At 36.5% G+C, this 113,493-nt stretch overlaps 10 protein-coding genes and 1 long non-coding RNA gene across 15 annotated transcripts; 7 read left to right on the top strand and 4 right to left on the bottom strand.

The window, feature by feature from the left end:
- Window positions 1-12,579: 12,579 nt before the first annotated feature.
- Window positions 12,580-16,813, top strand: LOC110794208 (GATA transcription factor 25). Of its 2 annotated transcripts, none has more exons than XM_021999185.2 (7): window positions 12,580-13,135; window positions 14,548-14,652; window positions 14,765-14,898; window positions 15,377-15,481; window positions 15,638-15,743; window positions 15,925-15,981; window positions 16,324-16,813. In XM_021999185.2, the coding sequence occupies exons 1-7, from the start codon at window positions 12,830-12,832 to the stop codon at window positions 16,420-16,422; spliced, it is 912 nt and encodes a 303-aa protein (XP_021854877.1). In that variant the 5' UTR covers window positions 12,580-12,829; the 3' UTR covers window positions 16,423-16,813. The 2 variants fall into 2 exon arrangements, with proteins under 2 accessions (XP_021854877.1, XP_056693889.1); XM_056837911.1 differs by lacking the exon at window positions 16,324-16,813 and adding an exon at window positions 16,041-16,286 and having other exon boundaries at window positions 12,594-13,135.
- A 1,635-nt stretch (window positions 16,814-18,448) lies between these two features.
- Window positions 18,449-22,988, top strand: LOC110783313 (protein DYAD-like). Of its 2 annotated transcripts, XM_056835624.1 has the most exons (7): window positions 18,449-18,978; window positions 19,078-19,174; window positions 19,274-19,872; window positions 20,018-20,401; window positions 20,657-20,750; window positions 21,237-21,320; window positions 21,681-22,988. In XM_056835624.1, the coding sequence occupies exons 2-7, from the start codon at window positions 19,085-19,087 to the stop codon at window positions 22,293-22,295; spliced, it is 1,866 nt and encodes a 621-aa protein (XP_056691602.1). In that variant the 5' UTR covers window positions 18,449-18,978; window positions 19,078-19,084; the 3' UTR covers window positions 22,296-22,988. The 2 variants fall into 2 exon arrangements, with proteins under 2 accessions (XP_056691602.1, XP_021843368.2); XM_021987676.2 differs by having other exon boundaries at window positions 18,449-19,174.
- Window positions 22,989-24,031: 1,043 nt separating this feature from the next.
- On the top strand, window positions 24,032-25,750 carry LOC110783409 (putative pentatricopeptide repeat-containing protein At3g16710, mitochondrial). The gene has a single exon (XM_021987777.2). It carries the CDS (start codon window positions 24,032-24,034, stop codon window positions 25,748-25,750), a length of 1,719 nt encoding a protein of 572 aa, XP_021843469.2.
- A 2,563-nt stretch (window positions 25,751-28,313) lies between these two features.
- On the bottom strand, window positions 28,314-31,527 carry LOC130467192 (uncharacterized). The gene is made up of 3 exons (XR_008927340.1): window positions 31,412-31,527; window positions 30,539-30,664; window positions 28,314-30,056 (listed from the first exon to the last, which is right to left on the bottom strand). It is a non-coding gene; the product is annotated as an uncharacterized lncRNA (long non-coding RNA).
- Window positions 31,528-33,907: 2,380 nt separating this feature from the next.
- On the bottom strand, window positions 33,908-61,167 carry LOC110794292 (BEACH domain-containing protein B). The gene is made up of 41 exons (XM_021999277.2): window positions 60,995-61,167; window positions 60,507-60,742; window positions 59,028-59,091; window positions 57,896-58,130; window positions 56,985-57,161; window positions 55,341-55,661; window positions 53,835-54,042; window positions 52,910-52,978; window positions 52,152-52,589; window positions 51,729-52,023; window positions 50,488-50,946; window positions 50,230-50,388; window positions 49,873-50,022; window positions 49,235-49,390; window positions 48,960-49,001; window positions 48,370-48,714; window positions 47,815-47,988; window positions 47,537-47,697; window positions 47,085-47,400; window positions 46,567-46,999; window positions 46,146-46,482; window positions 45,646-45,834; window positions 45,300-45,561; window positions 45,024-45,215; window positions 44,725-44,943; window positions 43,480-43,656; window positions 42,852-42,967; window positions 41,480-41,944; window positions 41,184-41,397; window positions 39,557-39,778; window positions 38,982-39,440; window positions 38,587-38,904; window positions 38,049-38,501; window positions 37,916-37,962; window positions 37,689-37,782; window positions 37,337-37,543; window positions 37,126-37,251; window positions 36,617-36,988; window positions 36,298-36,529; window positions 34,908-35,655; window positions 33,908-34,365 (listed from the first exon to the last, which is right to left on the bottom strand). The coding sequence occupies exons 2-40, from the start codon at window positions 60,626-60,628 to the stop codon at window positions 34,955-34,957; spliced, it is 9,726 nt and encodes a 3,241-aa protein (XP_021854969.1). The 5' UTR covers window positions 60,629-60,742; window positions 60,995-61,167; the 3' UTR covers window positions 33,908-34,365; window positions 34,908-34,954.
- Window positions 61,168-65,915: 4,748 nt separating this feature from the next.
- Window positions 65,916-77,400, top strand: LOC110794372 (serine/threonine-protein kinase CTR1). Of its 2 annotated transcripts, XM_021999379.2 has the most exons (16): window positions 65,920-66,537; window positions 67,066-68,102; window positions 69,224-69,522; window positions 69,971-70,115; window positions 70,621-70,736; window positions 70,945-71,150; window positions 71,580-72,029; window positions 72,933-72,973; window positions 73,637-73,705; window positions 73,957-74,057; window positions 74,149-74,233; window positions 74,685-74,783; window positions 74,879-74,947; window positions 75,636-75,767; window positions 76,688-76,782; window positions 76,912-77,400. In XM_021999379.2, exons 2-16 carry the CDS (start codon window positions 67,170-67,172, stop codon window positions 77,006-77,008), a joined length of 2,937 nt encoding a protein of 978 aa, XP_021855071.2. In that variant the 5' UTR covers window positions 65,920-66,537; window positions 67,066-67,169; the 3' UTR covers window positions 77,009-77,400. The 2 variants fall into 2 exon arrangements, with proteins under 2 accessions (XP_056693888.1, XP_021855071.2); XM_056837910.1 differs by lacking the exons at window positions 76,688-76,782; window positions 76,912-77,400 and having other exon boundaries at window positions 65,916-66,537; window positions 74,879-74,984; window positions 75,636-75,769.
- A 1,672-nt stretch (window positions 77,401-79,072) lies between these two features.
- On the bottom strand, window positions 79,073-79,723 carry LOC110783479 (uncharacterized). Its single transcript, XM_021987852.1, has one exon. The coding sequence runs from the start codon at window positions 79,721-79,723 to the stop codon at window positions 79,073-79,075; it is 651 nt and encodes a 216-aa protein (XP_021843544.1).
- A 338-nt stretch (window positions 79,724-80,061) lies between these two features.
- LOC110794462 (protein SICKLE) lies at window positions 80,062-84,380 on the top strand. Its single transcript, XM_021999475.2, has 4 exons — window positions 80,062-81,496; window positions 82,963-83,178; window positions 83,299-83,409; window positions 83,771-84,380. Exons 1-4 carry the CDS (start codon window positions 81,226-81,228, stop codon window positions 84,262-84,264), a joined length of 1,092 nt encoding a protein of 363 aa, XP_021855167.1. The 5' UTR covers window positions 80,062-81,225; the 3' UTR covers window positions 84,265-84,380.
- A 1,100-nt stretch (window positions 84,381-85,480) lies between these two features.
- On the bottom strand, window positions 85,481-92,073 carry LOC110794557 (VIN3-like protein 2). The gene is made up of 4 exons (XM_021999567.2): window positions 91,877-92,073; window positions 89,079-89,736; window positions 87,756-88,075; window positions 85,481-86,785 (listed from the first exon to the last, which is right to left on the bottom strand). Exons 1-4 carry the CDS (start codon window positions 91,893-91,895, stop codon window positions 86,013-86,015), a joined length of 1,770 nt encoding a protein of 589 aa, XP_021855259.1. The 5' UTR covers window positions 91,896-92,073; the 3' UTR covers window positions 85,481-86,012.
- Window positions 92,074-94,110: 2,037 nt separating this feature from the next.
- Window positions 94,111-102,850, top strand: LOC110783565 (glutamate receptor 2.7). Of its 2 annotated transcripts, XM_056837909.1 has the most exons (6): window positions 94,111-94,269; window positions 97,136-97,372; window positions 97,896-99,166; window positions 99,366-99,681; window positions 100,400-100,797; window positions 101,759-102,850. In XM_056837909.1, exons 2-6 carry the CDS (start codon window positions 97,147-97,149, stop codon window positions 102,092-102,094), a joined length of 2,547 nt encoding a protein of 848 aa, XP_056693887.1. In that variant the 5' UTR covers window positions 94,111-94,269; window positions 97,136-97,146; the 3' UTR covers window positions 102,095-102,850. The 2 variants fall into 2 exon arrangements, with proteins under 2 accessions (XP_056693887.1, XP_056693886.1); XM_056837908.1 differs by lacking the exon at window positions 94,111-94,269 and having other exon boundaries at window positions 97,093-97,372.
- Window positions 102,851-105,292: 2,442 nt separating this feature from the next.
- LOC110783652 (protein ECERIFERUM 2) lies at window positions 105,293-109,795 on the top strand. The gene is made up of 2 exons (XM_021988023.2): window positions 105,293-105,804; window positions 108,765-109,795. The coding sequence occupies exons 1-2, from the start codon at window positions 105,337-105,339 to the stop codon at window positions 109,674-109,676; spliced, it is 1,380 nt and encodes a 459-aa protein (XP_021843715.1). The 5' UTR covers window positions 105,293-105,336; the 3' UTR covers window positions 109,677-109,795.
- The last annotated feature ends 3,698 nt before the right edge of the window (window positions 109,796-113,493 follow it).

Below are 113,493 nucleotides of genomic sequence, written 5' to 3'. Positions count from 1 at the left end.
GTGTTTTTGGTTGCAATTATATTGTTGCGTGAGTTATTGTTGAGGAGTTGCGTTGGACTATTGGAGTTTATTATGAGTGTGGTATTGCAGGAATTAGTAGGTGTTGATGGTGGGCGAATTGTTGTCAAATGCAAGAGGGATGAGAGGGAGGAAGGATGAATGAAGGGAAAAAAAGAAAAAAAAAGTTTTTTTTATATAACGAATGGTTACATGACACGTGTATTAGTTACCTGCTGTATCAGGTTGGTGACCGGTTGGGTGCAATAAAAGTTAACGGGGTACAAAGGTTGGATTATTAGATAATAATCGAAAGGTTGGATTATTAATGGAAAATCGTCGAAAGGTTGGATTATTTAAAGTAATTTTTCCTTTATTTTTTTATTAAAGAAGCCGCCATAACGAGCATTTGGATCAGATTGGTCCAAATTTCCGCGCAGGTGGGTCCCACTTAGATCCTGTTCGGCAAAATTAACGGTAACGGTTAGCGGTCGAGTAGCGGATAGCGGTAAATATAGTTGGGGCCGGGTCGGCCCAGTCTCGAAAAAAGCCCGACACAGCACGAGCACGGAAAAATCACGGCCCGACGCAAGCACGAAGTCGTGGGTCGGGGCTAGGCCTATTTTTTTAGGAAAAAGCACGACAAGGCACGACACGACTCGACCCGGTACGACAAAGCACGCTAGATTGAGTAAAATTAGGCTTAGGCACGACGGCCCGACCTGGCCAGACACGAAGTCGAGTGGGCCTGGTTCGGGCCCGACCCGTATAGGCCCACAATCTATGGCCTCGGCCCGAAGCCCGACCCGCCCCACGTCCATCTTTAGAGAAAAGTAGCGGTAACGGTTATCTTCAAGGTAGCGAGTAACTAATATGAGTGATTAGTAAAATAAATAAAAGCTAGAATATTGTTTAAAACTTTATTAAAAATTTGTACTAAATTAATGATCAAACGTCATCCATCCATGTAGGATTCTGCATCATCAGGCACGCCATTAAGATGAGGAAGAGGGATGCTAATCAAGTTTATGGAAGAAGATGATAATAAATTTGCAGGATTAATTTTGGGAAGTCTTGCTATGTTTTTAGGAGTTGTTATGTAAAAGACAGTAATACCCTTCTTGGCTAAGCATTTTGAGAGTTCTAAGGGTATTAAGTGTCCCATGGCTAGCCATGGAATCATGGCTACTTTTAGGGAAGAAGAAGATGAAGAATATTTCTCCATGGACATGGAATTATTAATTGAGATTGTGAAGACTGGAGAGGAAGAAGATATATATAATCAAATCATGGATTTATAATACACATATAAACAAAAAATACTCCACCATTTTATTTTTGTAAAGAAGCCACCATAACGAGCATTAGGATCAGATTGGTCCAAAATTTTGTCAAGGTGGGTCCTACTTACGCTCTGTTCTGTTCGATTTGTTTAGACAAAATAAATCCAGATAATACTCCGTACTTCGTATAAGTTTGGAAAAAATAAATGTTTTCAGACATTTTTACACAAAAATAAGTTTACTTCAGATAAAATAAGTCTAGATAAGTTCAATTAAATTTAGATAATATGAGTCCAGTTAAAATAAGTCAAATAGAACGTAATAAAAGAGGAGGGATATTAAAGTGAGCCCCACTTGAACGAAAAAAGGCGGATTTTGTTAAGAAGTGTTGTAAATGTGTTGTAATTAGATATGTCAAAATAAATCCGACCCGAAATGCGACTCGAATACAAACCCTTTTTTCTGGGGTTTGAGCACGATTTTTCAACTCGAACCCGTACAACGTGTAGGTCGGGTTGGTGCATTTGACCCGTTATTTGACAGGTTTAGTTGTACTCCGTAATAGTTGTTTTAGTGACCCATATTAGATCTAGTGGAGACCAAAATACAAAACTATGTACGTAGTACTCGTATATATAGTCGTATATACTGATCCTATTGCTCGTTATGGCATGGGTGCTAAGCCTCCATGCCCGCTATAACACGAGTAACACGACTACGACATACGCTTGGCGTATGCCTCGGGTCCTTCAATAACACTCCTGGGCTAACCAAAAAAATTTAAATATCCGATATTTCATCAGGTATATTTCGTAAATGAATTTTCAAAAACTTGCGATTTAAACAGAAATCATAAAATTAAATTAAGCTCGTGTCTTTTATTAAAGGAAAAAACCAGGCTACATTCTCGAAAAGGACCAACCTAACTCATTCTCGCGGTTGAAGAGAGAAAGGTTAGGCTCACACTAGCTACTTTGAATTATTGAAGTACCCAATTACAATCATATCACTCAATGATAAGATTAACAATTAATTAGTGGTATAATTAATGGTCTAGAAGCTGTCTATGCAATGTGGCTCTAATATAATGTAGTGTGGTTGAACCAATTGCTTGTTGGTTCAGTGGTGATTGGGGCTGAACTTGGTAGGGAGAACCCGTGTTCGATCCCCCGCAACAACAATTGGTATGGGACTGGAACCTAACCACCCAGAACTCGCCCCGAATCCGGATTAACCCTAAGGGTGAACCGGGTGCTAACACCAAAAAAAAAAAAAAAAAAAAAAAAAAAAGAAAGAAAAAACAATTATTGAAGCTAATGATAAAGGAAAATTTTGGACCTAACTTGTCAATAATAATAGATCTTGTGTACGTATATATAACGGTTGTATTATTTTATACAACATGCTTAGTTATTATTTATTAATCGTAATTTCCAAAAAACCAGGCATCCCTAACTAAGATTGTTGCGTCGTATAGGATTGACTTGGTTAGCAAATACCGATCAAAACCAAAAGCATGTCAAAAGTTATACTTCGTATGTAGTACTACGTATATAGTAAGACCACTCTCATTAATGGGGAAAAAAAAATCTCACCACTATCTCTCTACCATTTTCTTACTCCTCCACATCACTTTCCTCACAAACAAATTTTTCTAAAACAAATTCATCCCACCAATGAACTAAAAAAAACTCCTCACCACTTTTATTTTTACTTTTACTATTCACTAAACTCCACCCCACTTTCTATCTCCCACATACTCCATCCATTTTGTATTTATTCAATTATATTAATAAATGAATTGTAACAATTAATAAGATAAATAATTTAATTTACGTTAATTTTTTTAAACGTTATTTTTATATATATTTCGATATTTATATAGTTTTAATATTATAAATTTAAATAAAATTTATAAACAAAAATCTAAAATAAGAATTTTGAAAATATATGTTACTGAAAATATTTAGTAATTTTTCGAATATCTCACAAATTACAGTAATACTTAGTGTGAAAAATGATTTTGATTGTCTTAGAGAGATAAAAATGAATTTTTAAAGTGTGTCAAAATATAGAAAATTTGGTCTCTATTTATAGATCTTAAAATTTCATGACCGTTGGTATAATTTTTTTATTTTTTTATTACTAAAATAACCGTTTACTGAAATAGCCGTTACAATTTACTTGAATTTAATGATTGGTTGATAACATAACACGTGGCATACGGATATTGGCCAAAGGCTGCCACTTGTCAATGTATTGTATGTTTGCTCTTTTTCATTTGGAATTTAGCGCAAAATGTTCAGTGTTGTGCTGGATTTTCCTCACTTTCCAACTGACATAATCAGTTGTGCGCCCCCCTTATTTTCGGCGAGCAAAGTTACTGTTTTGAACGCCGCGCGAGGATTGTTGCTTTTGCTCGTGAGCAATTTTTCATCTATCCATGGTGGGTGTATGTTGAGAAAGTCCAGAGAGAGAAAGTCCAGAGAGAGAAAGTCCAGAGAGAGTTCCAGTTTGAATTGGTCTTCCCCACCGTTTCCTCCATGGAGATTCAGTCTCCAACGGAACCGCCCGATAAGATGATGGCTGATGTCCCACCCGTTGGAATTTCACCAGAGTTGCCTAGGGAGATGCCTTCCTTCAGGGAGGTGGTTGCTTCGTCGACGCAGTGGTTTACGGAGGCGAGGAAAATTGTAACGGCATCGAAGGAATGGGAGGATTGTGAGGAACTTCCACCAGATAGCAACTTGTCAGTGCAATTCAGTAAACTTACTTTGGATCGGTTACGAAGCCCATGGAGACTTACTCTCATGGGAAAGTGCTTGGGAATCCAAGTACGATCGAGTATTATGGAGGATAGAGTTCGTGCTATGTGGAGAATTAAAGGTTTAGTGGAGGTGATTGATGTTGGTAGTGGAGTTTTTTTGTTTAAATTTACTCAAGGGGATGATTATGAACGCGCTCTGTTTGGAGGTCCTTGGTTTGTGATGGAGCATTATCTCATGTTATCACCGTGGAAGCCAAATTTTCGGCCGTCAAGGGACGGATTTGATCAAATGTCTGTGTGGATTAGGATTGAGGAGTTACCAATTGAGTATTATGATAAGGAGGCTCTGTTTGCCATTGCCTTGGTGATTGGTAAACCAATTCGTGTTGATTATTCAACGGATAAGATTACTCGGGGTCGTTATGCTAGGGTTTGTGTGGAGATTGATCTCACTAAGCCTTTAATCTCTAAGGTTTGGGTTGGGGGATCATGGCAAGCAATTCAATACGAAAATATTTCTTCTCTGTGTTTTGCGTGTGGAAGGATAGGACATCTGCAGACGGAGTGTTCCGTGGAAAAGTTGGTTTCCTCTTCTGTTAAGGGGAAGGAGAAAATGAGTCAGGACGGCGCGTGTGGGGGACAAGAGGCGGTGGTTATCCGAAACGTTGATGCAAACGGTGATCCCTATGCCACTGGAATGGAAGGTTCTGGGACTAAGGTTGACTTTACAAGTCATGATTATGGGCCATGGACTTTGGTGAGTCGTAAGCCCAAGCCACGTGGTCGATTTGGTAATAAAATCACCCCACATTCGAAGATCAATGAGTACAGAAGAGGAATAGGGTCCACAGTAGCTAATGGGCCGCGTTTGGGGGTGGCCCAATCAGGTGAGGGCCCTAAGTTGTCCAAATCCAAGTCTGGTGTTGATTCATCGTTGAATCTAGTTTTGGAAACAGATCAGTTAATTTCTTCAGTTGGAAAAAAAGGGGAGGGAAGATCAGAAGTCGCCATACACGTGGTTCCATCAATAAACCACTTGGCGGAGTCCCAAGATCCCCCCACTCCTCCGTTACTCATCAATATGAATTTAAACCCCACGGTTAACCAAGTTAACACTTCTCCTTCTCTCTCTCATACCCCTTCAGCTTCTTCCCATTCTTCTCAACTTCTTCCTCAAGCTTCTCTGAATAGTTTTCCTAGTAATGGCGGGCAATCAAACTCCGAAATCATCATGCATGCAAGTGAATTCCAGTCCGAGGGGTGCATCCCGGCGGGGGAGGCAAACTTGGGTGGCCAGGGGGCCACGGTTCTTTCAGAGCAGGGGGGTTCCGACGGATGTAATAGAAGTTCCACGGGTGTCGGGGTCGATCTTTCAACCGGAGTTACTTCAACTATTTCCGACTCAGGCGGAGATGAGTCCATGTGTGACGGAGAGAGACACGGGTCGGTCATTCGAGAATCCGGCGGAGGAGGCGCGACGGTTGTTGGCGAATTTACAGAAGCAGGAGCAATTGTACACGGGTCCAATTTCTCGACCTCGTCTGGAATTACCCCGGAATTTCAGCAAGCTTCCTTTGCCAGGAACGGCGCCGGATTTCAATCCCATCACCATTCAATCCCCGTTAACTCGGGGATTACCAAAAGAGGTTCCCATAATTCCTTTACAATTCGAAACACAAGGGCAAGAAATGGGTCTGTCGGGTCGCCATACAGCACTTTACGAAACGCAACAAGAAGTCGTCGGAGTGCAGATTCAGGGTCGGTACTATCGTCAACTATTGGAGCCGTTGAAGATATTCACGTATGTGACGCCAATTCGGTTGGAGGATCTGGGAATGATGGGGTTGTCTCACCATTGGAGGGATTGGGCGGAGTTCTTTCTCCCCCTGAATGCGGGTCCAAATGATGAGCCTAGTGTGGTGTTACAACGTCCTCTTCCCAATTTGCATATGAAGATCTGCGTTTGGAACGTACGGGGTGCGTCTAGGGATGAGTTTCTTCCCACTGCATGGAATATCATTGAGGCTCAACATCCGTCGATTTTTATTCTGCTGGAAACCAAGGCTGATGATTATCGTGCAAAGGAAGTTAAATTGCAGCTAGGATTTCATGACTTCAGGGTGATTTCTCCGACAGATAAACGGGGTGGTATTTGGTTGTTCTGGAGGCGCTCGATTGAATTGGTTCTGTTCTCGGAGGATGTCAATCAGTTTCATGTGCTTTTTCATTTTGAGAACGTTAAACCGGAGGTGTTAGTCACAGGTATGCATGCTCCCAGCGTTCCGGGTCCGCGGCACGCCTTTTGGAGAAGTATGGCGGGTAATCTGCCTCCGCCGGAGACGCCGTGGTTGGTGGTGGGTGATATGAATGAAGTGACGTCCCAGTCGGAAAAGTTGGGTGGGCGTCCGTTTCGGAGTGGTCAATGTGCGGATCTTCGCACCTTTATTGATGCTGCTGGTTTGATGGATTTGGGTTATCATGGGTGTCCATATACTTGGACTAATGCGCGTGATGGTGCAGCTTTGATCAAGGAGCGTTTGGATAGGGCCCTCGCCAATTCGCCATGGATTGATTTGTTTCCTCATACTCAGGTACATCACCTCCCTCGCACCCATTCTGATCACTGCCCCCTTATTGTTTCGCTTAATAATGATGTTGTTGAGGGCCCTTTTCCCTTTCGTTGTAAGGAGGTTTGGATTGAGCATCTGAATTTTAGGGAGTTTTTTGTTAATAATTGGTCTCAATGTGATTTTGATTTTTCTCGTGGTAGGGAGTTGTTTTTATCTAATATTAAACATTGGAATAGTAATGTGTTTGGTAATCTTAGGTTACATAAAAAACGTCTTTTGTCTAGAATTAATGGTATTCAAATCGCTTTGTCTAAATTTCATAGTCGTTTTTTGGTAAATCTAGAAAAAGAGCTTCTTGTAAGGCTTAATGATATTTTTAAAAAAGAACGGTTAATTTGGGCTCAGAAGGCGGGTATTAACTGGCGAAAATATGCGGACTTTAACACCAAGTATTTTCATATTCTAGCTAAAATTCGTAAGAGTCGGGGGAAAATTCTTACCTTAAAAAATGACGAGGGAGCATGGGTTACTGATAGGGGGGTTCTTAAGGATTTGGCCGTTTCTTATTTTGATTCTATCTTTACAACCACGTTGAGGGCTAGCCCGTTGGGTGTTATTTATCCTACCCTGAGTACCGTTTCCCCTGAGGAAAGCCTGGTTTTGCTTGGTCCAATTACTAAGGAAGAGGTTTGGGCTAATTTAAAGATGATGGATCCTATCAAGTGTCCGGGCTCAGATGGTATTCAGCCTGTTTTTTATCAGAAATTCTGGGCAGAGTTAGGTGATAGTATTACTGCGTTTTGCTCGAACTGTTTGGAGACGGCCACTATACCTCCAGACATTAATCGTTCTTATATCACCTTAATTCCAAAGTCTGACTCGCCTGAATCCATGAGGGATTTTAGGCCCATAGGGTTGTGTAATACAATTTACAAACTTATCACGAAGATCATCACGAGTAGGTTGAGGACTATTTTGGGTAGGTTAATAAGTCCGTTTCAATCTAGTTTCATTCCGGGTAGGGGTATAGAGGATAATGTTATTCTTATTAAAGAGATGGCCCATGTGTTCCACAAGTGTCGGAAAGGAAAATGTATAATGGCCTTAAAACTTGATATTACTAAAGCGTATGATAGTTTGGAGTGGAGTTTTATCCGTGACACTTTTGTTAGCTTTCAGTTTCCTGGTCATCTTATTAAATTGATTATGGCTTGTATCACCACCCCCCGTATTAATGTCCTTTGGAATGGTTCAATCACTAGGGAGTTTTGTCCCACCCGTGGTATTCGTCAGGGGGACCCTTTATCGTCGTATATTTTTGTGTTGTGTCTGGATAGATTGTCTATGCTCATTGAGAATGAGGTCAAGTTGGGGCATTGGAAACCCATTAGTTTGTCTCGGACGGTCCATATTTCGCATGTTTTTTATGCTGATGACGTGTTCCTATTTGGTCATGCTTCGCAGTCTAATTTGGATAGTATGCTGAGTACCCTTCGGTATTTTGGAGATATATCTGGTCTTAGACTTAATTTGCAAAAGTCTAGCTTAATTTTTCCCACTCATATGAGTCATGTTATTAGGTCAAGCCTAGCTACGCCTCATGGTCTTCGGGTTACTACGTCTTTTGGGAAGTATTTGGGAGTTGACATTAGGCCTAATAAGCTCAAAATTTCTAACTTCATGAGTCTGCTTGATAAAACTATGGATAGGATAAAGGGGTGGCAGGCTAAGCTTTTAAATATGGCTGGGCGGTGTACTCTTATTAAGTCGATTCTGAATTCTTATCCGTTGTATAATATGCAAACCGCTTTACTACCTACTAGGGTTCTTGCAACTTTGGAAAAGTCGAGTAGAAAATTCCTGTGGAATAAAGTGGATAGGTCTCGGTATATGGTCAGAACCAGTTGGTTTAATGTTACTAGACCGCTTAATCTTGGGGGTTTAGGAATTAAGAGTTTGAAGGAGTGGAATCTAGCCTTTATGGCTAAACTAGGTTGGAAGATGCTCACGTGTCCTCAAAACCTTTGGGTTAGACTTTTTACTGAAAAATACATTAAACGTTCCAATTTCTTGGATTGCATTCCAAACTCTTCTCAATCCCCAATGTGGCGTGACATTCTTAAAGGTCGGTCTCTACTTAGAAGTGGGTTAGTCATGGGAATAGGTAATGGTCGTCTTACCTCCTTATGGTATCATCATTGGGTAGGTTCCGCTCCCCTCTATAAGCTAATGGATAAAGACGTTCCGGACCGGTTGGCCCACCTTTATGTTAGTGATATCATTCGGAATAATCAGTGGGATTTGACTAGAATAGAGCATCTTTTGTCTCCGGATCTTTGTTCTCTTATTCGGGTCGTTCCTCTTCCTCGGATTGTTCCAATGGATGATTATGTGAGATGGTTTCCTAGTAAGAATGGTGAGTTTTCAGTTAAGTCGGCTTACTTTCATCTTCTTCGTTCTGTTTCACCCTCAATCCCTGATTCCTCTTTGTTTAATTGGAAATATATCTGGAAAATTAGAATTCCTTTTAAGTACAAGATGCTCCTTTGGAATGCCTGTCATGAAATTTTACCAGTGGCTGAGGTTTTGAACACTAGGATTGATTGCATTTCTCCCCTCTGTTCTCGATGTACTGTAATGGCTGAAAGTCATATCCATCTTTTTAGGGACTGCTCGGATTCCTGTGTTTTATGGAATTATATTTTCACTAGATTAGCCTCTTATCATAAGATCAGTTTCCAACAATTCTTTGCTCTTAACTGGAAAGATTGGGTGAATTTCAACTTGAGACAAGGTCAGACTTGGAGTGTTATCTTTTGCGTTGCTATCTGGCATATTTGGAAAGCTCGAAATAGAGCGGTGTTTGATCATAAAATGTTGAAAGCGTTCTCAATTTATAATGCGTTCTTTGTGGATTTGGTCTCTACTAACAAAATTTTGCAGGGCAAAGGAAAGGAACAGGTTCGATCAATGAATTTGATTTGGACTCCTCCAGCGTATGAGTTTCTCAAATTAAATACTGATGGAAGTTGGAGAGCACAGAATGATGCAGGGGGTGGTGGAGTCTTCCGCGGTGCCACAGGGAAGTGGTATATGGGCTACTCCAGCAAATTCAATGCCATTACTCCGTTGGCTGCGGAGCTTTATGCAATTCGGGAAGGCTTAATTATGGCTGCGGATTATGGTATTTTGAATTTGGAAGTCGAGACGGATGCACAGGCTTTGCTGAACTTGCTCAAATCGGTGGATGGGTCATACCATGAGGAGTTAAAGCCAGTGTTGGGTGATGTTTCAGCTCTTATGGCAAGTTTCAAGTCCATTGTGGTTAAGCACATTCCACGCGCACAGAATAAGGTTGCTCATAGTTTGGCTCAGTATGCTATTGAAATGGCAGTTGGGCATAAGTTTTACTTGAATCCACCTCCTTTCGCGGCCATTGCGTATCAGGGTGATTTGCAGAAACTGGAGGATGCAGAGAAGCGGAAAGTGTTGGCGGCGGCGGGATGTAGCAGGATCATTGATTTGGAAGCTCCACCAACGGAAGATGGGGATTGCGAAGTTGTCACTTCTCAGATTCTGTTTGGTACTATTCCGGCCACAGTGGTGTCCACTGTTCCAGTTCGTGGGTCAGAGGAGGTGGTGAGTTCAATTGACAAGGTGGTGAAGGATGGAGGCGTGGGGCCTGCGTAGGATGGTCTTTGGTGTTGGTTCCCTCAGGCTTGGATGCTTGTTAATGAGTCCTTGGTCAGCCAAGTTTCTGAGTATTTTGGTAGGGTTTTGGTGTATAGTTTGTTGTTAATGTTGGTAGACTTGGGTTTTATGGGTGTATTCTGGGCAGCAAGTTTTTTGGGTTGGCCCAATGATTTTTTGTTGTATAGCATTTGTAGGGGTTGGGTTGGTTCGGTTTGGGCTTTCGTGTTTGTTGGGTCGCAAGTTTTTGAGTTATCCCGACATTCTTGTAGAACTAATCTTTTAATCTAATTCTCCTTTGTTTGCGTTAAATTTTTTTTTTCATCTCTCCATTGGTGTAGGCCGTGATCTTTTTTTTCCTCACGTTTTTTTACTCGTGAGCTAATTTTTTCCCCACTGCTGGGAGTGCTCTAATAGGCTAAGTGTCTTCAGGGGGAATAAAATCAAGTGATAATTGCAACTACGTCAACATTTACAAATTCTTATAAAAGACTGTCTGACAAGTTTATTACTACAAGTCTGATCGACACATTTATAACTATCGAAACACATACTACCTCCGTTTCTAAAAGTTCTTTACGCTTTGAAATATGTGTTCAAAGTATGAAAATTTTGACCATAAATTCTCACCATTATATACATCAAAACGTTACATGTAAGATCTTGTTATATTGGTATCGGTATGTATTTTCAGAATATCAATTTTTTATAATTTTTTCACATACGAAATTGGATATATTAGTAGTTAAATATTGCATTGGAGTCCGTGCAAATAGTAAATGTAAAGAACTTTCTGAAACAGAGGTAGTAACACGTTATGTTACTGATCTTCTACCCAACTAGCCTAGCTACTAATCCAAATTTTAGGGTCGAATTTAGACATGTTATGGAAAACTAAAGTAAAAATTACCCATAGAACATGCATTACTTTGATTTATGCAATCCAAATTCGAAGTGAATAGATTAAAAAATTAATGGTATTGAACTCCGCTTAATTTCTCTTTAAACAAGGAATTGAGAACGTAAACTTGAGTCTTTTGATGATAAAAAAAGCTCACTCGTGACGTGGATGTCCTTTTTACATCCGAAATAAAAACAAAAAACTAAAGAAATTATATGGTGTTTATAATAAAAATAATAATTAAATATTTACAAATTCTTATTTACAATGGGTGTACAATAAATATTGTACACTAGAGTAAAAGTTAACTCAAAATGCTTAAAAGTTAAGCATATGCATGTAAAAGTTATCTATTTTTAAGTGATAAATTTTTTCATTTTAGTAAAACTTATTTCTTCAAAATCACTAATAATGTATAAAATTAATAATTTAACCCTTTAAAATATTTATCTATCAATTTTTTGTTACTAATATAAAAGTTAATCAAAACTAAGTTAAAGTTACAAAAAATATGGTTAAAGTTATCTTGGTGTACAATAAATTTATTGTACACCTTGTGCGCGCAAGACCTTTTGTTAAATATTCTATTCAAATATTCATTTTTTTTTTCCGAATGAGGTACAAGACTACAACTCTACAAGGTAGAGGTGATCAAGATTTGGATCGGGTCAGACTTTAACACAAAAGTTTATGTCCTAGCCCATAATTTGGTGCGGGCTTTATGGGAACTTTTTCGGGCCGGGCTCGGACTTTGTTCTAAAATTGTGTATTTGAGACTGGTCAACCCCGCATTTTTTCCGGATAGGATCCGGCTATTGTTGATCAGGTCTACTACAAGGACAATAAGTAACAAAATAGGGGCAGAGGGATTCGAAACCTATTATTAAAGCCACTTACCAGTACAAAGTAAATTTTTAATTGCACCTGAGCCCTATGGGGTACATCATGTCGGGGTATGGTGCATTAAATAATTATACTTGAGAGATACAAGTAAATAACCTGTGACTTTTCAAAACATAAAGTACACTGTATAAATATACAACTTAAAACACTCAATAACACATGACATATCGACTGGGGCTCTTTTTTCATAGGTGAGAATTTCCTTTATAATTATCTCACTTCCAATGAGTTACGAATTTGCAAAGCTAATTTAAAAAATACGGTGCGACATACCAGTTCAGTAAATTCGTTCATCTTACCTTCTAAAAAAACAAAACTCCAATAAAATATTTTATGTAAAAAACGTTTGAGTATATTTTTGTATTTTCCCTCAAATTTATTTATTAATTTTATTATTAAAATAATATCACCCGCCTTTTTCTTTAATTATTAATTTATGAAGTATTATAATTACAGTACTTATAAAGCTAATAAGTTCCCTGTCCATGTCCACTGTTTTCTCTCTCCTCAAAAAGAATCACAAATTCCCACTCCTCACTTCAAACATCCCACTTTAATCAAATCTCCCCCAATTTCTCCCCCCTTTTCAACATTAGGGTTAGGGTTACTACCTAATCGAGCTCCAATTCCATAGTTAGGGACCTCCCTTTCTCCAATTTCATCGATTTATTCAAAAACAAAAACCCTAAAAAAATTCAATTCGGAAATTTCCCCCAAAATGTATCCCCATGAGCAGCATTTGAGCGTGTCTCCATCTTCCCCGAGTCAGCTGCAGGAATCCCAAGCTTTGATCGAGCAAAACGACATCGTTCAAAGGGTGGGTGATTCAGTCGATGACCACTACCAACACAACCACCACCACCACCACCATGGTCAGCACCGATGTTCCGACGATGGGCCTGTTGCTTTCGAGGGAGATTCAATCTATGCTGTCGATAATTATGGGAGAGTTGAAGGCTCTGATCAGCTTACGCTTTCGTTTCGTGGTCAGGTTTATGTCTTTGATTCTGTCACTCCTGATAAGGTATACTATAACTATGTTTGTTTTTCAATTTAATGTGAATTTCTTGGTGTTTAATTTTAAGTGGATTTTGAATTGGAAAGTGTTTGTGGTAAATTTGATCATATTGCCGATATTTTTTGCTTGGAAGTTGGAAATAGATTTCAGCTAATTACCTGATTTTGTTTCATGCTTGGAAGTAATTGTGAGACCATAGTTATTTTTTCCTGGGTTGTTTTGTTGTATTTTTTATGATCACGATCTCAGTTTCTTACCAAATTGGTTGTGAATTATAAGGTTGTGATGTTGGGTTATTGACATTCAATTTTCAGTGAACGGGAAAGAAATTGGGCGAAATTAGCAAATTTGCAAGTTTTGATTTGGGAAGTTGAATATCTGTTTGTTTTTTTTGGAGTTTAGGGTAATTCATTCCAAGTCTACCAACTGTTTGATTGACTCTTTGAGATCTTTTATAAACTTCTTCTTGGAATTTGGTTAATATGTGCGTGACACTGAATTTAGGGAGTGTTAATAGGGGTAGATGGTTCTTGAGAGAAAGCAATAAAATAAGGGGGAAAGAAGGAAAAAGGGCGGTGTTTTGCTATCTTTTTGGCTTTCTGTGTAAGCAACTTGGCTGCTTAGATCTAAACAATACTATTATTAGTTTTTAGGTCTTCAATAGATGAGGTGTTCAGTATGAGAGGTTGTGTGGAAAGCTGATTATTTTAACTGCTGTTTTTGCAAGAACACTCCGTTAACTATATAGCTCAACTAAGCCTACTTTCTTTGAGAAAGATGAATCGGATAGTAAGCTTGATTACTTTATTCATCCATTGGGTGAGATAGACTGATTCATTTTGCTCGATATATCATCCTCCGCTGTTGTTTGGTGTGAAGTTCTACGTTGTGAAGACATTAGGATAGTGGTGTGGTGCTGTTAGGCTTGATCAGTTGATTACCTATGTGATTTTGTTAGAATATTTGTGATGAGTTTTGAACCTGTTTGGACATATTGTACAAATCAGAAAGTTTATTTTTGTTGCTTTGGAATGGGAGTAGATCTATACAAGTCTAAGTAGGTCTTCTTATTAGTACCTGTTGGCTGTTATAGATCAATGCTCATGTGTTGGTTTTTTCTCAATAAATGGTATTGTTGACCTAGGACAGTGGGTTTGGAAAAACATTTGTGTCTTCATGTTTTGAAAATTCCGCTTGATATAACCTATAAGTTATGTTCCATATTCCCATCCAACTGATAAGGATCTTTGGTTATCTTAGTAAATTGACTATAATGATTTGGTTGTGCATATGCTGGTGACAATTATGCCTTTTGAGTCAAAGTATACTTGCATTTTGTAGGATCCCATCCCTTTTGGTCTTCAACCTTGAAAGACTTTGTCTATTTTGTATAGCATTGAATTATTTGGTTGTCGCAGGTTGAAGCAGTTTTATTGGTTCTAGGAGGGAATGTGGGAGGGAGTGCACCAACTCCAGCTTCACAAGGTGCAGAAGCATCACATGTAGCACATATGAGCCAGCAGGTATTCATTTATATTGTTTTTTCGATGTATCATATCTTGATAGATTATCATGCGCTACACATCTACAGATTTTTTATATTTCTTGGATGTTTATTATTATCCACTGTTGCAGGATATGATGGTATATCCAGGACGCAGTAGTCTACCACAGCGAGAGGCATCTTTAAATAGATATCGGCGAAAGAGGAACGAACGCACTTTTGATAAGTTAATTAGGTATAACGTTCGGCAAGAAGTGGCACAGAGGTATGGTGAGAATATTACTGGATTTCTGTTCTTTTTAGTTTACAGTAAGGTGTTTACATCATAAACTTACCAAAATAAGAACTGTGTCACAAAGAACTTTCCGTAAAGGAAAGTGTGTCAACTAAAAAAGAACGGATGTAGTATACGCTAAGGCCTTAAGATGAATGTATGTTATGGTCCCTTTGGATTTAAGTATTTTTTTCTCAAGATTGGAGATGTATGCGAGCAAGACCTTACTGATACAAGAAGATTATACCAATTTGCCTGATGAAAATAAAGCAATGCTTGATTTGGAAGGGGGGTGATGTTATGTATGATCTCGCACTTAAAAAGATGGAGAAAAAGTTGGCCTAACATGCTGTGATAGACCTAGTCTGTTCACTTATTTTCTGTATATTTTTATAACCTCGTAAGCTGCTAAGAGTCTTGATATACTAATTTTCACTTATGGTATCTAATTTATGGTTTTTCTTAACAGGCAGCCCCGTAGCAAGGGACAATTTACATCTTCAAAGAAGGGGGGTGAATCTTCTGGATGCAACGCTCAAGATTCAGGTCCTGATGAGACGCAGTTAGAAACGTCGTAAGTTCCCTCCCCATTTCCTTACTTTTCATATAACCACTAGCTTACTAGCCTCTCCAGATTACGACATTGTCTCTTTTAAACTGTTGTATGGGCTTCATGTCCAGTTGTAATGTATACCTCTTTGTTTGCTGCTTATGTATTTATTTGTTGTAGATGTACTCACTGTGGAATCAGTTCACTGTCAACTCCAATGATGCGGCGTGGGCCAAATGGACCTAGGACTCTTTGTAATGCATGCGGGCTTGTGTGGGGAAACAAGGTTAATATGTCTTTTACGGTTTTACCCTAATGTGTGAATTCCGTTGCCATTGATTTAATTGATTGTTTTTGTTTCCTCTTTGTGGTAATGCCTTGTATCTTTACATACTTCAGATTTGCTGCATGATGAATTAACTGGTAGTATTTTGTGTTGTTTGACTAAAATTTGAAAATTTATGCAGCGTACTTTGAGGGATCTTTCAAAGAAGCAAGATCCATATGTTATGCCAAACGAACTGGTATATTTTCTCACTTTACCATACCGAAACACCATAACATTTTTTTTTTCATTGCTCAGACTGGTGCATCCACGTTTTATTTTGAAACTAAAATTAATTCATTAGTCATACGACATCTACAAAAGAGATATGAATCTATCAAATACAAAACAAACCGAATCAAATAAAATTCCTTTTTAGCAAAACTACGATCATTTGCACGTCAAACATCTTGTATACCCTCTTACACATAGCTGTTTGATACAGTCTTCAACGATGGGGTCTTTTGATCCATCTATTGTAGTTTTGAAATTGAATTAAATCAGATACACCATAACGTTTTTTGTTTTTTTCATTGCTCAGACTGGTGCATCCCCGTTTAGAGCAACTGATATACTCGGAGAAGCCAAATATGTAAATTTCGGAGAAAATGACAGTCCTGCATTAATCGCACAACACTGATTCTGTCAATTGTGCTGCTGTTTTAGCTAGACTGCTACTACTACTACTACTACTACTACTACTACTGGTGATACAATCACAGGAATTATTACTGTATTTGATGACATTAAACAGAGATTTGAAACAGCTGTGCAGTAAAAAGGTAAAAGAGAGAGATTAGCATTTGGTGAAATTGAGGCACTTGAGCTAGCAAGGGAGTGTGTACTACTATTCTTCCAATGATTTAGCTAGCCGTTGGAAAAAGGCGCTGTCGTAGGAATCTTCTAGAATAAAACCATCTGTTACTAATTTTATTTCCTAGACAGTGTAAGGGTTGAGCTATATAAGGCTAACTTTGTTTGTAATGAATATACTTTTCATATATGAAATCAAAAGGTCTTGTGCGCACAAAGTGTACAATAAATTTATTGTACACCAAGATAACTTTAACTTTTTTTTATAACTTTAACCTAGTTTTGGTTAACTTTTATATTAGTAAAAAAAAATTGATAGATAAATATTTTAAAGGGTTAAATGATTAATTTTATATATTATAAGTTATGCTAAAATGAAAAAATTTATCACTTAAAAATAGATAACTTTTACATATATAAGCTTAACTTTTAAGCATTATGGCTTAATTTTTAAGCATTATGACTTAACTTTTATTCCGGTGTACAATATTTATTGTACACCCATTGTAAATAAGAATTTGTGATATGAAACTCTCTCTTTTTTTCTATCCCTAATCTCCAAACCCTTGCTGAATTATTACTTTATTAGCAGTAATCAGTTATTTCAGTTAAGAAATTGATAGAAGGCTCTCAGTGTGCACAAATGGCAGTACAAGTTTGTTTGGAATGTTGTTGGGGAAGGAAATAAAGCTGAGAGGAGCAACAAGGAAGAGGCTCAAGGATATTCAGCTGATGCCACATTTTTTTGGAAAAAGCACAAAGAATAACGGGACAACACGGCACAATAAAGCACACCAAATTTAGTAAATTTAGACTTAGGCCCGACCCAACCCGGCACGAGGGCACATGGGTCTCCATTGTGGAAATTTTTAATCTGACGTGACCCTTTACTAGCGAGCTTGGCATGGGTCGGGTCCGCTTATGCTCACGGCTTGTGGGCTTGGTCTGAAGCCCTTCTGACCCACGACCATATTTACCTCCAACTCTAGTTATCACCAGATCAAAGACATCCCTCAAATGTAAAGATGGATGTGGGCCAGACTGGCCCGAAAGAAGCTTGGCCCAGCACGGGCATGAAAAAAGCACTACAAAAGCCTAGCCTAGTACGAGCATGAAGTCGTGGGCTGAGTCGCGTTTTTTAGAAAAACACACGACAAGATATTACACGACTCGACCCGACACTACAAAGCACACTAAATTCAGTAAAATTAGGCTTAGACACGACGACCCTACTCGGTCCAACACGATGGCATGTGGGTTTGGGCCCTATCTTAAAATTTCTGGCTCGGCATGCAAAGTTGGTTTGCATGGACAGAGCCCGTTCAGGCCATGACCCATGGGCCTGGCGTGAAGCCTCCCGACATACAACCATCTTTACTTGGATGTACACAAAATAACCTTGATGTAATAATTCGGGGCATCGCCCGACCCGAAAAACTAGTTCTCATATCTACTCTCATATAATCCCACCACGAACTAGTGTCATATATTTTTTTTAATGCACGAATTTTCTAACTCTTTATTTGAAATATATTGTTCAGTTTACGTGTTATCATTTTTTATAATTCAAACCCACTTATAATTAGGGGTGGCAATTCGAGGAAATGAGTCTGGTTCGGGCTTGGTTACAGGTCCATTTCTAATTGTGTCCATAAATAATAGAAATAATGTAAAAATTGATGTCAATACATAATGTGGTAAATGAGTCAAATTCGGGGCGCATTCAGGTTACTCGGGTTCGTTCATTTCAAATCAGTTTTCGATTTCTCTCAGTAACTACAGGTCAAGTTCGAGTCAGTCTACCAAATTGGATAATATATTGCTAGCTCTACTTATAATAATAAGCCAAAACATCAAACCATTTTACTAACCCTAACAAGATTAATTCACTAGAAATCATTTCTTAGAGGCCAAATAAAATAAAATCGTCATCATTATTTTTCATCATCATTATTTTTTTCACCCATGTAAACACACACAAACACATACACGCACAAACACACCAACAAAATCTGATTTTTTTTTTTTAATTTTTTTAAATTTTTTTGCACCAATCCCAATGCACCAACATTCTGTTATGTCCCCTCCTTGATTCTGTTAAAAAACCCTCACGCGCATTTGTTCAACCGCTTTTAGTTACACGCGCCTCACTCAAACATAAACCCTCCTTAAACCCCTTTGCGCGTGTAACAAACTCGCAGTTTCAACCTTTCTCAAACACTTTCTCTCTCCATTTTTCTTTCATGTCCAAAAACCTCCCCCCACAAAACGAACTTTGATTCCTTTTCAGCATAAAATCATAAATCCTCGTTTTTGGCCCAGAATTGTATTAATCTTTGATTTTCTTTTATACATTTTTTTTGGTTTTACTCTGTTTTTTCTGGTAATTTCTACTCTATTTTCGTTAATTTCACCATTTTCCCCCTTGTTTTTGAGCTTCGTTTTCAGAATTTGAGTTTGAATTTATGAATGTGATTTCCAGTTTTAAGATGGAGATTGAAATGGGATCTATTTTCAAGCTTGATCGTCACTCTAACGCTAAACTTCCAGCTGCATTGAGCTCAATCAAAGCTGTTTTCGTAAGTTTTTTTGCTCAAATTTCGTGATATTATTGAACTGGGATTTTCTACTTCATCGATTACTTATCTGGGTTTTTTTTGTATTATTTTGGTTTTCAGGTGAATCATAAGAGTGATGTTGATGTAACAGTAGTATTTCCGAGTATTCAATCTATTGAAAGTTTCTTCAAAAATCTGGGAAAAAACGGGTTAATGCAGCCAAATTTGGATGAACATTGTGTAATGGGTTTGAATTTGGCTAAGAAATTACTCACCCAGAATATTCCATTTGCTGAATTTGTTGCTCAAAGAGGAAATCGAAGTTTCTGGGTTCATGACGTTCATGATGATGATGATGATGACGATGATGGCCATCACCAAGCGTCGAATGGTGGGTTGGAAATCAAATGGGAAAAGCGTCGTAGAACTACAACTTACGGAAGAGCAGAGCGTCAAAAATCGATGTCGACCGTACTGCCATGTGAGCTCAAAGGAAAAGCTCCAATGGCGGATGAGGAAGAAGAAGAAAAAGAAGACGATGAAGATCAAGGCGATGAAAATGAAGATGAGAAGGTTCCAGAAAAATCAAGAGCTCTTCGAAAGCGAAAATGTCGATTTAAACGGGTGGGATATAGCGAGAAGAAGAAGAAGATGCAGATTAAGACAGTTCCTGAAAAAAAGAAGTTCAAAGATTCCCAGCATAGATGGACTGTTGAAAGGTACAATTAATCAAAAACTTTGTGTTTTGTTTGATTATATTAATCTTTTTCTGTACTTTCTGGAATTTATTTTGTTGTACTTGAATATTCATACTCAATCTGGTTTTTGTCAATGTACTTGATTTTTTGTTTGTTTTCAATGAAGGTACAAGTTAGCAGAAAAGAACATGTTAAAGATCTTGAAGGAACAAGGGTCAGGACCCGGGAACCCGATTTTACGGCCCGACTTGAGGTCCGAGGCCCGGAAACTGATAGGCGATACCGGGTTATTGGATCATCTGCTTAAGCATATGGCAGGGAAGTTGGCTCCTGGTGGGAAGGAAAGGTTCAGACGCCGGCATAACCCGGAAGGTGCAATGGAGTATTGGCTTGAGAGTGCTGATTTGATCGAGGCCCGGAAACAAGCCGGTGTTGTTGACCCGTATTGGGTTCCGCCTCCGGGCTGGAAACCCGGGGATTGCCCGAACCAAGACCCGGTCTGTGCAATACAGCTAAAGGAACTTAAGGATGAAATTGCTGACATGAAGAGGTATAAAAATGAATTGATTAGCTATGTTACCCGGGCTCGGATACCATATCGGACATGGGTACGGGTCGTACCAAAATGAAATGTCGAAGTGTCCATACCCATGTCCGGGTGTCGAAGATCCGACACGGGTATTTGAGGTAAAATGAAGAGTTTGGGTAACATAATTGATTAGTGATGAAAGTTGTACTAAATGTTTTGTTTTGATGCAATTTTCATGTGAATTTGTATCTGAATTCTGATTTTGTAAATGAGCAGAGAGATGCAAAAGCTGGGATGCAAGGGAAAAGTAACAAATCAGGCATTAATTGATGATCCAATAAGTTTGGATGAATCAATAAAGTCACTAAAGGTATATTATGATCAATCAGTTAATTAAACTTGATTAATTAAGATTCATGTGTTTTGTGTAGAAGAATAATATAGTAAGATATTATTGTAATTGATCTGGAGATAATACCAAGGTTTTATCTTGATTTGATCTCCAGTTTCTTTGTATCCTAGGAATGTATAATCTTTGTACTCTTGTATAGGAGTATTATCTTGGTATGATCTTATTCTCCTTACCTAGGATAGTTTATTACATACATAATTAGTCTTAGCACTTGTACTATATATATACTCTAGTATTCCTAAGAACCGTGTACCTTTCCTTATTCCAAAAAAAAAAAAAAAAATGAATAAAGTAATTCTTCCAACATTTCATTTTGATTCTTTTAATTTCTTTGTATGGCTTGTATCTAATTAGTTCTTAATCATGCACTATAAACAAATTGCTGAAATTAGTGCTTAAAAATCAGGTATTAACAGAAGTTTAATACTTTAATGTTCATAGCAGGCATCACAGGCTGAGCTAATGAAGAGGAAAGACCTTATTGAGAAATTTTTGTTGGAAATCTCCGACACCTTTTCTGGAATGGAGGTACTAATTAAACTACCATTCCTAATTACTTTATTGTTTCATTAATGAAATACTAGTAATCATCTGATTAAGAAGTTCAGAATGTGCATTTCATCCTATGTTACCCGAATTCGGATACCAATATCACACACGGGTACGTTTCCAAGTGTCCGACACAACTATGTTGTGCAAAAATTGCATAATTTTAGTCCAAAATGAAGTGTTCATACCTATGTCCGAGTGTCGATGACCTGACATAGGTATTTGATGTAAAATGAAGAGTCCGACCGGCTAACAGAGATTTCATCAATTGGTGTTGTACAGAAGATGTTATCTTAATGTGGGATTTCAGAAGTTAAATGTTCAAAATTTATGTTGCAGGAAGATATAGGGATGCTACAGGAAACAATAGCAGAAGAAAAGGAGGGTGAACATCAGCTCTTTGAAGAAGAAGCAAACAAGGGTAAAACAAATGATGCAGTAAACAAAGATGAAATCTTGGAGGACAAACAGGAACAAGAAATGATCACACAGTCCCAGAAATTAAGGGCACTATCCCTTAAAACATCATCAGAAACTACAGAAAACAAGGAAAACAGGAAACAAACTCTCAAAAGTAGTAGTTTCAGAATCTGTAAACCTCAGGGAACATTTCTTTGGCCTTCTCAAATGGTGTCTTCTTCTTCTTCTGCATCTTCCTCACAAGTTTTGGTTCACCTTGAAGATCTTTTAGGGTACCCTACACCACCATCTGTTTCTTCTTCATCCTCTTGTAGGTCACCTAGGGTACCCTACAAGCCACTATCACCGGTTCAAGTGAAAAGGCCAATCGCGTCAAGGGCTGCTCTGACTCTGAACTTCTCTGTTGCTAACATCAGAGGTTCTGCTACAATTGACAGCATTTGTAGTCCTACTGCTACTACTGTTACTGGGTGTAGTAGTGTTCATTCTTTTGTTCCTGATCTCAATGAAATCCCACACTCTTCCTACACTTGATTATGGGTAATCCTTATTATCCTGGTTAGTTCATTACCACACTCTTCCTAGACTTGATTAAGGGTAATCCTTTTCCGGGTTAGTTCATTACAAGTTTACCACACTCTTCCTAGACTTGATTAAGGGTAATCCTTTTCCGGGTTAGTTTCATTACCACACTCTTACTACACTTGATTTAGGGTAATTCTTATTATCCTGGTTAGTTCATTACCATGTTGGTTGTCATGTTGGTAAAGAAAAAAAAGGTCCTAACTTTAGGTTAAAAAGTCATTAATTCACTAATAATGTCTTAGACAATTGGTTAAGATTTGATTTTTGGAAAGAAAGATGGTTTTATACACCTATTATATGATTGTAGTTACATACATTTTTGGGGCTTGGATTTGAACAATCTGGGAAATGTGGCTAGCTGGAAGTTGGCTGCTGGTGGAGCTGGTTGTTGTTCCTCCCGGTCGCGGTGGTTGGGGTGTCGTGGCGAGGCGGCTGGTGATTCGGGGTTTGACCAAGAGGCCATAGGCAGTTGAAGAGTTTTATGTTGATTTCAAGTTGTTATAGTATGAGAAACCTCATTGTATGATCAACTCACTTGAATGAAACTATAGAAATTGAAATGAAATATATACTTATACTCCTTTGTGATTATGTTTAATTTGATCACATTCTTCTTTCATAATCTAAATCTATTCTTAACAATCTTATCCCTAATTGTTGCTTTAAAAAATTATATAGCATATTATTAATTATTGTAACATGGAGAAGTGCTATGTTAGGCTAATTAGCATTTTAATTGATTCTCAATCTTTTTTCTTGATCAATTTTACCACAATTTATCTATATGTTCAACTCCACAATGAATCCTCTAGAGTAGAGCTTACATTTGTTCATTTATGATTTTTTCGAGTTGAACCGGACTCGCTCTCTACTATTCATCTTTAGGTATGAAGATTTAAAATGCTAAACATCTAATTAATAACATAAAACGTACACAACCACGACTTTTCCCACAAAAGTTATTCCCTACGTATACTATAGTATGAGAAATCTCGTTTTATGGTTCACTTGAATGAAAGCACAGAAATTCAATTTTATGGTTCGCTTTTGTATTTCCCTTGTAATTATGTTTTATTTGATCATAGGAGTACGTGCTATTATTTGATCTTAATATTTTATTATCGTAGCCGTCTGCTACCCCTATAATCCTACTAAATGACTAATCACTCCACCTAGTTCGGTTAATGATGATCAACTCTAATAATTCTCATCCTATTAAGTGTACGCTTGACAAAATAAGTTCACCTAATCGTCAGTCAATGGTTTCTAAACGTCAAGTGACTTGTACGTGACCAAATTGAACAAGTCATCCAATACAATCTCTATCAAGCACCAACAACACAAGTGAGTCTTATTGGTACTAATTTATTACTAGTACGGAGTATCAAATTGATCAATACAAATACACTAATTTAGTACTCCGTACTAGTATCAAATTGATCAATACCAATACGAGTCATTTTCGTCCTTTTAAATACAAATCAATTTTAACCTATACTGTTCATTTTAAATATAAGCTACTTTTGACATAAATTTTATCGGGTGACCCTGAATTATTAGAAGTCTTTGTTTAAAAAATCTTCTATGATTATGATCAACCGTTCTAGTAGGAAAAAACGGTTACTAACTATGGTAGTGGTAATGGTATACTTGAACCACCGTGACTGAAACTTCTAGTACCATACATGAAATTACGCGCCTCCATTTTCTCTCTCCTCCTCCTCCCCCATCACCACCGCATCCACCACCGCCGACAAATCCCACAACTCTCTTTCCCTCTCTTCTTTTCATCAACCGCTGAGCTCAAACCAAACCACCCAACTCCCCATAAAATCTCCCTATCATACCCAAATGAATTCATCCCTCAATTTTTTTCCCTCGCAAAAACCCTATTTCAAAACCCTAGAAACTTCAAAGCCCTATCCCAATTGGATTCTCTTCTATCCCATTCCCAATCCTTCGATTCTGTTACTTCAGTTGCCATTATTGAGGGTCTCTGCCAATTGAAGAAGCTCAATCGAGCAAAAAACTTGTTCTTGCATTTGAAGGACAATTTGAAGGTGAACCCTTATTTCGCATTTAGTTTAGTGTTTGATTGTTTGGTTAAAGATGGGAAATTAGACGATGTTGAGGTTCAATGGGGTGAAATTAGCAATGGGTATGGAATTAATTTATCTGATTATGTGATTTATGTATCTAAATGTGGCGATTTGGATGAAATTAAGAAGGTTTGTGACAGAGTTTTGATGGGTAGTAGGGTTTTAGAGAGACAAAGTTATGTGGCTTTAATTGGGGTTTTGTGTAGGTATAATGAAGGATCAATGGCGAAATTGTTGCTTCATGAAATGTACTGTAGGGGTTTTAACATTGATGATGTTACCTACATTGTGATATTTCAATGTTTATGTAGAAATGGGGATTTAAATGCAGCTGATTGGGAACTTAGGAAAATGATTACAGCAGGTTTTGATGTTGATATGTGTATATATGAAAGCTTCATGCATGGATTATGTAAAAATGGGAAGTTCAAGGAGGCAAAGAAGTTGTTTGACAAGTTGATGAAGAGAGATTGCTTCACTGGTTCTTCTAAACCCGAGTTCTTGAAAAAAGGGAGAAGGGTGGTTTTTCAGCTGAATTATAACGGCGAATTTCCTGAAATAATGGTATATGAGATGTATATTCGATCTTTATGTGTTGTAGGAAAGCTTGATGATGCAGAAGTGTTGTTGAAGAAGATGATGAAAAAAAGTTCCATGGCACAGGTTTGTGTATACGGATCTTTCATCAACGCGCTGTTTAGGAATGGTAGGGAAGAAGATGCACTAAAGTTCTTCCATGTTGAGTGCAAGAAAGGGCTTGTTTGCTCTAATCAGCTTGCTAGATACATGTTTTTCCAGTATTGTGAGAAGGATAGAGTTGATGATGCTACGAAGTTTTTCAATATAAGAACAGTCTCATCATGTAAAGATGGTTGTGGGCCTGGTCGGGTTGGGTCGGGCCAAAACAGGGCCCGTATCAACCCTGTTGCTGATTGTAATTGTTTGTTGGGTAGTCTATGGAGTGTTGGGAGGATATTGGAAGCAGAGAAGTATTTTGAGTTGATGAAGAATGGGGAATTGGCACCTCCAAATTTAGCAACATACAGAGTTATGGTTTGCGGATTCTGCAACAATGGTGATATAAGAAAAGCACTTGATATATTTGAAGAAATGTTGATAAATAATATCACTATAGATAGGTTCATATGTGAAGCTGTTCTTACTTCACTCTGCAAACAAGGGTGGTTTGTAGAAGCATATAAATACCTTGATACCATGTCCAGAAATGGGTCTGCGGTTTCTTATACAGTGTGGAAAAGGGTGTTTTACTCGTTGATTGACGATAGAGATCGGCTCTTTCATTAGAGTTAGGTAAGGAATGACAAAATGGTAAGGTTTAGATCTTAACTCTGGTGCGTATTATTCTTGGCTTGAGGTATATAACTGTATATATGACCATAGTCAATTGTCATTGTCATTTAGATCATGGTTACTATCCAATATAACAGTCTTATGTCTGTTGCCAATTTGTGATAACTGAGTTTTAACTATTTTTATTTACAGGAAAATCAAATTGGGTGGTTGATTGTCTAGCATGTATTCTTTGTAAAACTGTATGATAGTTTCTACACTCAGAATCACACTTCATGAAGTAATCTGTTTGTTATATACTACATTTGGTTGTTTGTTGCTCTTGAGTTTAATTATATTTTATCATGGACAGAGAATTTTACTTGAAAAAATGAATGCTTTCTTTGCTTTTGTAATACGAACATGTTTTAGTGAATAACTTGCTGAATTATTAGCATGGATTGGTTGATTGGTTTGTAATTATCACAAAAGAGGGTTGTGACTATCATACAGCAAGTCCATTCCTACTCCTAAATGCAGTTTATACCTTGGTAACTTTGGTATGTGTATTGATAATTTGATGTATGGTAAACTTCGGCTTATGACATGTAAAGATGGATGCCTGGCCCGAGACCTGATCCGATAAGCCCGGCCCAATAGGGACACAAAGTCATGGGACGGGCTTGGGCTGCTTGTTTGGAAAAGCAAGACAAGGCCCAAAAAACATGCTGGACCGGCGGCACGAGGCCCCATGGACATGGGCTCCACTTTTGAAACTTCCGGCTCGGCCGACGGGGAAAGGCCCGACCGACCCGAAACCCGTCCGGCCTACAGCGATCTTTAGACATACTCCATCATTGTGTTATTTGTCCCTTGTGTTGTGTGTTTAATCATAGATGCACTAAAGTTATCTTTGCTCAAAAGGTGTACATGGTTGAGAAACTTGGTGATCTAGTTGGTTAGTTCAAACTCTTAATCTAAAGGGGGAAAGGATAAACAGGGAAACTATTTTACCTGCTTTTTTCCAAATTCTTTTGATATTTTTGTGAAAATGATTGGAAATTCGTTATATATGACCATTGTCATTCAAACAGTTATCATCTTTGCTATCCAAGATTTAGTTTCATGCAGGTAAGTGTTAAGATCTTCTGTTATTCTGCTGACCAGCCAAACATTCAGTTCATCAAATGGTGCAGCCATGCAGGTAACCCTCGACAAATTCATACCATTTCCATTGCGCAATTTAGAAGGTGGACCGTGGTGCACACAGAACATGGTGCACCTTAAGAACACTAGTATATAATTAAAAGAACATCTGGTTGCTCTATTCCTGAGAGAAAATGCAGTTAGTTGTTCTAGAACTGCAAATTGTATCACGTGTATGATGTATGTATGTCGTTTCTATTCGAATAAGCTTATTAAAGCTTTGTTCTCTTCACCTCATCTGGTCTAATTTTTCTAGTTTCTGATCTGGTATGATATGAATGTTTTCTGATGTAAGTGTTAGATTCTTGTGCTTCGTGTTACTCTGGTATAAAGATTGCTATGGGCCGGGCCTGAATTAAGTAAAATTAGGCTTACAAAAAATGGCCTTACCCGACCCAACATGACAGCATGTGGGCCTGAGCCCTATTTTGAAAATTTCAATCTTTACTCTGGTACTACGGTATTACTCGAGTTATAGGTTGTACCGTCTTTCATCAATCGCTAACTGCTATACCCAGGTACAGCCAGCTCTGGCTGTACCCCCAAAAATGACGCGCTCATATTGGAATTGTTTGTTCATTCTTGTCGACTGTTTGTTCTTTTTTATTGTACTGTTTGTTCATTCTTATTGTACTGTTTGTTCTTTCTTGTTGTACTGTTTGTTCTTTCATGTTGTTTTTTAAATTTATCATCAAATTTTCATAATTGTTGTATTTTTTGTTCTTTCTTCTGGAATTTTATGTTCTTTTTTATATTGTTTGTTCTTTCTTGTTTATTTGTTTGTTTATAATAATCATATGGTTAATGTTCATAATTAAACTCTTCATTAATCTTTTATTCTTTCTTTTTGTATTGTTTGTTCTTTCTTGTTGTACTGTTTGTTCTTTCTTGTTGTTTTTTAAATTCATTCATCAAACTTATTGTTGTATCGTTTGTTCTTTCATGTTGGCTTTAAAATTCATCATAAAATTGTTCATAATTGTTGTACTGTTTGTTCTTTTTTCTGGAATTTTATATTCTTTTTTATACTGTTTGTTCTTTTTTGTTGAATTATTTGTTCTTTCTTGTTTATTTGTTTGTTCACAATAAATATATGGTTAATGATCATAATGAAATTGTTCACTTCATTGGTCTTTTATGTTTTTACAAGCGCCTATATTGTTTATTTCCAAATAAATAAATAAATGTTCATTTCCAAAATAGTAAATGTTCATTCCAAATAAATAAATAAATGTTCATTTCCGAAATAGTAAATGTTCATTTCCGAAATAGTAAATGTTCATTTTTGTAGTTTATTTCCAAATAAATAATTAAATAAATGTTCATTTCCAAAATAGTAAATGTTCATTCCAAATAAATAAATAAATGTTCATTTCCAAAATAGTAAATGTTCATTCCAAATAAATAAATAATTGTTCATTTCCGAAATAGTAAATGTTCATTTTTGTACCAATATATTAATGTTCATTTTAAACAACATAAAACGACATCGTTTTGGATGGGGGTACAGCCAGCTTTGACTGTACCCGGGTATAGCCAAAAATTTGCGGTCTTTCATGACCTCCATTGATAAGATGGGCTTTGAGATTGAGTCTAAGCCCTAACTGAGAGAGATCAACTCAAGAAGTAACCCCCTTGGATCTCCCAAAAAGAAAAAATACAAAGGTATGGAATATATCCAACAATTTTGACAAAAAGTATTTTCATGAACCAAATTATATCGGGAAAAATAGATTAATTCAATTAAATATTTTTGACAAGTTTGGAGAATCATGACTAGCTTCATGTAGCTAGACCAAACCATAAAAATAAAAAATAAAAAAACAACACATCAATGTAAAAACACTCAAGAAAATAAAACCAAACAAAGGCATGGCATAGTGAGTAGCAGTCAACCAACACACTGCCCCAAACTTCAAATCATAATACAAATAACATTTTTTTTTTAATCACTTAAAAATAAGCTCTACTGAACTAAAACATATCACAGGTTAACCAGCATAACAACGTAGGTTTTCGATCGAGCTACTTCCAATCATTTCGCAGGTGAGTTATCCACCAACTTAAAAATAGAAGGAAATTCATCTTGATATGATGTAGACCTGGTTATTGGACAGGGTAGTCCAATGGATATAGGGTTAGGGTCAAGTTAATAGGGCTTTTATTGGGCAGGGCTCTTATTAGACAGGGCCTCTATTGGACAGGGTCATTATAGGGTCAAACTTATACTACAATTATTTTGAAAATTAAAATAGTAATGATACAAAAAATTACGTGTATAGCTTCGTATTTACTTGTACTTGCACATGGCTCTTTTGTTTTTCATTTTTCATTACTCGTTTATTGACCCGCCCACTAATGACCCGCTATTGACCAGCGACCCGCTTTTGACCCGCCCATTATCGTCCCGCTAAAAATGACACTTTTAATACCCGATCCTCTTTTGACCTGCACCAACCCTGACCCGCCCCGCCCGATAACCAGGTCTAATATGATGTCGTAGAGCTGAACTTTAGACAATTATTATTTTTTACAAACGCCTCCTGTTAAAGAGTTTGAACACTTTAATTTGTTACAACATTTCCCGTCCGTAATTCCACACTTTTCGCCTTCCCACCTGCAGGTTTGTGTAAAGTCTGCAATATTTGTTTCAAAATATGAACAACATTAGATCATCTCCATGTTTTATTTTTATTTTTTATTTATAACACCTTTTAAGTGTATGTATTTTCAAACTTTTATATAAGGCGGTCTTACACAAAAGACCGTCTTGGTGCAATATAAGTTAAGTAATGTAATCAATTAGTTAAGCACTGGAACTAATTAGTTAAGCAATGAAACTAATTAGTTAAGCAATGAAACCAATTAGTTAAGCAATGAAAGTGGTCTTTCCGGTAAGACGGTCTTACACAAAAATTGCCGGTATTTATTTACCACCTTATAAAAAATAGTTTCATTTCCTTCAAAAAAATAAAATAAAATTATAGTTTCATATTCAATGCTTTAATTTTATGAAACGTTTTGCATTCAAAACTTTTTAACGGATTACATCCAATTTTCCGTCCACGTAGACCTCATTGGTGAAATATACTCCGTAAATACAAAAACCTGAAACCTGTAAGGTGGTAAATAAATAAATAAATCTGAAAATTACAAAGTGGTAGATAAATACTCCGTAGTACATATCAAAAGTATAATAGTTACTTCGTACTCCCTCCGTCCCGGAATACTCGACCCGGTTTGACCGGCACAGAGTTTAAGGGACTTGAATTGACTTATTTAATTTAATAGGTAGTAGTTGATATTGGGGTATTATTATAATGTGGTTAGTGGGAAATGTGTAAAGGGGTGGGGTTGGGGGAGAGTAGGGGTTGAATTTTTAATTATTTTTTATATGGAGTAGGGGGTAGGTGGGTTAATAGGGGCGGAGTGAGAAATAATATAATATTGTTAGAATATTTCCATTTTTAGAAACATGTCAAGTATTAAGGGACGGCCCAATAAGAAAAACAGGTCAAGTATTCCGGGACGGAGGGAGTATATTTCATAGGGAGACATTGAAAAGTCAAAAAAATCCTTATTAAAATGATAAATTACCTCGGTCACATTTCTTATCCTTTATTCGATGGATTCCGCATCTAGAACCTGAGCAACAATACCTACCTATTCCACAACTTTCACCCCAAGCTGTGCATCCTAAGGCATTTCCAGCAAATATTTGCACTACAAAAGACATGATAATAAGTAAATAACAAATCATATACTTCATCCGTTTTACAAATATCACACCGTGTTGACTTTTACACTATTTATGTTGTGCCTTTGACCATCTTTTGTAAAATATACGTTAAAATGTAATCATGTAGGATCTTATTAGATTCGTATCGATATATTCTTTCTAAATATTAACTTTTTTATAATTTTTGCTTATATATAATTCGAGAAATAACAAGTCAAAGTCATGTATTGAGAAGCGTGAAGTCAACGTGGTGAAATATTTCCGGAACGGAGGAAGTATACTGAATTTAAGCATTATATTGACAAACCTGAACTAAATGCCACACCACAAAGACACAAAGTACTACTTCCTAGCTCTGTTCCATAACGATGTTTTAGTTTCTGTTTTTTCACGTTTGTCAATGTGCATTTTATATCATTTTTATTTCTAATTACACAAATATTAAAAATTATAACTTTGAAATTCTTAAAATATTCACTGAGACGAATTAGATAAAACACCACATGGATATGATTTTTCTTATACATTGAAAGTATTTAGAAGATTCTACTTAATTGTTAATAATGTCAAAATTATAAATTGGACATCATTATGGAACAAAGGGAGTATTTGCACTAACATACTAAAATAATACTTCGTATAATACAAAATGTATGTTAATGTAGAAATGTTAATGCTTTTACTTGATGCTTATCAAAACCCAAAAAGAAAAAAGTATGGAAAATAGTTACCAATTGCAAGAATAAGGAGGATTGCCAACAAATTCTTCTTGCCATTCATTTTGGAAGATAAAAAAAATATCTAGTAATATTAACAATAATAATGTTTTTGATAATGTTTTTGATAATGTTTGTTGATATGTTCTTTGTTATGATTTCCAAACCTATTTATAGAGTTTTCCTTTTGATTCCTTTCAACTTTAGTCGAACACTAAATTAGCTGGCTTTCAGCAATTTTTTTTTTACTAAGCATTCCTAATTACTAATTAGTTTCGTTGATTCAATTCGCTGTCCAATTGCCTAGATTTTTTTTTTGGTAGGTAAGAAGGCAACTGACACGAGTCTCTTCACCATTCAGTTGTACGTACACCTGGTTATTGGACAAAGTAGTCCAATCAGTATAGGGTTAATGCCAGGTTAATAAGACTCCATCGTATTGAACATGTTTTATATTGGACAAGATTTTTATTAGACATGGTTAATATAGGTTTAAACTTCATTTTAAAAATTAAAATATTTATTATGATATAAAAATTACAAACTTTTCTATAAGGCGGTCTTACACAAAAGACCACCTTGGTATCATATAAGTTAAGCAATGGAACCAATTAGTTAAACATTTGGACTAATTAGTTAAGCACTGAAACCAATTAGTTAAGCAAAGAAATTAATCAGTTAAGCAATTGAATTAATTAATTAAGTAATGTAACCAATTAGTTAAGAAATTGAACCAATTAGTTAAGCTACAAAAGTGGTCTTTCCGGTAAGGCGGTCTTACACAAAAGTTGCCGTATAAAAATTACGTGTGTAGCTTCGTGGTCATTGGTCTATGAATTCGGCTGTCTCTTTTTTATGCAAATGCAAGTATTTATGCAAGTATTTGTGCACGCGATGTGTGCATGACATTTTATATACATATTGTAGTTTTAAACTATTACGTATGAGAATGTTAAATATTCGTTAAAATAATATTTATAAATATTATTAACATTAACAGGGATATTTCACAGTGCGGACACAAAAAAGTCAACCTCGATCATGTACGTGTTGGCTTATAGTAGAATGAATAGAGATTAATCAATCTTAATAAATAAAAAATAAAAGGGTATTATTGTTTTACAAAATGTGAAGAGTCTTTTATTATTTGTAAACCACGTTAGTATATATTTCAATATTATATATACTTCATTTTATTCCATAACAAATTAATTATCAATCATTAGCCAGATTTGACGGGATTGCCATGAATGAATCATGTTTGAGACTATGTATCCATTAATTGTCAACAAACAACAATTTGGAATTTTTTTGTTTTTGTTGTTGGTGTTAGCACCCGGTTCACCTTTAGGGTTAATCTGGATCCGGGGCGAGTTTTTGGTGGATAGGTTCCAGTCCTCTCTCAATTATTGTTGCGGAGGATGAACACGAGTCCTCCTTACCAAGTTCAACCCTAATCCCCAGTTCACCACTGAACCAACAGACAATTATTTGGATGACTACACAAGAACATCCTTCCATTATGCGATTGCGAATCATTTGGTTTGTTTCAAAGTTTGGGCCATTGTTAAGAATATAATCCACATATTCGTGTTGGACTAATTAGGAAGTAGAGGAAATTTGACTTACATACAGAGTATAAGATTGATGGATTACTCCATCTATCACTAATTGGTTTCAGAATGGAACCTTATTACTTATTAGACTTATATCGATGAGTTTATCACTGGCATTGTTGCGAGAAATCGCTCACTTAAAGGGTAGGGTTTTAGGGTTCATGATATGATGTTATTGTTACATACGTTGTGAGTTCAACAAATTGATAAAGAGAGATTGCTGGTGGAGGCTGTGCATATTATTCACGATATATGTACTCTAGGTTTACACAGGTTACAAACCTAATTAAGGATACGTACTATGTTAAATATATTAACAGAATATTTATATTATTATATCTACCACACCCCTCAGTTAGAGCGGGAGGAGGAAAAATGCTCAAACTGAAACGAAAATCCATAAACACAAAGGTTGTGGAAGACCCTTTGTGAAAATATAGTATATTGAAACAAAGAAGGCACATGGAGAACATGAATATGACCTCGAGCTGGAGGATGCTGGATGGCGATGACATCATGTTTGCGATCCACTAAAGTGACGGTAAAGATGGTTGTGGGGCGGGGCGAGTACGAAAAAGGTCGGCCCGTCACAAGCACGAAAGCGTGGGCAAGCCGGGCCGGGATTGCATTTTTTGGAAAAAAACACGACACCTAAAACACACTAAATTTAGCGAAATTAGATTTAGGCACGATAGCCAGGCCCGACGCGACGGCCCATGGGCCCTATTTTAAATTCTGCGACCCAACCCAACCCAACCCAGCCCAATACAGAGTGGGTAGACATGGCCGGGACCATTCCGGCCCACATCCCGTGGACTCAACCCGATGCCCGTCATGACCCGCAACCATCTTTACTTGACCGCTCTCAACAAACAACAATTTGGAAGAGAAAAAATGACAAACACAAAACGACCTTCTATTAGAGAGACTAAATCATTTCGTCTGTACAAAAGTTTGGGGTTAGCACTTAGCACTACTCTTATGAAAAGGGGATTAGTATTTAGTAATCCCTAATACTATATTAAACTCTATCGATAATTTCCCTCATTTTGCTGACTAAATGTGATACATTTTTGTTTCTTTTTCTATATAGCAAATATGTTAATATACAGTGTGTCATCTAATTGATTTTCTGCTATATCAAGACTTTGAAGCTTGTAGTTTCCTGTTTACAAAACAATGCAATGCACGAACCTGGCGTCGCTGCCTTGCGTCTCTTTATCCGGTGCCTGACATGAAAGAACAATGGTCAAATTTGAGATAGTTGGTTTCCAGTTCTAGAGTTGATCTCATTGCATTTGTCCCTTTGCATTATGCCAAAGGAAGGGCACCTCCAAATACTCCATCATAATCCTGTAAAAAGTATGCATGAATTCTTGTCATTGCATTATTAATGCGGTTTAACGCCACATAATCCAAAAAATAATTCTTCTATGAACAACAAAATCTTTTACTCCCTTCGTAGGAGTCACATGTTGACCGGCACAAATATTAAGGAAACATAGTTGAATTTGATATAATAATGATGCAAGTGGGGTAATTGACAATAAAGAAATTTCAAACGAACAAATGGGGTGTAAAAGTTACCAAAAATGGATTATTTATGATTTAAGTGGGCTAACAATGGGGGAGTTGGGGTAAAAGTTACCAAATGAAATTGTGACTCCTAAAAAATACGACAAGAAGTATTAATTGTGACTCCTAAAAAAATACGGAGGGAGTACAAGACACAAACTATGCTGATTGTTGAAAACACCGGAAGATCCAATAACAATGCAATGCTGCGAAATGCGTGAAATGAAGTAGTAAAGCAGTTTAGAACGAAAGATTGTAACAAAAATAGAAGCCAGAGAAGCTATATATAGTATTTCTATTCTCTAGCAAGACGAGCATACCTTAAATTAGCAACGAGCAGAAGAATGCTTCTAGAACAGTGAGTCTTCTATCCATAAACTGAAGATTTTGATTTTATATTCCGCGGCAAGCTAGCCCTTCTAAGTTGAGGATTTTCTATAGAATACACAAGAAGGCTTCCTTCTTTTGTGCCAGCCAGAAAACATTCTTCGGGAGTAACTGTGAGCGAAGTTATAACCTTGCCTATTCCGGCGTACTTTTTCACAACTTCCAAGGAGTTCATAGACCGTAAAACTATTTGTCCTTGATCACCCGCGCAAACCAAGAAATCACCACAACCGCTGAGTTTTATACAACTGAGACGCCCATAAGACTCCGAACTTGCGATGTATTTCCCATTAATTGAGTAAAGACGGAGGCTTAGATCATCATCAGAATATAGTACAATCCGTCCATGTTGTGATACAACAAGCTTTGTCAATGCACAGTTAGAAGGGTGGCAAAGGGACCTTACGTATCGGCCCTCTCGTAAGGTATGGAAAACACAAGTTCCGTCTTTTGACCCGCTGATAACTATGTCAAGATCCATGCTAACATATAAGCATGTAATTATATCATCATGTCCACATAGAATATGAAAGGGGGTCTCGGAAATGATGTAATCTTTACGGACGATTTCACTTTGACTGGTTCGGACTCTCTTTTCTGATGTTTTAGAACGAATGACCTCCCATACCATTACTGTGGTGTCGTAGCTCCCAGTAGCAAGTATACTTCCTTCAGAAGACACTGCATCAAGAAGAGGGAAGATTTAGATCTAGAGTACACTCAACTGCCTCTTTTCCAATGTACTTATAAAGAAATAAAAAGAAAAAAAGAAAAAAGGAGATTTGGATCTCCAACAACAGTGAAGTGTCTGAGAAGTGTAGCGACTCGCAAGTATTGCCTTTTCTAGTTGTGGTATACGAAAGAAAGAAAAGGGCTTGAAAATAACTTATCTTCCAACAAACAGTATCCTTTTTTCAGTTTGAGGTGACAATATCATTGATTGTGTCGTTCTCTTTCATAACTCATTTCCCTCTATTATGGGGGGAGAAGTAAATTGACTTAACTATTAACAAATTAAGCTTACTTGCATATGTGTAGAATAGGAAGGTCAACAAGAATAATAACCGTTTGTTGTGCCTTCAGAACATATCCCAACAAGGAAAACATTAATAAAAGAGCAAATGTTTGAGATGCTGCCACAATGGTATCTCTAAAATTGCCATAAGAAAATCCTTCTTTTTTACAGAATCTCCTCTCTATTTTCACTTCCTCCCAATATTTCTACGGAGGTTTCCTCCCCCAACCACCCAACACATACGCACAAACACACACAAAACAAAAAGAAGTTACAAAGTCTAGAAACAAAATGAGCATGATAAATACCTGCAACGCTGCTAACCACATCTTTATGACGTCTAATGCTCTGAACAACTTTTCCATCAGATAGGGACACAACCTGAAAACTATTGTCCCAGTTGCCACAGGATATCAAAAAATTCTCTGAAGGTGTTTGCAAAGTAGCAAAGCACTGTGATCCAAGTTCAACAGTTTCAGCCAAAGAACTTCCAATATTACGAGTAGGGAGGACGTCAGAACCAATCTCAAAGAATGGATCCTACATAAGGTTGATAACATTGTCAAGTTAGCGAAAAGTAACTAAAAGAATACTTGCAAAAACATGTCAATAATCAAATCATCAAACCTGTGAACTAGAAAATGTAAAATTGCCACCAGATTGCAGTTGGGTTGTTAACCACGTCTTAATTGACATCGTGAGGCCTTGATTAACTAGGATGACATTTGAGTCGAATACATTGACGTACAGAAGAGGTGATGGAGAATGACTGAAGCTAGAGACAATTGCTGTCAAATTAATAGAACCAGGAGCGTAACGTAAAGGTTGAGCAATTGGAATCGGTGGTCCTCTTCTTGGGTGCTTCTTACGAAAAATCTGGATAGGAGTTTGGCCAAAATTAGCAATTTGATCTTCAATAGCTGATCTTTGCAATTCATCTTCCATGCTTTCGAGATCAACAGCACCTTCATACGTCAAATAGTAAAAGATATTTCCCGCCTGCAACATCCAAGTGATAAGTTTTAACTGGGAACGGCCAGAAATTTATGAATGTCGATCAATTCAATGGAACCTTAACTCTTTCCACAGAAGGAGGGTCCGGCATGGAGGAGTAAATATCTAAAAAATGATTATACCTCAACTGCTGGCTTTCCTCTCTGTTTGTAGCCAAAAACTAGGTCAATCCACAAATGTAAATTTGAGCTAACAAATTCACTTTCTAAAGCCTCTCGATTTCTGTAGATAAATTCTTCTGGCGATCCCTGAAAGAACACAGAATATAATTCTTTTTAGATACTAGAATAGAATCAAGCTTATTGGCACCATACAAGTTTTAAGAAGTAAAACCTTGGCCCATGGGGGAAGGCAAACATCACCAATGGGTTCACCATCCTGTTTAACGCCAAGATGGTAGGAATTCGAATTACTAAGAAACTCGGGCATGTAAAAGAATTCAGGGATTAGTTCTTTGACATCACTCGTATTAGACAGGCAGTTGCGGAATGTTCCTTCGATACTCTGGAATAGACGATCTGCATGGTCAAATTTACCTCCCTGGCCAAAAACATATGTAAGCATGAATTTGAATGTCATAGAAGGGAAAAGAAGAAGTTATGGATGGACCCAAAAATCTAGATGAGCTAGTTTGGACCAGAAGTGACACAAGTAACCAGAAATCCTTTCTCCAAAATTCACGTACCTGTAGATTCCGATGCAAGGCAGTGAATGGCTCAAGCCTAATGAGGTAATAGAGCACAATCCCCATGCTGGAATAATGAGAACCGTAATAGAAACTGCAACGAAAGAATATTTCCTATTACATCTTAGCTATTGATACTAATCCATATTGCTACATAAGGAGTATATTATTGTCCTTGGGTGAGCAATATCATAAAAAATAACTGTTGAATCAACTGCAGATGTTACCTGGGAATGTCAGGATCAGAGAAACTTTGGTATCTATCCTCAAAAACCTGCAAAGAGATTGGTTGGAAATTTAGGGATCCAAAACTACAAGTTCATATTATTTTTCATCTAAATAGACATGAGATCAACAGACCTCGAATCTCTTGGGATCCAAAGCTCCCACGGGTTTTGAAAGATCCCTAAAGGTTGAGGATTTGTTGTAGTCAAGTGTCTCTGATGTATAATCAGCCAATACCCAAGGAAAGACAGGATATTGCGTCAAGTCATTATAAGACCTTCCAGCAAGTGTGTTAAGAATCATAAGGTACTCGAAGTTGGTGATTTCCCTCCTCCTCCATCTCTCCCTAGCAGTTTCAGCCATCTCTTGAGCCAAACGTCTATCAACAAAGTAGATAACCCCAGTCCTGTCTTTAGCACTTCCCCTTGGGAACAGTAACTCATTTCTGGTGGTAACAATAAGGCTTCCAACATCTTTCGCCATCTTTTGTGAAGAAAAATTGAAGAAAACTGGAGTAACAGAATTGCTGAAGAAAATCTCAATGGCGGTGTATTGAAGCATATAACGAGTCCAGTGCACTGCTTTAATCTACAACCAGAAGAAAAACGACTGTGAAAACAACACAGTAGTACACACAAACAAAATTCAAAGGCAATGATGAAAGTTATTTTACCTTGGAAACTTCCCACCTCCAATGCCGTTTGATACCTTTCATATGCCTCTCCAAAGTACCAATAGCTTTATGCTTCTCAGAAAACACACTAGTATCTGCCGTAAGTTTCAGAAATTTCAGCTTCTCAACTTCATTTGGTTGATCAGTCATCTCCAGTTCAGAATTCTTTAAAGAATCAAAAGTTCTAAAAACTGTGGACCCTGCAGTGCCTTCCACCAGAAATTCACCAAAGAAATGTAAGACATTTTTTAAGACCTTCAAATGTCCAGCTAATTTTCTTTTTGGAGTAACCATAATGCAGGCTACAGTAGTAAGAACCTGCAAAGAAAAACATGAAACAAATGAGAAAAAAGCATATGATTTTAAAATATCAGAAATTTTCTGTTCACAATTACCTGCCCACTATCTGTCTCAAAGCCTGGTGAAGAAGAGTCTTTTCTTTCCTGAACTGCATCCTTCTGGTCAGCATCCTTCAACAGCTCTGGAACCTCCTCAGAACTCATCCCCTGGGAGCTATTTGACTCATTATCACTTTCACTGGCTTCAGGGTTCACCTCTTCCGTGATTCTGCGAATTCCTTTCAGCAAGAAGCGCTTCATTTGCTCTGGAATAGGCACGCCAACACCAGAATTATCTTCACAAGGTACAACTGCAGCTTCATTATCTGAAGCACTGCATGGAGGGTGACACAATTTCTCATCAAAATGATAATTTTGTCTTAACTTCAGTCTACGGCGCCATGTATCTTCTGTCTTATCAAGTTTCCAATGTCTTGCAGCACAGTTTGGAAAAGGATTGGCTGACCAAGGCCCTCGTTCATCAATCAAATATCGGAAGACATGCATCCATTTATCCTGATCAAATTAGAGTTGTTGTAAAACTAACAGAATGGCAATGCATCTAACTTATTATATTAGCAACAGAAAATGCATCAAAAATAATCAAACAAGAAGAAGAGAAGTGTGCATACAGCAACTACTTGTTGCTCCTCATCACAAGCAAGTTGGAATGCAGCTCTCCTACTATCATCAGAAGCAAGTATTCCTCTTAAGTTGCGTTGCAACTCACTTTCAAATGCCTTTTTCTGGCCAGAGTCTGTCAGTATGATCTCATCTATCCTAGTCCGTAAGTCAACCAGCTGCCTCATGCGATCTGTCTCTAAATCTTTTATGAATTTTGCCTCATCAGAAGCCTGGGAAATAAACACACATTACACAACCGCAAATCACAAGTGGATAACAAAATTAAAACAGCTTCTACACAAATAAAAATCTCCTAATTACTGTTTGCCCTATCGAATTCTACTGAAACAGTTATGAAAGTTTTTTATTAAGAAAAAGAGAGAAGTACAGCATGAGGAGTTGAGGACAAGGTGTCCTCATAAGGAAACATAAGAAACTAGTTACAAATAAACCCAGTTCATTGTAACTCCCCAGTTGAGTAAGTTTTAATATCCCAGCTGCCTCTTAGTCCACAAGGATGCCAACAAAGTTACTTTATCACATAGTAAATCATGTGAAACAGATGCTGCTTTAAAAATACGAGCATTTCGCTCCAACCAAAGTGTCCAAAAGATTGCCAAAACAACATTTCGCCATAGTTCCTTTTTCTCCTTCGCCATTCTGAAACTCATAAATCGAGTTTGCAACCAGCCAACTATATTCAAAGGACACACCAAAGTGTCCTCCATGGATAAAAAGCCAAATCACAATGAAGGATGTGAAGTAGACTCACTATAGCTTGACAGTGCAAACAAATATCAGGTGGGAATGCTACTCCCAGCCTCCGCTTCAGGAGCATATCATTCGAGTTAATTCTTCCCAAAGCTAACGTCCAGACGATAGGAGATTTGTCTTCCAGATTAAATTTGCAATCGGGAAGGTTAGATATTTAGGGGATTTAATCTAATGTTGAAGAAACGAACAATTATGGAAGTTCTCCTTTAGGATTCACATTAGCATGCCTTTGCTTTTGAGAGAAAAAAATAAAGATCGTTTAAGTATTGGCAACTATGTTGCTCAGACTCCTATTGGGGTGTCGTGTCCGAAAAAGGATCGGAGATCTGACACTCTAGATGTAATAACTTTCATACAAGGCCACTATATATTTGGGTATCATGTTGTGCCAAAGTGTCGGAGGATCCAACACCGACACCCTCTATCAACCAAACTGTCGAAGTAACATAGATTGGCAAGGTAAATATTTAGTTATTTACAAGGGGAAAGGCATATCCATACACCCAGTTCACAGAAACAAGTAGCGAACTGAAACCTCTTTACTTGCCTATCCTTCTGTTTTGTACAAGACACCTCAACAAGAAATCACTAGTAACTCTAAAATGCAGCATTTAGTGTCTGATTCCCCCTCTAAACGAATATTTAACCTTTCGATGCCAAATGTAACAGATACAAACATGCAGCAGCTGTTTTAACTTAAAGATCTCGCCCAGCTAAAATTAAGCAGCTCCCTAGTTGTTTGATGTTTCCAATAGCCTTTTGTCTAAATTTAAACATCGCAATACGATCCAAGCCATTTATGGGACACATACTAGCAGTGTTAAGAAAATGTTATAAAAGGCACAGTAAATATGAACTCACCGCAATGAGTACTCTGTCTTTCTGAATCAAATTGTGCACAGCACCCATTTCTGCTGCTGCACTGCCAGGATCTGATGAATCGTTACTACCAATTATGCTAGTAGCAAGCAACGATTTTCCACCATTGACAGTTTCTCTGATCAAGTGAGATATAACGTGAAAACGAGTGCCATCATCAAGCATCCCATATTGATACCTAACAGCCAGCATAGACCTGCTCAAATAAAGGCAAATCGTCAAGAAGTCCACAATGCTAACATGCAGGATAAAAGATTGACGTGGAAACATAAATATACCAAATGAAAAGCTGTAACCGGTTTCTGCTTTGTTCATCATCAGACAGAAAAAGAGACGGCAAAAGTGGAATCACTTGCTGGACACCTCGAGATGCTCTCTGTAATGATGCTCTGCAAAGATACAAGACAACCAAGCGGAAAACTACCCTTGGACATTTTTCCGCTCTTAGTAACATAGCTTTGTCAACATTTCTACTTGATTTTCCTCCAAGCGCATTCCCAAGTCCTCCAGACACAACAACTGCAGCCATTTCAGCTGCAGGAATATTCAATGATTCAACCAAGACACGTGCTCTTTGCCCAAGGGATGGTCCAGAAAAAGAAGTTGATTTATGCATAGTCTTACTAGGGCCTTTTCCACTCATCTCACAAATAACAACCAAAAGACAGTCATACAAGTTCCACCAGTTGTCATCAGCTATCACATCTTCGTTGGTTGTAGGTTTCTTGCTTGCTGGTGAATTTCTAAGAAAGAAATCAAGCATACATTGTCAGTGCTGAAGAAATAAGAGGACTTAATTCTTAGATGAGAATGTGTAATATTCATAAATAGGTGTCCGTTTATATCTTCCTCATTCACAGTCACAACCAGTCTTATGGTTGAAGCAGATGAAACTGGAACACTAGAGTCTACGTAGAAGATGGAAACAACTAGTCTTACTCTAGAAACTAAAAACACATTATGCTGGGTGAAACATTAATCAATTTATACACTTTCCTCTGACAACGTATGAAGCAAACTAATTCTACAGTGCAGCCACTTTGAGACAAGTATATCTCTCCCAGAATTACAACACAAGAATAAGCCCAACTTGCATAAATCGAAATAAATATGACATGCAAGTGCCTTCTTGAGCATGAAGCACCACAAAAGACGAGTATTGTTTGCTAATTTTCATCAGTCTGACAGGCTGTATAATCCTAAAGGAGTGAGGAAAGACCTTGACAAAGTAAATGAAATACTACTTAAGTACCAAAAAGAAGAAGAGATCCATGAAATAACTAAATACAAGTGAAAGTGCAAAGTTGCATGCAATCTTTGGTTACACTTAACACCTCTCATAATAAAAGAGAGAACAGATAGCTAACAGAATAAAGAATATGATTTAGCCAAAGCAACAAGTCAATATCTTTATACTTTGAAAACGAAAGATATGGGTAAGGAACTCAATTTTTAAAATTTAAAAATGAACATTGAAAAAAAAAATTAACCCAGATAGACAGAGAGCTGGAGTGCAAGACCACAACAAACAGCAAGTAAAAATTTTACATGACTTCAGAAGGTTTAACATAGAACCAGCCTCTGTATCACTCAATAAAGAGTCAACTGCCATTCACTTAAAATAAATAAGCAGACACCAATTGAAATTACCTAGACATTCTTTCAACGGGTTCTCCTTGCAGTGCATCGCGTAGAGCGGCACCCAGATCTGTGAAACCCTCTACTTCAAGTTGATCTGGAGAAAACTCTGAGCTTGTTGCCGGAAACTGTGCAAAACAATTCATAAATCACTAGAAAAATTGAATTTCCACATGGTATCATGCTAACCAGCAAAGAGCTCACATATCATAATAGAAAAAAGTCAGTTACTAAGTGGCTAATTGCCAAGTAACAGGAATTCACTTGGCGAGCCTTTAAAATAGTAGTGCCCAACTTTCATGTATCATATTTAATTTAAGAGTGATAAAAGGTCGGTATAGAGCGAACGAGTTACACATATCAGCAGTAAAATCAAGAAGACAGATAAGATATCTCACACCATTCAGTTGTAGAACAGAAACAAGTCAAACAACTCTCTGTGGTTAAACATATTTGTTGACTAAAAGTTCCAGATGCACAAGTCTCGGCAGAGTTCATATAATCTACATTCAATTTTTTAAAATAGTTCATGTTTACGACCTTGCTAACCAAAAGCTTTCAACTCAGGATGGTACATCATATGGTTGGAGGCAGATATAATTAATTATGTTAAAATGCTTGCTTTAGAAAGATCGCATACCGGAAGTTTATGATCAATCTCAGATAGAAGCAACTCATCAATCAATCTCATGAAATACAAGGCATTATCCCGACAAGGCTGAGATGCCAAAAGATTTTCCTCGTGAGAGAATTCTATGAGCTTCTGTAATAAATCCTCATATATATCCCGAAGCAAGTAGTGGTATGAGACGCCAGCCTGCAAGATATTGAGCTTATCAAGCTAATTAATGACAGCTTATATCAACCCGGTTGACCAGACTGGTATTTTAAAACTGATCCCATTGCTAAATTAGAATTCTAGAATTTGTTAAACTTCCAATTCTCGATAGATGCATCATTTTGAATGGACACACTGCTCAAATTTAACCATTCATATCTAAGATATAAGAAAAAATAATTATTTTTGCATACACATCATAATGCAATGCCAAAAACACAAGTGAAGAAACAAAAAAGTATTAAAAAGTTGGAGGATTAATCTAATTCATAAACTTTGACACATAATACATTTCTGATCCAAACAAGAATATCATTGAAAAGCAAAAAAGACACTGAAAAAAGACAAAAAACAAGAGTTAGTGTTTGTGTCCGAAGGGGAGGGGAAGGTCCGAAGGGGCCAGCAAAACATAAAATAAACCCAACATAGGTTTCGCCCAAGAAGGAGCCTGGAGATTCTTAATCTATCCAAATGTTAGCGTTTGTCTTCTATAAAAGTAAACACTGACTGAACTGATACCAAATTATGTGATGTTACTATATGTACCCCTCTAGTCTAGAACTTTTCCACAATGGCTCTAAGAAGATATTTTCTTATTTTAGGGAAGGCTCTAAGAAAGACATCAATAGTAGGTGGGGGAATCCGCAATGTCCGTAAACAATCCTTCTGTAAACATGATGTTAGTACAATTTTTTTTTGTGCATTTTGGATGGAATCATTAGAAGCTAAGACGCTGTTCACAACCTAAAAAGAAGATGTTGAACCCTGTACAGAGTCTTTTCTTCAGGGCCTCCCCTTCAAATTCAAGAGTTAAGAAAGGAACGTAGTCTCTTAAACAATTAAATCACTATGGTATATATTAGTAATTACACATTTTACGACTGGTACCTGAATTTTATTTTACGCAGTTGCTGCATTTGTTTAACCGTAGAAAATTTGCAATGGGGTTAGATACCAATCTGGCCGTTTACCAACTTATATATTTAAAAGTGAGGAAGTAAATATCAACATTGGAATGCTCAAAAAGTACAAAGAGTTCAGAACCACCTTTTCAAAATGCATGAGTATGAAATTCACTGTCTCCTCCAAGTGTTGCCAGCCACCTTTCACAGAAATCAAATAATAGCAAAGAACAACACAGAACAACGTTCTCACAGAATTTTGTTCAATTATCTCACTTTCACTTTGACCAACTGATTCCAGTTTGTAACGCTTCACAACATCAAGGTCCATTGCAGCTGTCAACCATGCAGTCCATCCATACTCCTTCACAGGCAAGACACAATATTAGATGATATCAGATATCTGGGCCAAAATGGATATAATAAAATCACATGAATAAGTACCATTAATGCCTCTATGTTCGACGGACTTGAATCAAGGAGATCAAGAAGATCTGCAATTATTTTAACTCTGGCCGATACATCTTTGCACTCAGAAAGAAATTTGAAAATGAGAACCAGAATCTGAGGAACAAAGAATTGAGAACCACTGCCCTTGCTTTTTTGACGTTCAGGTTGGGTTTGCTTCTGTAACACCTATAAATCCATTCCGCAAATAACAGTCAACATGAAGCAAGAAATCAATCACATGAAACCAGAAAAGTAACAGCAAATATTAACCTGCTTCGGGCTGGCACCACCAAGGAGGACATCAAATAAAGTGGCACATAAATGTTCTGTTAAAGGAAAGCTGAACAGTCTATCAGAAATGGCCAAAATAATTGGCTGTATTCTTGAATTGGTTTTCCTATTGATTTCTGAGAGAGATTTAGATCTTCCAACCGCAATGCTGAAAATTTTTAGTCCTTTTTTTTCAGATGGAATGCCAACTAAAAGCCTGCCTATGAATTGCAAGCTAAGCAATCTGATTGGTTCATGTCCTCTGATGGAAGGGAAAAAACATTCATCAAACAAAATATTCTTACCTAACAACAAATGACATCACGAATATCTGAATTAATCGTACCTCTGCAGAAGGTTTATGAATACATGACATCCACCAATGGAGTAGACCTGTTCAACAAATGGTGCCAAAAGAGATTTCTGAGAGATAGCCCGTATAACCATGTGGAGAACATCTTCGATACATGCCATGTCCTGACTTGTCTCAAAGAAGGCAATAAGTGCTTTAATATCTGATTCATCGATATTTTGCCTGCAAAGAATAGTTAAAATGAAACAACAAACTTAGCCACTTCTAAAGTCTAGACAATCGATAAATTATTGAAAAAAACAATAGGAATGGAAGAGGCATCAATTACACAAATCGGTGCAAAAAAAAGAAACCCCTTACCCTACACCCAAGCCCACCCCAACAAAATACTTTGCACGGAGTAATATTTTTAAAACAAGCATAAAAATAATTCAATAATACAAGCATGAAGCACATGTCACGCAAAGAGAATTCTCCAGTTAATAAAATAGCTTAACATAACTAGCCAATAGGTACATCAAAGATTCTCCTACCTAAGACTCATCTCACCCAGACTGAGCAAAAGAAGACGAATTTTCTGTATTTCTTCTTTACTAGGTCGCTCTCCGGAAGCTTTCTTTGTTAGAGGGCGCAAGAGAGGTCTCCATCCACCAGGAGATCGGCATTTAGCATTATCCCAATAGAACTGGCGTATTATATCCAGGACACGAGGTAGCCTGCACAGACTCTTTAGCAGTCTTGGATCATTATCAAACTGCTGGATCAAAAACATATATAGTTCGCGCTGAACTTTGTAAACGGTATGCACCCACACAAGAGGGTTAAGAAATATCGCAGAAATAGCATCTTTTATGAGAAGCTCCGACATGCCTGGATAAAAAACAAAATAACATCAACTTGTTTGAGTAATAGTTAGTAATAACTAAAGGGGGGAAAAGGGATAGGTGTACATACCACAGTTCACAATCACGTTGAACAGATGTTTCAAAGCTGAAAGAGTTTCCAAATTAAGTTGCTCGGGTGGAACTGACTGCAACAGAAAACCCAGAATTGAAAATCCAGAAACAAGATGCATCTGTTGTTGATTTGCTACATTTTCATCTAGGACAGAAGCTATAAGCTCAATAACTTCTGCTGTAAGACGCTCTTTCGTGATAGGTATAAGCAATGGATTTCTGTTGTCAGTTTGCTCTTCATTCTCATACCAGTGAGATTGAGTAAAAAGAGGAAAGAACACAGATATGCCTCCAACACAGTAAATAATTTCTTGAAGCAAACGCCTCGAACATAGCTGTGTCCCTTCAAGCACAGTAGCTTCAAATGGATTCTTCACGACTGCATTCTCCATGAGAGGTGCAACATTGTACAACGCTCTCTTGTTACTCGCCTGTCATATTCGATCTAGCTTGAGTTAGAATTGGGTTTATCAGGTTCTGGCAGCTTTTGGGACAAAACAAAATTTAAAAGAGAACCTGTGCATTAAGTCCAAAAATTATTTTGGGAGCAAGGCCATCTTTTGTGTCAAAGATCCCACCAGGCAAGGGATTATCAGATGACAGGGAAAATTGATTATCAAGAAATGAGTACATGTAGCTTGGACCCAAGGAATAGATACCCATAACTTGCTCCGGAGTGATGGCATCATTAAACAAATATACTGGGCCTATCTGACCTAGAAATGGTGAAATATCTTTTATGGAGTAAGAAGTATTTTCTTCTTCGCTGAAAGGAAGAAGTATCTTGGTGCCAATAGCACATTTTGTCAAGGGATCATTAACTTTTGGATATCTGGAGAGTAAAAACAAGAAAACACAACAGAGAGAGAGAAAGAGAACATGTTAATTATTTTACAGAATACCACCTCTTTGGTAAACGCCCTCATCGCTAAAATCCACGTGAATAAGAAATAAAGATGAAAGCACACCTGCATTTTTCAGACGATACAATATTGCCATCCAGATAACACTTTAAAAGGCTACCCCCAGAGAAAGCTCTACCAATGCTATGGGTTATGCAAAGATAATGCCATTTCTTCTTAACAAGATTGACATGAAGCGAAGCGGCATGTCTCTTATGGTTAACACACTGCAGTTGACCAGGGAAAAGGAAACAATTACATGTCAGTCTATTGATATGCAGTGGAAGAAGTTTCATGAAATATGCATGGAGAATACATATACCACAAATTAATCTGCAAATTACCTCATATATTAGCTTGTCCCTGGAAATTAGAGAAAAACATCCTCTCCCATTTTCGGTAAGGAAAGAAAAGAGTCCCATTGTTCCAGATCTTGGAAAATTTTCTACCCTGAGCCAACAAGAGAAAGTAAAACCCCTGTTATGAGGCCACTGCAGAGGCGTTCTGAGTAGGATTCCCTGCCCAATAATAAACTCTAAAAGCGTCAGGTTTCAACTAAAGGGAAGCATTCACGCTTTAGAAAAAATAGTAAGTTCCTAACAATCACCAAGATAATGGTTAGGAATTACGATATAAGCAAGTAATTTTCTTCTTTTGTAGATGTAGCAAAAAGAATGTGGTGTATTACTATTAGAATGAGGGGAATAACTAGCAGTTATCATGCCATCCAAGAAATTTCAGCAATCATCATTTATAGAAAAATAGAATGCAAGATATCAGCTCTTACAGCTTCTCTATTCAATTTTCCTCTTTAAGGACTAGAATGCAGGAGATCAGCATGTAATAATACCTATAATCCAACAGAAACCGACAAACCGATGAGATTATTGCAAACTTACCGAGTCATTCCCGATAAGGTCGAAAAAGGCAGTCGGTCCTTTCTCATTCAGCATTGCCAAAATGCAATTCATAAGCAATGAACAATACTGTTGCCGTTTCCCAACTTTTTCACTTCGTAGAAGCATAAAAATTTTCCGAATATCCCTTCCTGATATGCTATGGCCACCAATTACTTGAATTAGCTGGGCAATTCTCAAGGTGACATTATCGTTGCCTTCTTCTGAGAACCAATCAAGAAGAAAGTTGAGCATCCCTGCACCCACGCAGGAAGCTCGATTGGATATAGAATCCCTCAGTAGCTGAAGAAAGGTATTCAGCCCCTCTTGCTGCACGGAATCACTGCTCTGCCAGTGATTAGCAAATAGTCAGAAAAATAGTTACTAAAATAAGAAGCATAGGTCAGGGAAAACTGAGACGGAGATTGGTGGAACCAAAACCAATCAGTTCATAGGGAAGAACATTTTGCAATTTCAAGTTCAAGATTTTTTTTTTTTAAAATCTACTCTTAAATAACAAAAACAAATATTTTAATAGGGAACTCCAAAATCATAAAGTTGTTTCAGTTGCAGGTAGAATACTGAATACCAACCTTTTGCAAGAGACTTAGATAGAGAAGAATTGCATCTTCATTCTGCATAATTGCGAGAAAATGAATTAGAAAAGAATGATGCAAAAAATTTCATAGTATCACAAATAGAATAAAAAGTTTTGGCCAAGTTAAGACAGTTAAATATCAAAAATCAATTCTTCAGTACTTCCCTGTGCATCCCTGTACATAAGAGAAAATCATACAGAGTAATACAAATTTTCTTCAAATAAATGCACCATACACCAACAGAAAAGTAAAAGGATTAGGATGGGTACTTTTATCGAAGGACTCCCTTTAATATCAAACTTGCCATCCACAAGCATGTCAAGCAGTGAATTTAAAAGGCACTCACTAGCCTGGCTGTGGCAATACTCTAGCAACAAGCTTTGCAAAGTCTGATAGCCCTTCCCCACAAGATCTCTGAATGAGGCCTGAAAGACACAAATTATATAAAGGAAATTAAGTAACATAGACAAGAACACCACGACCTTAGGTCAGTAGCTTTAGTCAGAAAAATGAAGGCAGTAAGTCCTCCATATATTAACTAATAGGCCTAACTCTGCTGAAATCAAGGGATTAAAATATCAGAACTACCACGAGAAGACAGATGTCTCTTAGCAAAGGAATCTAATGAAATGATGGAGTAGATCCCTCTAAGGACCGGAAACCTGTAAAGTCATGAACTCATAGGAGGAATAGTTTGGTTATTAATATAAACTCCAACCAGAAAGTCATGAACTCCATGCAAATTTATTTGGGAATAACTAGAAGAATTTCTTGACTAAATTTGGTTATTAACATAAACTCCAACCAGAAAGTAATACTTTTAGAGCATAGGAAAGAAAAAATAAAGCCATGCATTTTATTTTCTATGACCAACTTGAACTCTGAACAAGCTGGAAGAGGTTCTTACCTTTGATCTGTCGTTATGGGAAAGAAGACTTGTCAGTGTTTGGAGGACATCGAGGACCAATTTCTCCCCATTCATGATATCAACTACTCCATTGAGTAAAGAGACAACATGGATAAAACATTCCCCATCCCGAAACAACTCCTGATAATACTGAAAGCACACATTTTGGCAAGATATGAGACATCAAACCAAACATGAAATTAAGGGTTATAAAAACAGGTGACGGCTAAGGTAGAACAAAAGAAACTGGCATTAATAGTGACAGAACATGGTGAAAAGAAGAAGGCAGCAGGGCATGCTACAGGAAGTGGATATGAAAGGAGACAACAAAAGGAAACAAGAACTACAGAAGAATACCGTTTGATCCATCTGCAACATCTCTCTCATGCCAGCCAAAAGCTCAATTGACACTTCAGCAAAATCTTTTTCCTTTTCTTTTACCTGAGTGAAAGTTTCCAGGTACCTAGAACACAGCTGCAACTTTGCTGATTGGTCATCCTTGGAAGTAGGAGCAGCCTGCTCATATGAAACCAAACCACAACACACACAAATAAACTATCACGAAACTATTGCCTCAAAGCAAAACTTAGAAAAGAAACAAAGTCAAAAAATCACCTTCATCAGGTCAAGGATGTAACCAAGCATGAGACTTCTTAAATCTTTAACCCAGAACAAATCAAACAAACAATTGATGCACTCTACATCGTGTAGCACCAAACCTTTCGCATCATCTGCAACAAAAAAGTATACCTTGAAGAGCTCTATAGCTGCCCCCATGCTCCTATTCAAATTATGCAATGCTGCAGACATATCTGATCTGTGACAACCCTCAAGAGGAATGTCCTCAACATTGGTCACTTTTTCACTAGGGGTTGCATCATTAGACCTAAGTTTTAGAGCTTGAATGCAGGCAACCCTAAGCACTCGGGACATCGCCTTAAGCTCCTTGAAAGAAGAAAGAGTTTTTTCCGGTGCATGTTGCAATATTTGAAACAGACTTTTACAAAGCAACGTGGCAATCTCTGGATTGCAAGCAGAACGCTCAAGCGCATCTAACAAAGCTGAGCATTCTGGCTGCCATACAAGTGAAAATGAAAGTTAGCATGCTATGGAAGACAGAACTTTAATATGAACAACTTTTTGTAAAGTCTCCAGAATCCAACTTCAACAAGAAATTTAAACTGGATCAAAAGAGGAGAAACTACCAAAAGTGCAGTAGGGAACTAGGGATGCATGCTAACAAAACATTATCATGTGGAAATATAATGGAGTATGGCAGAAAGTAATGAATGAACTGAATTTTCTGTATCTCCTTTGAGACATGGGTGACACTCCCTTGGTATCTTTCTAATACAATACGGAGTACTACTTTGTTACTACTCAAAAATAAAATTTAAGCATGCTCTTTCCCCTCATTTTCCTTCTTTGCTTGGACTAGGGATAACCATTTAACTAAAGAAAAGGATATAAAGTCATCTTATGGGCTGGGATCAACTGATCAAGTAATTAATGAAAAATCAATAACAAAGCACAGTCAAATGCTATCGAACTTAACACGTACACATATAACAGACTCATCTCACACACACCATTGCTAAATACAAAGCATCTAAAGCAATGAAACCAGGATCCTTCAAACTTTTCAGACCAAAATCCTTGTTGAAAATCGGCAGAAAACATATACAAAGTAAATACATTCAATTCAACAAGTTTGACATAAGTCTATCTGCTTTTAGACATACGATTTAAACAACAATAATGGATGTGTAGCCAAATCAATCCAATTATTGTTAATACAGGCCAAGGTAAAGTGGTTGGTACTCAAATAAGTACAAACAGGCAAAGATCTAACTCACCAAGTTATGTGTAGTCTCATTAAGAGATGCAGCTAACTCGGCAAATGAGATAACTTCTATTTGGAGAACCTGCACTTCACTATCATTGCCCCTACATGTAGAAGATAAGCAGGAACGCTTGGTCACTGGGGAATTAACTTCAATATCTTCCAAAGCCGATCCAAAAAAGAAGTCGTCTGAGAAGATAAGTTCCCATATTCGTTCCGCTCGAAACACTTCAAGTAATGTTGGTAAGGAACTCAAAACCTGCCTTAACGCATACAGAACTTGATGCTGTAAGATACACACAAACATTCTGCAGAAAGCAGCAAAAGATAAAATCAATGAGTTATGATCTTCTGATAACAGTCATTGTCCATTCCAGGAAACAAAAAAGAGAGGCATAATTGATCCTGAATTCTGCAAGAAAGATTTAATAATAACCTTAAGAAAGTAGGCAGTTCATCTTGATTTGAGAAAGCCTTGATGCAAGGAAAGACAACCAGAAGAACCCTCAATATCCATCGTACTGAAAGTTCAGAAAATAATGAAGAAACTGGCACGTAATTACTTTCAGACTTAGTATCTTCTAAAGCAAGAACAAAAGAGCAGAAACTTTGGCTCAACGTAAAAACATAATGTTGCCAAAATTTCATGAATTCCCCAGCAGGTGGTACTGTTGAGGACTCTTTTTTCCACACTTTCTCTTCACTGCCATGCTTTGAAGTTGTGGCCAAATTTTCCAAATTATCTTCCACAAAAAGTTTCTCCCTCCGTTGTTCAAAATCTTGAAGTGCAAAGGCAGGAGTGCAGAAGCTGTTTGCAAATTTATGCACTCTTCCATTCTCACACAAGAATTGCAAATTATTCAAGTTTCCATATCTAGGCCTCTGTTAAGGAAACAACTAAGTACTGAAACATGATAGATAACTGGAGTAATGATAGATAACTGGAGTAACTAAAATTAAAATAAGTATACAGCCCAAGACAACAATAAACAAACCTCTTACAGTTAATATCATAAAGCCACACATCTTCCTTCAAGAATAACTCGATAACTAATATCAATGGATATCGCCATTTTAATGCGAAAAGAATAATTGTAGCTCACTAGTTTAACCTATTCAAAATATACTAGTTAGTAGTTACATTAACCTATTGCCTTGAATGTAGGAAATGGGAACAGTTGATATGAAGGATACACTGCTTCTCTAAGAACCTCCAAAGAAAGAACATGAAGTTGAAATAAGGCGAGCAGGACACTTTCATAACTGCAAAACAATTCACAGTAAATTAGAAGCTGCTTAAAAGCTGTTAATAGAAGTGAGTCGTCACAGAACCACTTAAATTGCAATAAAACACAACATCTGGTACAAATAACTATATCATGGCCCATGTTGAGGTAGGCCCGTCAATCAAAAAGCTTATTAATATGGGTCCACTCCAGCTAAGATACAGACCTTTTTGGGTGCGGAAAAGACTAGTAGAAGTGTTTAATATTCATATTCAAGATATCATGGTATGGTATGCAACTGATCTAAAGTATCTACCCCTCTCTGATACTTGGACAGAACAGGGTTTCCTCACATCATTGTTTTTAAAAACTTCAATGCAATAATCACTTCAATTTATGCTTGTTCACAGTAAACATAAAATTGATTCCTTGCAATTTCCTTCAAAGACTTTATCTAGATATCTTTGACTTCAAACATGAGTACATAAAATAGAGCACAAACCAAAGGAAAAGATTTATTGACTCCTACAATAAGCTGCTAAGAATGAATAACCAAAGGCACAAGTTGTATCTGCTGTTCTTTGTTGAAAGTAATTATCACATCTATATTTGGAGAAATAAGAAGAATTTTCATAATTCAAGCTAGTCCTGATGTAATTTTTAAGGAATGTTTAAGGTCTCTTGTAAAGCTTCTGATGTTCAGAATGCTATGATTTGGGCAAGGCTTTTGCCTTTGGTTTAGGGGCATTGTTGCACTGTTGATTTAGGCTGCTGCCTCTCAGCTTTTGCTGATTGTTGTATAATTCTCTTATTTTTTGTTATAATAAAAGATTTAAATCTTTATTTGCCAAAAAAAAAAAAAAACAATGAGAGAGAAAACTATTTATTAATACCTATTTGTTATTTGTGATGTCAATACATTGTTTGATGGAAGTCCGAGCCCATCCAGTAAAACTTCAAGCCCTCCAATGCTTCTAAAATGATTTTGAGCACGGGAATTTTCAGATAAGGCCGAATGTAGAGCCCTCAAAGTCAAATATTGAAGTGACAGATTCGTCCACTGTTCTTTTATGCTCAACCTTCTCAAGACACGAAGCAATTCTGAAACAAGTCTGCATGTTATACAATGAACTTGAATGCAAGAGGCAAATGCACTTTTTTTTGTTCTATAAAAATAAAAATAGATTTTGTATTAACAGCTAAAAAAAATTACAAACAATGAGGACAAGCTGTCCTCACTCCTCAGAACATGAAAACAAAGATTACAGATTAACCCAATTCCTATGAACCTCCCCAACCGAATAAACTTATGAAACCCCAACCACCTTAGCCCATAACAACACTAAATAATTGACCTTATACTAAAATAAATCAGAAGAAAAGATACTCGGAAGAAGACCAATGAGTTTCTCTCTAACCACACACATCACTGTGTCACATATTTGCCATGAAAGAATTGCATCATAACAACTTCTTCTCTTACCCTTACCAAAGCACCTAAAAAGTACACTTATAACACCAACATTAACACAAAAAAGAAGCAAACGACAAGATAATAAAATCAACAAACCACTACAAAAAATCCTAAAGCTCGACGAACAATCACCAAAAAGGTGAAAGGAACGTGAAGAAGATTGATCCTGGGTAGACATAAAAACATATAAAATAGGAGGTGAGTGAGGTTTAAGTCTTGGGTCGATGCATGCCCAACAAGCATAATACGGGACGTTGATCGGGATCCAATAGTTTCCTTTCCTATGTAGAATGGGAAATTCACAAACATATTATGGACAAAACTGAGCTAATACCCTCCGCAGCCAGAAGATGAAACAGGCCATGCCATAAGATATCAAGCTTTTATGCAGTGATTAGGGGTTTCATTGACTGAACAAGAATGAGGTAGGTCGCCCCAAAATGGAGAGAGGGGATCGGTTTTCTTTTATCCATTTTTTGGTTGGACAAAAATGATATAATCTACTTGAAGTCAGATTTCTTTGTTGGAGAAACTAGAAATTGGTTTCTTGTAACTAAACTTTGGATATAGTTATCAGAAACTCAAAGGTAACTCCCTTTTGGCATGTCCTTATCATATCTAATTATGTGACTCGTGATTGGTGTTATTTTCTTTGTTTCCTTCATTTTGGAGGACTTCTGAAAAAAAAGGTCAATATATCATGTACTAGAATAGACACCATCTGTAAGTGACTCATCCCTTATTTCTTGTACATATACCTATCGTCCATCTTCTCTGCACATATAGCAAAGCCCTTACCATATGAGAGCCACCATGGTCTAGTTCACTACTCTTTATGATATGTTAAATAACGAGAACAATGCATGGTGTATGCTCAAATTTTAATGAATTTGAAAAAAATAAAGGAAAAATATGCCTACCTTACCTACTAGCCAATTTAGACCACCAGCTTCCATCACTGACACAATAGCTGTCTGCTTCCACGGGTGCATCTTTCCACGGTGAACTTTGAACGTATTGGATGGGTCTATCAGAGATGCACCACCACTTGGTAATGACAGTTTAACACTGCTATACATATTAGCCATCTCATAAGCATCTGAATTCAAGTCAATGAAGCTGCAAAGGACTGACACCACATGTACGAGTAACTTTTGCAACAGCTCAAATGTATTCAGAACAAGAACAGACAAGGCTTCATCCCCAGCAAGAGCTCCAGAGATCGCCTTTAGTTGGACAACAGACGCTGAAAGAGTTCAATGACTAAATATGTCAGCGTAGAAAATATGCAACCAAAAAAAATTGTTCCCATTTAAAGATAAGATACAACAGAAAAAAGATTGAAAATAAAAGAACAAGCAATAACACTTTCACAAAATCTAGAGAGAAATAAAAGTATCTTCCAAATAGAAGGGAAATTGCAGGTATATGCTTAAACAAGATGCAATTGAATTAATCTTTTCTACAGTTGATCTCTAAAATTAAGTTGAGGAGTTCTCTCGCAATTCAAAGGCGGGATAAGAACTTAGACTTCCAACTTTAAAACAGGATAAGTCAAAAATTTAATCACAACTGTTGGTTCCACTGTTACCCGATTCGCCAGTATGAGACTGGTTACGAGTAAGCAATTCGCTACCTAATTTGCTAAATTACACCAAAATTGTACCAGCTTTGAGAAATTTTACGACATTAATTCCTAACATACCACTTCATCCAATTTCTGATTCCAAACCCGTGCTGGATACTAGACCAGATACTGCATTGTAAAATAAATTATTGTTCTTATTCCCCCTTTCCCAAAAATGTTCTCTTGTGGACCTTCCCATACCATACAATCAATAACATTAGCCCTTATTAGTTGAGATACTAGTTTATCTTTCTGAATGACGAGTAGCGAATGACATTTGTTAAGGCAAGTAGTGGAAAAGGAGTATTGAAACTAATAAATCTTTTGTAGAATAAAAAAAAGAACAATATTGAATGATAATAAAAAAAAGTAATAAGTAATATACTCCACAGTGGATACAATTTAGGCTTTGTTTGGTTCAATACTTTTTTTTTGAGGGATGATTCAATATATTTTGTCTTAAATTATTTTATCTCTGAAATTTATTTTATCTGAACTTATTTTTGTCTAAAATTATTTGTCTGAAAGAGAACTTATTTTGTCTGAAAAGAACTTACTTTTTCTGAACTTTTTTGTCTAAATTTATCTTGAATTATCTTAGCTAATTTAATCTGAAATAAGTAAATAAGTTGAAACAATCAGAGCCATAGTGCAACAAAAGCATGATCTAATTGGATGTTTGGATTTAATGGGAACACACCATTTACTACGTATGAGCTCATCCGTAAACCCAAATTTACGGAATAGTTAAGGTCACATTTTTTTGGCAATTAAAACTTAAGGTTACACTTCAAGACGCTCAATTGGATTCCATTTCATTTATGAGAATTTAAAGCATAACTCATACTACATTAAAAGTACTGTTGAAACAAGAGCATTACCACAATAATAAGATGTGAGAAGCACACAGGCATAAAAACCTCCTGCTAAAATTTCCAGTACCTTTGATTAATGCAACAAGTTTCTGTATTCCACCATAGTAGCCTAAAATTCTGCAGTTATGAACTGAACGAACTACAATCATCAATGCTTCTAGGGCAGGTATCCCTTCTGAAGAAATCTTCGAGCTTGTGGAAACAGTTAGTGGATCAGATGTAGACTCCAAATTTCCGGTGTCCACTGCATTCATACACAGAAGGCGACAATGATTCAATTAAGAGAACATGTTGACCAAGATGTCAAATAACTTTTTCCGTGCAGAGAGAGGAAAAGGTAGAGACAATAAAGAACAACACCAACAACCCAATATAAATTTCACCAATGGCAAGGTCTTGGTAGGTCCGATGAGTCAGCTTCGCCCCCAAGCTGTATACTGTAATGTATGTTTACCTTCAAGGAAATCTCTATCTTATTTATCAAAAAAGAAGAAAAGGGGGAACCTAGACAATGGATTATAATAGTCCCAAAAAGTTATCCTCTTGTGTAATGATGGATAAAATTATCAATATATGGCATTACGACTTTCCCTCAAAAAAAACATGGGCTATCAGACTAAAGTTTGAGAAGTAAGAACTATTATTGGTGAACAAGGAAAAGGAAGCTCTTAAGATTCGGAAAAGTGTGTATAAGTCTATCTTCCCTCTTTATTGCCAAAAAAAGATACATGACTACGCCAATCAATCAACAAGTAAAAATTGCATCAATTTTATTCCCAATGGGGCACAGGTTATCAGCTCAAAGTTTCATAAACATTTGACTACTTGCACCATCTAACTTTGCAACTACCTGTGTATGAAGTTAAACTACAACTATAATTATTCAGGTTTTAGCAAGTAAGTTAATGATTACACCAAAAGCACCAACCTTTTTCAAAAAAAATGAGAAAGATGAATAACAAAAGATCATCAACTTACACTTGGTGACAATAGAAGTCATTTGTGTTATTTCATCAATTAGGGTTATTATAAATTCAGTTGGATGTCCAGAAAAGCAGCCAACAGAGGAGTCACCAGACAGAAGGGAATTCTCCACATCTGAGACATTAGGCGATGTTCTATCTGTTAATTCTCCAGTGATTATAGGCTCCCACTTGTTGTGCACGTCTACAAACTGCTTAAGAAAAACATGAAACAGCTTTCTCTTTTCCACCTAGTTTGAGAGAAAACAATAATAATCAGCAATCAGGAGAAAAAAAAAATATTTCAAAAGAGAATCAATGCCTTACAAATTAAACAAGGAACAAGATTGGATTTTGTCAGATAATTTTTCAAAAATCAATTCCAGATAAAAAAAATTTAGTCTAATACTTCAGAATTGAGCATGTGAGACCAAATCAGCATATGATGGCACATGAATGCAACAGGATTAGTCAGAATCAACCCCACCCCCCCCCCCCACCCACCCTCAAAAGAAAACGGAATTGTATATCCATTTATGAATATATAATGCAATAAGAATGCTAAAGAAAAGAATACTATATTATTTCAATTGGTAACCGTGTGTGGTGACAAGTGCATTATGGATCAAGCAACGTGGTTTCAAACTTTTCATGGTGTACTTTTCCTTCTAAATCGATAAAATTTCTCCTAAATTCAACCTTACTTGAATTGAATATTAAAATATTTTTTCTCTTTCTTTGAAAAGAAAAAGAATACTATCAACCACGGACTACTTTTAAAACTTTAATAGGCTCAAAGTTCTTACATACATAACAAGATTTTATCCACATGCCCGCATTAGCTATAAGTCAAACTATGGCAAGACTTTGTTGTTGGAAAATGAACATTTGTGAAAGGCATCAATGAACACAACAGAAATCTTGAGAACCACAACCAACGTGTACTTCATCAAGTCAACGCACGCAAACTTTCCGCTAACACTAGATGGAAATGTGGGGATGATCCAAATGCATCAATTAAGCTTGAATAATCAATAAAGCAACACATCAGCTCAGCAAAGATATGATAAGAGTAGCAAACTAGCAACCCTAGAAGTTGCTGCCAATAATAGGAGTAAAGAGCTATTTAAAGCTATAAGGAAACCTACCTTATCAGCAGCCTTTTCGTGTTTCTCCCATAGACCTTTTAGTATCGACTCATTGCCAACCTCACTAAAATAGGAAACAGCAAGAGAAGTAAGATAAATATATTTTGTCTGTTAACTCTGTCACACTTCAACAAAACATAAAAGGTCACACTTTTAGGATCATTTTTAAATAGTTCTCCTTGGTGAGAATCCTAACATTTCAAGTAACAGAACATCAGCATCAGACTGATAAATCAAACAAAGACATGAGAAAGCTCACAGCTGCAGATTCCTACGATATCAAAACCAAGCACAAAGGTTGGAGGGAAAAAGAACACAAGTCACAAGCATAGAACTCCAAAATAGAGTGACAAAAGACTCTCCTTAGGAGCTTAGATGCAATGTGCAGATGGTGATTGCCTCTAAGGATCCTGGAATAATGTTGCTGATCCATGCCCTAAGGCATAGGAGACATGCTTCTAAGCTCAAGTTTAAACTGCTAATTTTAAAAACCTACTATTCTTTTTCATTATATGAGATACAGAGTAGTATTACAATTCAATTTGTGCACTTTAATATAGTTAAACAAGTCTCTGATATGTATTTTTCGCCTTTGGATTACAATAGACTAAACCAGATATCCAGCGCACTTCTCTTTAAATGGTTACTTGGCTCGATTCAATATTTATCACATGGACCTATAGATTTACTAAAGACCCACACCTCGTCAAATGAGGGTTACTTGGCTCAATTCAATATTCATGGATCTAAGATTCCTTCGTATCCAATTGATTAAGCTATTTTTTTCCTTTAAGTATACAAATGATTAAACTACTGCACCTACAATCCCAGTGCTATATCATAATATCTCTTTGCTATTATTCTTAAAGTGCCACTCCATGTATTAGTTACATTAGTTAAAAGGGCACCACCATGCATTAGTTAAACAGCGATATCGAGAAAGTAACAATGACAAATCCTAAAGTCATTATAAGAGCCAGGATAGTAACGAAAGATACGAAACCTTGATCTTCGGATGCTAAGCGAAGTTATCTAAATAGGATTCACTAAAGAGAACATCAAAGGTAACATCACTGGTAACAATTTGAACGATTCATAACTTGATATTACCTCTCCATACATATTTCATAAGTACACAATCACTGCCCAAAGGTTCTTATTCATTTCTCTCTTTTGCTAATGAAAACCTCCTTCCTCCCATGCCAATGTTCGAAATCAGAAAAAATGGAAAACAAAAATGGAAGTAATCCATAATACAATACCCATTGAACCATTATAATCCTAGTTAAAATAATAAAGAAATTCACATCAATGTAAATTACGTCTCGGGCTCTAGTATAGAAGTGGAACACATTACTCAATTCTCAATCATTCACTTCATCAATCACATACTAACCTCTAGTTTGGCACCATCCAAAACAAACAAAACATCAACTAAAGAGTAAAGACACAGCTAAAATGGAGAACAAAGTAAAGTACCTGAAGCAAACATTCTGAACAGGTAGAGTAAAACGCTCAGCTTGCAAACCCGAGACAGACTCCGCGCTGTTACCACCTGACGAACCCCGAATGAGGTTCGCCACACCCTTCACAATGTGCATCCTTTCCTCCCAAAAAAATGATCACTCTTTTCACCTCTACAACTTGCAAAACCAAATACACCTACACAACTGATCACTATACCGCATTGTCTTTCCACTGAGTTCAATTTCCAGCTACATTCAGCAAAAAAAAAATCCAATTACAACAACAAACTATGCTCAACAATTTTGCAATTAGTATAAATATTGATCACAAAAAATTCTAGACTGGCACTGATAAAACTAATCGAAATTAGAGACAATACAACAATTACAGCAAAATTATCATAAGATCATACACGATAAATCGAATTGCCAGCATTAGCGATTATTGAGTAAAAATATGAAAGTAAGAATTGAATTAAATGTAGGGACTAAGATTCAAACCTGGAAATTGATGAAGAAATTGGATGATCTAAGCAAGATCGGAAGTAATTAGGATGTTAATTTGCTTCTTTGGAGCTGCAATGGCGACAGTGAAGAATCGAGGAGAGAGAAAATGGAAGATGATGAACAGAAAATGGGTAAATTTTTATTTATTTTTTGACAAACGAAAGGGGAAAGCTGTGAATTGTGATCTGGGTTTTGTTTTTGGGTTGGATCGTGTTTGGGGTTGATAAAGTCGGTAGCCCAAGTTATACGTAAGTTGACTTATCATAGCCCAAACTAGCCCCAATTGTCTTCAATAAGGGCTATCAAAAAGTCAAAAATTAAGGTGACTCGGAAAAAAAATCTCGCATTTGCATCCCGCAGAAAACATTAACGTGATTATATTTGAACTGATTATACTCGATCTGTAACCGACCGATTACCCGATTTGATAACCCTACACTCGACTCTGGAGATGCCAAAACAAATTGGGTTGTGAATGAACAACATGGGCAATATAACTGGAAAATTTTATGTCATGCTCTTTTAAAAGGAACAACGGGTTAGTTTTGAGTAAAACGGTTGTAACTTATCATTTTATTAGGTGAGATAAGAGCAGGTAAAATTTGACACGCACTATAGCACGACACGTAGTGGATACTGGAAAGTAGGATTAGTGTCAAGGAAGTTCTATGTCATGTTCTTTTAAAAGGAAAAATGAGTTATTCTCGTGTAAAACGTCATAACTTCTCACTTTAACATGTATTCTCACTTTAACGGGTAAGATTAGAGCTCGTAAAATCTGACATGACGCTATAGTACGGCACAAGCTGGATACGAAAAAAGGCAGGTAATGTTGAGGTTCTTAACACGAAATTGGCACGAATTAACCCGTCTAAGAAAAAAAATAGTAAATAATGTACTTGGTGATATATCTTTATAATATAGGCAACTTTATTGAACAAATACGACACGGATCGGACACGAAAATTAAAATGGGTTAATGTCAAGGGTTTCTTACATGATTAACTAGAGGGGTCAACACCACACAACACGTTTATTAAACGAGACGGGTTAGTGTTGAGGTTTTCCAGCCCGTTTATATTCGACACAAACACAACTACATGTCATGTTTGTCAACTCTAGGTAAGATACTCTATACTCCTATAGGGGTGTTTGGCCAAGTTTTTAGTGTTGTCGCTTTAAGAAAGAAACTGAAGATAGGTAGAACGAGGGTAAAATGAGAAGTCAAGGGGTGTTTGGTTATGAAATGTTTGGTAAGAAAATAGTACGTTATTTGAGGTGAATTAGAGGTTGTATAGCGTTTTGAGTGCATAGACAACTTATGATTTCTCCTAAACGTCGATACTATGAGTGGTAAGTAAAATCTCACTTTCATGTCATTCTCTCTGATACATTTTCCCATAAATGTAGTTTGTTATTCCATACATCATCAAATACAAGAAAAACTTCTTCCCCTTTTAACTCTTCCTAAACTTTGTTTATGAATAGACTAGTCACATTAGCCAAATACTTTGTATAACTGATTCAACAATTGTTGCTGGAATAGAGACATACAGACTAATTATATTTTTTTTTAGAATAATACTTCATATATACACTATAAAAAAAAATCCACTACAATGTAGTACGTCCACCGTTCCATATAATGAAAATCCATTTCTTTTTCACGTTTGCTAAGGTACATTTTATATCATTCATTTTATCTCTGATTACATAATACTAAAATTATAAAGTTTTGATTTTCTTAAATCAAGATCCGACCTGCATAATTTTTTTTTTTTACATTTTATATCATTCATTTTATCTCTGATTACATAATACTAAAATTATAAAGTTTTGATTTTCTTAAATCAAGACCCGACCTGCATATTTTTTTTTTTTCTTATATTAGAAATAATTTAAAAGATTACACTCCAACCGTAAATAACGTTAAAAACTTAAACTGAAACATTATTATAAAACGGACTTAGGAATTGAAGTATCAAATACAATCAAAGATAAGTATCAGGATCAGAACATATATAAATTATTTTTCATATAATAACAATGCACAATGACTCATATTCTAAAATATACTATGAACTAAAAAACAAATTAAGCTAACATGGAGTATTTAACATTGTTGTTAAACTATTAGTAAAACGTGTCGACTTACAATTCGTGGATGCTTCTGGATTTGATGAGGTTAATAATTCCTAGATTATGGCGATTTAGTACTAATAATTTAAACAAATGAGGTAACACAAACCACTTTAGGAATGATTAGGACCACAATGTACTCATCGCATGCTATAATAATATTTTAATAATTTATTTAATAATTGTACTTCTTAGTTGCTTAAATTGAGACAACATAACATAATCAATATTTTATGAATGTATTCTCTTAATCACCCCCACAATCTAACAGTTTAATAACAATATCTAATAGTTTAACACAAATTCTTATTTACAATGGGTGTACAATAAATATTGTATACCGGAGTAAAAGTTAACTCAAAATGCTTAAAAGTTAAGCTTATATATGTAAAAGTTATGTATTTTTTAGTGATAATTTTTTTAATTTTAGTAAAACTTATTTCTTTAAAATGACAAATAATGTATAAAATTAATCATTTAACCTTTTAAAAAGTTTATCTGTCAACTTTATTATTATTAATATAAAAGTTAATCAAAACTAGGTTAAAGTTACAAAAAATTGGGTAAAAGTTATCTTGGTATACAATAAATTTATTGTACACCTAGTGCGCGCAAGACCTTTTGTAGTTTAATAACAATGTAAGAGTTATTTATATTTTTTTCTCATTTGATCAATTTTGCTCATTTAAATTTTTTTAAAAGACAAATACTTATCGAATGTGCCATAAAGTAATCTTGTGTACATCTAACTATAAGCTAATAAGCATACTCACTAGTAGACCTGTCAAACGGGTCGGTCGGGTCGGGTTGTTTTCGGGTTCGGGTTGAATCGGGTCGGTCACTTTCGGGTTCGGGTTTGCAAATGCTTGTTCAAGACCCAGAACTTTCGGGTTCGGGTTGACCCAACGGGTTGAGAGATTTTAAAACGCGCATTATATTTTCATTAATTTAGGTTATAAATATACAAAATATTGGGACAAATTAACAAATTTTCTTACGAAAGTTTATATTTAGTCAAATTCAACCATAAAATGGCGTATAATTCAAATTAAAATCATATTACACACAAAAATAGTAAAAACAACGTGTCTATTATGCTTAAATTTTCTCATAATCTCATTTATTACTATAAATACAATGATTTTCAATCGGTCGGGTCCAAAACGGGTTCGGTCGGGTTTTGACCCATTCATTTTCGGGTTGCTCGGGTTCGGATAAAATCGGGTTACGGGTCACAAAATCTTGTTCAGCACCCGGTATTTTCGGGTCGGGTTCGGGTCGGTTTCGGGTGGGGTCGATTTTTGACAGCTCTACTCACTAGTAATGTGTGAAGAGATGACATCTTCAAATCCCCCTTCGTAATTGGTGTTATTTGTATGGCTTATTCGTTAAAATAAAATAAATTAATTACACGTATACTTGGATACAAGATCGAATACTTTGTAACTTACTCCGTACTATTATAATTCATGGGTGATGATAAAGGTCGCAAGTTGCGACAACATTTAGTTGTCGCAATCTTACGTGTCAGAGTTTAATTGGTACATATAGACGCCACGTAGACTATGCATCATCGAAATATTTTTACTACCAATGCAATATTTTTACTATAAAAATATGTAAATAAGGTAATCGGTATAAAGAAAGAAACAAATTAGAATATTAAGATTTTCAGACATTTTTTTGTAATATGTATAATAGGTTATACATGATAAATATTTTAGTTTCCAATTTAAATCATGACACATAAGCATGCCATGTCATTATTGTGACACGACTTAAATGTCGCATGTTGCGACCTTTATCATTTTCGATAATTCATTATATTCGACTTGTTTTGTCTTAACTTTTATTATCTGAACTTATTTTATCTAAAATGAACTTATTTTGTCTGAAATAAACTTATTTGTGTGTGAAAATGTATGAAAAAACTTATTTTTTCTGAATTTATCTTCACTTAGGCTCTAATCTGTTCGACTTATTTTGACTTATTTCAGAAAAAATAAGTTCAGATAAGTTCAGTTAAGTTCAGACAATGTAAGTTCAGCAAAAATAAGTTTTTTTCCAGACATTTTCACACACAGATAAGTTTACTTCAGACAAAATAAGTTTTTTTTCCAGATAAAATAAGTTCAGATAATATAAGTTCAGTCAAAATAAGTCCAATATAACAGATACTTAACTGAAATTGTCTTTACTTATATGAATTTACTAAACTTATCTAAACCTAAATGAACTTATATGGACTTAATTAAACTTATCTAACTTTATTTATCTGAACTTAATTAAACTTATCTAACTTTATTTATCTGAACTTAATTAAACCTATCTTTACTTATCTATATTTAACTAAAACTAGTATTTGGGCCCGGGCGATGCCCCGGGTTGATACAGATATAAAATTTTTAAATAAATTCAATACTCTGTATTATTAAATTGTCATTTATTATATTTTGTTATGAAAAAATGACATATAATATGATTTGGAGTAGTGGTTAATTGTTTGGTTTACAAATTAGAGGTCACGGGTTCAAGACTTGTACCACACATATTTATCATTTTTAAATAATTGTGTATGACATGGGACGTTGAAATGAGATTAGTACAAGTGCCATGTGACACATAAGCTTATTTATCAACGACTTTTAATATATTAGTATAGATTATATGAACTTGTCTCAAAATAATTCCAACAAAACAATACCAACTAAAATTAAAAAATGGTCATTGCTTCTCATACATAACGTCCCCATACAAGTCACATTATATTACACCAACGCCACCATCTTCCTTAGTTCCTTCCCTCCCTTTATTAAAATATAAAAACTCCCATACTCAACTCAGTCTTCCCTTTCTCTCTCCTCCACCCTTCTCAATACTCCAACCGCCATTCCCAATCTCTCCTCAAAACCCTACTCCCCACCTCTGCTTTTCACACTCTCCCTCCCATCCTTTCACATCTCCTGCAACAATCATCTTCATGCACTCATCACCTCAATCGATCACTCCAGCAAATTAAACTCCGTTCATTCAATTCCAACTGTTCGATCAATCGATCATGAACCTTGATAATTTCTGCAATTTCGTTTTTCTAGGGTTTAATTTGATGATTTGATTTTGGATTGCGGTTTGATTTTGATGCGGATAGCTATAGTAATAACAATCTACTCTTCAAAATTCGTCTCTCACTGATCAAAATGATTCGAGCAATTCTATCGAAGACGTGATCTACTGCTACCTTTTTTTATTTATATTGATCTAATTAAGTGAGATCTGTATAAATTTGGTTTCTAAAACGTCTCCTTTAATTGCTGTGATTGCTTCTAAGGTTTTCGATACTGGTTAAATTCAACATGATTCGTGCTATCTTATCTAAGACGTGACCGCATTTTCCTCCGGTAATTTCTTCACTTATTATTTCTGTATTATTCAGTTGTTTTTCCCTGGCGATTTATGTTCTTCGTTAAATTCTCTCTAAATTGTTGTTTTCAGTATTTATTTCGGTATTTCCCGTTGTTAATTGTACTTTCAGTTTGTTAAGTTTGAACGTATTTTTGAATTTCTTTCCCAGATTTTTTCAGATTATTTCCCGGTATTTTTTCATGTTCTTCATCATACTTCCAGTTGGATAATCAGTAAAATTTCTCGGTGTTTTTCATGTCTATGTACTTTCTGTTTGATGATTATGATGAATATTTTAAAATTTTAATTAATTTGTTTTTCCTGGATTTTTTCAGAAAATTTCCCGGCATTTTTCCATGATGTTCACCATACTTCCAGTGGAACACTGAGTAGATTTTATTAGTTTTTTTTTTTTTTTTTATAGATTTTCAGAATTTTTTGTACTTCCTGATGAATTAACTTAATGATGAAATGATGAATATTTCAAACTTTTAATTGAATTTAATGTTTGTGGAAATTTTCAGATTTTTCGGTGCAGAAAGCTGGTTTGATCAATCCGTCAAATTGAGGAAACAGTGATTTTCTCTCTCCTCCCGTGAGCTTGAAAAAGGTAAGGAAGAAGAAAAAGATGCCACACAGAGCAACCTACTTTTTCCCACGGCAATTCCCTGATACTCGGGGTACTTTCCCACCACAACCACCCCTCACACCAACAACAACAACACCTGCAACAACAACAACTACTCCAACATCATCAGTTCATCTTCACGAGAAGCACTCCTCGTCTCATATCAAAAGAGATTTCGATGTCGTCTTCAACAACAACAACAACAACAACAACAACAACAAAACCAACAACAACAAAACCAGCAGCAGCTGCAGCACTCCTTCCATAACCGAAAATGACGCGAAAGCGATATTGACGAAGAAGATCACGGGAAACAGTTACAACAACAACAACAAGTTGGCCGCCTTTTACAGCTGGATTGCAGCTGACAGTCGCAACAACAAGAAGAAGAACAACAAATACAAAGGCGGTATTAAGACGAAGTTGACATACAGTGATGAACATGAACATGAGCAGGAACTTTTGTTACCACCGGAATCGGAACCTGTTACGACTACGCCAGTACCGGCGTCGGTGTCGGTGTCGGTGTGTGGAGAGAAAGGTTGCGGGTTGTACCGGGATTCGTCATTGGCGAGGCTTTCGAGTTGTGGGAGTAGTTACGGAGCTGGGAGTTTCTTCTCTAGCGAAGTGCACGATCGCGAGGCTACTCGGTCCACGTTTCGGAGCTCGATTACCGAGGTAGTGGAAGAGGTGGCAGAGGAGAGAGAAAAGAATCATCATCATCATCATCTTCACCAACAGCAACAGCAGCAGCAGTTGCAGCAGAGTTTGGCGGATAAAGCAAGGGAGAGTTACTATTTGCAGCTCGCTTTGACGAAGAGGCTTGCTTCTCATGCAAAAAATGGGAATGAACCCACTATGTTCTTGTTTGAGGGTGGGTCTGAGGGGCTCGGGTCGGGTTCGGATGTTGACGCTCTGTCTTATCGGTTATGGGTACTTTTTCTTCCTCTTTTAACTTTTCTTATGTTCATGTCTTTTTCGTTGTTTGGGTTACATGGGATTGAAAGTTATGGTCCACCAGTATTGACGATTCATTTTTGGATCTTGAGTAGTACAAGAATTATTTTCCTTTGTCATTGTACGACAGGGACTCATGATCCAAAAATGGATCATAAATGGTAGGGTACAAATTTACAATCTAGTACGAAGTATGTAATTTATGTATCATGTTGTACAGTAGAATATTCGAATGCACATCAATAGGCAATAGCGATAGAGATTAATGAGTTAATGACCCGTTATTGTTATATTCGGACTTTCGGAGTATAGAGTAGTCGCCGATCTCAGTATTCTTCCTTAACATTGAGGATGGACCCCCATTGTGTGTGTTGTGTGTAGGCACTGTGTAGACAGACATATTTATTGGTTAGAGAACTATGAAATTTGAGTTTAAGATGAAAATTATTCCTATGTTGAATGAAAAGTGAAATGGCCTACCATAAATTTTGGTTATGGGGTCCATCAAGTGCTTCAATTTCTCATAAGTGGTCTTTCCAAGGGGTAATATAAAGTAGTTTAAGACAAAATTCATGAAATCAACAAAAAATATCCTTGTATTTGGACCACTGTCTTGATCTCATAGTACTACTATACATTAATGTAAACTGAATGGAAAGATAGAATGGACCTGATAAGTTGTATTTGGACCACTGTCTTGATCTCATAGCCTGATACTAAGAAATAATTGTTGTTGCTTGTATAAGTTGTGTTACCCTACATGATCATGTATTCATGTGGTTCTAAGATGCATTTTTTTTTTCCGCGCTATACATATACATGCATTTGTACAAATTGTATGTAAATTTGTACAAATTGGTTCATTTGCTTCCGTGTTTCTCTCATTCAAGTTCTTGTGTACTCTACTACTCTGATTACAAAGACGCACATGATTTTGCTGAATTCATGATTTATGAAGACTAGTATATCTATCTTATTACCCAATGCATCTGCCATGCTAAGAATGCCTGTCTACTAGGATATATATATGCATTGAGCTTTAATATTTATTTTTTCGTGACTTATATGCAGAAGAAAGTATTTTTGCTATTCTGCAGGTTAGTGGATGTTTATCATATAATGACAAGATATCAGATGGATTTTTCAACATATTGGGGATGAATCCTCATGTTTGGGTGATGTGCAATGACACTGAGGAAGCTAATGGGATTCCGTCGTTGGCTTCTTTGAAAGCTGTTTCACCTCACGATTCATCAATGGAGGTAGTAATTGTTGATAAGCATGGTGATTCTAGACTTAGGGAGTTGCAAGATAGAGCACAAGAACTATCCAGCACTTCAAAGAATGCATTAGTATTGGTGGAGCAGCTTGGAAAACTTGTCTCTGTACACATGGGGTAAGTATTAAGGTTTCCCACTTAGCTCTGTTTGGTTGGGTGTAAAACATTTTCAGTGTAAAGTGATTTTCATGGAAAATTATTTACAATGGAAAACACAATTCCAAAATTAGTTTTCCGTTATTTGGTTCCATGTAAGAAAAATGATAGGGAAAGTAAGCAAGTAGTGAGAAGAGTGTACAAGAGAGATAAGGCAAAAGGAAGGAAAACAGTTTTCCCTTCATTTTGAAAAGAAAATGGGTTTCCATCGTTAGGAGAGCAATTTTACTCCTACGGAAAATGGTTTTACACTCCTTCACAAACCAAACAATGTAAAATTTGAAAATAGAGGAAAACTGCTTTCCCGAAAAATGTTTTACACCCTACCAAACGGAGCCTTAGAATCTTAAATTAATCGTCCTGTTCTTTCTCCTCTATATTGAAAATCAAAATTCTTTTGGCATTGAAGGGGTAATTTTCCGGTGGAGCAAGGTGATCTACACATGCGGTGGAAAGTGGTTAGTAAGAGATTGAAGGAGCTCCACAAGTGTATTGTGCTGCCCATTGGTAGTCTCTCTTCAGGGCTTTGTAGGCACCGTGCAATCCTTTTTAAGGTTAGGTGACTGTGATTTCCATTTTCATTAATCTAAATTTGCTCCAAACAATTTAGGAATTGAATTCCCAGTTTGATTTGGATTTTAATTTATGCTCTACAATTTTCATAGATAAGATTATGGCGTAGGAAACAAACTACTCTGTAATTTTTTTGTTAGATAGTTGTTTTGCCTTTGGAATAAGGTTTAAATCTTAGCCCCCCAAAATAAGTTCTTAGCTTTTGCGAAAATACACATTAACTATATTGAAGGTGCACCTTTCCCAGCTAAATTCTAAGCAGATTTATCTTAGTAAACGTACCGTTTGGAATAAGTCCATATGAACCTTGTTTGTTGCTTGACTGAGTTTATTGAGTATGTAGGTTAGTGAGGCAAATTTTAACATTTTTTTATAATCGAAGTGCAGCACTGATAGAAACTTTTGAGAACTTGATCTTCCTTCAATACACTTGCATATCAAATAAGTCGTATAACATTTTAACAAATGGCGGTGATATATATGCAGAAATTGGCAGACTATGTAGGGTTGCCATGCAGGATCGCTCAAGGTTGTAGGTACTGTGCTGCAGATCATCGATCATCTTGCCTTGTTATAATTGAAGATGACAGACAATTACCAAGGTTTGACATTCAGAAATCTTGCAACAGATCATGAAAACCCTTAGTTTTTAGCATATATGCTTTTAAGCTTTTTCAGATAACAAACTTTTTGCATTCATGGAAATTTTTCTGCATGTAGTATTATCTGTTATTCAGAGCACACATAATATCATTTTTACCCTAATCCTTTTGTCTTTTTTGGATTGTATATGGATGCAATTTTCAACAGGGAATATATAGTTGATCTGGTTTGTGAGCCGGGAAATGTCCGCAGTCCAGATTCATCTGTCAATGGAGGTCTGCTTGCAGCACTGTCTTCACCATTTCAGATTTCTCGTCTCCAAGAATTTCAACAGACTTTTGTATACAATTCCTCATGTAACCAAATACCTATGACAAAACAAACATATGCTTCTTCTGGTCTTCTTAGTCCTGGTATGGTATTGTTGAACCTTTTTCATGATTTTGTTTGGAGAATAGAGTTTGTGAAGAAAGCAAATGAGATGCTGTCTGCATATACTCTTGTGATTGACATAATAATAACCCCAACTGCATATTAATGTCTGTTATAAGATTGATGATCATAAAATGATAGTATATAAGTGTTCTTAAGAAAACATCGGTTACTTGTCATTAATTTTACAATTTAGGCTTTGTTCTGTTTACCTTATTTCCACTTGTCATAAATTCAGTTAAGTTCAGATAAGTTCAGATAAGATAAGTTCAGGAAAAATAGGAAAAATAAGAGTTGATCAAGTATAATTTATAACTAAAATAAGTTTTGATAAGTTCAGATAAGTTCAGTTCATAAGTTCGGGAAAAATAAGTGAAAATCAGACCCTTATAATAGTTTGATGATTGCAGGAAGTTATAAAGGAGCTTGGCATAACGAGGAAAGTAACTTGCTCAAGGAAGGGAATAAGAGCAATGTCTACAATCCTCTTGATGAAAGTTGTAGAGGGATGAAATCTTCTGTTGTGCCTTTATTACTGGAGAAATCAGAGCATCCAGTAATTCAGAGGTCTGATTTAGTTGCCATCCAAACAGTCCCTGAAGTTTTGGCAAGTCCTGTAGCAGTATCTAGCCTTAGTGTGGAAGAATATATACAACAGAAAAATTACAGGAAAGAAATGGTTGTGCAGCAATCTGTAGTTGTTGATAATGTTCAACCTGTAGCTCAAGAGGGTGATGGTGAACAGTGCATGTTTTCTGCTTCGTCTATTCCCAGATTCTTGGACCTTGAACCTTCTCTCGCTATGGATTGGATGGAAATATCTTGGGATGACTTGCATCTCAAAGAGCGTGTTGGTGCTGGTACGTGTTCATCGTCCCTTGTCCCTTTGGTTCAGACCTGATCAAAAGACGGGATGGGCCGGGTTCGGGCCATAAAAATCTGCGCGGTATGTCGGGCCCGTCCGGGCCAGCTCCGGGTACAATTTGTGTGCCCAAAACCTGTATTTCGGGCCAAAAATAGCGGGCTTTCGAACCATTTTGGGTCGGGTCAAATTAATAACTTAAATTGTTGTTTTACGTTGCCCAAAACCCGTAAATTTTTTAAAAAATTCGAGCCGAAATATTCTGCCAAAACCCGATATTTTTTGGACCGGGCCCATGTTGATCAGCTCTAGTTCAATCTTGTACTCAGCCCCCTCTTTTTGGAAGTGATGAATGAGGGAAATATCTTTATTTTCCTGCCATACTGGATTACTGTTCATGCATAGACCTGATCAACACGAGCCCGGCCCGGATTTTGGCGGGTGTTGGCAGAATTTTCAGACCCGATTTTCAAGCCCGGCCTGAAATTTTAAAAATTTAACGGGATTTGGGCAACATAAAACAACATTTTTTGGTTATGAATTTGACCCGGCCCGAAAACCCCGACATGTAGGCCCGAAGTAGCAGGTCTGGTACAAAAAACCGACCTGAATCTTGGCCCGACCTGAAACCGACCCGTAATGAATCGTCAAAATTTGGCGGGTTTGGGCAGAATTTTTAGGCCCGGTTTTCGGGCGCGGCCAAAAATTTAACAGGCTTTGGGGCAACATAAAACCACACTTTTGGTTATAAATTTGACCCGGCTTGAAAAACTCGACATTTTAGGCCCGAATCATTGGATTTGGGCACAAAACTGGCCTGAATCTTGACCCGAACCTGGCCCGACCCGTAACAGTAATGCTAGAAGCCTCTTTGATATTTTTTTGGACCGACTTTTTACAGGTTCATTTGGGACTGTGCATCGAGCTGAATGGCATGGATCGGTTAGTACCTCCAATCCATCCTTAATGTCAAATTTGTATGGTATTTGCATTATATGTCGTCCGTCACATCATCATGTCTTTGTAAATATCTTCAGTTAGACCTTAGTAGTATTTCAAAGATGCTCACCAAATTTTACCCTTTCGTACACATGGAAACTATCTTGAAGGTCACCATTCCCGTTTCAGAAACTTTGGATTTTGGAACTTGAGGAAATTGAGGGGAAAGCTCTTTTCAAAATGACCAACAAGTTTCTTCTTACACAAAATAATGTTATATTTTTAAGCTAAGAGTAGTAAGTGATTTATTTTTTCAGTTTTGCATATCTATACTTCTTTTCTTAATTTTTCTTTAACTTGCGTTTTTACTTTTTTCCGATTCTACTTTCTGTTTATTTTAGTTCCGTGCCACATATTTGCAAACTGATTTTTTATTGGCTTATTGTTTGAGGTGATTCTTTCATATATCTTGTGTATGGTTAAGAAGCTCATATGAATTCTTTTTTGGCAATTTCTCATATAGATTTATACACAATAATAATAACAAAAGAAGTACAAAGTATAAGGGTCAGTTTGGTGTTTTATTTTGTACTTTATACTTCACCTATCTGTGGTGTGCCGGTATGTTGCAAGTATGATGCCCTTTGCTAACCTTCCGTGTTATAGGATGTTGCAGTGAAGGTCTTAACTGTCCAAGATTTTCAGGATGATCAGTTGAAGGAGTTCCTTCGTGAGGTAAAAGCATATAGAATTCCCAAATTTGTTAAATACTTTTGCAAACCATATTGAAATTTGTGAGGAATAGCTTGAATAGGATAAGCTATTCCTTATCAAAGTCAAGTTTCTGACTTTCTGGGTAGTATAGAGCTTATTCATATGTTTGTTTTATGTCCAATCTACAAGTTCTTGTTCTGTGATAGAAAAACAAGAAATGTAGCAATTTACGCAATTTCAAGTTATAACTCTCCGTTAATTTCTCTGTAAAGGTTGCAATAATGAAGCGTGTCCGTCACCCCAACGTGGTTCTCTTTATGGGTGCTGTAACAAAGCGTCCTCACCTATCCATAGTAACAGAATATCTACCCAGGTGAGGCATTTGAAACATCATAAAACTTTAATGATATTGACTTATTGAGTGTCTATGGAGTATTCACCTCTTTTGATTTTTTGGATACCAGAGGTAGCCTATACCGGCTTTTGCATAGACCATCTGCAGGCGAAGTCTTGGATCACAGAAGGCGATTGCGGATGGCGTTAGATGTGGTTTGTTTGTGCTACTTCCGGTTTCTGTTATTTTTCCTTTTTTGGATTTTTCCTGTGTCTAAGGCTCCGTTTGGTAGGGTGTAAAACGTTTGCGTGGAAAACAATATTCCATTTTCAATCATTTTACGTTGTTTGGTTTGGCAAGGGGTGAAAAACAATTTTCTATAACTCCCTCAAAGGTGGAAAAACCTTTTCCATCTTTTTGTTTTGAGGAAAACCACTTTTCCACATTTCCTCCTTACCTCCCTCTCCCTTCTTCCCCTCGATGTTCACCATCTTCTCCCATTTTATTTTAAGGAACCAAACAAAGGAAAACTAGTTTGGAATTTCCCTTGGAAAATGACAAAATGTTCTTCATAGAAAATAATTTTACACTGAAAACGTTTTACACAAAACCAAACGGAGCCTAAAGATTAATTCTGAAAACTTCTTTCTTCTATGTGCAATGTAGGCCAAGGGGATCAATTATCTGCACTGTCTTACCCCTCCTGTAGTGCATTGGGATCTAAAATCTCCCAACTTGCTGGTTGACAGGAATTGGACCGTGAAAGTACGACCCCTCACTTTTTTCATTTGTTATTGATAACATGTTCAAATCCTTTTGTTGAAGTCACAGAGTTAACTTTGCTTTGTGCCCTCTTTTAGGTATGTGATTTTGGTTTGTCCAGATTCAAAGCGCACACATTCATTTCTTCAAAGTCTGTTGCTGGAACTGTAAGCTTTTCCTAACCTCTACGAATGAGGCAATGATGTAAACTCCTATTTAATAAATTAAGCATGATATTGAGAATGTTTTAGCCAATTTATCAAATAAACATTACAACAAGATTTATTCATATTGTGGAATAATTAAAACATGCATTCCTGGTTCTCGATCATATGAACCTCTTGTCTCTGGTGTTAGGATCTACGCTTGACAGACAACTGAATTGCCAAAGTTTATTCATAGTCTCATGCCTTAGTGTTGGTTGTATGTGTCAAAAGTTGGCCGTGGGCCGGGCCGGGCCCATGGGCCTGAACAGGCCTGGCCCATGCAAAACCCATTCTACATCAGCCCGTGTTGGGCCGGGTCGAAAGTTTCAAAGTAGGGCCCATGGGGCGGACTGTCGTGCCTAAGCCTAATTTTACTAAATTTTGCGTGTTTTGTCATGTCGGACCGTGGTGTGTCGTGCATTTTCAAAAAATGCGGCCCAGACCCGGCCCACGGCTGCGTGCTCGTGTCGAGCCGTGCTTTTTCGTGCCTGGGGCGGGTCTGGCCACGGACATCTTTTAGTCAGGCAGTTAACATGCATTGCTTGGTGGAACTTGGAAGGCTTCACTTTAAATTCTTACAAAGTATGTATTTAATTACTTGTTAATCCTGATTAGTATATAATAATAGTAATTGTGATCTCAATTTCAGCCTGAGTGGATGGCCCCTGAGTTTTTACGTGGAGAACCTTCAAATGAAAAATCAGATGTTTACAGCTTCGGAGTCATCTTATGGGAACTGGTTACAATGCAACAACCATGGAGTGGACTTGGCCCAGCTCAGGTTTGTTTTATTCTGTTACAACATACATTGAGTATATTTCTTCGTGCTTTTCGTTTTTCCAACCATGTGATGGAAACATACCCATAATAAGATGACAATGCAGTAGGCTTCTTCTGGAAAATAACTCAAAGTCTGGAATTTCCAATACACTGAATTCTCTTATTACCCCTGAGTGACTGTGTGACTGTGTTTGCTTTAATTTGCAAGGTTTTGAAAAGCAAAGCATGTAATCCATTTAAAAAAAACAAAAAAAAAACTCAAATCCTTCGTTAAAGATGGTTGTGGGCCGGGCCGGGTCAGGCTTCGGACCGATGGCCTGGCCCACGTCAATCCCACTCTACACCATGACTGGTCGGGCCAAAAAATCAAAACAGGGCACAAGCCCACGGGCCATTTGCCTAAACCTAGTTTTACTAAATTTAGCATGTTTTGTCGTGTCGTGCCATGCCTTGTCATGCTTTTTCCAAAAAATGTGGTCTAGCCCATGACTTCGTGTCGGCCCGTGCTGGACTGGGATTTTTCTTACCGGGTCGGGCCAGCGCGGCCTCCCGGCCCACAACCATCTGTATCCTTCATACTTTCTTTGTTTTGAAATAGTTGCAACGTTTCCTGTTCACATGAATTTTTCCATTGCAAGTGGATACAATGAAATTTACATATTATCCCCTGTTTTTAGAAATAATTAACTAAAAAAACCGAGGGATATGAGTAGTGCAAGTGGGTAGGTTAATGAAAACAAGTGGGGGTATTTGTTAGCAAAAGTTACCAAAAACAAAAAGATTGCAACAAAACAAAACAACCAAAAATAGAAACGTTGCAACTAAAAGAGAACGGAAGAAGTATCCAGGACACTTGTAAAGATCCCTTTTTCTTCTCGTACCCTGCCTTATGTATGCGCATCACTCGTGATACATTTTCAGGTGGTTGGAGCTGTTGCTTTTCAGAACAGGAGGCTCACAATCCCAGCAAGTACCTCTCCTTTGTTGGCTTCCCTCATGGAAGCATGCTGGGCCGAGTAAGACTTCTCCTCATCTGCTTATCATTTTCTGCAATTATTTTCCTAATACCTTTTAGAAATGCCGCTTTGTTGCAAAAGTAGACTGAAAATAATCACCAAATCATCTGTTTCTTTTTTGCTGTGCAGTGAACCGAGTCAACGACCATCTTTCAAGAAAATAGTAGAAACCTTAAAAAAGCTCCTGAAATCCCCAACACAGGTCATACAAATGGCTACACCATAATAATGGGATAATGATCTCGAAATTTTCATGTTCAGCTAACGATTTCTTTGATTTTGCAACAACCTGAATAATCCTCCGCGAATGCAGTAATGCTCGGGGTAGTAGTAACTAGTAAGTACCTCTTCTTCTTTAAAAACATTTCTTGTTTCGTTTGAACGGTGTTGTTTGTTGTTCATAGGCAAAACCAATCCATGGAAGTGTAAATGCTGGAGAATTGTAATTGATACATTATGTATTGTAGCGTCTATGTAGGTGATACGATGATGGTTTTTTAATTCGTGGATCCCCGAATATTTATTAGGGTGACCAAACTAGCAATTCTATGTTTTAATTTGACTGTTAATGCTGTACTCAAAGATTGTAATGCAAGATCATTTCAGATTTTAGTCGTACGAACTACATATTTTAAATTTGATTGCTATGTTGTACTCCCTCCTAAAGAGGGCTGTGGGCTGGGTTGGGCTTTGGGCTGAGTATGCGGGTAGTGGGTCTGAACGGGACCAGCCCACGCTAAACCCACTTGTATCTGGCCGTGACGTGTTGGGCCAAAAATTTTGAAATTGGGGCCCAGGCCCACGTGTCATCGTGTCTAAGCCTGGTATTACTAAACTTGTCGTGTCAGGTCGTGGCATAATGTGCCTTGTTGTACTTTTCCAAAACATGTAACCGCCCACAATTTTGTGCCCATGTCCGATCGGGCTTTGTGCTCCTGTCAAGTTGAGCTTTGTGCCCGTCCCACAATTTTCTGCCCATGTCCGGTCGAGCTTTGTGAATTGTGCCCGTGCCACGGCCCACAATTTGTGCCCATGTCGGGTCGAGCTTTGTGGCCGTGCCCACACCAATATTCAATCGGGTGTTTGCATAAATAGTTAAAAACATAATATTTGTAATAGGGTGATGATAAAGGTCGCAAGTTGCGACAACATTTAGTTGTCACAATCTTACGTGTCGCAGTTTAATTGGTACATATAGGCGTCACTTAGGCTATGTGTCATCAGAATACTTTTACTATCAATTCAATATTTTTACTATGAAAATATATAAATAAGGTAGACGATATAAATAAGGAAACAAATTAAAATATTAAGATTTTCCAACCTTTTTTTGAAACATGTATAATATATTATATAAGTTAAATATTTTAGTTTCCAATTTAAATCATGACACATAAGCATGTCATGTCATCATTGTGACACGGCTTAAAGGTCGCATGTTGCGACCTTTATCATTTTCGTTTGTAATAAGTTGACGGTTTCTTTCAAAATATTACTCATAATCATGCAACGCTTACACATAAGACTAGATTTCTTGTATAAATTAGCTCAATTAATGTATAAATTAGCTCAATTAGAGCATCTCCAATGGTTGTAGCTAGGGACTAGCTTGAAATTTATAAAAGTTTCAAGCTAATAGTTAGACCATTGGAGTGAAAATAACAAATTAGCTTTGCCAAGCAAATTGCAAAATAATTAATTGACAAGTGGACAAGTGGAATAATTTTAAATAACAAGCTAGTTGCATGCTAGCCATTGGGGCACAAATTAGCTAGACAATAAAATAGCTTGAAATCTTATGTGGCATAATAAGCTAATTGTCAAATTAGCTTACCATTGTGGATGCTCTTACTAGCTTAACACAAATTCTTATTTACAAGGGGTGTACAATAAATATTGTACGCCGGAGTAAAAGTTAACTCAAAATGCTTAAAAGTTAAGCTTATATATGTAAAAGTTATCTATTTTTTAGTGATAAATTTTTTAATTTTAGTAAAACTTATTTCTTCAAAATGACTAATAATGTATAAAATTAATTATTTAACCTTTAAAATGTTTATTTATCAACTGTTTTATTACTATTATAAAAGTTAATCAAAACTAGGTAAAGTTACAAAAAATTGGATAAAAGTTATCTTAGTGTACAATTAATTTATTGTTCACATTATGTGCACAAGACCTTTTGCTAATTTAATACAATAAAATAAAAATCAATTAATACAAGATTTCCAACCTACAAACAAAAATAAATACGGAAGTACGGGAGTATATTTTCACCAACTAATTCTACTCATTCAACTAACTTTAACCGTTCCAACCCATTCCGAGCCACCACCGAGTCAGGCGCAACTCGAACCGCCTCCTCAAACGCCTCCACCGCCTCCTCCCTCTTCCCCAACCCCTCACAACACTCCGCCAACAAACACCACGCTCTCCCACTCTCTCTCTTCAACTCCACCGCCTCCCTGAGCTCCCTCTCCGCCCCTCCCCAAACCTCTTTATCAACCCCATCCGACTCAACTCGAGCGAGTCGACTCACCTCCATCCTCAACCCAGCCCGCTTCGCCATCGCGTCCGCCTTCTCCTCCTTCTCCAGCGACGCCACCGCGAGTGGGGACAACGCGACGTTGAGGGCGTCCAGCGCGGAGGTCTTGAACCCCTGGAGCTCAAGCGCGAGGGCCTTGAGGATGTGGTTGGCGGCGTCGGTAGGATCGAGGAGGACGGCGGCGTCGGCTTCAGTTACGGCGGAGGAGTATTTGGACTTAGCTAGGTGATCGGCGGCTTTAACGAAGTGGCGGCGAGCTTGGTGTTTGTTGCGGTTGCGGTAGGAGTGGTAACGTGTGAAGAGTTTTTGAGGGATGTTGTTTGTCCATAAGTATGTGAGGATGCTTACTAGGAAGATCAGAGCTTGTAGAGAGATGTCCCACCACATCGACGACATTGTTGATTGATTGTTTGATTTTTGCTAAGGTTTTTTTAGGGTTTGAGATTAGAAATTTGGGGACTTTTTTAGAATTGGGGAGTACGGAGTATTTGATTAGAATTTTGAAGGAAGAAATTGAGATTTGTTGAATTGAAAGTCAAATTTGGTTTGCTTTTTAGGGGAGAAGGGTTGGAAAATGGTGGGAATCTACCTGTGTTGAAGTTGTTGACTAGAGGTCTAAAGGATTTATAGGGAATAGTCAATGACCATTACACTGACGTCTAGAAGATAAGGGTTGAGATTTTGCAAACGTTAAGTAGCTTGTGGTCAAATTAGCTTGTTTGCCCGAAACCTGACCCGGAACAAAAAAAAGCCCGCCCGGAAACGAGCACGAGGTCGTGGGTCGTGGTCTGGGCCTGAGCCTTAATTTTTTAGAAAAAACACGACAAGGAACGGCACAACAAAAGCACGCTAAATTTAGTAAAATTAGCTTTAAGCACAACGGCCCAGCCCGATCCGGCACGAAAACCTGTGGGATTGGATCGGGCCTGGCCCTGTTTTCGACCTTCTCGGCACAGCCCGGCTCAGCACTATAGAACGCGGCCCCGACCCGGTTAGCCCCACGCCCCGTGGGCTTAGTCCGAAGCTCGCCCGGTCCACGACCATCTTTACCACTAATAGTCACTTGCGTCTATTACTTTTGACATGGACTTTCTCGTAAGTTCCTACGTGTGATTTGGTCAAATCTATACTTTATGGGTTGATCATAGATTACCTCGGGTTTTTGCGAAGAGTAATACAGTAGGATCCATGAATTTGGGTTGGCTAAAGTTACAACTTGTTAAGTCGGGGTATAATGAGTTTGACGTTAGAGAATAAAAATTTTGAGCGTTGGTAAAAATACACTTCGGATGCAGATCGAGCCACTTTCATTAGTGACTATTGACTAGAGGTCTAGAGAAAAGGTAGGAAATAGGCAACACTTCTTGTGTCTCTTAATGTTTGATCCATTTGGCTTTTCACGTTCCAGAATTTACTCACTAACGTACCGAAGAACCCGAATCAATATAAACCTGAACCAAAATGTAACTCTGCTAAACCAATTCAACCCGACCCATTCAGACCGTTTTTATATGAACCTGACCCGATATTAATTCGACCTGATATAACATGAATTTGTTACAACCCGATAACCCGTTTACTACTCATCATGTTCCAACTCAACCCGACTATAACCCGAACCTGTTACAACCCGACCCGACCCAATATGAACTTGTGTCTACTAACCCAAACCTAACCAACCCGATATCAAAATGAACCCGTTACAACCCAAACCCAACCCAAAACCAATTTATTTGTCCGAATTGACTCAAATAGGAAGTGTTTAAACCGAGGTAGTATAAAAACAGCTCTAACTTCGTTTAATCCTAACTTTTGTCTGATTAAAGTTTAATTCCACGTAATCCAAAATATATGTTGTTTAAGCTCAACTCAAACTGAATTCGTGAACTCCATTGGCGATGGAGGAATCAGACAAGAGGAAAGAAAGACTACGGGCAATGAGATTGGAAGCTACAACCGATGTTTCATCATCTTTCAATCAACAAACCCTAAATTCAATTTTGCCGCCTCCTCTTACAAATCCATTGCTTGAAAATGAAGATTTTAACGTCGCCGCTACAACTGCGCCACCTCGGTTCGATTTTTACACAGATCCTATGGCCGCTTACTCCACTGATAAGCGACGGTCATTCACTCCTCGACCTCATTCTTCACCTTCTGCTTCTTATGGTAATTAATTTTTATTTTTTTTTCAATTGGGTGGAATTTATTTTAGGGTTTTGATAGAAATTAGGGATTGTGGGAAAGAGTTAACTACAGATAATTAAATATGATTGAGGTTTTATGTCTATTGAATGAATCCTTGTTCCGAAATTAGCATCTTTTATGGAAATATTGATCGTGATTGTTCAAAAGATTGATGAAATTCGGAATTTGACTGGGTTTAAATCAAGGGTTTTGGTCACTCTGCTGTTCTGTGAATTTCTCGTATTTGGTGCATTATTTTAAATTTTATTTCTACTTGCAAAAAGAAGTAATTGAACTTAATGTGGATAAGAATCTATTATCATAAAATCACATTGATGCTTTAGTAAGTGATCAGGTGTATTATCAGCTATGTTACCCGGACTCGGATACCCATGTCAACACGGGTACATGTCCAAGTGTCTGACACGGCTCTTTTGTGAAAAAAGTTGCATGATTTTGGTCAGTGCCGAAGTGTCCATAACCACGTCCAAGTGTCGAGTATCTGACATGGGCATTTGAGGTGAAATGAAAGAGTCCGGGTAACCTAGATTATCAGGTGCACCCTGTTATAGTAATTCTTGTATTCGCGTTTCCATCTCTTTAAACGTATTCATCGTGTTGAATTAGAGTCCTTCCTTAATCAATGGTGTCTGTAATATTGACAAGTTATTCATGGCATAAGTTTCTGTTGGGTCAAACTGAGGTTCACTTGTGTGTATTCAGAAACTGTAGGGGTCGGCCAATGAGTTCTTGGCTTAGTGGTTAAGACTGAGGGCATGTGTACAATGGTCTGAATAAGCCTGCTTCATCGCAGGCAAAGTGATAGTTTTCCTTTTCTTCGAAAGTTTGCTACCTAAGTTGCAAAAATTGCAGGCAAAGTGACCTTTCTTTTTCTCTAGTTTTAGTTAGGGGTCTTGCGGCAGTAGAAAGGGTCAGGGTAGGTTGGGGCAGTTACGAAGAACGCTAACGGGAAATTGGCTGTTTGAGAAAAGACGTTCTTTCGGTAAAGGCTGACACTTTAGACATAAAAAAATTAACATCTTTTAGGGACAATGTCGGATCTTGAACAGTTTTACGAGGGGTCAGTACAAGAAATTAAGCATATAGTATGAAATTTATACACTTATATTCAAATTTTAGGGGGAGGGGAGGAGCAGAATTGAAAATACACTGCGGAATTTTTCCCCGGGGAGCAGGGCCCACCCTGGCCATAAGTAAGAACCGCCACTGCTTAGGGAGTACATAATTAACTGCTTTTGCGTTGTTTTTTACACTTAGTTTCAACTCACGAAGTATATTAACGGATGAACTTGGATCTGTTTGGAGTTTATAGTCCTTATTATACTGATCAAATGTTGTATTGCTTCCAATATGTTACCCAACTGTTCCGTTGAATTCTGTAGCTTGTGCATGAAATTGATTTATACCGTTTTACATGGCACTAACAGGACCAAGGAACCCCGAAATGCCTCCCCCTGGTGCTCATCAATTCCAAAATAATTATGCACCTCATCAGGGTGCGTATCAAGGTGGAGATCCCTATCATAGGCCCGTCAGGCCCGGCCCTAATTCAAGTCCAATGGGGATCAGGAGCCCGTATCCTCAGCATCAAGGCCCCGCGTCAAGTCCTATGGGGATTAGGAGCCCGTATCCTGTGCACCAAGGTATACCCCTCATGTCCGGAATACATTTTCGATCTGTTTCTTTGAATGATTATTATTCTTAATGCAGTGTAACAGTTTTAGAGTTTTCCAGTTCACACTATAACTAGATTAAATGTGCAGGTAGTCCCAACTTGGTTGCTCCACCTGGCACGGGTCAATGGTTTAACAATAATCCTATTCCCGGTCCTCCTGGATCGGAATACGGGGGTGGCCCTTATCCTCCGTATCAAGGTACGTTTCTGCCATCCGAGAAGAAATAGGTTGTTTTTAATTATTCCAAGGTAGACCTGATCAAAAGGCGGGCCATACCGGGTTTGGGCTGATTTTGTGTGCCCAAAACCCGCTATTTCGCGCCAAAATATATGGCTTTTCGAGCTATTTTAGGATCGGGTCAAATTTATAACTAAGAGTGTAGTTTTACATTGCCCAAACCGCGCCAAAAAAATAAAATTCGGACCAGGCCCGGAAAAGGGCTTAAAATGTCTGCCCATACCCCGCAAATTTTCGGGCCGGGCTCATCTTGATCAGGTATTTTCCAAGGTAGTTATCCTGAATTTCCACTCATTATTGGCTATGTATATTGATTATGCAGGTAGCCCTAACTTTAGTTCTCCTCCACAAGGAAGGGGTAACTGGCCCCACAATAGTCCCGGCACTGGCCCGGGGCGTGGAGGCGGTCTTAGTCCCGGCCCTGGCCCGGGACGTGGAGGAAGAGGGAGGGGTCAATGGGACGGCAGCCGGATGACGAGCCCTAGTTCCAGTTATTCCGGTGGAAGAGGAAGGGGAAGAGGCTACGTTTATGGTCAAGGACAAGCACGGTCTTTCTACAACAAGTCCATGGTCGAGGATCCTTGGGAATCCTTGACCCCGGTTATTTGGCAGGGTGAGAAAGAGAACGATGTCAAGAGTTTTGGAAATAACCGGTATTTTCAGAAAACGCCTGGTTTTCAAAAAACTCCGATTGCCAAAAAAGCCCGGGTTTCAAATCCTTTTGACGCGTCTAATTCAAAGAAAGGTAGCAGCCTTGCTGAGTACTTAGCTGAGTCTTTTGATGAAGCTGTTGAAGAAGCAGCCACTATACTGTAATGCTTTAACAATTGCTGGTTAATGTGATGATAATTTGGTAGTTTAATTGTTATATTTGATAAACAAATACTCCCTCCTTTTCATAATATGAAGTACCAGTTTTTTGAAGTTCAAAATTTGAAGTTCAAAATGTTTTAAGAAACCATATTGATTTGACACAATTTTGATATTAAATGTTTTTATAATTTTATCCAACATATTTTAAGAATATTAATAGTCAAGAGTTTGAAAAACGCAAGTCTATTCTGAAACGGAGGGAGTATTTGACAGTCATTGGGATACCACACAAAAGCAGAGGGATCACAAGCCAATTTTGTACATTAATTATACAATATCGTACACTCGTCTCTAATATATATATATATATATATATATATATATATATATATACTTCGTATATTTTTTTTAATGAATATGTTATTTTGTTCTGTATATTTTTCCTGTGTACACTCGTTTTCTATGAATATACTCTTTATTCTTTTTTATCGTTTATTTACTTTTTGACCGTCTCCATTTTAACCACAAATTATTACGAACCTTAGGTAAGGTAACTATTGAGACAGATTATGGCTACAAAATGCATTTCTTCCAACTTTGGTAATACATACAAGAAGAATAAAAGGAAGAGCTACACCTGAACTCTAAAACTGTTCTTTAGTTTCTATTCAGATTGCTTGTTCAGTCGTTTCCCCTAAATCCGAATCCACTGCAGAGCTTCAGGATTATGATAGCCTGCCAATACAAGACTGCTGACTAAAAATGGCTATGGGCTGCCCCGGCCCGAGCCCCGACTCGACACAAAAAGCCTAGCACAGCCCAGCCCAGCCCGGGCACGAAGTTGTGTGGTGGGGCCTATGCAGCAGTTTTTTTGGAAAAAGCACGACCCAACACGACAAAGTATGCTAAATTTAGTAAAATTAGGCCTAGGCATGACAGGCCGGCCCGTGGGGCCTGTGCCGCATTTTAAAAGTTTCTACCGGCCCACTAAACGTGGGCTAAGTGTGGGATGGGCCCGCTCAGGTCCACTACCCGACCCGACCCACAACCATCTTTACTGCTGACTACGATGGAGATTACCAATCTCAAACTGTCACTGGTACAGATAGCCACCCAACCTGTAGCAACTCTCAGCATCTACTAAAGAACCATGGTTGTGACTTTCCTCCCTCCATAACTGAAACAGTCCATATATTTGTAACAAACTTGTAGGAAACAATTCAACAAAGGTCATAAACTGCACATTCATTCAGAACACCATCACGAATTCATTCATTCACGATGCTGTAATAACATATGCATCAGAAAAATCTGAAACAGGGCACTGAATATATTGACAGAACCAAGGAAAAGCCTGAAAAAAAAAAGAGGAAGTGATAATGCCACTCCTTCAACCTATACACTATTTTAGAGTATTCACCATTTTCCCATTTGATGCATAACAAGCCCCTTTTCCGGCGATGTCAGATCACAAGTTGAATTATCATCAGAATCTAAAATCTCTCTATACCAATACCAACCTAGATTCTAGACAAAATCATCATCAAAATAGCCTAAGATAAGTTAGTTTTTTTTTCATTTTTTTGTTAAAAGAGAAGAATAAAAGAAGGATTGTGATATTAGGGCAGAATGTATGTTGAGGAAGTAGATCTCTCACTGCAAATTTCATCAGCAAAGGCATCATGAGCCCAGCCCGCTGGCCCGGCCCGAAAAAGTGGGTATTGGGCAGAATTTTTAGAAGGATTGTGATTTTAGGGCAGAATGTAAATTTCATCAGCAAAGGCATCAGTTAGCTGCTCGGCCAAGCTTGGCGGGTCATCCACCATAGTATCCACAAAAGCACTAACAACCCGTCTTTCTCTCATCGTTGCTTTCAAGCTAAACCAAGTGAGAAACTTCACTCTGAAATCAATACTCAGGTGCCCTACGCGCTCCAAACTCTTGATCACCTTTACACAATATTCATAACTTCTATTCAGTTCTTCAACAACCATCTTGTTACTCGGGCCAATACTCGGGCCAACTACTAAATCTTGCCTCGTGTCTACTTTTGATGGTGTGATGGGGTTTATTGACCCGGAACTTACTATATGTGTGTCATTGATGTCATTTAAAGATCTGAGTTTTGCTGTATGATCATCAACTGTAGCTGATTTGAAAAAACTCATGGGTTTTTCATCAATTATCACATCATCATGTTCATCTGAAACTTGTTCATCTGAAACCAAAGGAAACATCTCAACTGATGGAGGAGTAAGCCATTTTGCTTCCCAAGTCCCGAAAATACTCGTGCAACTGAAAAGAGAAACTCTGCAAGCATATTCTGTGTCTGGTTGAAGGTCACAGATCTGGAATTTCTTTTCTGGTTTAAGAACAATGCAAGAGGGCTTTTCTGGATAACTCTTTAAAGCAGACTTTTGATGCCATATTCGACAACCCAAAAACTCTTCAAAAAGACGATCATTGTAGTCCAGTACAATGACTACTGATGTTGGGAAAGATTCTTCAAAACGTATTTGACATGCTGTGTAAAATTAGATGGGTTATTACCTAATAAAACTGAAGCAGATATATAAAGGTAAATAATGAAGAGGGTAAAGTATACTAAGTATGAAAACTGACAATGTGCTTTCTCTTGGTAATAGAGACACTGTCTCTCCAGAGTTCTTGTAAATCACTTGATCAAATGAACTTCAAATCATTCGAGTAACAAATAAATTCAAGTCTTGGTAAAAAAATTTAATGTAGAGAGTTTCACTTGATATGACATAATTAATACTCCCTCCGTCCCTTTTTGTTTGCCCCATATTACTCTTTGAGGTGTCTCTTTGAGATTGCTCCATACCTTAACGACACGTTTGGTAGCCGGCCATAAATGGTGTCAATGGAAATGAATTTATATGTAAATTTGTAAGGAAAATCAATATTTATTCCTATGGTAATGCTAGTTTACTCAAAATTATCTCTTTTTCTTTATACAATTCCATTACCATCCATTACTATTTGGGGAGTGCCGGAGTGGTATTAGATGGGAATGCAAATTTATGAAGAAAAACACCAAGTTTGAGACAAAATTTCTTTACCATGGATATCACGATGTTATTTCCTTGCCAAATAACACTTAGATATTATTCTCGTTCCCACCATTTAGTACCGGCTACCAAACGGGCCGTAAATGGTACATTTTCCAACTTGTTCTCTCTTTTCTCTCTCCTCACAGGCCCACTTTATCAATCCATGTGCACATTTTACACCCAAGTCTTGATAAACTGAATTTTGACTTGGGGCAATAAAAAAGGGACGGAGGGAGTATGCATGAAGAATGTAGGAAGTCAAAAAAATATTTCTACATGGGGTGTTCTTATTTTACATACCTTAAATGGGGGTGTTCTTGTTAGAGAATTAAGTTCTTAAAACATATTTCTGCACATGGAAAAAGTACGAATAACATTTCAACCAAAAATTACTATTCCACAAGCAAGTAAAAGACTTACTCAGAGTGTTTTCTTGATCCAAACCGCATGTGTATGGCTGGGTAGACAAGGCATCAAAAGCATCTAGAGCAGAGGCGCACAACTTCTGAACCTCGGCCCCACAAGCAAGCCTGTTAACAATTCCTCGGCCCATTTTTTCACATACCCGATCAAGAGGCCCGAGTTCCTTCCTAAGTTTCTTTGCAGCAATATCTATAGGCTTATGTAGATCCTTATACCGTTCAGTTCCATCAAGGATCTTGTGACACAATGAGATTCTTAGACATAGCACATCAACACGTCTAGCTTCCTTGACAACCAACAACTGCTTTCGCCATGTACTGTATGTCATTGACAATAAACATAATCAAAGATCAACAACATGAGGAAGTAAAAACCCATAACGGTTATGTATTGCCAAATACATAGCATGTATCAAAAATGGTATGGAAAATGAAAACAATGGTATAAAAATTAAGAACAATGGCGTGTTTATTTGAACAATGGTGTGTTTATGTTATGTGAAATTACCAGCATACCCCTGTGATGTATTTGTAAATACATAACTGTGTGCCTCCTCTCCGTTCTCTCAACAACATATCGTTATCAAATAGGAGCATGGATGTGTGCAAAATTTTAATTCTGTGATGCAGAAATTGGATTTAAAAAAAATGTGAAGCAATTTATGTTCTTCAGTGAATTGCCAAGACTATTCCTGATTGCATAATGCTTAATGAAAGTTTAATTTAAACTCCTATTTGAAAAAGATATGTAGATGATGAAGTTGATGTTATGATAACGTGAACACCTCCCCAACTCTCCAAGCTCTCAACGAAAAACAGAAGAAAAGTTGAACAAATACCAATTATCAGAAAGGTCTATGTATTCTGTTACTAATATAAAGTCAGGAATAAAGAAAAAAGGGAACTCTTCAAAAAAAAAAAATAGGTAATGCGCAGAAATAAAAGGTCCATAACCAAGAAGGTGCTATGGGGCTTCAATTCATGCTACATACTAATGCACACATGAGGCAAGCCAACCAGATCCAAACAATTTTCTTGGTTCATTTACTGTTATAAAGCATGACATTAGCTTTTGCACAGTTCAACACAAAGAAAATCAGATTTTTGCCTCCAAATACTATCATATATTAAGTGTTCATGACATGTTAAATAAGATCACCAAGCTAGATTAATTAAATTCGGTAGGAAAAAAAACATGCTAATCATTACTTTCCTAGTTTATGCTTGCATAATCTTGCATCTTGATGTAACCCCAACTTCAAGATCCAAAAGTACCTGAAAACCTGTACAGAAATAGTGCAAATTTTCAGAGAACTCTTACCTCATAAGGTCATTGATTTTTCCGCAAGAAACACAATAGAATCTCCCGTCAGCTTTTCCACGCTTACAATTCTTCAGTATACCAGTTCTTTCATGTTTTAGTGCACAATTTATATGACAAGACATCCCACATGAATCACCTTCATTAGGCGGATCAGAGTCACAGGTCAACCAAAGACTTGGATCTTTATTATCATCATAGTGATGGCAAACACAACAAGAACACCTTTTGCAGAAACCGTCATCTTGGGTTAGAGTAGCTCTGCAAGCCAGATTTGGACATAATAATAAGGTTTTTACTACTTCACTCTTGCTTCTGCTTAGGTTTTGTAAAGAATCCTGGTCACTTTTTCTCTGCTTCTTTGCTCCATTCTGACTTTTGGCCATAGATAAATCAAGATCATTATCAATATCAATATTCTTCCTCTTTGAGTTTTTTGAAATTAACTGTAGAAGGTGTTGAATCATTCTAAGTTTGGTAAATCCACTGTATTTTCTTTCTTTACCCATTTCAGCACAGATGATTTCCAACAGCTCTTTGCGGCTAAAAGAACTCAGAATCTCTGGTGCATCTTCTGGCCATTGAGCAATTTCACGAACTAGCTCCCTCTTTTCTTCCAAAGGAAGTCCACCACATTTTGTGGGGTCAAGGACTAAACCTGCTCAGACAAACTAAACTGATCAATGCTAATCCACTGTTACCTGATTCGCTAGTATAAGACTGGGTACGGGTACGCAATTCGCTACCTAATTTGCTAAATTAGACCAAAATTGTACCATTTTCATGTTATAATTCACCTTTTGGGTTCGTGGGGACATGGGGTGATTAGAGAATTAGGTAACACTGTGCTAATCCAACACTTCCAGTATCCCCAATCCTCACTCCCTCTCAAACCGGTGGACAGTAAGCAGAAACTTCCCTAATTCTTCAAACATGGTATGCTTAGCCGAGCTATCAAACGGGTAAACACTTCTCATTTTCCCACCATTTTTTTTCTTTTGTCCCATCATCTTGAATCCAAATCTTTTATGACCATCAATTGATTAGACATCAATAGCCAAAGTGTGGAATTCCTAGGTGAGAAAGCATGGTCATTGATAGTTACATGATGTCTATGCAGAAATGAATCTTTTGGCAGGTGACAGAACACAGAGAAGCATGATTATCCAACATATTATAGTGCCAACTGCCAAGAGACTCAAACAGTAGTATATGCATCAGAATAGTATCAGGTTTTCATGACAGTCTTAGTAGTAACAGTATGGCCATATGTAGTTCAATGATACTTATTAGCACATAAGCGCTTTTGCTGCATAATTTATCTCGAGTCTTAACTCTTAACCAATCAAATCCTGCAAAACTTTAAAGGTGTAGTGTAGTCATACACTGCTAGTATGTTAATAATGATTCATAATGACATTTTGTCACTAATCTTTAACCAAATAAGACCACTGAACTTCGTTATCATTCACTATACCGCTGGTGATTGGTGAAAGCCTAATCACTGACAGACCCTTCTTCCAGTTTATGGAACAGAATTTAAGGAAACAATCTCCTAAATGGAACAGAATTTAAGGAAACCATCACTAGAAAGTCAAAATTTAATGGTACATCATGGATGAAAGTAAGGGAGTTATGACTGCAGGAAACACCAGTAATTAATCGTTCTCCTAAAAGTGTTCGTATCAGATCAAATCCCCTACTTTCAGTGAATGGACATGTATATTGATCATTGTAATACTCTCTCTTATTCAATTTCCACTACAATTCAAATATAGCTTTTTTCCCCCGAACTTTGTTTCAGAAGCTTTCAACTACATGACATGACATTGGCTTTCATCCCGATGATTACTATTACGGAGTACTTCATTAACTGTTCCCTACATGTTTTCATATGCTTAAATAACACCCCTTGATCCTGCATTAAATCCTATTAACTAGCTTAACAAGAGCTCTCTCCTAAACAAAATTAGCCACCTAATCACAAATCATTTTCAAACTTCACAGGACAAAGCTGTCTATATCATGGGAGCCATCTTGCCCTTTCTCCCCATTTTCTCAATATTCTATCTTTTATCTTAAAAGTACATGCATAATTGAGGCACTTTTACACCATAGAATCATTCCTATCGAGAAATCGCGCTCCGATTCATGATTAAAGGATGAACAGTCACTAAATATCAACAGGAAATGCTATTTCCACATTCACTTTTACAATTTAGCAAACATTATACAAGGCATGAAAAATCAATAGTAATACACTCTCCCTTCCAAATAAAAGCCTGCAAATTCACTCACAAATCCTTTTTCTACCACCCAAATCATTTAACATGCACTCTTTTCCTTCTCCCTCATCACCACTGTAAGCTGTCAATTCTTCTTTTTTTCTCTTTTTCTCTTTTTTTTTTCTTTTGAACTTTCAACATTTTGCATTCATTTTTTATCTAACAAAGTTTAAAAAACATAGAATTATAATAATCCCAGAAACCAACACTCATAAACTACCATTAGCATGCATCCAACAACTAGATAACACACACACACTAATCCCACAAAATATAAATTCTTTGAACAAACACATTTCATTCATTCATAACCAAATAAATAAATAAATAAACAAATTTAATCGACACCCACATGAAAGTAGCCCAGAAATCAACAAACCCATAATTGTTTTCCCATCAATCATACATACATTGTAAAAAAAAAACATGATAACACACCCTAATCATTAAAAATAACCAAAAAGAGTGAAAATGGTGTAAAAAAGGGTAAAAATTTACAAATAAAGATTTCACCTTTAAGATTCGCCTCCATGCCGCGAGAAAACAAAAAATAAAAAAACGAAGAAAACCCAAGAAAATATGGGAAAAATAAAGAATACCCTTTTGAGCTTTCAGTTGTTAGACATTGTTAGAGTGGTAAAAGGAAGGCCATGAAGAGAGAGAGAGAGAGAGGAGAACTGTGGTTGTTTTTTTAGGAGTTGTTGTTGTTAATGAAAAAGGGTATGTGAATTTTTATTTTTATTTATTTTTTTATTTTTTTATTTAGGGTGGTATTGGTAAAATTGAGGAATTGGGGGTTAACATCGAGAACCGAATCAAAAGAGGGGGGGCCAAAGGGGTAATCAAGTGTTATATTATAGAGTTTTTAATTTGCTTAAAAAATGATTTGAGTGAAATTTATGGGATTTTGATTATAATAATAATCTTTATTTGATTCATCACCAAATTTTTAGTGTTGTAAATACTTTTGAATATTGTGAATGTTATGAATCTTGTTGTGAATCTTGTGATAGATGAACCTTCGACCATTACTCACGCGCCACTTGAAAAGAACGGTCAGATACGGGCACAAAGTCGTAGATCGAAGTTGGACTGCATTTTTTCAGAAAAGCCACGACCCAATACGACAAAGCACGTTAAATTTAATAAATTTAGGCTTAGGCACAACGGTCCGCCTTATACGAGGGCACGTGGACCTAGGCCTCATTTTTAAAATTTTCTCCCAGTCGATTACATGCGGGATTGGCGTGGGTCAAACCCATTCTGGGTCACGAATCGAAGCCCAACATGACCCACATCCGTCTTTAGAGTCAGGGGCTCAAGGCCATGGCCATCTGGTCCGCACCTAATTATGGTGTTTGAGGTTTTGTTTGGCTTTCTTTAGGTTGCGTTTTTATTTGAGCGGGCCAGTATGTGCGATGATCTAATTAGGTTAATATACCACATGTTTTACGCAAATGTGGCATATGGATAATGGTGTGACACTCGATTGGCGCGAGAGAAATTCGGATTGCATTTTTTTAAGGGTGTGTCAACTAGCTTTATAAATATGTTATGAAGTTCAATTTAATTGGGTGAATAAAATTGATCATTCATACCAGAATATTTTTTTAGAGATAATCCGACGGTACACGTATAAAACTCTATAACGAAGTGTGTCAGATTGTACACATTCACATACCAAAGAGTAGTTCACGTCCAAAAAAAAAAAAAAAAACCTAGGTATAGTACAACTCATGTAATATTGATTTATTTTGACAACAAAAGTGTATACTCCGTACTTGATAAGAAATTGTTGGAGGTTAGTGATGGAATTAGAGAGTACGGAAAAGGAGATGAATCTTGTGTTACTTTTTATGAACAAGGCTAACATCCCATTTGTGAATTGTGGTTAAAGGCATTTGACAATTTTTTTGCAAACCATGGGGGTACACGTTGTTTTTTAAAAACATAGCAATATTTCTAAAACACTATTGTACTTCACCAAAACATCCTTTTTTTTAGTGTAAAAAGAGCCACAAAAAGTACTAGTATATGATCTTAGGTACTAATCTCCAAGACATTTTAAGAAACTAATCTACACAAGTTATTTAGATTAACTCCAGAAGTTATAACTTTTAAACCGGTTCTACGTTTTGTTACAAATAAAACCTAATTGGTTCACGTGGTCATATCAGAGGATGATTCATACCCGTGTTCATATGAAATATATGCGAAATTCCCCCGCCAGGTGACTTCAATTATTTTTCCATTTGCGGTCGGATTGGATCAGATCATATTGGATCAGATAAATTTCAGCCATTCTACCTAGAGCTGCAAAAAACTGGTTTGATCTGACAGATATACGATAAAAGGATCAGATAATTTTGAGCCACTCTACCTAGAGCTGCCAAAAACTGACCCAATCTGACATATATCCGATAAAAGGATCAGCTAAATTTTAATCACTCTACCTAGAGCTGCCAAAAACTGACCCGATCTGACAGATATCCGATAAAAACCTGACCCGAAAAAAATATCCTCACATTCAATCCACATGAGCTTAATAATCCCACACAAAATGTTATCCAACTATATCCGAATCGATTACATCCGGACGGTAATTGACGAATGACCCGATTTGATACCCAAGTTTACCTAAAAGGCTAAAATCATTGAAGTTGAATTGGGTCTGTAAAATTTCAGGTTGAGTTAGACATCACAAGTCCAAAAGGACTAAGGACAGGCCATATAAGGCAAGGTAAGACACCAGGCCCAAATATAGCAATAAAAACACAAATCTTACTCCCAGGTGGGTTAGAATTTGGGCCCCACCAAACCCAGATACTCCAAAAGATGACGATGATGAAGATCAATATTGGCGAAGAACCAGATTTTCTACGGAAGTTCGCAAAAATGTCCAAAAGGTTTCGTCTTTATTTGATTTCGATTTTGTTTTTTTCATAAATTCGGATTAATTTTTCGTTCTGATGAGTAATTTTAGCAATTTGATGCTCAATTTGGTTGTTGCATAATTGTTTAATTCATCGAGCTTTTTTGGGGGGAAATTGGTTTTGGGGAAATTGGGGATAATTGGGGATGATTGTTAACTAATTATTGTCAAATTAGTCATGTTATTGAACTTATTGTTTAGAAGATGAACTGCATTAATGTTGCTTAAGTTTCTGGTAATGAAAGACAAAGACCCCATTGATTTTGTCACTGTGATTTGTATGCATGGGTCACAACGAACCTTTGATAACTCGAGAATGACCCGACCTAGACTTGAAATCAATTGTGGCTGAATCCATTTTGGCTGCATGCCTGCAATTGATCTATCATAAGCTAACCCGAATATTTTTTTTGGTGAAAAAAGAGTCACAAAGTACAAGGCAACAAATGGTACAGACGAGATTCGATCACAGATCTTGGAAATATGCCCTTCATTTTACCAACTAAGCTAGTTGACATCCACAACTAACCCGAATATTACCCGATTTGAATTAACCCGTAGGACTTGATTGCCAACTTATTTGGCATGTATAGATTAGGTTGAATGAACTCGAGTTACTATTCATGTTCAGATTAAGTCGAATGAATTCAACTTACTAGCCATGTAAAACTAGCCATGTACAGATTGGATCAGATTAGGTCGAATGAACTTGACTTAAGCATGTATTATATTTGGTCAAATGAACTCGACTTATTAAAAAAATGTTGTACTGGGGGACTTGTGTCCAATTTGATTATAAGCCACTTGACGTTTAAAAACCCTTACAAGCCTACATGCTAAAGTGCTAACAAAGCTCGAATGAAAAGTTTATTCGTACTCGTGTATTTTTAATTGTAAAATTGAGACTTCTTAAAATCAGTACGGAATATCTCGAGAGACGTAGGTGGCTCAAACACTTTGGAAGGTTAGGCTCTCCGATTCTCACCTTATCATCACTTATTTCATGTACATTCCAATGACGAAACCACTTAAACCTTTGAAGTCCAGAAATGAGTGTTAAACGTTGTAAGAAAAATCAAACAGAGGAACATACATTGTTATTGAAGTTTGAATAAGCCAAAGTCAGAGTTTATCTATTTTTGTTCAACTTTTTCCCCTTCACCTTTCATAATCTTAACATAATAATTGTAATATATATACATAAATATGTGGTAATGCGTTGATGTCGTAGATATGTTAAATATTCTAGTTCAATTACAAGGTAGCTTCCCTCCTTCAAGTTCAATCTTTTATTAGTCATCATGTTGTCTAATGTGTACAATGTACATGCTTGATCTCTTGTACGGAGTAGTAGTTAACGAAGGAAGTGTTTGTCTAGGAAACTACAAGTGATTGAATGTTTGAATTTTTGTTAATTTTGATCACATTCCATAAATAATATTCTTTGGAAAGTGTTCTCGTCGAATAAAGAAAAAAATAAAACAAATTATGGTCCCCCTTTTAATTATTTTTTGTAGTGGTCCTTGCTTAATTGGTAATATTCAACATTCTTCAAAATTATATATGGACCAGTAATTGAAAGCAAAAGTTGTTGACTTTACTGCTGGAGAAAGAGAGCTGATAGCAGGTTTAATCAGGGGATCGACAATTTTTTTGGTTTATCCCTAAGTACACAAAGTAGTAACATAAATTACTTCTCAATAATGTAACGCAAATATTGTGTACGACCATAAGTTTTTTAAATACTACCTCATCCATTCAATGGTACGACATGTTTAGATATGTGTTTGAACTTTGAAGTATTATGTTGACCCCCGAGCTCAAGTATGAGGTCCTCTAGAAGACGTGCATTAAATAGGTCAGTGGGTTGGATTGGAAATGTCAATGGATTTCGGCCTTTTGGTTAGTGATAGACGGGGATTAGCAAGAAAAAAATTGGCGTGTCATGTGACTCATGTATGTGGTTCTTGATAATCAATCCTTTAAAGGGTCCGAACAGTTGAGGATGAGATTAAGACTGAATTGTATAAACCCCGACACAAAAAGGATTGTGTATATATTTCAATTATGTAGAAGTCAGCCAATCAATAAGATTAAATTATAATTTTTTGATTAGCATGCATAATAATACAGTTCTTTACACATGTTGACTTGTTTAATGTTATTGTATGTGTGAGAAGATTAATTAATCTGTGACATTATGCAATTAGTAACTAGCCGGTATTATATGAATAATATGTTGATCAACGTATATAATATAACTAATTAACTATATAAGTAGTCTGACAGTTTCCTTATTTTGATTTATTAATATGAATAATATGCTGATCTAATTGTAGATTTTGCATTAGTCGAGTCATATCTTAGTCAGTCACAGGTTGAGCAGAGGACGATTTGCAGTTTAAATTTCGTTGAGGACGACAACACTTACTATTAATTGCTTTAATAAGTTGATTCTTTGAACATTTGGTTAGTGAAGTAAGCAGAAATGCAGAATAACGAAGACTACATCCAATCAAGTTTTTACTAGGAACTACATGGTTGCATGGTACATGCATTACCATAGCACATACCTGACTTGTTTGCAAAGGAATGTTTAGTCAAATCACAAAAATTATAGCTTAAATATGGGGATTAAGCTAAGGTAGTGTGAATTAGTCAAAGTCAAAGTTTTTGTTTTTTTTCGTCCTTCCAAATCCCCTTTGAATAGATTTTGTAGGTGTAACATTATTGTTTTAGCATAAATAGTCCAGGGCATTTTTACTTGATTACTGAACTAAAATAAAAAACTTTTGATTACTGTTATATAATTATGCCTTACATATTCTACATATTTGTAGTTTTGCTGCTGATGCTAAGCACCAAAGGCGGTGCCAGTGTAAGAAGATACAATTGCTCAGTACACAGAAATGCTGTCACCAGCATTGGTGCAGTAATAGATGGCAGCGCTCGTGTGGGAAAGGAGCAGATAATAGCCATGAAGATTGCAGTTCGCGATATATACAGAGACAGTTGCAGTCAGATTGCTCTGCATGTTCGAGATTCCTCTGAAAGCTCGGTGCATGCCACTGCCATTGGTAAGATTATACTGCCTCATTTCCAGAATGAACAGCATTTAATTTTATTTTTTCTGCACTGAAATTAAACATACCTCTCTTGTATTAAAAAAGTGTGTTCTAGCATTTGGCTTATGGATTACTATAATGGAGTAAACTTAGACCTGATCATCATGAGCCCGGCCCGCTGGCTTGGTCCAACCTAAAAATAGCGGGTTTGGGGCAGACTTTTAGGCCTGTTTCCGGCCCGAGTTAAAAAAATCCGAGTGGGTTTTGGGCAACTTGCAATTTTAGTTATAAATTTGCCCTGGAAAGCCCGCTATTTTGAGCCCAAATTAGCGGGTTTTGGGCAGAAAAACCCGGCCCAAATTTTGGCCCGCCCAGCCTGATGGGCAGAATTTTTAAGGTGTGGCCCGACCCAGCCCGAAATTTCATCAGGTCTAAGTAAACTAAATGACTTGTTAAACTGCCTTTAATTCTTTAATAGTGAAAGGCCGATTACAAACTTCATTGTAGCTTATAATTTTTCGGTTGGTTCATGCAGCATCCAAGATTATAAGTGATAAGAGAGTTGAAGTCCTATTGGGAACATTTTCGTTATCTGAAGCTGTATTCTTATCAGAAATTCATAAGAATTTCTTGGGCACTCCTATTGTTCTCTTAACTCCAACTGCTATGTCTCCACCCTTAGTACCACCGCCATCAAATTTGCTCCAATTGTCACATAATTTCTCCATTCATATGCAATGCCTTTCTGCCATTATTGGGTATTTTCGATGGAGAAAAGTGACAGTTATATATGAAAGAAGCAATCTTTTCCCCATGGATTCTGCACTTCTTGCTGTTCTATCTGATTCACTAAGGTCTATTGATGCAATTATAGAGCATCAGGTAGCCTTTCCTCCTATATCATCTTTGTCGGACCCTGAAAAAACAATTGAACAAGAACTTGACAAACTCAGAAGTGGGGGCAATCGCGTCTTTGTACTTCTGCATTCTTCCCTTCAATTAGCCACCTGTCTTTTTCAAAAGGCAAGTGAGATGGGGATGATAGAAAAAGGGTTTGTCTGGATAATATCAGATGAGATTGCAAGTTTACTAGATTCTGTTGATTCATCAGTCATTGCTTCCATGCAAGGAGTCGTTGGATACAAAACAAATATTCTTGATATCAGCAAATCCTACAAAGACTTTGAGGTTAAATTCAAGCAAAGATACATCGCCAAATTCCCCTATGATCATGGAAATCCGAATCCAACTTTGTTTGCTTTGAGGGCGTATGACATTATACACGCGATTAGTAAGGGTAAAAATGCAGCAACAAAGTCAAATTCTAAAGAGTTGTTCCTCAACCTCTTGTTGAGTAACTTTGAAGGATTGAGCGGGAATGTGAGATTTAGAAATGGCGAACTAGGGAAACTTCCGAACTTCCAAATCATCAATGTAGTTGGGAAAAGTTACAGGGTGTTAGCCTTTTGGTCATCTGAGTTTGGCTTTTCAAAGAAACTTCCTTCGCAAAATGATCACGTCATGCTTGTTGAATTAGGCCCTATTTATTGGCCAGGCGGTGAGCAGGAAGTTCCTACAGGATGGAATATAACTGCTACAAATGCAAAGCCACTGAGAATAGGTGTGCCTGCTTCTGGTGCTTTTCATCTGGTTAATGTAAGCATCGTGGATAACCGGACATCCATCACAGGATTTGTTATAGATGTGTTTAATGCTTCTCTTAAGTACCTTCCTTATAATCTTCCTTTTGAGTTGGTTCCATTTTCTGGCAAATATGATGAAATGGTGCATCAAATCCATCAAGGGGTAAGCGTCATTTTTTTTCTTGACTTGTTGATTTCTTTGGAGTTTTCAAGTTTTGCTATTGAATGCATTTACAAGCATTTTATACAATCCGATTCTGATCTTGAACTTGTTTTTCAAGTACAACGCATCTTGATTGTCTAATTGAATACATTTATAGGCATTTTATACTGAAAAGCGCGGTGTTGGATTGTGTGTATAGGTCTTTGATGCAGCGGTTGGTGATATCCTGATAGTAGAAGAAAGATACCATTGGGCTGACTTCTCCCAGCCTTTTGTGAAATCGGGAATGAATATGATTGTGACAGTCAAAGAAGACAAGACAAAGGAAATGTGGATATTTACAATGGTCTTCGAAAAGAAAATGTGGGTTCTCGTTTTATCGATGGGCCTCTTCATAGGATTCGTTGTATGGTTAGTAGAACGTCGAAGAAATCCAGAATTTGTTGGTGGTTCAGTCTTACAGCAACTTGGGACAGTTTTTTGGTATTCCTTCACCTTGTTATTCTTTGCACAAAGTAAGCATCCTTAACTGAATACCTTTTAACGCCGTGTGCGCTCTATATCGCAGACGGCCTGTTCGTTTACCTTAAAAAATTTAGTTATAGGTTTATCAGGTGAAAAGAATGAAGCCGTAACTAGAGGTGGCAAAAGCTGATCCAACCACCAACCCAACCCGAACCCAACCCAATAATAAAGGGTTGGGTCACGATTTTCAACCTGTTTAATTAAATGGGTCAACCAACCCCAACCCGTTAAATTAAATGGGTTGGTTAGGTTGAAAACACGAAAACAACCCGCCTAACCCGTTTAAGTTCAATCAATTATGTTCCTCTCAAAAAAAAAAAAAAAAGTTCAATCAATTATGTAATATACATCTGTAGAATGTTATTTGAAAGATTTTATTTCTCATTCTTCCTTCAATATTAAATAATTATTTGACGTTTTGATTCATGTCAAATACACATTGGAGTATTAGTTTTTGCTATGAGATTTGCCTCAAAAAAATCACCCCGCATTTTAATAGTCAAGTCAATTTACACATAAAGAGTAAATCAAACTTATAATCGGATTGGGTTAAGTAAAAAGGTCAGATTGGGTTGGGAAAATCTCAACCGATTTATAAATTGATCGGCCTGATTCCGACCCAACCCAACCCAGCTCTAGCCGTAACCAATGTATTACCATTTAAATTATGTGTATGGTTTCATTAATCGATACTGTTTTCTTTTTCAGAGGAGTCACCTAGGAGCAATTTATCCAAGATGGTCCTTGTACCATGGTATTTCCTAGTACTGATGCTTACAATATATTTCCAAGCCGCACTTACCTCCCTAATGACTGTTTCTCAACTCTTGCCTTCTGTGAAAGATGTGGAGTCTCTAAGAAGGGAGAATGCTGTTGTTGGGTGTAATCGGAACTCTTTCGTCTGTACTTACTTAGTTGATGTTTTGCACTTTAAGCCAGAGAATATTAAGCAAATGCCTTCTGTTGAGGACTATCCTCTAGCTTTTGAAAACGGTGAAATCAAGGCCGCTTTCTTTGTTACCTTACACGCGAAAGTTTTTCTTACAAAGTATTGCAGGGGTTACACTCTTGCAGGACCAACTTACAACTTTGGTGGTTTTGGCTTTGTGAGTAACTAACTTTATTAAAGTTCTCTTCTTTTTCTTTTCGTGGTACCAAGGCCTTGTTCTCTTTACCTGGTATGATTTTTCTAATTTTTGGTCTAGTATGATATTACAACTTTGGTGGTTTTGGCTTTGTGAGTAACTTTATTAAAATAAATAAAAAATCTTTTCGTGGTATAAGGCCTTGTTCTCTTCACCTGATCTGGTATGATTTTTCTAAGTTTTTGGTCTAGTCTTATATTACAACTTTGGTGGTTTTGGCTTTGTGAGTAACTAACTTTATTAAAGTTCTCTTCTTTTTCTTTTCGTGGTACTAAGGCCTTGTTCTCTTTACCTGGTATGATTTTTCTAATTTTTGGTCTAGTATGATATTACAACTTTGGTGGTTTTGGCTTTGTGAGTAACTTTATTAAAATAAATAAAAAATCTTTTCGTGGTATAAGGCCTTGTTCTCTTCACCTGATCTGGTATGATTTTTCTAAGTTTTTGGTCTAGTCTTATATTACAACTTTGGTGGTTTTGGCTTTGTGAGTAACTTTATTAATGTTTTTTTCTTTTTCTTTTCGTGGTATTAAGGCCTTGTTCTCTTCACCTGATATGGTATGATTTTTCTAGGTTTTGGTTTGGTATGGTCTGATCTGAATGTTTTCTCTGAGTGTTTTTTGCTTTTTCTGGTCTGATCTAATAATCAATAAAAATAAGGTGAAGAGAACAAAGCCTAACTCTTCGTAGTTTGCATTGTATCTTCGAGGCGATTGATGCGTTCTATTCACCTGATTTTCACTTATCTTATCTGAACTTATTTGTTCTTGGTAGAACTTATCAAAACTTATTTTAGTTATAAATTGTACATTTGTACTTAGGTAGCCCTTATTTTTCCTTAACTTATCCGAACTTATGTTAGTGAACAAAACAGAGCCTAAATGAATAATTTTCGATGATGGTATGTTGTTTGTTATCTCAGGCATTTCATAAGGGATCTGTACTATCCTCAGACATGTCACAGGCTATTTTGAAAGCAACTGAAAGGGGAGAAATTGAGGGTTTGCAGCAAGATATGTTCGCCCGTTACAAATGCTCCACTTCAACCATAAACAACAGCACCACATTTGTAGGCCCTAAGCCTTTCTATGGGCTGTTCTGCATTTCTGGGTGTATAGCAGTAGTTGCACTTCTAGTCATTGTTATTCCTTCAGTTGAACAACAATGGCAACTTTTGAGCGTTGTAAAGGAAACAATGATTAGAAGTAGCTCGTGGGTTTCGATGATGGTGTCGAGACACCGAACCGGGTTTAGATAGCCTTGGCTGAAGCCGGATTCCACCAGTTCCACTACTTAGCCAACTGTTGCAGACAAGAACAGATGGCTGGTGCTGGAACGACCCGACACGAAAAAGTATGGCCCGACATGAGCACGAAGTCGTGGGCCGGGCCTGGGCTGCAATTTTGGAAAAAGAATGACAAGGTACGCTAAATTTAGTTAAATTGGGCTTAGAAACAACGGCCCGAGCCGGACAGCCAGTGGTCCTGGGACCTGTTTTGAACTTTTCGGTCCAGCATTGGTACGATGATGAGTGGGCTTGGTATAGGCTGGGCACGTTAGGCCCACCATGGCCCGTGGGCCTAGACCCTATTTCGAACTTTTCGGCCCGGCTTGGCACAATGCAGAGTGGGCTTGGTGTGGGCACAAAGCCCGACCTGACCCGGCCCACAACCGTCTTTACAGCCAAGCAGTTTAGCTAGTTGTACAGTGCCTGATGCAATGCAATGTCCATCGAGGCCATGATGGCTGCCTAAGTTCGATTGTATATTGAATCTCTCGGTTGTAAGTAGTATATTGAAATCCAGTCTCCTTATCATCTGATATTCGAAAGTATATTCAAGAACTTTGTGATTTTCTTTTCTTGTTTATCTTGGTGCCAAACTCTTGTATCAATATTGTTTGTTTTTGTTAAATGTGAGTTTAGAACAAAGTGTCATAGACTCTTAGTCTAACTGAGATTTTGGTTAAATTACTTACAAGATATTCAGGTAATTATGCATTCAAGTTTTGCATTTATCAGTTTCTGTACTCATTTTACTGATCTGAGTCTGAGGACTGTTGTTCTAAGGGCTTTGATGCTGCAGTTGGGGAATATTAACCAAATCTGGTAGGGTAAAGGGTGTTCACCGGTCCAAACCTGGACCGGACCAAACACCGATTTTTGGATACTTCTAGACCCGTAGACCGGACCGATTGTACTCGGACCGGACCCAGACCGGAAAATGTCGATCCTCATTCCATGTTTTATGTGAGTGTTTCCAATTGTGGATGCATGATTTTGAAGTTCTTTGACAGGAAAATGTCGATCCTCATTCCATGGTTTGTTGTTCGGAATTTGGTGATGAGCACAATCTTTTGGTTTTCCTTCGTTTTGTTATATTGTTTGCATGTTTGCACAAACTAAGAATCCTTTACTGAGTTTATGATGTATTGAACTGTAGGTCGATCAATCTTATGGGTTCGAAGTGGTTTTTGTACCAACTTATATTGGCCTTTCTAAATTTTTCATCTAGGGGTGCGTTCTATTCACCTAATTTTCACTTATTTTTCCTGAACTTATTAGAACTTATCAAAATTTATTTTAGTTTTAAATTATACTTGGTCAACCCTTATTTTTCTTAAACTGAACTTATCTGAACTTATTAACTTAACTGAACTTATTTGAACTTATTTTTCCTGAAATAAGTGGATATAAGGTGAACAGAACATAACCTAAACTGGGCCGGATTTTTTTCAGGTAGAGTCGAGTTTCAACTTTCAAGTTCTTCTTTAACTAACATTTTATAGGCTTCCAGGATTTCATATTACATTTGGTTCGATCATTTAATTACGTTCTTTTTCCCTCAGTCGATGTTTATTTTATGGGGTAAAAATGTGAGCCACGAGGGTAATAATAATTTACAAATGGGGGAGGAAATTTGAACCTAACACCTATTATACACAGGTCATTCGTTTTAACTAGTAAGCCAAGACCTTATTGATTTTACCACGGTTCATATGTTTTGGTGGTTTAAGCTTTCAAAGAGGTGAAATGATAAATGTCCTTTTTACTTTTAGCTAGCAAATTAAGTACTATTTTGGTGGTGGTTTAAGCTTTGGGAGTACCATACAAGGCCCACAAATTGAAGTCTTTTTTTAATGCAAAAGAAGGAATTACCCCTACAAAATTAAATTAAACTACAAAACAGGGTGTAGAAATTATCCCTACGTCACACCCATAATGTATTAATAAATTACAAAATCTTCGAAAAGATGTGACAAAAAGTACCAAACCATTCATGTGAAAGAGAGGTGAGCACAATAAAATTTCCCACAAAATAATACTTCAGGTAAATATAAATATTACTCCCTCCGTTTCTTTTTGTTTTTTACGTTTTCCTTTTAGGTTATTTCAAAATGTTTTTTACATTTCTTTTTATATTATCACATAAATGACTTATTATTCTATCAAATTTTGTGTTCAATTATTATTTTAACCAATTAAATTCATTGGGACATTAAATTTTTCACACTTTTCCATTGGGACATTAAATTTTGCTCATTTCCCAATATCAGAATTTTGATAAAAGTGAAAACATTATAAATAAACGTAATTTATCTTGTTTAAATAAAAAATTTGAGGAATCCCGATGCAAATTAATTAATCGTTAAAACGCGTGAAAATACCAAACGTAAAAAACAAAAAGAGACGGAGGGAGTAGCTTTTTTGTGTAAACTTATTGGTCATGTGGACTTTAATGTTATAAGATCCCAAAATGACATACCACGCATTCAACAATTTTGCACAACTTTGTCGGTGGGCATTAACGAGTCGAATGTAATGTTGTTCGATTAAACAGCTTTAAATATTTGCTCCAGTTCGTTCATTTGTTTTAAGGACCGATCTTTTACCGAACTTGTTCACAAACTACTCGCAAACGCCAAACGCCTTGGCTCGTTTGCAGCCTTAGGTGTAAGATTACTAAATATGGTCATTTGGACTCTTATGTTATAACTGCCCAAAATGACAAAGCACACATCCAACTAATTTTGCACAACTTTGCACCAAATACATTCAATACTTCACTTCTTTAAATGTCTGGTACGTTTTTGTTTATGTACTTCCTTTTTTCACTATTTTTTTTTTTTGCCTAAATGGGGCACTCCATTATTTTATTCGTATCTAATTAATATAGCTACCTTACAAATCACGGGTTCATTTTTTAGACCTTGTAAGGTACAACTGGTTGTACTACACATGAACACTTCGCACAAAGAAGTATGTATACTCCATTATTTAATTTGTCCATATCTAATTATGTAGCTACTTTGAAAGTCACGGGTTCAAAACCCTCATCCCCATTTATAATTTGTACTGCCCAAATTCTTCACAAATCGTTGTCATAATTAAAGTCACATTAAACTTCATCCAACTTTCTCAACATGTACATGTATTATAAATTCATGTCACACAAAAATCTCTTTTCATACACCAAAAACCCAAAAAAAAAAAAAAAAATCATGGAAGAGAAAAACAAAAAGTTAGTGTATGACATAAAATTATCATCAGTAGCTCCTGGTAAAATAACAGGAGAAAACAAGTTATATAATTTAAAAGGCATAGATTTAGCCATGAAATTACATTATATTAAGGCCCTTTATTTCTTCACTAATCCTAATTACAACAACATTATTAATGGTTCTAATAGTTTTATAAGTATTCTTGAGTTGAAGAAGCCTATGTTTGATTGGCTTATAGCTTATTTCATGGTTTGTGGGAGGGTACGTTCGTCATTTACTGAAGATAGGCCAACAATCAAGCTTAATGATGCTGGTATAAGAATTGTTGAAGCAAAGTCAGATAAGACAGTTGAAGAGTGGTTGGCTATGGAGGGGTATATCTGTAATTTTCAAGATCAACTTGTTTGTGAGGATGATAATGGTGGTCTTGGTCCTGATTTGCCCTTCTCCCCTCTTGTTTGGTTGCAGGTAATTTTAATTGAGTTTATTAATCCTAATCTTAATCTTAAGCTTAATTACTCTGTTTTCGTATGTTAGTCTTGTTTGGAATCTTAGATAATTCATTTTAAAGTCGGTCGATCACTTGTCAAGTAATCTCATAGGAAAGAGAAAAAGATTAAGGCTCTGTTTGGCAATTATAGTTTAGCATTTAGTTTGTTGGTTGATTACCTTTTTATTTAGCAGATTTGATTAGTTGGTTCTATAAATATGTTTAATCTTAATCTTATTTAATTTACTCCATCTGTTTTTGTATGTTAGTCTTGTTTGAAATCTTAGAGAATTCATTTTAAAGTCGGTCGATCATTTGTCAAGTAATCTCATAGGAAATAGAAAAAGATTAATGCTCTGTTTGGCAATTATAGTTTAGCATTTAGTTGTTAGTTGATTAACTTTTTAACAGATTTGATTAGTTGGTTGTATAAATGTGTTTAATCTTAATCTTATTTACCCCATCTGTTTTTGTATTTCAGTTTTGTTTGGAATCTTAGATAATTCATTTTAAAACTGGTTGATCACTTGTCAAGTAATCTCATAGGAAATAGAAAAGATTAAGGCTCTGTTTGGCAATTATAGTTTAGCATTTAGTTTGTTGGTGGATTACCTTTTTGTTTAGCAGATTTGATTCGTTGGTTGTATAAATGTGTTTAATCTTAATCTTATTTACTCCATCTATTTTTGTATGTCAATTTTGTTTGGAATCTTAGATTATTCATTTTAGAGTCGGTCAATCATTTGTCAAGTAATCTCATAGGAAAGAGAAAAAGATTAAGGCTCTCTTTGGCAATTATAGTTTAGCATTTAGTTTGTTGGTTGATTACCTTTTTGTTTAGTAGATTTGGTTAGTTGTTTGTATGAATGTGCATGTTTAATCTTAATCTTATTTACTCCATTGGTTTTCGTATGTTAGTTTTGTTTTGAATCTTAGACAATTCATTTTAGAGTCGGTCACTTGTCAAGTAATCTCATAGGAAAGAGGAAAAGATTAAGGCTTTGTTTGGCAATTATAGTTTAGCATTTAGTTTATTGGTTGATTACCTTTTTGTTTAGCATATTTGATAAGTTGGTTGTATAAATGTGTTTAATCTTAATCTTATTTACTCCATCTGTTTTTGTATGTCAGTTTTGTTTGGAATCTTAGATAATTCATTTTAAAGTCGGTCAAATACTTGTCAAGTAATCTCATAGGAAAGAGAAAAAAATTAAGGCTCTGTTTAGAAATTAGAGTTTAGCGTTTAGTTGTTTACAGTTTGTATTAGCAGTTAGGGTTGTTTGGAATCTTAGACAATCCATTTTAAAGTCGGTCACTTGTCAAGTAATCTCATAGGAAAGAGAAAAAAAATAATTAAGGCTTTGTTTGGAAATCAGAGTTTAGCGTTTAGTTGTTTTCTATTTGCATTAGTAGTTAGCTGGTTACCTTTTTGTTTAGTAGATTTAACTAGGGGTTTGTATAAATGTGTTTTGGTGACAAACTAGTTAGTGCTCCGGGCGATGCCCCGGATAGTATAAAAATGGATCAATTAGATTATTATATAACTCGTTATTTGTTAGATTACATGCAATGTATTTTGCTTTGAGTCTACTTTAATAAACTTTATCATATAAGGATTAGTAACTCGTAAAATTAATGACTAATTAGTGTGCAAGACTATTAAGAAATGATTTAGATCACTTTCTAATTATATTGATTTAATATAATTTTGAACGTATAAGAAACAACCAAATGAGTTGTGGCATAGTGGGTTAAATGTGTGATTAACAAATGAGAGGTCACAAGTTCGAAACCTATAACTAATATTTTTTCATGATTAAGAATTTTCTATGTGTTGCCATGTCAAAGATATGATGACGATATGACACGTCATCGTTATATAAGATCGACATGTGGCGAGATGACATTCTTTGCCTTGGAATTTTAATAATAGTATAGATAGAGGTTTGTTAAACGTTGTTAATTAATTTCTGTGTAAATGGATTTTATGGACGTTTATCTTTTATAGCATTTATTTAATTTTGTTAAGTAAACAAGTAGTTATGAACAAAAATGTCTTTTATAATGTTACATTAACAATCTTCTGAACATGAAGCTGGTGAAAGGAGGATTTTTCAAAATGAGTAGTTCTAGCTCAATCCTCTTTTCAATAATGTTTTTTTTTTACTCCCTCCATTCCTTTTCGTTGTATCCGTTTCCATTTTAAGCGTTTCTTTTTGTTGTATCCGTTTCTATTTTTGGACATACATTTTATCCTAAAATACCCTTATATTTCTATCTAATTACCAAAATACCTAAAGATTCTACCCATATTCCAACCTAAATTTCTCCACCCCTATTATTTAATTCCTTTCCCTTCCCCATATACCCACTCTCTCACCTCCTTTATCACCCATCATTATCACTCCTCTCTCTTACCTTATTTCTTTATTATTTTCTCTCTTTTTTATTTTATTATAATCTCTTACATACAATCATTTTTCTTACACCCATTCATTACACTTATACCAATACAAACCAAGATTCCAATTTTCTTAAAAACTCTCCACTTTCTGAAATGGATACATCAAAAAGAAATGGAGGGAGTACAATTTTACCAAACACCTATTTTAAAAGTTTTGACTAGTCAAACCTCTAAAAGTGACCAAAACCTCTAAAAAAACCCCTTAAACCTCTCTTTATCAAACAAGGTCTCAAGCCACAAGGAAAACTATATCAAGTATATTTTTAGAAGTAAAATGAGATTACATGAAAACTTTTTATTGTTAATTGCTATTGTTGGGTGTAACATGATTCCGAATTACCTTTTACGCCATTTTAGGGTTGAATTCGACTAAGATAATATTGTTGATGATAATTTTCATTGCCAGCATATTTTTTTGTTTTTAGCATTATAGGTTTTCCATTAAAATATGGAGTGATTTTATGTTGCCTGCAGGTGACATGGTTCAAGTGTGGAGGTATTTCAGTGGGCCTAAGTTGGGCCCACATACTTGGTGATGCATTCTCAGCTTCAGAATTTATGAATATGTTGGGCCAATATATGCAAGGTAGTCCGGGTCAATCTCTAACAAGCCACCACCAACAACCAAAAATTATTTGTCTTCAAGATCCTCCACAACCCGAATACCCGCCACCGAATACCACCCGAGAACCCGTTTCGGTGAAACGGGTAAACCCGGTGGGTAGCCATTGGGTCATTCCTAGTACTAATTGTAAAATTGGTACATTCACTTTTAATCTTAGTCCAAAACAAGTTGATCAATTGCATTCAAGGGTACATGGTTCCAAAATGAATGACAATAATAGCACAAGCCCATGTTTTGAGGTGATTACAACAATTATGTGGAAGTCCATAGCAAAAATTAGGAAAGATTTGGACACAAATGTTGTGACTATATGTAGACCAAGAACAACTAAAAGACACAAAATAGTACCATATAACGGGCAAGTAATAGGCACAGTCGAGGTTACTTTTTCAGTATCAAGTGCTGATCCAATGGAATTGATACAGTTGGTTGTGGAAAACGTAGTTGACGAGAGTGACATGGTTGAAGAATTGGTGAACAAAGAGATGGGAAAACATGATTTTGTTGTTTATGGAGCGAATCTTACATTTGTTGACATGGAAGAAGCGAATGTTTATGGTTTCGAAATAAAAGGGAGACGTCCAAGGTTTGCTAGCTACACTATTGGCGGGATAGGGGATAAAGGAGTTATTGTTTTACTTCCAGGCCCAAAAAACGGGATTGATGGTGGTAATGGTAATAAACTTATTATGACATTCTTGCCAGAAGATGAAATTGAGCTCTTGAAAAGCGAGTTGAAGGAAGAATGGTGCATTGGATAAGTTGTCTTAAGAAAAATGGCTTATGTACTTGTACTTTTTTCTTTAGCTTAACTATTGTATTTGGAACTACTTTCATTGTGTGTTAACCTATTCACTCTTCTCTCTTTTCTTTCCCCGTATCCTTTTTTCTAGGTTACTATTTTCACGACCTTAAGAAATAGTCTATTTTTTCGGAAATTATTTTGGCCGTTCTCTCACCAATTGTATGTTAAATTCAACAAATCTTCATAAAATAAACGGAGTTCGTCTTTGTTCGTCCGCATCCCTGTGATGGAATTAGCTTAGAGTGTTTGGTTTCTTGTTCCCTTTCGTTGGTTTATCTCCCTATTGTAACTTAAATTCAATTGATTCGTTGACAAAATTTTAAGCGGAACGCAATCGACATCAATTTTCGAATACACTTAAATTAATCAAGTAGAAATCATCACTACGGTTACAACAAATTGTCAGACTCTCTCTTTGAAAATGATGCATGTTTCAGCGTTATATACGTAAGACGTTCTTAGATATAAGACCTTAATTGACCGACCTGCTATGATGTAAGTTCTTTTCATCCGATTCAAAATAGTTGCAACACTTTGTTTTTTGCACTATTCACATAATCTACTTTGTTTATTTCTGATGATCTATACTTTAGGAAAACATATTTATGTGGGATCTTGTTAGATTCGTCTTAATATATATTTTACAAAAATCAATTTTTTTTATAATTTTTCCTTATCAGTATTTGAATATATTAACTGTTCAAAATATGCATTGACAAACAAAATAAAGCGTTGCAACTACAAAAATGGGAGGAATTAAGTTTTAACTAAGGAAACATTTATTTAATTCAATACTTTTTATATACTTGTTGTTAGGTCTATATTTTGCACATGCACATGCACATCGACAACTTTTGTGTAAGACCGCCTTACCGGAAAGACCACTTTGATTGTTAACTAATTGGTTCTATAGGTTAACTAATTAGTTCTAGTTCTTAACTAATTATTTTCATTGTTTAACTAATTTGTTTCAGTGCTTAACTAATTACTTCAAGTCTTTAACTAATTGATTTCATTGCTTAACTTATATGACATCAATGTGGTCTTTTGTGTAAGACCGCCTTATATAAAAGTTTGTACATGCACATAGAGTTGCATCGTTAACCTTTTATGAGACGTTGCTTTCTTGTTAGGCTGTAAGAGTCCTCTCGTATAAGTCTTCCAATTTTCATTAATGTTACCACTTGTCTCACTGGATGGCAATGGGTAGGGTCTGGGTAGGGTCTAGTAATACCCGGACCCGGACCCTAACTTTTTGACATATACCCATACCCTACCCTTACCCTATAGGGTCTAAAATTATAAGACCCTTACCCGGACCCTATGGATCCGACAGGGTATGGGTAGGGTCTAGGGTCTTATGCGGGTCCGCGTAAAATTATAACTTTTATTTTCTTTTTTGTATGCAATTATATGTAATATGCAAAAATAATACAAGAACAACGATTAATATGGCATTAACAAATAAATAGATAGTCTTCAAAAATTATCCTTGTCTTTCTCTTAAACACAATACATTTTAAAGTACGAAGCTCATAAATTACAAAATTCCACATTCTTAACTACACAACATTAATGTTAATAAATAGGCATCCATTCAGTACTTAGTAGTAGTTATCGTCAATATAATCATCTACTTCATCATCAAGATCCAAATAAAAAAAGTGAAGTACATAAAAATAACAAAATTTAAGCGGGTCTAAATATAGGGTATGGGTAGGATATGGGTCTTAAGGGTCCGCGGGTAGGGTATGGGTAGGGTACGGGTCTGAAAAATTAAGACCCTTACCCTACCCTAAAAAAAACAGCATATGCCCATACCCTACCCTTACCCTATAGGGTCTAAAAAATAAAGATCCATACCCTAATTTTAGGGTAGGGTCTGACAGGGTCCGGGTAGGATCCTGGACCCGCTGCCATCCCTACTCTCACCTCATCATTTATTAAGTCGACTTCCTATATTTATTTTTCACTACTTGTAGTACGGCGATCATAAAGAGATTATAAATATAGTACGTAGTACTTTTGTATGAACTTTATTTTATTATTTTAATAAACATGTTCACTTCAAATTTATAAATTATAGATAAGGGAATGGATTTGAATCTGTAACATAGCGTATCCATGTCATCAGTCTTAACTCTTAATCATTAAGTAGCTCAGTTCAAAATTTACAAATTACATATAGGAAAGACGATTTAAATCTATAACATATCGTACACATGTCATCAACTTTAAACATTAGGCTAAGATATTATTGATATATTTTTACTAATATGTTATTAGAGAAAAAATGATATAAAATATATATTCACAAGCTTGAAAAGTTAAACGTAATATGAAATACATCTTTATGAAACTGAAGAAGTACATCTGATATCTAAGAAAGTTAGGGATGTGTCATGTGGATATGATCAATTGATCATATGAGGTGGTTTGATGGTGTAATATACTAATATCATTTCACATTTACATTAATATCCATTCTCTCTATTGTTGGACTTGTATATTGGGCTATATTTGTTCATATTTTTATTTTATTTTTCTTCTTTTGTGAGAGTCGACTTGTATAACTCTTCTAAAGTAAATATAAAATAATTTAAAGTTATTAATATAAAAAAATTAAATTCTGATTTTGCAAAACCACGATCTATGTGATCGAATTAGCTAGATATGTATATTCGGAAATATCGTGTTTCACATCGTAGTTTGATACACACTCTAGCTTATACAATTGACTAGGTTAGATCCCGTACAACGCACGGTTAAGACAATTTTTTTTTTCTGTTCTGAATAATTTACTTAAACGAAGTTTTTAATAAAATAAAATCATTTTTTATCAACGGTTGTTGGAAAAATCAGAGAAAATTATTATTTATTTGGATTGTAAAGTGATTAATGCGATTTTAGGAGTTTAGAGTTTTGCCAAAAATACTTAAGTTAGGAAAATATAAGAAAAAAACTTATCAGACAATTATTAGATATCATTTTTTTGGAATTAAATAATATCCGTAACCGTAACCATACCCGCACCCTCGATCTATCCAAAATTTTGGATATGGTATAAATTTGATAACCATATCAGTTATAATACCCTATTTTCTAGATTGGGTATATAACAGGCTTTCAGGTTTATAAGTAATTTTGTTGGTCCCACTTTTTAAAACTTGTTTTACATAAAATAAAAAATAAAAAATTGTATTTTTGTTTGGGTATGGTCGTATAATAACACATTTCACTGTAATTTGTTTATTTATTTATTAACTATTGTAGGTTAAGAGTATAATGCTTTTTTTTGAAAATTTTATATGAAAATCAAAAAAATATTTTGCTATTTTGCTTTTATGGAGTTTCCGTAATAGCCTACTACATACGAAGTATATTATAGAAACAATAATATCAAAAAAACTGTGATTTTTTTCCCATTACTAACATATATGTTCTTCAAATTAGTAATAATATATATATTTTTTATCCTTGTCGTAATACAAGAAATCATAATTTATTTTTTCATATATACTTCTATTATATTAAATAGAAGGAAATAATAAGAAAAAAAAATCAGAAAAATTAGATATTTTAAAAGATTCTTAAATTAAAAAAAGAATACTGAGGACTCACCAAGACGTGACACGTGTCATTCCCGGTGTGTATTTTAGTATATAGTAATAGATTATCGTAGACGTAGAACTGCAATATCGCACAAATCTTTATCAACAAATTAAATTTTCATACGAAATACAAAATAAAAAACATAGCCTCAAATTAACTCT

This window comes from Spinacia oleracea, chromosome 2 (assembly GCF_020520425.1).
Source record: "Spinacia oleracea cultivar Varoflay chromosome 2, BTI_SOV_V1, whole genome shotgun sequence".
Classification (NCBI taxonomy): Eukaryota; Viridiplantae; Streptophyta; class Magnoliopsida; order Caryophyllales; family Amaranthaceae; genus Spinacia; species Spinacia oleracea.
This window is presented reverse-complemented; position numbering and strand designations above follow the sequence as displayed.

What these genes read in the sequence shown, in the direction of transcription:
- LOC110794208 (XM_056837911.1), top strand. Translation starts at nt 12,830, where the DNA reads ATGTATCCCCATGAGCAGCATTTGAGCGTGTCTCCATCTTCCCCGAGT. An exon ending in ATTCTGTCACTCCTGATAAG is followed by an intron (nt 13,136 to 14,547) that starts GTATACTATAAC and finishes TGGTTGTCGCAG; the next exon opens with GTTGAAGCAGTTTTATTGGT. An exon ending in GGCTTGTGTGGGGAAACAAG is followed by an intron (nt 15,744 to 15,924) that starts GTTAATATGTCT and finishes AAATTTATGCAG; the next exon opens with CGTACTTTGAGGGATCTTTC.
- LOC110783313 (XM_021987676.2), top strand. Translation starts at nt 19,061, where the DNA reads ATGAATGTGATTTCCAGTTTTAAGATGGAGATTGAAATGGGATCTATT. An exon ending in GCTCAATCAAAGCTGTTTTC is followed by an intron (nt 19,175 to 19,273) that starts GTAAGTTTTTTT and finishes TTTGGTTTTCAG; the next exon opens with GTGAATCATAAGAGTGATGT. An exon ending in GAAATTGCTGACATGAAGAG is followed by an intron (nt 20,402 to 20,656) that starts GTATAAAAATGA and finishes GTAAATGAGCAG; the next exon opens with AGAGATGCAAAAGCTGGGAT.
- LOC110783409 (XM_021987777.2), top strand. Translation starts at nt 24,032, where the DNA reads ATGAAATTACGCGCCTCCATTTTCTCTCTCCTCCTCCTCCCCCATCAC.
- LOC110794292 (XM_021999277.2), bottom strand. Translation starts at nt 60,628, where the DNA reads ATGCACATTGTGAAGGGTGTGGCGAACCTCATTCGGGGTTCGTCAGGT. An exon ending in ACCTTATCGGGAATGACTCG is followed by an intron (nt 47,989 to 48,369) that starts GTAAGTTTGCAA and finishes ATTATTGGGCAG; the next exon opens with GGAATCCTACTCAGAACGCC. An exon ending in GTATCGTCTGAAAAATGCAG is followed by an intron (nt 47,401 to 47,536) that starts GTGTGCTTTCAT and finishes TTTACTCTCCAG; the next exon opens with ATATCCAAAAGTTAATGATC.
- LOC110794372 (XM_021999379.2), top strand. Translation starts at nt 67,170, where the DNA reads ATGCCACACAGAGCAACCTACTTTTTCCCACGGCAATTCCCTGATACT. An exon ending in TGAAGGAGTTCCTTCGTGAG is followed by an intron (nt 73,706 to 73,956) that starts GTAAAAGCATAT and finishes TTCTCTGTAAAG; the next exon opens with GTTGCAATAATGAAGCGTGT. An exon ending in CAAAGTCTGTTGCTGGAACT is followed by an intron (nt 74,948 to 75,635) that starts GTAAGCTTTTCC and finishes TCTCAATTTCAG; the next exon opens with CCTGAGTGGATGGCCCCTGA.
- LOC110783479 (XM_021987852.1), bottom strand. Translation starts at nt 79,723, where the DNA reads ATGTCGTCGATGTGGTGGGACATCTCTCTACAAGCTCTGATCTTCCTA.
- LOC110794462 (XM_021999475.2), top strand. Translation starts at nt 81,226, where the DNA reads ATGGAGGAATCAGACAAGAGGAAAGAAAGACTACGGGCAATGAGATTG. An exon ending in CCCGTATCCTGTGCACCAAG is followed by an intron (nt 83,179 to 83,298) that starts GTATACCCCTCA and finishes TTAAATGTGCAG; the next exon opens with GTAGTCCCAACTTGGTTGCT. An exon ending in CCCTTATCCTCCGTATCAAG is followed by an intron (nt 83,410 to 83,770) that starts GTACGTTTCTGC and finishes TTGATTATGCAG; the next exon opens with GTAGCCCTAACTTTAGTTCT.
- LOC110794557 (XM_021999567.2), bottom strand. An exon ending in AAAATCAATGACCTTATGAG is followed by an intron (nt 88,076 to 89,078) that starts GTAAGAGTTCTC and finishes AATGACATACAG; the next exon opens with TACATGGCGAAAGCAGTTGT. An exon ending in GGATCAAGAAAACACTCTGA is followed by an intron (nt 86,786 to 87,755) that starts GTAAGTCTTTTA and finishes AATTTTACACAG; the next exon opens with CATGTCAAATACGTTTTGAA.
- LOC110783565 (XM_056837908.1), top strand. Translation starts at nt 97,108, where the DNA reads ATGCCTTACATATTCTACATATTTGTAGTTTTGCTGCTGATGCTAAGC. An exon ending in GGTGCATGCCACTGCCATTG is followed by an intron (nt 97,373 to 97,895) that starts GTAAGATTATAC and finishes TGGTTCATGCAG; the next exon opens with CATCCAAGATTATAAGTGAT. An exon ending in CTTGTTATTCTTTGCACAAA is followed by an intron (nt 99,682 to 100,399) that starts GTAAGCATCCTT and finishes TTTCTTTTTCAG; the next exon opens with AGGAGTCACCTAGGAGCAAT.
- LOC110783652 (XM_021988023.2), top strand. Translation starts at nt 105,337, where the DNA reads ATGGAAGAGAAAAACAAAAAGTTAGTGTATGACATAAAATTATCATCA. An exon ending in CCCCTCTTGTTTGGTTGCAG is followed by an intron (nt 105,805 to 108,764) that starts GTAATTTTAATT and finishes TGTTGCCTGCAG; the next exon opens with GTGACATGGTTCAAGTGTGG.